The sequence below is a fragment of the Perissodus microlepis genome, chromosome 20 (genome assembly GCF_051167445.1).
Source record: "Perissodus microlepis isolate ML-2025 ecotype Zambia chromosome 20, ASM5116744v1, whole genome shotgun sequence".
NCBI lineage: Eukaryota > Metazoa > Chordata > Actinopteri > Cichliformes > Cichlidae > Perissodus > Perissodus microlepis.
Genome location: NC_140480.1, coordinates 12913858 through 13035330, shown reverse-complemented (window position 1 = coordinate 13035330; position 121473 = coordinate 12913858). Strand labels below are relative to the sequence as shown.

The 121473-nt window shown below is 39.0% G+C and overlaps 5 protein-coding genes and 3 long non-coding RNA genes across 20 annotated transcripts; 4 read left to right on the top strand and 4 right to left on the bottom strand.

Moving 5' to 3' along the window:
* Nucleotides 1-5401: 5401 nt before the first annotated feature.
* LOC146364244 (kinesin-like protein KIF1B) lies at nt 5402-12688 on the bottom strand. 2 transcript variants are annotated; one of them, XM_084918039.1, is made up of 7 exons: nt 12506-12688; nt 12274-12358; nt 9681-9795; nt 9450-9582; nt 9288-9349; nt 8725-9193; nt 5402-8545 (listed from the first exon to the last, which is right to left on the bottom strand). In XM_084918039.1, the coding sequence occupies exons 6-7, from the start codon at nt 8740-8742 to the stop codon at nt 8279-8281; spliced, it is 285 nt and encodes a 94-aa protein (XP_084774165.1). In that variant the 5' UTR covers nt 8743-9193; nt 9288-9349; nt 9450-9582; nt 9681-9795; nt 12274-12358; nt 12506-12688; the 3' UTR covers nt 5402-8278. The 2 variants fall into 2 exon arrangements, 1 of the variants encoding a protein (XP_084774165.1); XR_014798998.1 differs by having other exon boundaries at nt 5402-9193.
* A 1516-nt stretch (nt 12689-14204) lies between these two features.
* Nucleotides 14205-20915, bottom strand: LOC146364243 (glutathione synthetase-like). 4 transcript variants are annotated; one of them, XM_084917144.1, is made up of 6 exons: nt 20899-20915; nt 19235-19452; nt 16379-16460; nt 15154-15373; nt 14554-14650; nt 14205-14448 (listed from the first exon to the last, which is right to left on the bottom strand). In XM_084917144.1, the coding sequence occupies exons 2-4, from the start codon at nt 19266-19268 to the stop codon at nt 15250-15252; spliced, it is 240 nt and encodes a 79-aa protein (XP_084773270.1). In that variant the 5' UTR covers nt 19269-19452; nt 20899-20915; the 3' UTR covers nt 14205-14448; nt 14554-14650; nt 15154-15249. The 4 variants fall into 4 exon arrangements, 3 of the variants coding, with proteins under 3 accessions (XP_084773270.1, XP_084773269.1, XP_084773272.1); XM_084917143.1 differs by lacking the exon at nt 20899-20915 and having other exon boundaries at nt 19235-19481; XM_084917146.1 differs by lacking the exons at nt 14554-14650; nt 20899-20915 and having other exon boundaries at nt 14207-14448; nt 19235-19482.
* On the top strand, nt 20765-23270 carry LOC146364242 (uncharacterized). Its single transcript, XM_084916747.1, has 2 exons — nt 20765-20869; nt 22410-23270. Exons 1-2 carry the CDS (start codon nt 20765-20767, stop codon nt 23100-23102), a joined length of 798 nt encoding a protein of 265 aa, XP_084772873.1. The 3' UTR covers nt 23103-23270.
* A 13033-nt stretch (nt 23271-36303) lies between these two features.
* LOC146364241 (uncharacterized) lies at nt 36304-42568 on the top strand. Of its 5 annotated transcripts, none has more exons than XR_014799015.1 (5): nt 36304-40094; nt 40585-40741; nt 40994-41102; nt 41208-41329; nt 41472-42568. It is a non-coding gene; the product is annotated as an uncharacterized LOC146364241 (long non-coding RNA). The 5 variants fall into 5 exon arrangements; XR_014799016.1 differs by having other exon boundaries at nt 36624-39715; nt 39870-40094; nt 40994-41329; XR_014799014.1 differs by having other exon boundaries at nt 36638-37477; nt 39322-40094; nt 40994-41329; nt 41472-42283.
* Nucleotides 42569-53889: 11321 nt separating this feature from the next.
* On the top strand, nt 53890-61853 carry LOC146364240 (uncharacterized). 2 transcript variants are annotated; one of them, XR_014798982.1, is made up of 7 exons: nt 53890-55371; nt 56350-56554; nt 57587-57810; nt 58885-58996; nt 59723-59880; nt 60306-60363; nt 61312-61853. It is a non-coding gene; the product is annotated as an uncharacterized LOC146364240 (long non-coding RNA). The 2 variants fall into 2 exon arrangements; XR_014798981.1 differs by having other exon boundaries at nt 58885-59880.
* A 1497-nt stretch (nt 61854-63350) lies between these two features.
* On the bottom strand, nt 63351-69739 carry LOC146364239 (uncharacterized). 3 transcript variants are annotated; one of them, XR_014799022.1, is made up of 5 exons: nt 66166-69739; nt 65519-65675; nt 65158-65266; nt 64931-65052; nt 63351-64788 (listed from the first exon to the last, which is right to left on the bottom strand). It is a non-coding gene; the product is annotated as an uncharacterized LOC146364239 (long non-coding RNA). The 3 variants fall into 3 exon arrangements; XR_014799020.1 differs by having other exon boundaries at nt 64931-65266; nt 66166-69738; XR_014799021.1 differs by having other exon boundaries at nt 64931-65266; nt 65519-65670; nt 66166-69737.
* Nucleotides 69740-98267: 28528 nt separating this feature from the next.
* On the bottom strand, nt 98268-102271 carry LOC146364238 (uncharacterized). The gene is made up of 2 exons (XM_084916740.1): nt 102194-102271; nt 98268-99128 (listed from the first exon to the last, which is right to left on the bottom strand). Exons 1-2 carry the CDS (start codon nt 102269-102271, stop codon nt 98436-98438), a joined length of 771 nt encoding a protein of 256 aa, XP_084772866.1. The 3' UTR covers nt 98268-98435.
* LOC146364237 (kinesin-like protein KIF1B) lies at nt 100523-120835 on the top strand. Of its 2 annotated transcripts, none has more exons than XM_084917324.1 (13): nt 100523-100639; nt 102086-102303; nt 105078-105159; nt 106165-106384; nt 107090-107167; nt 108308-108353; nt 108443-108509; nt 108657-108741; nt 111211-111325; nt 111424-111556; nt 111657-111718; nt 111813-112281; nt 112461-120835. In XM_084917324.1, the coding sequence occupies exons 4-9, from the start codon at nt 106369-106371 to the stop codon at nt 111303-111305; spliced, it is 387 nt and encodes a 128-aa protein (XP_084773450.1). In that variant the 5' UTR covers nt 100523-100639; nt 102086-102303; nt 105078-105159; nt 106165-106368; the 3' UTR covers nt 111306-111325; nt 111424-111556; nt 111657-111718; nt 111813-112281; nt 112461-120835. The 2 variants fall into 2 exon arrangements, with proteins under 2 accessions (XP_084773450.1, XP_084773451.1); XM_084917325.1 differs by adding an exon at nt 106888-106984 and having other exon boundaries at nt 100524-100639; nt 111813-120835.
* The last annotated feature ends 638 nt before the right edge of the window (nt 120836-121473 follow it).

Below are 121473 nucleotides of genomic sequence, written 5' to 3'. Positions count from 1 at the left end.
CCGTTTAAATGGTCTTACCTGTACACACTGCTGTATCCACCGGATTCCAGCCAGAGTGGATTCTGGAGTCTTCCCACGCTCCTGTTAGTGATCCTCCATCTGGATGGATGAGAACAACCTTCTGAACAATCTAGCAGGAGATGGCCCATATCTATGGGACTGATTTGTGCTAATAACGCCCATTGTATGGACTGATAACATCCGAAGCAGGTGAATAAAGTCACCCAGTCGCTAGCTGTGCCATTACCCAGCATACATCACTCCCTCCATAAATGCAATAAACGATACAAAAGTATCGTTCTACCTGTTTTCCAGGTAGTTGTTTACATTATATAATTTATTGTGTTCAGTATACGTCACTACAATGTGATTTCGGAAATATATAAATATACGGACAACAGGCTCTTCAGTGAGTGTCTGTTTCAAGACTATTAACATACTTCTACATCACTATGGAACACCAGCATTTCTGCAGAGGACAGAACCACCTGCTTTAAACTACCATGATGCTCTGTGCTATGTTGTCATGGCAATATGAATTCAAATAAATACATAAGTCGAAAAATGCACATTTGAAGGAGGACAAGAAGACAGGCAACTGGAAGAGCTTTTGAAACAGGAAAACTTTTTTGGATTTCTCTTAATTTACCTGGAAATTTTGCTAATACAAGTCAAGGAGGAAACAAGGAGGCAGGTTGGATTATATTTGAGGACAGGACGCATGAAGGAGAAGCATGAGGAGAGAGAAAACAGCAGAGCGACGGTGAAAAGCTAATCATGGATCAAGTCGAAGAAGCAAGCATCAAAACTGTGAGTAAACATAACACACAAAAAGTTAAAAATGACTGTGCTGATTAAGGAAACATTACATTTGGTTAGTTTGGGGTCTCGAGCTTCAGGTTTGTGGGTTCAGTTGCTCTCAAAATTGAGGAAAGACAAAAAATGTTTCTTTTGAAAGGTTGTTGGAGGATTCTTACTGTAAGAAATATCTGGGTGTGCATCTGCTTTTATTTAAAAAAAAAAAAAAAAAGTTGAATTTTATTTAGTCACATTGAAAAGGGAAAATTGGAGGATCAGGACAATAACGTGGCCAAATTTACTGTTTCCTTAATCAGAACAATAATTTTGATCTGAACTAGAAATGTGTAAATGGGTTATTTTCTTTCTTCTCTACTGATCACTGTGTTACATGTTTAGTTACTTGTCAGTCTACATGGTTAATGGTACTTTTAAAAAATGCAGTTTATTCATAATTTTGTAGAAAAAGGCTCTGCACCTGTGAAAAACAAATCCAAACCCCCAAAATCACTGTAGATCAGAGTAGCTAAGCTCTGGTTAACTGCAATTATATTACAGGAGATTAAAAATATTAAGAGGATTGAAAGAAACAAAGATTGCTTTAAGGTCTGAAGATTTGACTTTCTTATTGAAAGAGACGAAAACTAATCCATGTGTGACACTGAGGAAATAACTGAACGCTAAAAAGATGTGGAGGTCCAAATGTTTTATAAAAATGGGCAAACTTGATTTAATGACATTAGAAAGAAAAAATGGGATGTTTAAAAAGGTAATAAATAAAAACGATTTTTATATTACTTGAAAAAATGATGTTGGTTAGTGCAGCTGTATTTGGAAAAACTGCTGGGTCACTAGTAAGATGAGATTTAATGTGATAAACTGAGGATAGGTAATATAATCTGCACACTCGCTATTGTTGTTGTAATCCACACACCACCATTATCGTTGCATCCATACACCAGCTAATGTTTTATCAAACATTAATCATAATTGGTGATCAATGCAAGTTTTAAGCAATTATATTTATTTGGATTCAAAACCAATTTACAAAATATAAAAAAGAATCTTGTTTTTTTTAAGATAAAAAGACGTTTCTAACTGACTTCAGTTAGCTGAGCTGTAGAGGAGATTGATGAGCACGCAATAAAGTGAACTTGTTAGGGAGAGTTTGCAATCAACTCAAATTTTGATGATAGACACAGATAAAAATGAGCGTTTTTTTAGACACTGATGTGTGGACCGATCACATGGTTATAAACCAGGTGAAAATTGACTTCAAACTTTTGAGCTGTGGTGTAGATTGATTACAATGATAGCGTATAGTTATCTATTACAGAAGAATATATAGAAGTATGAGGACAGAGAGACACTGTTAAAAAGTTATGAGCTGTCTTGATGCAGAGAAAGTGGAGTTTGTCATCCTGGAGCTGTTGCCAAGATTGAACGATGCTCTGGCTCTGTGGTCAAGTTCAGACATAGGCTTTAAGCAACCATGAGCCACTGATAAGCGTGATAGATTAATAAGCATGTATAAAGTGGACTTGTTAAACAGCTCTGATAGGAGAAAGTCAATGAGCACGCAATAAAGTGGACTTGTTAGGGACAGTTTACCATCAGCCTTGATAAAGTTTAACTTCATTTGTATTGAAAGACAGACTTTAAAGAAGATTCTTATTTGAAACTGGTGATAAAATCCAGGTCAGATACAGTTACATACAAGCATACAGTACACACTACTGCTCAAAGGTCAGAGGTCAGTTAGAAAAGACCCTGATTTTAATAGAAAATTGGCTTTAATGCAACATCACATGAAGTTTATCAGTAATGTTTCACAGCTTTAATCAAATCCTTCATCATCCATAAGTTGTGATGGAAAAATGTCTGCAAGCGTGCAGGAGCCCATTTTTAGAGACAATCATTCCTGTGTTATAATGCTCATTGAAGTTTATCAGGTCAGACGACCAACAGATGATAAGAAATATAATCTTACTAATTATTAGAGTTGAAAAGTACTTTGCTAAGCAAAATTCAATGAGGTTAGGCTGGAGATTGAGACGTTAACATAAAAGGGTCAGTTGGTGATGCATGAAAGAAAATAAATTTCTTCTAAAAATCTATTGGAGAATTCTGATTGTAAGAAATGAAAAATATTCAAAGAGTGAAACTGTTTCACACAGTAGAAATTTGTATTCATCGTTTATATTGGTTTTTTTTCTGATTTTAGTGTTTATTTGTGAGTGTAGTTTTTATTTGCATGATTTTATTCTGTTTGTATCACATTGTTTCAGTGTGTTATTTTACATTGTTTTAATCCACTGTGGATTGGCTGGCAATGGGACAAATTAGCTGATAGTGATCACATGTTGAGGCATGGGTGTGTCCAGAGGTGTCCTTTCAGCTGTTTAAAGGTCGTATTAAAAGGAAGCAAGCTGAGCACTGGGAGGAGAGAGGCCCTAGATTGGAAGAGGAACGCATGAAGGCCAGGTGGAAAAGAGGGAGCCGCTGTGTGATCGTGGGGGGTGCGACGCCTCGTCTGGAGACCGGTCAGCGTGATGTGGTGACCCAGTCCCGACAGCAGGAACGGCGACAGTAGGAGACAACGTGTGTGATTGACATCAGGGCAGATGTATACTGCCTGCATTTGTGAGTAGTGTCTCACTGTTGTTCACTGGGTGCAGCCGTGTTGGGAGAGGGTCGCCATGGCTATAAGCCAGGGCAGCTTCCGGGATGATGGTTCTGTCTCCTATTTGTTTTTACTTATAGGTGATGACGTGAGGGGAGCCGCGGTGGTATCGAGCGACGGACTCCAATGCAGAATGCGAACTGGGTTGGGATGTGATGGACCCAGTTGACGGACGAGACTGGGACAGGAGGCTCCTCGTCTGCCTGACACGAGGCTGGCGTGGACCCCGCTCAGCAAGAGGAATTTCTGTCCAGCTCAAGAACACACAAGGAATATTTGTCCTGGGTTGTGGGACTGGGTGGGATTTCTGTGCATGAAGAGAATTGTATTTTGACCAGTTTTAGAATAATCTTATCCAGTCTCAGTGGGAATTTTAGCATATCGAGAATATTTCATTGTATACTTTATTTCTTAGTATCTGGTTTGTTCTATTCCTGCTGTCCACCTCGTGGAATAAACATGAATGAAACAATACTTTCCTGTCAAAAACAATATTTTAGTCAGGGCTAGCGGAAAGTTTCATATATATCATGAACATCTTTCCTCTTTGTCTTCCTATAGTTTCGTTTCATTTTCTTACCCCAACCGGTGGAGGCAGATGGCCGCCCCTCCCTGATTCTGGTTCTGCCGAAAATGGAGTTTTCTTGCTCATAGGGGGTCATTTGATCGTTTGGGCTTCCTCTGTATTATTGCACAACCTTTATCTTACCATATATTTCAAGTTTATATGTTGTGAATTGGCTTGATTTAAATCAAATTGAACTCATTCAATTAGAACCAAATATAACTTGTAATCGAATCTATTCAAATGTAAAGTCATCTCACTCAATTTGTACAACTAGCACTGAAACATACACTGACATCCTCTGTTTCCCAATTAGCAGATCAGAGGTTGCTGTTTTATTCATGACTCAATACTTGAATGGTTTTAATAAACATTTAAAAAGTACATTGCTTCATTGTATGATTAATTCTTTGTCTGTGTCAGTCCTTAATACACACACGTATACAATAATTCTAGTTGCCACAGTCTCCGGAGATCCTATGCTCCCTTTTCTCATACTTTTCTTCACTGTTTACCTCATTTTGCGGAATAAAATGTATATTTTTGTAAACAATGACTTGTTTTGGGCCATTAAAAAAAACTGTCTCCATATGAGGACGTACTTGAAGAGAAAAAGTCACCACTTTGCATTTTACAAATCAAGTAAACAAACACGGGGCTGTTTATCATATAACTAACTTTTAGGTCTGTGGGATGGAAGGACAGGAGCTTTAAATGTTGTGCCTCCATAATTATTCTAGAGTCTTTACAGTGTTCAGCGCCTGCTGTGATTTAGTGCTACATACATAAACTTGAAATGAATGAATCCACCTGTTCACAGGAGATCACAGGAAGATGACACCAAACATCAGAAGATCTTATTGTGCGCCACAGGGTGGTTTCTTGGGGCTAAAAGCACATAATAAACTACAGCAGAAGCTCACATAAAGCAGGAAATAAGCAGGCAGCACTTGATCTGCTAATGCACGTTTCCCACTTTTATTGTTGCCTCATTCACTAACAGTTCAATGGTGCAAGATTACCATACACAGAATTAGGATATCTGCATGACACATCTATGCTGTACAGCTAATGGATTATAATTATTACAAATACAGTAAACATATTTACATTTTAGTTCAAGCTCCATACAACATAGATATTTACAAAGCATGAAAATGAAACCGGTCTGACAAATAATAAACAGCGTTAATGACGTTTTATTTTTATTTTCTTTTGGTGAACAAATCTGAAAGGGGGCGGGGTTAACTGATATTAATTGTCAGAGGGGGAAGGTGGAAAATATCATGGCTAGTTTTGTTTGAAAGGCATTGTGATGGCCAAACCTGTGGCCACACTCTAAAGTCGTTGCTGGACAAAAGATGGTAGCCAGGGTTTGAAACCATTAAATGCAAAGGAAGATAATTGGACCACACCACCACTTCCTGCTGAAGGGGGAATGTGTGTTTTCTTTACTTTAAAAACAAAGTATTTGTATTTAATTAAATATTTGAGTTTAGGGTTTAATGGGGTTTTTGATTTTCTTCTTTGGTGTTTAGTTTATTAACAAACTAGATTGTACTGCATTGTTTGTGATTTATGATTGTGTTTTGTTTGTTACCCCTCATGTGTCACAATGGTCTGATCAGCCATTATATATACCTTTGTATGTCATTTCATGTTTTAGGTCAGTTATGTTTGTTTGTAGCAGTCATTTGGTTTGTTAAGTTTGCAGTCTTTGCCTGAGTTCAGTTTTGTTTCTTTGACCTCTTTTATGAGCTCAACATTCATTACTCTTGTAAATATAATTTTGGGGGTTAAATAAATGGAAACTATATTTTTCTAATAATTCCTGGGACTCCTCCTGTTTTTCAACTCGGTCCATCACAGGCATCAACAGAAAAATAAACACACAGAAAAAAGTGATGAGGTGAAGAAAGACACAATAAGTCTGCTGTCGTTTTAGATGTCACCAGCTACTTTGTATAGTCCTATATCTCTGATATTAGAAAAAATTAAAATGAGTTCAAATACACCTTTATTTTGATAGAGCTCAGATGGATGCCTCGCATGACTAATGAGTAGATCTCCTCCAAAAAAATAACAGACTTCTAATTCACTCAAACCGCTTTCTAATAAAGAGGAAGCACTAATGTAACTCACCTCCTCAGTCGAGCTGCAGGGGTTACATGTTAGGTCTGCTTTTCCTTTCCCCCCTCTCTTACATTCAAAGCCTCTCTTAGTTCACACTAGAACAGGCCGCCACACCATCATTTGGTTTAATATGAGTGGAACAACTAAACCGCACAGACTTTATTTGATGAGTTAGTTGAACCTTTTATTAATATGTGCAAAGAGCTGCAAACTAATATTTAAAGATTGCAAACAATAAATACACAATCCAAAATAAAAACACCTCTGCAAATGCAGTGGAAACGTTTGCTCTGGCAGCGCTTCGCATCAACATGTATATGAGGTACATTGCACTTTTCAGACTTGATCTGTGCATAGGTGCATCTTTGATGTGCAGCTCAGAGATCCACAATCCAGCACGTTTCTGTTTCTCTGACCGTCAGGCTGGCTGACCCGAGGTCACGTCAGAGCTTTATTTTTTATCTATATGTAACAGACAGTTGGTACCTCTCCTTCCATCCATTTCATACGACACAGCAGGCAGACTGCTGGTTGGTTGACCAGAGTTTTTCAATACCTTTCTGCATTAACACATCTCGAGAGGCGTAGGTGCCAAAAAGTGAATCCGAAGCCGAATGTAGCAGCTGCAGCACGGCACACAGAGCAAATATTTTCATGGGGTAGTATCAGAAATAAGACCTTTGAATATGTAGTCCCTTTAACTTCTTTCCTTCTATTAAACCATTCATTCATTCTTTTTCCTTAAGTCCTTCTAACCTTTTCACTGTGTTTTCTTTGCGTCTTTACAAGAAGAGTGTAAAGTTAATAGCAGTAAATGTCAAGGCTTTCTGATTCTCAGTGAGATAGAGCGAGCTAGAGGAGCAGAGAGGAATGTGTTAAATGAGGGTTAACTACCACACTGATCCCAGAACAGACTGCATGTACAAATCAAGTTCTCTCCTTAGTTTGTTTTCATCCTCCTAGTCCTCGTCCTCATCTCCTTGTAACCCTGTTTTTTTTCCTTGGGATGAAAAAGCAAAAAGGGGCCCAAATCTACTCCTGCAGGAACAATCGGTCATTGTTTGTTTTTTAAACTGCTGAGATATGAAGCGATCCGCGCTTGTTTGTCTCTAGTTAGTCTGCAGTTTTTATGTTAACACAAATGCATGAGTATTTTACTGACTCACTAACTGACACTGGCACTTTCGGGGGTTTAGAGGCGGCGTATGTACACAGATTGAGGAGGATCTAAGTATGACGTGGATGACAGTGGAAATCGGGCGTGGCCCTCCTGTCAAAGTTCATTCCCACTTTGAGTTTTTGTTTCAGAGACGGTTCAGCCTGATGCAAATTCACTGCGAGAAGAAAAATACCCTATAAATCTATTAGCAGCTATAGTTTAGGTAGCAGAGCGTAAACTAACACGTCACTTGGAGATGTAAGCTGTCTGATTTGGTTCATTTTTGTTTTTTGTTTGAAACTGAGCAAACCTGGTCTTCTCCTGAGGACTGCTGCAGGTATCATGCGAGCATGTTAATTTAATAAAAAACCAACAACAAAAAAACCCAAAATAGAATGAAACTCATTTCAGGAGACAAATAAAACTGATAGAGACCTTTTTTTTGTACAGATGATTGGCAAACGGAAAGTTTCTAAAGAGTCGTGCACACACAAGTAGACTACTACAACATGCTACTTAGTTAGGGGAGTTTGGGAATGACAACCAAGCGGAACAAAATTAGACCCAAACATTGTCATCGAAACAAAAACACAAAAAGCTGAGGGGAGGGAATAGAGAGGAGGAAAGCTAAGCTGGCAGCGGGGTTGCTGGAGGGAAGCGGGGAGGCAAAAGTTCTGTGGAACTTAAACGTTTGAGTTGCATGAAAAGAGACTTAAGCCACAAGTCTACTTACAAGAGAAAACCGTCAAGAATCACAATGATTACTAAGTTTTAACACTTGGTATTTTCTGTATTTTCAAAGGCTTTTCAGAAAGGATGGAAGCGGTGGTTTTCCCGCGTACCGCTCCGCCCGATCAGTTCTTCGTCAGGCTGCCACGCCGCCTCGCCAGCTTAGATCTGCTGGGAGAGTTTTACGTCTATCCTGCCTCCGACGTTTTTCTCACCTTGGTGGCCAGCTCCTTCTCACGATCCACCAGCTCTCCATGTCAGCGGAATCGTAGCCGCTGCTCTCGCTCGGCGTGATGGCGCTTTCAAAGGTGGTGCTTGAGATCTGCAAGGAGATGGAGGTGGACGTGGACAGACTACCCGAGCTCACACTGGGGGACAGAGACTCGCTCAGGGACTTGGAGGTGGGAGCTGTTCCCACGGGAGCCGCCTCTCCCAGCTTCTCTCTCAGCGCCAGAAGGTGACGGGTCTTTTCATCCACCTGGACGAAGGATGGGGGCGAATGTGAGGTGGGGAGAAAAGGGGAGGGTTAGTCATGTAAAGTCTGTACTCTAAAAAAAACTTTTTAGAATAGCACTTTGGTCTTTGAGTTGAAAAGTCTTTTTCCCTCTACGATATTAAACAGAGATTCATTTCTTTATAAATCTTTTAAGGCCCCACCTCCTGCAGCTGCTCCATCTTCTCTAGCTCCCACTGGTGCTCTAGGACAGCGGTCGCCAACCTTTTTTGCGCCACGGACCGGTTTATGCCCGACAATATTTTCACGGACCGGCCTTTAAGGTGTCACGGATAAATACAACAAAATAAAACCAGTACCGGTACCGAAAAAAAGAAGATTTATTCAGAACACACGTGAAAAGACCCAGGAAAACCGAGTTAACGATAAAAACGATAACAAAATAACGCTGAAAACCGATAAAAACCCTGAAAACCATACATTTTTCACCCGAGCCTCAACTCTCGCGGCCCGGTACCAAACGACTCACGGACCGGTACCGGTCCGAGGCCCGGGGGTTGGGGACCGCTGCTCTAGGATGAGGCTATCTCCTCTGGGCCTCCAGCCAGCGAGGCTCTCCTCGCATGTAAGCCACTGATGTGTCCAAGACCTTCCTCCTCCTCCTCTGCATCCCTGCTCCGGACATGAGCCCTCATTAGGATGAAGCTCTCCACAGAATTATGATAAAACAACTGCTGTTCTTTAAACATGCTTCATGGCCGCCCACCTGGGCTTCCAGTGTCAGACATCTTACACAAGCTCAGCTCGTAGATCCCAGTCACTCGGTTGCTATAATGAAGCAGAAGTTATGAACAAGGAAACTTTGTAACAGGGCAGATATCTTTGATTTGGAAACAGAGATGGCCACAGTGCAGCAGCCCAGATTTACCAGTCAGGAGTTTTGGAGTATCCAGTCCCAAAGAGGTTCTTGAGAGAACAGGTGGGGACAACTTGGCGTCTCGGGAGTAAAAGACCATGCAGATGTCTTTGGTGATAATGGCAGGCTGGATGCAATGGTCCAGCTGCAGAGAGGAGATAAAGGGTGTGTGTTAGACACGATGACATCAAGACACTTAAAAACACGTACAAACAGGTACAACACGGCGGAGCAGCGGCTGACCTCCAGATACGCAGATAAGGTCATGTAGATCTTCTCTCCATAGGGAGTGACGCGGTTGAGCAGGAGGGAGTTGTGCAGGGATCTGTCCCACACTGCCTCAAAGCGATAGAAAGTGCTGAAAAAGACAGAAAGAGGAAAAGTTAGCTTGACAGCATTATTTTTTATGAAGTCCTACTTGGTGCTAACATTACAGGGTCTCTGTTTACAGCAGTGTGTCATGCTGTTAAAAAAAAGTGAGTGACGTGAGCGCAGTTCTGACATATCAGGAAGTGAACACAGTGACTGAAGCGGTGTTCACATTCATCCTTGAATCATGACAAAACGTGAGGAATCGCACTGAGGTGAGACCTTGACAACAGATAAATCAGGAGCCACAGAGTGTCAAGTGTCAGCCGACACCAGTCGGGACAATGATAAGAAATTCATTTACAGACACGTGAAAAAGCAGTTTAAGGATCTGGATCTAGATTATTACACCACATCATCATTATACCTGTGATGCAGCAGCTGATGGAACCAACTTTAGCAGCACAAACTTGAGGTAATCATTTTTTATTAGTGTTTCACAGCAGTGTGGATGGATTTCTGGCCCATTTGTCTTTACAATGGTTCTTCGGTTCATTGAAGTTTGCAGATATTTATTCATTCACAGCTTTCTTAACATTCAATCATGTTGAAGTCTCAACTTTGAGCCACTGCAGCACCACTCTGTTGTTGCTTTGCTGCTGCGCTCTGGAGTCAGACCCAACGATGATCTCATTTGACTCTAGAGTACTTCATGGCTCACTCAGTGACCTGGACACTTTGCAGGTTGTTTAGCAGCAAAAAAAGCCCAAATAATCATCACCCGAGCAAAACCGTTGGTATGAGGTGTTTGTGCTGATATGCCCTGTTTGGTTTTTACCAATGTTGAAGCTGTGCATTAGGGCTTAGGTTTTCAACTTTGCAAACCTAACCCATGCTGCCATGTTGTATTTAGAGGGAAAATGGTTTCTCCTGGAAGCCTTTCCAAACAGGCCATATTTGTTGAGTCTTTTTCTAATTGCACTGCCATGAACTCCAACATTTAGCATGCTAACTGTGGCCTGTAGAGCCTCAGATGTGTGGGGTGAATTTTCTGGGACGTCCACTCCTGGTAAGATTGGAAACAGTCTTTGATTTTTTGAACTTGCAAATAATCTTTCTTGCTGTAAAATGATGGACTTCAAAGCCTTCCCACATTCATGGGTATCAACAACTGCTTCTCTCCTCCTCAGTATGTTACCACTTACCTGAATACGCCACACCAGCAAACTGACAGTAGTGGTTACACTTACTGATGATCTATTGCATTTGATTAGCACCTGGCTGATACTGACCCTCTTAACTAATTATGGAAATAGTCTTGGATGTACTTAGTTTTTTAAACATCTGAATTTCGGCTCAGTGTTTGTTAAATAAATAATGACCTGGTATAATGTGTTATGTGTTGTTCATCTGAGGTTGCATTTACCTCATATTAAGACCTACTAAGGACCTGATTTTTTTTAATTATGTCCTGATACATAAAACCTGAGAGCTCACATAACTGCATATGCTCAGAATATACAGCACACATGGATACAAATTAGTGCCTTGCAGCAGCAATCTTAAGACCATCACTATGAGCTCTATACAAGGTTACACTGTTCCTGTTATTAACAGCAGGGGGCACTATCAGCCACAGACTGAGAGCCAGATATGCTCTGCTGGTGCCTCATTGGCCTCATTGTTACTGAGGTAAGACTCTATAGCAGGGGTAGGCAACGCCAGGCCTCGAGTGCCGGTGTCCTGCAGGTTTTAGATCTCACCTTGGGTCAACACACCTAAATCAAATGATTAGTTCATTACCAGCCCCCTGGAGAACTTCAAGACATGTTGAGGAGGTAATTTAGCCATTTGAATCAGCTGTGTTGGATCAAGGACACATCTAAAACCTGCAGGACACTGGCACTCGAGGCCTGGAGTTGCCTACCCCTGCTCTATAGTGAGAAACAGCTGAGGGGGAAAACATTGATCTGGAAACGTCTGAGTGTTACAGAGGATATACATAGCACTGTGGTTCAGTGTCACACAATCACAAACAAATACAGAAAAGTACTACAAAGGGTGTTGCCTCCAAAGATCGCTTTTACTGGTTTGGAGCTTAGGAGGCTTAATATCGACAGGCATGAATGAAGACAGATCAGAACAGCTGTTTGATCACAGCATCCAGTACCAACACAATCATCCACACTCAAGAGCCCTGTTGGCTTCAGAGTCAGCAGCTGAATGTCTAAAATATGAAATGTAATTTTTTTGGTCCATCAGCTACAGCTACAGCATGAACTGCTTAAAGTGAGAAGCAGCCTAAAGCCCGACAGATTCATCTTTCCAGACTGAAAATATCTCAGAGTGAACCGAGTGGTGCGTTTTCAGTGTGATCTCACAAAGTCAAATCCCTTTAATGATGTTCTGTCCTGTCTTCTTCTATCAAAAGCACACAAACACTATAAAACATTGTTTCTGAGCTTTGGGGTTTTTGTTTACTACAGAGAGGTATAGTACGACTAGACCCTAAAGGTAGGCTGCTCACCTACAAGCAGCTCACGAACATCTTTCCAATGGAGCTCGCTGCCCTTCTCGTGGATGAGGGTCACTGTGATCCTCCGCTGGATCCCCTGCAGCAAACATAACAGGAGCTCAGGATCACAGTGAGCACAGCTAGAGCAACATTACGCTTTAAAAAAAGAGATTCAACTGTATACAAAGGAAGCAGTTACCACTGTGTGAGTAATAAGAAAACAACATGTGCACCAATCCTGTACCTGGTGCAGCAGGTAGGTACCATGGCAGGGCAGGCCTCCACTGTGATCCACGATGGCTGGGATGTACCTGTGCATGGAGGGAGGAGGTGACACAACATCCGTTCGAGGAGACAATATAATTTTTATGTTTTCTTTAAATCTTGCTGACACACTGACCCAGGTTGGATTTGGTGATGGTGTTCATTCAACTTGGTGGGTGGAACTTGCGTGCACGCGCACACACACACACACACACACACACACACACACACACACACACACACACACACACACAGAAGCTTTGTCACAAGGGAGCAACTAAAAGTAGCTATACATCCAAAACAATATTTAAAACATTACTTAAACCTTTAAACAAACTGCCCAGATTATTAACATTTAAATATCCACAACATTATCTATACCCATCACTATTTTATTAAGCTACATCATCACTTGATTTTATGCCATTTACAGTGTATAAGTAGTTTAATACTACTTTAAATAACATAGATTCTGATTTACACACCACATGTATCAGTTACACATATATCAATGAAGGAAAAAAACAGGCACAAACAGATTGTCAGTTGTCTAAGTAGCTGCAATCTGCAGATCAGTCTTTTGATAACTTTGCTTTATTTCTATCTTTAAGCGTGATAGCAGCAAAAGTGGCTGTCACTCAAGATTTGGAAAGGAAAAATAAGCCACCATATGTTGTTAACTACACACACACACACACACACACACACACACACACACACACACACACACACACACACACACACACACACACACAAGCTCAATGTTAACAAGTGGGAATTTGTCTGAATTTAAGAGAAGATGAATAAAAGTGAGGAGTATTTACTACATGCTTTGGGTGACTAAATGGAGGATGGATAGGTGACATGAAAACACTACTGACCCTTTATACTGAGCCAATAGCTCACACACTTCTATTAAATCTGTCTAAAGAGCCAGTAATCACAGAGGATAGATACTGGAAGCAAACTGAAATGTTAGGAGGAACTAAATCACACATTACAACACCAGTGGCAGCACCCTGCTGTCTCACACATCAGGATCACGGTCCTGTTGAAACGGGCTAATCGCTAAAGCTCACAGTTGCATTCGTCTATACTCAATATGATCGAAAAAACAATTTCAAACAAACAATTAAGAAAGGAACAAGTAAAAGATCTACTATAGCCAAAAGAAGACCATTTACAGACTATAGCGCTGTGAAAAAGTATTTGCCTCCTTTCTGATTTCGTATCTTATTGCATATTTGTCACACTTACACCTTTCAGATCAATACATTTATAACATTAGACAAGAATGTCTAATATGAAACGGCAGTTTTCAAGGGCAAAAAGCTATCCAAACATACTTGGTCCTATATGAAAAAGTAATTGCAGTGAAAACCCGATACCTTGTGTGTCACCTCTGACACCAAGAACTGCAGCAAGCGTTTGGTGCTAGAGGTCACATTTTGAGTTTGTGAAGATATTTAAGGTAGACACACGTAATTAGCGGCAGCTGTGTTGTTGATCGGGGGGAAGCAAACAGTTTGTGACCACTGAGCTGCTGTTAAATCCTGGAAATAAAGAATCTGAAGGACAAGATGAGTAAGGCTGGAGTTATTGGACTCTATCGAGTTTAATAACTTCATGCATACCAGTGACATCGCGTCACCGTCGCCAACGATCACCCCAGTGGCTTCAAGCCTAGGCTTAGCCTCTACAGGAGAGGTTTCAGCCATGAAAAGTGTGTCCATCACAAGCCCACCACCATGATCTCAGGCCTTGAAGCAACAATCATGAAAACTAATCTTAACTGAGAGTGTTGGATGTCCTCATTGTTGCAGAGCACATGGACAGCATACTCACCTGGTTCTGTGGGCCAGCAGCACATGTCACACCATCCATCACCCTTGTCATCACATTCAATCTTGATCTGAGAGAAACCTGAAGACAGAAACGTTCAATGATAAAAACACACAGTAGAATAAAATTGTAAGACGTCATCAGTTGATGCAGTTTAAGGACACTTGTTCTTCTGTGCAGTCTCACCTGGAGCTCACGTTTCTAGTTCATGCCATCATGACCAAAGATTCTTCAGTTAATAGTTTAAAGATGTCCATGAATGCACTGCTAACTGCTCTTCACCCTTATAAAAATCAACATGCATTTAGAATAAGAAACACTTTTACAAAACCAAAAGTTTCACTGTACTTAGTGATTTATATGTCTAAAAAACAGGTTCAGTTTGTAACTGAGAGAGCGGCTCGGTGGTGCTGAATTATATTTCCAATAGAAACACAATTTCATATGTTGTAGTAACAAAACACTGCCACAAGATGGCAGCCTAGGCCTACTTTACCATGCTGTTCCAGTAAAAAAGAAAAAGTGACAGAGCCCTGAAAGAGTGACAGTGACACTTTTTATGAACTCATCTGTAATGTGTCACCTTTTCTGTAGAATGAAGAAGTGCTTCCCTTCTTTTAAAGTAAATACAGGCTTACAAAGATCCTCTTAACATGTTTCTGAAATAATCCTAAACACAATCATTAAACCAAAAATGCAAGAAACAATTTATTTAATCACTCTTCTTAACTTAATTCCTTAACTTAGTAAAAAAAGAAATAAACAAGAACTTTTCTGCTGTCTCACCTCTGTCAGTTTTCATGCTTTTGCAAGAACAGGTGGAGGTGCAGGTGGAACTTTGACTTCACTGTGGTTTGTATGTGCAGGCAGGAGTGTGACATCTCAGAACAGCAGAGGATTGTCGAGCACGGTGACTCCTGCTGCGACGCCCCCGTCTGACTGTCCTGAGCTCTTGGTCCTCAGCAGACGGCCCACACACTCATTCATCACCATGTCTTTACCCTGCCTGTAAGAAAAGCAAGAAAAGGCTAACATTAGAAACAGCCACCAACCAATCCCTTTTACTCCACCACCCAAAAACCAGTGAGAAACACTAGCTAGTATTAACTTGGAATCAAAGTCCACTAATCCCCAGGCTCCCAGCATAACATACAGTCCAACACAAACTCCACAAACTGTCTTGCTTCAGCTGACTTTCCTTCACCTTCTCTCCAGACAATCTGTTGTGCTCTTTTCAGCACAAAGCCACACTCCTGCTCACTGATCCTCACCTCTTTTTAACCTAGTCTCAGCAACTTTGTCCCATAGCTCGCACATCCTTTCCACCTCCATCTTTCTTCCCAGCCAACTGATACATACCTTTTCTCCTTCCTTAAAAGCCAGCCTAAGAAATACGATTTTATAAACGCCCGATAAATGAAACTGTCATTTTCAAAAATCGTATCATCCAAATTCATGCAGCGTGGCTAAATTAAGAATGAATTGCAAACCCGAGCTTCCTTGCTAACATGATTAACAGCTAAATACTATCATAGTGGAGGTGTAAAATTACTGCTAAAATAGCTCATATGAACCCTGATACTGGACTATGTATTTATCAAAACAAATGATCTGATATTACAAACTAATGATTGCTTTTTACAGTATTAGCCCAGAGTGATGTAAGGCAGGGTGGTTAGTCAGCCATAACCTGCTGACAACTTGTATCTGGTAGCTTTTTCACATCCTGATCAATGTTGTTGTCAAGTGTGTCTCACATACACTATTATCTCAGTCACAGTACAGCATGCATGAATCACAGTAGATACACAGTAATGCAAAACAGCAGGCAGTCATGTATGTGTCGTCACTGTTTTGACTGAGGCTAGCTCATACATGGAATGCAAGAAAAATGCTGCATGTGTGTGCAGATCCACACATGCACTGCTTAAACTTCCCTAGTTTAACAAAGGGTGAGCAATAAACAGAAGTTTTCAACATTTTTAAAGATGCTTCTATCCCCCCGCTGTACCTCCTCCTTCTCGCTGAGACTTCAAGACAAACCGTTCTGCTGCTGACAAGGCCATTGATACTGTTTTGTCCCTCTCTGGACCCTGTAGACGAGCGCAACCACAGAGAAATAAATCAGAGGAATAAAATGCAAATGATATTGCTTACACTGAACAGCAACACCCAGGTGAGGATTATGTACACAGACTGACACAGTGACAGGTCTGTTGTCACTTATATCATCCAATCAGGGCTAGACTTGGTGTTGCTTAGACGTGAAAAAAATAAACTCAATGATAATGTCGTTCCAGTTGCTCATGAATACGAATCATGAATCGCAAGTCTGCAGGTTTCATTTTAGTGTTTTTAACTAAACTCTTTGATGTAATCATTCTGAGTGCAAATCAAAAGTTGGACCTGTTCAGAAGTGTAGTTGTCAGTAGGGCTGGGCCATATCATACTGTTAACGGTAATACCGGTATAATTTTGGGCAACGATAGAAAAATGAAATATCGCGATAGAATCTGGGTAAAACGCGCATGCGCAGTGCCTTTGTTTTCATATGCACACGTCGGAAAAAGCATGGCGGCGAAAGCAAATCGTTGAATGAAACGGATGAACCAGAATTGGTTTGTAAAAATGCTGCAACTTCAGTGGTGTGGAACTGGTTTGGCTTTCGTCCGTCAGATACACAACAAAGCACTATTTTTGGTAGCGCATGCTAGCGGGCCGTCGTTATTACTAGGGATGGGTATCGTTTAGGTTTTATCCGATACCGGTGCCAAACCGGTACTTTTGAAACGGTGCCGGTGCTTAAACCGATGCTTAAAGAATGGAGAACACAAACTTGGTCCAAAAACCTCTCATGTTCAGCTGTTTTTTTGTAAAAAGATAACAATGTTAGCCTTTTCTGCAGCTATGGGGCATATATGGTATCACTCTTGGCTGGAAGCAGTGCTTAAACAATGGAAAAAACTTTGTCCAAAAACCTCTCATGTTTAACTGTTTTCCACTTTTTCTTTGGTCATTTTAGCCTTTTTGGCCAGGGTGAAGGGAGTATCTGCCATCAAACAAGAAGACAGCCGCATGTAGCTATGATGATGTTTGCTAGTTCACCTTACATGCATTAATGTAATAACGTGGTTAGCCTACTCAACGTAAATTATACACGAACAACATTAAGCTACTCACGCAGAGAAGAACGGCTGCTGCTGCCATCATCATCCGTCATCATTTCTGCTACACTGGCAGGGCTAGGGGCCAGGACTCTCCTCTTCGGGTTTTTGGGGGATGTTGCTAACTCCAGGACCGATAACAGGCACCACACCCGCAGTAGATGTGCACGGTGTGAGGTCTCGCAGCAAGCTATCAAATACGGCGCATTTTTCGGCTTTTTAAAAAAAACGCTATGCGTCGCCAGGTGTTTCATCGGATTTGAGGTGTTACCTCCTTTGACAGTATCACAGTATCACCTTAAAGCACTTGTTGCAGGCTGCTGAGTTTCCATCTTTTGCTGTGAAGTACAGCCAGACTTTTGACCGCTTCGCCTTGGGCATTTTTAATCTGTAGCTCTGCTCTAAAAGAACGTACGTACCTGGGCCCGCCTACTATCCTCGGAAACGTAAGATGATTGGCTAGAATCTAAAGTGTATCACAGCTCAGGAAAAAAAAGCACCGAAATGTGCGCTGCTTTTCGGTCTGGTTACTACGGTTTATGTCAGAACCGGTGCCATCATGGCACCGGATACCGGTACCCATCCCTAGTTATTACTGTGTTTTTTGGAAAATACGGCACACTTAAAATCAATCCTTAGAATTTTCTGAAAATCGACAGTTCCCCTTATAATCCAATGGGCCTTATGTATAAATTCTGGTTGTGTTTACTGACCTCGAAACGATTGTATGTACATGGCGCTCGAAAATCTGTCAAATGTTTTAGTACGACTTTGCTAAGCTACGAACCCGCACCGCTTGATGGATTGTCGGAGCATTACGGCTATCGTAGGCAGGCGCCTTGCGGAGTGATACGTACTGTGCTTCAACATAATATTACCGTATTGTGTGTGTATAACCTCTTTTTAAGTTTTGTGGATATTATACATGGTTATGCTGAGGATATGTCGGCCAATTTCCACTGGAAATGCCTTTTGGTCAAACTGTCAGCGAGGAATTTGCATTTGCACAGGAAATGGAGATCACTCACCCAGTGAAAGTGCAACTGTCATTTAAACTCAGTCTACAGTCAGACCAAGCCACCTTGCCAAATTTATTTACACAGTTGTGTGGCCAAAGGCAGGGGGCCAGCTTGGGTACAGCTCTAAACATTAACCTCTTTAACTGCAGCTGAACGCCATCCCTTATTATCTGCTACTTATAATGCAGTTATAAAATAAGATCTACGGGTTTTCCTAATATCATTCACCACTGAAAAATATTTTGGTCTGTTAGATATTTCAACAGCATACACAATTTACATCCAATACTGTAACAAGCTTACTTAGCAGCATTTTTTTAATCAGATAAACTCAAATGAAACAAGTTGGTTAATTGGTAACAATTTCAAGTTTCAAATCATGTCACTGTGTGTTTATTGTAAAGGAGATTAAAATGCATGATAGTTTGAACCCACCTGAGGGACTCATTAAGTTTGATCTATGAATTCCTCATACATTTTTGCTTTATAGTGGCAGAAATGTTGATCATGAAAGCTTTTTGTAGTGAACTATGCTGCTTTCACCTACAACATCCAGAGCACACAGTACATGTTGCTATAAGCTACACCACATAGCTGCTATAATTTAAACGCACCAACGATTTGTGTATAATCGTTATCACCAGACTATGTCTCAAGAGCATATGATCTGTTGACAAAACTCACTGTTATGAAGATAGATTGGTTCCAGTGTCTTCATGAAACGCTGGCTTTATCCATCTTCTGGGGCGTGCCTGCAGTGGAGTTCTGAAGAGTTCCTTGTGAGGGAGCTGCTGGTGAAGATCACAATGTCCTCCTTGATTCCTGCCATGAGCTTCAGTCTTTCTGATGTTTCTCAAAGATGCCTCTTTCAGTGGGTCAACAGAACATCTGGCACAGGACAGCTGTGATGAAAGAAAAGGAAGAAGTTTCTCCAAACCTCTGGGCTAACGAAACCCAGCTGGGTCCTGAAGGTCTCCCACACTACTTTCACCCCGGGTGGATGTAGCTGTTCATAATAATCTGCACTCTCTTCACTATTATGAAATGAAAAGAACAAGTTACACTACAGTACTGATACCTTCTGCTGCTCTTTTCAAACTTTCCATGTTACCGGGCTGTAGAGTGCTCTGAACATTTTAACACTTTTAAATCCATTACACACTCACAGTCTTATGTGAAAATCTCCTAAGGACAGCATTACATTTTTGCTATTAACAGTAACTCTGGACCTCTGTGGAGTGTGCAGATGATCTCATTACTGTCTAAAAATCCAAGGAGTGCTGAATCATTGAAAAATACACAGTAACAGGTGTGTAGCATCGCTAACTAGGTAGCAACAAGCCTCTAACACAGTGTGTGTATGCTAGCGGCTAATCTAGCAAACAAATGAACAGAGTGGTTTTAGGTGTTGCCCAAGGATAAGATGATAAGCTGTGTGTCTTTTTTATAATGACCTGCTTGAATTTACCTTAATCGAAGGAGTGGTCAGTGTGGGTAAAGCCATGAGCAGATAAAGTGGATGAGTGGGACTAGGTAGGTGTGCCGAAAAGAGGCAACAAAGATGAAGAGTGTGTTGAGAACATAGTGGCGCTGCCAGCAGGTTTCCGGCTAGCAGGAAGGCTTTGGGTACCACCTCCAACATTGGCAGTCCCATTTTGTGAAAGCCAATTAAAAAAATAACTAGGTTTCCATGTGTAATTTGTGTGGAACAATACTGCACAAGAAGCTAAATAGATTTAGAAAAAAGAAAAAAAAAATTGTTGAAGAACAGAAGATAAATGTCCTTTTTTTATATCGTTAACTGGCCTGCTGTGTGGTGCACAGCGTTAACAGGCCAGCATTCAGACCCCAGAGTTTAACGGCCAAGTTCGAGTCTCTGACGGTCTGTCTGCTACAGCGGGGTAGGCCGAGCGAAAGACGAAGCTCCGGGCTCCTCCTTTTTCCAGCTTTTTTTTCCATTACCATTTATTTAGATTTCAAGCTCCAAGTAAAAGCTCAGGGAAACACTTTTAAAGAGCACAACATGCACATCACGCAACCAGCCTTTCCAAATTAGCTGGAGACCACACATTTTTGCACTCAAATACTCAACAAATTTCACACACCCACACCTGCTTTTTTCCCTGCACACCTCTTTCTACACTTATTTCTCAACAACCACTCCTTCTTCATCTCTGCTACCGTGCCTTTATTACATCCTCTTAGCTAGCATCAATGACTCCCTTCTATGGATTAGCTAAACCAACTTTACATAACAAGTTTCCCCGAAGAGCCCACTTCTCATCTTACCTGCCTAGATTTCAGGACCTAGCAAGGACGGTAGTTACTGACAAACACATTTAACTTACTGGAAAAAACAAGCAGCGGACCTCCTCTCAGCGTCCTGCTCTATCTGCCATTTCAGAACAGAGATAAGCAAGTTTCTCCATGACTGCAGCTTTGTTTGGCCTGCTAAAATGGCGCCCCGGCGGCCACGCCCCCTGCCGTGACATCATGCTCCAAAGCCCCATAGACAATAGAACCAAATTTTTAAAAAAAGAAAAAAAAAAGAATGTTGTTGTTACATTATGTTATGACATCATCATGATGTCATAACATGCCTTTGATCTGTGAATCCTTAAATCCGGGTAAGAAGCCCAAACTTTCATGCAGTTTACTTGTAACACTCGAGATTGCAGCATTCAAAGGTACGCCTGAGAAAAATTTTAAAACAGTTGAATCTTTAAGACAGTCACTTCATCAACACTCTGACATGTCTCAGAGTAAACACGGCAAAGGCTTTACTACAATGGACCACCAAAATCCAGAGCCAAATTCTGATGAAACACATTTCCAGCTTCCACTCAAGAGGAAGCGAGGCCCGAATTATGTTGCACAGAATTGCAGAAGTGACGACAGCTGCTCTCCACCAAGGAAAAAAAGACGAATCTGTGAAGAAAAAACTGTGTTGAAAAGAAAATACAGTCAGATTTCCAAAGGCAGCAAAAACAACTCTGAGAGCTACTCTCCAGAGAGAAAGAGGATGAGAATAGACACTGAGAAAAAAGAAACAGCAGTGACTCGGAGCATCCAAAAAAGTTCTTCTTCAAGGACTATCCAACTCCAAGTTCAGAAAAAGAACGATATGAACTTGAGTGATACCAAAAACTCTCAAAACACACCAAAAGACAACAAGAGGCCAGAACAAGCTGCAGTGACAAAGAGCAGCCAAAAAAGTTGTTCGCCAAGGACTATCCGACTCCTAGTTGAGAAAATGAACAATATGACCTTGAGTGATACCAAAACCTTTGAAAACACACCAAAAGACAACAAGAGGCCAGAACAAGCAGCAGTGACACAGAGCATCCAGAAAAGTTCTTCGTCAAGGACTATCCAACATGTAGTTGAGAAAATGGACGTTACGACCTCGAGTGATACCAAAACCTCTGAAAACACTCCAAAATACAACAAGAGGCCAGAACAAGCAGCAGTTAGACAGAGCATCCAGAAAAGTTCTTCGTCAAGGACTATCCAACACGTAGTTGAGAAAATGGACGTTACGACCTCGAGTGATACCAAAACCTCTGAAAACACTCCAAAATACAACAAGAGGCCAGAACAAGCAGCAGTGACACAGAGCAGCCAAAAAAGTCCCTGGTCCAGGACTATCCGACTCCCAGGTCAGAAAACAAACGATACGGCCTTGAGTGATACCAAAACCTCTGAAAACACACTGAAAGACAACAAGAGGCCAGAACAAGCAGCAGTGACACAGAGCATCCAGAAAAGTCCCTGGTCCAGGACTATCCGACTCCCACGTCAGAAAACAAACGATACGGCCTTGAGTGATACCAACACCTGTGAAAACACACCGAAATAGAAAGAGAGCCCAGAAGACCAGAGAGAAACAAATGTGTGGATCATTGGGTCCAGTTACATCAGACGAGCCGAGGGTGAAGCAAAAGAGATTTTCGGAGAAAATTTCGGACTTAATACCAAAGTCCAGTGGTTTGGCAAAGGAGGAATGCGCTGGTGGGGAGTCCTTCCTCGTTTTTATAAGGAGCTATCCACACAGAGCCCACCTGACATACTGGTAATCCATGCTGGGGGCAATGATTTGGGACTCTTTTCTGCTTATAAACTTTCTTCTGTCATTGAGAAGGAATTAATGCAATTGCACACAGAGTTCCCCTCAATGACAATTGCATATTCATCCATCAACGAGCGTCAAGTGTGGATATATGGAAATCCAGGCAAAATCAATAAGGACAGGAAGACTGTGAATGCCAGCATTAGAAAGGCTGTCGACCGCTTCGATGGAGTGATTATTGAGCATCCGCATATCAGGTTTTTCGACAACTCCATTTTTTTGCGCAACGGAGTTCATTTCTCCAAGAAAGGAAATGAACAGTCCAGAAAACCATACGTTGTTCATTTTAGGCAATGTGAGCAACATATAGCTAACATGTGCTCTCTTTTTTCTTTTCCTCTGCCTCTCACCCCCCAACCAGTCACGACAGATGGCTGCCCCTTTCTTAGCCTGGTTCTGTCAAAGGTTTCTCCCTTTTTATAAGGGAGTTTTTCCTTTCCACCGTTGCCAAGCGCTTGCTATTAAAGGAGATCATTCGATTGTTGGGGTTGATAGTTTAGAATCTAAACTAAACTAATAAACATAAAACATCAGGTGAGGGGTTCACATAGTAGGGAGCACTACAAAAATTACAAATAAAAACATGTAATTGGCGGCAAATCAAAAATAAAAAAATAAAAAATTGAAAAATATCTCTTACTGCTCTGTTTATTTCCTTAAATGAACACTTGTACTTTTTGTCATAGAAGAATAAGAATATTAATATGAATATGAACACCAAAGCGTTCCCAGGCCAGCCGGGAGATATAATCTCTCAGCCTGTCTTGGGTCTGCCCCTGCCTCTATCAGTTTTATTTGTCTCCTGAAATGAGTTTCATTCTATTTTGGGTTTTTTTGTTGTTGGTTTTTTATTAAATTAACATGCTCGCATGATACCTGCAGCAGTCCTCAGGAGAAGACCAGGTTTACTCAGTTTCAAACAAAAAACAAAAATGAACCAAATCAGACAGCTTACATCTCCAAGTGACGTGTTAGTTTACGCTCTGCTACCTAAACTATAGCTGCTAATAGATTTATAGGGTATTTTTCTTCTCGCAGTGAATTTGCATCAGGCTGAACCGTCTCTGAAACAAAAACTCAAAGTGGGAATGAACTTTGACAGGAGGGCCACGCCCGATTTCCACTGTCATCCACGTCATACTTAGATCCTCCTCAATCTGTGTACATACGCCGCCTCTAAACCCCCGAAAGTGCCAGTGTCAGTTAGTGAGTCAGTAAAATACTCATGCATTTGTGTTAACATAAAAACTGCAGACTAACTAGAGACAAACAAGCGCGGATCGCTTCATATCTCAGCAGTTTAAAAAACAAACAATGACCGATTGTTCCTGCAGGAGTAGATTTGGGCCCCTTTTTGCTTTTTCATCCCAAGGAAAAAAAACAGGGTTACAAGGAGATGAGGACGAGGACTAGGAGGATGAAAACAAACTAAGGAGAGAACTTGATTTGTACATGCAGTCTGTTCTGGGATCAGTGTGGTAGTTAACCCTCATTTAACACATTCCTCTCTGCTCCTCTAGCTCGCTCTATCTCACTGAGAATCAGAAAGCCTTGACATTTACTGCTATTAACTTTACACTCTTCTTGTAAAGACGCAAAGAAAACACAGTGAAAAGGTTAGAAGGACTTAAGGAAAAAGAATGAATGATAGGTTTAATAGAAGGAAAGAAGTTAAAGGGACTACATATTCAAAGGTCTTATTTCTGATACTACCCCATGAAAATATTTGCTCTGTGTGCCGTGCTGCAGCTGCTACATTCGGCTTCGGATTCACTTTTTGGCACCTACGCCTCTCGAGATGTGTTAATGCAGAAAGGTATTGAAAAACTCTGGTCAACCAACCAGCAGTCTGCCTGCTGTGTCGTATGAAATGGATGGAAGGAGAGGTACCAACTGTCTGTTACATATAGATAAAAAATAAAGCTCTGACGTGACCTCGGGTCAGCCAGCCTGACGGTCAGAGAAACAGAAACGTACTGGATTGTGGATCTCTGAGCTGCACATCAAAGATGCACCTATGCACAGATCAAGTCTGAAAAGTGCAATGTACCTCATATACATGTTGATGCGAAGCGCTGCCAGAGCAAACGTTTTCACTGCATTTGCAGAGGTGTTTTTATTTTGGATTGTGTATTTATTGTTTGCAATCTTTAAATATTAGTTTGCAGCTCTTTGCACATATTAATAAAAGGTTCAACTAACTGATCAAATAAAGTCTGTGCGGTTTAGTTGTTCCACTCATATTAAACCAAATGATGGTGTGGCGGCCTGTTCTAGTGTGAACTAAGAGAGGCTTTGAATGTAAGAGAGGGGGGGAAGGAAAAGCAGACCTAACATGTAACCCCTGCAGCTCGACTGAGGAGGTGAGTTACATTAGTGCTTCCTCTTTATTAGAAAGCGGTTTGAGTGAATTAGAAGTCTGTTATTTTTTTGGAGGAGGTCTACTCATTAGTCATGCGAGGCATCCATCTGAGCTCTATCAAAATAAAGGTGTATTTTAACTCATTTTAATTTTTTCTAATATCAGAGATATAGGACTATACAAAGTAGCTGGTGACATCTAAAACGACAGCAGACTTATTGTGTCTTTCTTCACCTCATCACTTTTTTCTGTGTGTTTATTTTTCTGTTGATGCCTTTCAAACAAAACTAGCCATGATATTTTCCACCTTCCCCCTCTGACAATTAATATCAGTTAACCCCGACCCCTTTCAGATTTGTTCACCAAAAGAAAATAAAAATAAAACGTCATTAACGCTGTTTATTATTTGTCAGACCGGTTTCATTTTCATGCTTTGTAAATATCTATGTTGTATGGAGCTTGAACTAAAATGTAAATATGTTTACTGTATTTGTAATAATTATAATCCATTAGCTGTACAGCATAGATGTGTCATGCAGATATCCTAATTCTGTGTATGGTAATCTTGCACCATTGAACTGTTAGTGAATGAGGCAACAATAAAAGTGGGAAACGTGCATTAGCAGATCAAGTGGTGCCTGCTTATTTCCTGCTTTATGTGAGCTTCTGCTGTAGTTTATTATGTGCTTTTAGCCCCAAGAAACCACCCTGTGGCGCACAATAAGATCTTCTGATGTTTGGTGTCATCTTCCTGTGATCTCCTGTGAACAGGTGGATTCATTCATTTCAAGTTTATGTATGTAGCACTAAATCACAGCAGGCGCTGAACACTGTAAAGACTCTAGAATAATTATGGAGGCACAACATTTAAAGCTCCTGTCCTTCCATCCCACAGACCTAAAAGTTAGTTATATGATAAACAGCCCCGTGTTTGTTTACTTGATTTGTAAAATGCAAAGTGGTGACTTTTTCTCTTCAAGTACGTCCTCATATGGAGACAGTTTTTTTAATGGCCCAAAACAAGTCATTGTTTACAAAAATATACATTTTATTCCGCAAAATGAGGTAAACAGTGAAGAAAAGTATGAGAAAAGGGAGCATAGGATCTCCGGAGACTGTGGCAACTAGAATTATTGTATACGTGTGTGTATTAAGGACTGACACAGACAAAGAATTAATCATACAATGAAGCAATGTACTTTTTAAATGTTTATTAAAACCATTCAAGTATTGAGTCATGAATAAAACAGCAACCTCTGATCTGCTAATTGGGAAACAGAGGATGTCAGTGTATGTTTCAGTGCTAGTTGTACAAATTGAGTGAGATGACTTTACATTTGAATAGATTCGATTACAAGTTATATTTGGTTTTAATTGAATGAGTTCAATTTGATTTAAATCAAGCCAATTCACAACATATAAACTTGAAATATATGGTAAGATAAAGGTTGTGCAATAATACAGAGGAAGCCCAAACGATCAAATGACCCCCTATGAGCAAGAAAACTCCATTTTCGGCAGAACCAGAATCAGGGAGGGGCGGCCATCTGCCTCCACCGGTTGGGGTAAGAAAATGAAACGAAACTATAGGAAGACAAAGAGGAAAGATGTTCATGATATATATGAAACTTTCCGCTAGCCCTGACTAAAATATTGTTTTTGACAGGAAAGTATTGTTTCATTCATGTTTATTCCACGAGGTGGACAGCAGGAATAGAACAAACCAGATACTAAGAAATAAAGTATACAATGAAATATTCTCGATATGCTAAAATTCCCACTGAGACTGGATAAGATTATTCTAAAACTGGTCAAAATACAATTCTCTTCATGCACAGAAATCCCACCCAGTCCCACAACCCAGGACAAATATTCCTTGTGTGTTCTTGAGCTGGACAGAAATTCCTCTTGCTGAGCGGGGTCCACGCCAGCCTCGTGTCAGGCAGACGAGGAGCCTCCTGTCCCAGTCTCGTCCGTCAACTGGGTCCATCACATCCCAACCCAGTTCGCATTCTGCATTGGAGTCCGTCGCTCGATACCACCGCGGCTCCCCTCACGTCATCACCTGTAAGTAAAAACAAATAGGAGCCAGAACCATCATCCCGGAAGCTGCCCTGGCTTATAGCCATGGCGACCCTCTCCCAACACGGCTGCACCCAGTGAACAACAGTGAGACACTACTCACAAATGCAGGCAGTATACATCTGCCCTGATGTCAATCACACACGTTGTCTCCTACTGTCGCCGTTCCTGCTGTCGGGACTGGGTCACCACATCACGCTGACCGGTCTCCAGACGAGGCGTCGCACCCCCCACGATCACGCAGCGGCTCCCTCTTTTCCACCTGGCCTTCATGCGTTCCTCTTCCAATCTAGGGCCTCTCTCCTCCCAGTGCTCAGCTTGCTTCCTTTTAATACGACCTTTAAACAGCTGAAAGGACACCTCTGGACACACCCATGCCTCAACATGTGATCACTATCAGCTAATTTCTCCCATTACCAGCCAATCCACAGTGGATTAAAACAATGTAAAATAACACACTGAAACAATGTGATACAAACAGAATAAAATCATGCAAATAAAAACTACACTCACAAATAAACACTAAAATCAGAAAAAAAAACAATATAAACGATGAATACAAATTTCTACTGTGTGAAACAGTTTCACTCTTTGAATATTTTTCATTTCTTACAATCAGAATTCTCCAATAGATTTTTAGAAGAAATTTATTTTTTCATGCATCACCAACTGACCCTTTTATGTTAACGTCTCAATCTCCAGCCTAACCTCATTGAATTTTGCTTAGCAAAGTACTTTTCAACTAATAATTAGTAAGATTATATTTCTTATCATCTGTTGGTCGTCTGACCTGATAAACTTCAATGAGCATTATAACACAGGAATGATTGTCTCTAAAAATGGGCTCCTGCACGCTTGCAGACATTTTTCCATCACAACTTATGGATGATGAAGGATTTGATTAAAGCTGTGAAACATTACTGATAAACTTCATGTGATGTTACATTAAAGCCAATTTTCTATTAAAATCAGGGTCTTTTCTAACTGACCTCTGACCTTTGAGCAGTAGTGTGTACTGTATGCTTGTATGTAACTGTATCTGACCTGGATTTTATCACCAGTTTCAAATAAGAATCTTCTTTAAAGTCTGTCTTTCAATACAAATGAAGTTAAACTTTATCAAGGCTGATGGTAAACTGTCCCTAACAAGTCCACTTTATTGCGTGCTCATTGACTTTCTCCTATCAGAGCTGTTTAACAAGTCCACTTTATACATGCTTATTAATCTATCACGCTTATCAGTGGCTCATGGTTGCTTAAAGCCTATGTCTGAACTTGACCACAGAGCCAGAGCATCGTTCAATCTTGGCAACAGCTCCAGGATGACAAACTCCACTTTCTCTGCATCAAGACAGCTCATAACTTTTTAACAGTCTCTCCTGATAGCCTCATATCATCTGCTCTAATCAATAACCATACACTATCATTACAATGTAGACTACAGCTCAAAAGTCTGAGGTGAATTAGAAATGTCTTGTTTTCAGAATAGACTCAAATTTGGTTTCAGATTGAATCACAGCAATTTATCAAAATAATCATATAAATGCTTAATATTAACACTGATCACAAATCATGAATGATTTTTAATAGAATATCTACAGAGGTGTTCAGAGACCCATTTTCAGCAATAATCCCTCCTGTGTTCAGTGGTACATTGTCTTATCTAATGCAAGCTTAACACATTAAAGCCAAACTTATCACTCAAAACAGCTTTTTAAGAGATTTTAGCACAAACTGAAACTATTGTGGTGATTAAAGAAACAATAAATGTGTCTGGATCATCCCAGTGTTTGTTTTTAACCTCATGAAACCAAGTTTCCATTTTCCTCTAAAGGGGCTGCAACACCCAGCTGCACAAAACCTTCACTTTTTTTTAACAGTTTCACTGTTTTAATATTTTTCATTTCTTACAATCAGAATTCTCCAATAGATTTTTAGAAGAAATTCTTTTTTTTCATGCATCACCAACTGACCCTTTTATGTTAACGTCTCAATCTCCAGCCTAACCTCATTGAATTTTGCTTAGCAAAGTACTTTTCAACTCTAATAATTAGTAAGATTATATTTCTTATCATCTGTTGGTCGTCTGACCTGATAAACTTCAATGAGCATTATAACACAGGAATGATTGTCTCTAAAAATGGGCTCCTGCACGCTTGCAGACATTTTTCCATCACAACTTATGGATGATGAAGGATTTGATTAAAGCTGTGAAACATTACTGATAAACTTCATGTGATGTTGCATTAAAGCCAATTTTCTATTAAAATCAGGGTCTTTTCTAACTGACCTCTGACCTTTGAGCAGTAGTGTGTACTGTATGCTTGTATGTAACTGTATCTGACCTGGATTTTATCACCAGTTTCAAATAAGAATCTTCTTTAAAGTCTGTCTTTCAATACAAATGAAGTTAAACTTTATCAAGGCTGATGGTAAACTGTCCCTAACAAGTCCACTTTATTGCGTGCTCATTGACTTTCTCCTATCAGAGCTGTTTAACAAGTCCACTTTATACATGCTTATTAATCTATCACGCTTATCAGTGGCTCATGGTTGCTTAAAGCCTATGTCTGAACTTGACCACAGAGCCAGAGCATCGTTCAATCTTGGCAACAGCTCCAGGATGACAAACTCCACTTTCTCTGCATCAAGACAGCTCATAACTTTTTAACAGTCTCTCCTGATAGCCTCATATCATTTGCTCTAATCAATAACCATACACTATCATTACAATGTAGACTACAGCTCCAAAGTCTGAGGTGAATTAGAAATGTCTTGTTTTCAGAATAGACTCAAATTTGGTTTCAGATTGAATCACAGCAATTTATCAAAATAATCATATAAATGCTTAATATTAACACTGATCACAAATCATGAATGATTTTTAATAGAATATCTACAGAGGTGTTCAGAGATCCATTTTCAGCATTAATCCCTCCTGTGTTCAGTGGTACATTGTCTTATCTAATGCAAGCTTAACACATTAAAGCCAAACTTATCACTCAAACAGCTTTTTAAGAGATTTTAGCACAAACTGAAACTATTGTGGTGATTAAAGAAACAATAAATGTGTCTGGATCATCCCAGTGTTTGTTTTTAACCTCATGAAACCAAGTTTCCATTTTCCTCTAAAGGGGCTGCAACACCCAGCTGCACAAAACCTTCACTTTTTTTTAACAGTTTCACTCTTTTAATATTTTTCATTTCTTACAATCAGAATTCTCCAATAGATTTTTAGAAGAAATTCTTTTTTTTCATGCATCACCAACTGACCCTTTTATGTTAACGTCTCAATCTCCAGCCTAACCTCATTGAATTTTGCTTAGCAAAGTACTTTTCAACTCTAATAATTAGTAAGATTATATTTCTTATCATCTGTTGGTCGTCTGACCTGATAAACTTCAATGAGCATTATAACACAGGAATGATTGTCTCTAAAAATGGGCTCCTGCACGCTTGCAGACATTTTTCCATCACAACTTATGGATGATGAAGGATTTGATTAAAGCTGTGAAACATTACTGATAAACTTCATGTGATGTTGCATTAAAGCCAATTTTCTATTAAAATCAGGGTCTTTTCTAACTGACCTCTGACCTTTGAGCAGTAGTGTGTACTGTATGCTTGTATGTAACTGTATCTGACCTGGATTTTATCACCAGTTTCAAATAAGAATCTTCTTTAAAGTCTGTCTTTCAATACAAATGAAGTTAAACTTTATCAAGGCTGATGGTAAACTGTCCCTAACAAGTCCACTTTATTGCGTGCTCATTGACTTTCTCCTATCAGAGCTGTTTAACAAGTCCACTTTATACATGCTTATTAATCTATCACGCTTATCAGTGGCTCATGGTTGCTTAAAGCCTATGTCTGAACTTGACCACAGAGCCAGAGCATCGTTCAATCTTGGCAACAGCTCCAGGATGACAAACTCCACTTTCTCTGCATCAAGACAGCTCATAACTTTTTAACAGTCTCTCCTGATAGCCTCATATCATCTGCTCTAATCAATAACCATACGCTATCATTACAATGTAGACTACAGCTCAAAAGTCTGAGGTGAATTAGAAATGTCTTGTTTTCAGAATAGACTCAAATTTGGTTTCAGATTGAATCACAGCAATTTATCAAAATAATCATATAAATGCTTAATATTAACACTGATCACAAATCATGAATGATTTTTAATAGAATATCTACAGAGGTGTTCAGAGATCCATTTTCAGCATTAATCCCTCCTGTGTTCAGTGGTACATTGTCTTATCTAATGCAAGCTTAACACATTAAAGCCAAACTTATCACTCAAACAGCTTTTTAAGAGATTTTAGCACAAACTGAAACTATTGTGGTGATTAAAGAAACAATAAATGTGTCTGGATCATCCCAGTGTTTGTTTTTAACCTCATGAAACCAAGTTTCCATTTTCCTCTAAAGGGGCTGCAACACCCAGCTGCACAAAACCTTCACTTTTTTTTAACAGTTTCACTCTTTTAATATTTTTCATTTCTTACAATCAGAATTCTCCAATAGATTTTTAGAAGAAATTCTTTTTTTTCATGCATCACCAACTGACCCTTTTATGTTAACGTCTCAATCTCCAGCCTAACCTCATTGAATTTTGCTTAGCAAAGTACTTTTCAACTCTAATAATTAGTAAGATTATATTTCTTATCATCTGTTGGTCGTCTGACCTGATAAACTTCAATGAGCATTATAACACAGGAATGATTGTCTCTAAAAATGGGCTCCTGCACGCTTGCAGACATTTTTCCATCACAACTTATGGATGATGAAGGATTTGATTAAAGCTGTGAAACATTACTGATAAACTTCATGTGATGTTACATTAAAGCCAATTTTTTATTAAAATCAGGGTCTTTTCTAACTGACCTCTGACCTTTGAGCAGTAGTGTGTACTGTATGCTTGTATGTAACTGTATCTGACCTGGATTTTATCACCAGTTTCAAATAAGAATCTTCTTTAAAGTCTGTCTTTCAATACAAATGAAGTTAAACTTTATCAAGGCTGATGGTAAACTGTCCCTAACAAGTCCACTTTATTGCGTGCTCATTGACTTTCTCCTATCAGAGCTGTTTAACAAGTCCACTTTATACATGCTTATTAATCTATCACGCTTATCAGTGGCTCATGGTTGCTTAAAGCCTATGTCTGAACTTGACCACAGAGCCAGAGCATCGTTCAATCTTGGCAACAGCTCCAGGATGACAAACTCCACTTTCTCTGCATCAAGACAGCTCATAACTTTTTAACAGTCTCTCCTGATAGCCTCATATCATCTGCTCTAATCAATAACCATACACTATCATTACAATGTAGACTACAGCTCAAAAGTCTGAGGTGAATTAGAAATGTCTTGTTTTCAGAATAGACTCAAATTTGGTTTCAGATTGAATCACAGCAATTTATCAAAAATAATCATATAAATGCTTAATATTAACACTGATCACAAATCATGAATGATTTTTAATAGAATATCTACAGAGGTGTTCAGAGACCCATTTTCAGCAATAATCCCTCCTGTGTTCAGTGGTACATTGTCTTATCTAATGCAAGCTTAACACATTAAAGCCAAACTTATCACTCAAAACAGCTTTTTAAGAGATTTTAGCACAAACTGAAACTATTGTGGTGATTAAAGAAACAATAAATGTGTCTGGATCATCCCAGTGTTTGTTTTTAACCTCATGAAACCAAGTTTCCATTTTCCTCTAAAGGGGCTGCAACACCCAGCTGCACAAAACCTTCACTTTTTTTTAACAGTTTCACTGTTTTAATATTTTTCATTTCTTACAATCAGAATTCTCCAATAGATTTTCAGAAGAAATTTTTTTTTTTCATGCATCACCAACTGACCCTTTTATGTTAACGTCTCAATCTCCAGCCTAACCTCATTGAATTTTGCTTAGCAAAGTACTTTTCAACTAATAATTAGTAAGATTATATTTCTTATCATCTGTTGGTCGTCTGACCTGATAAACTTCAATGAGCATTATAACACAGGAATGATTGTCTCTAAAAATGGGCTCCTGCACGCTTGCAGACATTTTTCCATCACAACTTATGGATGATGAAGGATTTGATTAAAGCTGTGAAACATTACTGATAAACTTCATGTGATGTTACATTAAAGCCAATTTTCTATTAAAATCAGGGTCTTTTCTAACTGACCTCTGACCTTTGAGCAGTAGTGTGTACTGTATGCTTGTATGTAACTGTATCTGACCTGGATTTTATCACCAGTTTCAAATAAGAATCTTCTTTAAAGTCTGTCTTTCAATACAAATGAAGTTAAACTTTATCAAGGCTGATGGTAAACTGTCCCTAACAAGTCCACTTTATTGCGTGCTCATTGACTTTCTCCTATCAGAGCTGTTTAACAAGTCCACTTTATACATGCTTATTAATCTATCACGCTTATCAGTGGCTCATGGTTGCTTAAAGCCTATGTCTGAACTTGACCACAGAGCCAGAGCATCGTTCAATCTTGGCAACAGCTCCAGGATGACAAACTCCACTTTCTCTGCATCAAGACAGCTCATAACTTTTTAACAGTCTCTCCTGATAGCCTCATATCATCTGCTCTAATCAATAACCATACACTATCATTACAATGTAGACTACAGCTCAAAAGTCTGAGGTGAATTAGAAATGTCTTGTTTTCAGAATAGACTCAAATTTGGTTTCAGATTGAATCACAGCAATTTATCAAAAATAATCATATAAATGCTTAATATTAACACTGATCACAAATCATGAATGATTTTTAATAGAATATCTACAGAGGTGTTCAGAGACCCATTTTCAGCAATAATCCCTCCTGTGTTCAGTGGTACATTGTCTTATCTAATGCAAGCTTAACACATTAAAGCCAAACTTATCACTCAAAACAGCTTTTTAAGAGATTTTAGCACAAACTGAAACTATTGTGGTGATTAAAGAAACAATAAATGTGTCTGGATCATCCCAGTGTTTGTTTTTAACCTCATGAAACCAAGTTTCCATTTTCCTCTAAAGGGGCTGCAACACCCAGCTGCACAAAACCTTCACTTTTTTTTAACAGTTTAACTATTTGAATATTTTTCATTTCTTACAATCAGAATTCTCCAATAGATTTTCAGAAGAAATTTTTTTTTTTCATGCATCACCAACTGACCCTTTTATGTTAACGTCTCAATTTCCAGCCTAACCTCATTGAATTTTGCTTAGCAAAGTACTTTTCAACTAATAATTAGTAAGATTATATTTCTTATCATCTGTTGGTCGTCTGACCTGATAAACTTCAATGAGCATTATAACACAGGAATGATTGTCTCTAAAAATGGGCTCCTGCACGCTTGCAGACATTTTTCCATCACAACTTATGGATGATGAAGGATTTGATTAAAGCTGTGAAACATTACTGATAAACTTCATGTGATGTTACATTAAAGCCAATTTTCTATTAAAATCAGGGTCTTTTCTAACTGACCTCTGACCTTTGAGCAGTAGTGTGTACTGTATGCTTGTATGTAACTGTATCTGACCTGGATTTTATCACCAGTTTCAAATAAGAATCTTCTTTAAAGTCTGTCTTTCAATACAAATGAAGTTAAACTTTATCAAGGCTGATGGTAAACTGTCCCTAACAAGTCCACTTTATTGCGTGCTCATTGACTTTCTCCTATCAGAGCTGTTTAACAAGTCCACTTTATACATGCTTATTAATCTATCACGCTTATCAGTGGCTCATGGTTGCTTAAAGCCTATGTCTGAACTTGACCACAGAGCCAGAGCATCGTTCAATCTTGGCAACAGCTCCAGGATGACAAACTCCACTTTCTCTGCATCAAGACAGCTCATAACCTTTTAACAGTGTCTCTCTGTCCTCATACTTCTATATATTCTTCTGTAATAGATAACTATACGCTATCATTGTAATCAATCTACACCACAGCTCAAAAGTTTGAAGTCAATTTTCACCTGGTTTATAACCATGTGATCGGTCCACACATCAGTGTCTAAAAAAACGCTCATTTTTATCTGTGTCTATCATCAAAATTTGAGTTGATTGCAAACTCTCCCTAACAAGTTCACTTTATTGCGTGCTCATCAATCTCCTCTACAGCTCAGCTAACTGAAGTCAGTTAGAAACGTCTTTTTATCTTAAAAAAAACAAGATTCTTTTTTATATTTTGTAAATTGGTTTTGAATCCAAATAAATATAATTGCTTAAAACTTGCATTGATCACCAATTATGATTAATGTTTGATAAAACATTAGCTGGTGTATGGATGCAACAATAATGGTGGTGTGTGGATTACAACAATAATAGCGAGTGTGCAGATTATATTACCTATCCTCAGTTTATCACATTAAATCTCATCTTACTAGTGACCCAGTAGCTTTTCCAAATACAGCTGCACTAACCAACATCATTTTTTCAAGTAATATAAAAATCGTTTTTATTTATTACCTTTTTAAACATCCCATTTTTTCTTTCTAATGTCATTAAATCAAGTTTGCCCATTTTTATAAAACATTTGGACCTCCACATCTTTTTAGCGTTCAGTTATTTCCTCAGTGTCACACATGGATTAGTTTTCGTCTCTTTCAATAAGAAAGTCAAATCTTCAGACCTTAAAGCAATCTTTGTTTCTTTCAATCATCTTAATATTTTTAATCTCCTGTAATATAATTGCAGTTAACCAGAGCTTAGCTACTCTGATCTACAGTGATTTTGGGGGTTTGGATTTGTTTTTCACAGGTGCAGAGCCTTTTTCTACAAAATTATGAATAAACTGCATTTTTTAAAAGTACCATTAATCATGTAGACTGACAAGTAACTAAACATGTAACACAGTGATCAGTAGAGAAGAAAGAAAATAACCCATTTACACATTTCTAGTTCAGATCAAAATTATTGTTCTGATTAAGGAAACAGTAAATTTGGCCACGTTATTGTCCTGATCCTCCAATTTTCCCTTTTCAATGTGAAAAAATTCAACTTTTTTTTTTTTTTTTAATAAAAGCAGATGCACACCCAGATATTTCTTACAGTAAGAATCCTCCAACAACCTTTCAAAAGAAACATTTTTTGTCTTTCCTCAATTTTGAGAGCAACTGAACCCACAAACCTGAAGCTCAAGACCCCAAACTAACCAAATGTAATGTTTCCTTAATCAGCACAGTCATTTTTAACTTTTTGTGTGTTATGTTTACTCACAGTTTTGATGCTTGCTTCTTCGACTTGATCCATGATTAGCTTTTCACCGTCGCTCTGCTGTTTTCTCTCTCCTCATGCTTCTCCTTCATGCGTCCTGTCCTCAAATATAATCCAACCTGCCTCCTTGTTTCCTCCTTGACTTGTATTAGCAAAATTTCCAGGTAAATTAAGAGAAATCCAAAAAAGTTTTCCTGTTTCAAAAGCTCTTCCAGTTGCCTGTCTTCTTGTCCTCCTTCAAATGTGCATTTTTTGACTTATGTATTTATTTGAATTCATATTGCCATGACAACATAGCACAGAGCATCATGGTAGTTTAAAGCAGGTGGTTCTGTCCTCTGCAGAAATGCTGGTGTTCCATAGTGATGTAGAAGTATGTTAATAGTCTTGAAACAGACACTCACTGATCCGGTAAGAGCAGGAATTTAACTACAAACCCTCATAGTCCCCATCAGTATTCTTCATTTTGCTCTGCAGCAATGGTCACAGTGGCTGCTTTAAGTACGTTTGCCCCATAGAAATCCACTGATGTTCAGTGAGTCCCTTTGATACATATTTAGACCTTCATAATTTTCAGGGTGCATGAGTGTTATATCTCCATCTCATCCTAAACATTTTACCAACCAACACGTTCTCACTCCCAACTCGTCAAACGTGTGACGCATGGTCAGGCTCCCTCTGCTTCACTTATTGACGTGCAGGGTCCTCTCATTGAATACTATAGAGCTCCCTTAACGTTGCTTATTGACGACAAGAGATTGCCGCGGAAGAGCCTGTTGTCCGTATATTTATATATTTCCGAAATCACATTGTAGTGACGTATACTGAACACAATAAATTATATAATGTAAACAACTACCTGGAAAAACAGGTAGAACGATACTTTTGTATCGTTTATTGCATTTATGGAGGGAGTGATGTATGCTGGGTAATGGCACAGCTAGCGACTGGGTGACTTTATTCACCCGCTTCGGATGTTATCAGTCCATACAATGGGCGTTATTAGCACAAATCAGTCCCATAGATATGGGCCATCTCCTGCTAGATTGTTCAGAAGGTTGTTCTCATCCATCCAGATGGAGGATCCAGAATCCACTCTGGCTGGAATCCGGTGGATACAGCAGTGTGTACAGGTAAGACCATTTAAACAGACAGCATTTATAGAATGACTATTAAAAGTCAGCCAGTGTCAGTAATGTTAATGTGCTTATGTTAGTAATACACCGAGTGCTAATATAACAGCTTTAAGATGCATTTGTAGATATTATTACGTGTTTTACCGTCTTTATGGTGCTAGCTTAAAGTTACGGTGTAAACGTTAGCTTATATTGTAGTAAAGCTGTTACTGTTTAAACGATGTTAGCACAGAAATATTAGCTTCTGTCATGACTGATGAAGTTACTAGTTAATAAAGTTTTCAGTAAAGTGTTTAATCGCAGCCACAGATTGACAGCAAATATCTCGATTAGCTTCAGTGCATCTATAATAAATATGTGCAAGTTTCAGTGCTTCGTTTAAACTGTATGATACTCTTACTGACCCAAGGTCAGTGTAAAATACAATCCTAGCTGTGTGAACAAAGCCTGGCTCCTTTAATCCTGCATGACAAACCTCAGAATGCAGGTTATTATTACTCTTTCCTGCTGGCACACCTGTCACACCTGAGAGTCAGCTAGAAACTCACAGTGACGTGGACATCATGCAAAGACTGCCAGACTCTGTAATACTGCAAATGATCAGTGACTCATGTTAACACTAAACTTTAAACGGTATCTCTGTGTCTCTCTGTGTGTGCTGAACATTTAGGATTGAGTCAGGCTGCATCAGCTGAAGCTGTTATTTGTATATATCAGTATTTTTTTCATTCAGGTGTGGGGAAAATACGTAAGACTGCAGTGAAGCGATGTACCAGATTAATCCCTGGCCAAAGGTATCGTACTTAAATCAGACTACTGATCCAGCCACATCAGCCTTTTGTGAGGTCTGTTTAAAGTAGACTAAAAATGAACTGCAGGTTCCTGAGAGGTGGACTGTGAGCACAGAAACACATGTTCATACATACAGCTGCAGCAAACTTACATTAATTTTAAATAGATTTGTTACTCTGATGTCTGTCTCTGTGTTTGTCCTCTGACAGACTGGTGACCTGTCCAGGTGTGCTCTACCTATGACTACTGGGACAGGCTCTAGCCTCTGTAAAAGAAATTTTCTGTTATTCTCATTTAAAGTATTTAAGTGCTTATGCATATGCTTAGTTGTGACACTGTTATAGACTGTTCAGTGAAAGTTTCTAAAACTAGATGAACTTACTTCAGCGTCAGCAGTTTGAGAAAACAACTCCCTTTACAGGTGCTGATAAGGCCAAGGGCACAAAACAGCATAACCATTGATCCGTTAGGTTTCATAGCGAGACACGTGAAGTGTGGTAGGATCAGTTTGTAACTTCCTCCCTCTTCCTTGGAATGCATAAAGGAGTAGGAGCACAACTTCTGTGGCAGCGCTGACATGACTGAACTGTGATGTTTGATGTGTGTTGGCGCAGTAATAAATAGCTTGATCACAGCTCTTTCTGTGTTGCAGACTTTATTTAAAAAATTCCACGACACCCCCCACCCTCCCACTGTGAACCTGAATTGAATATTCAGAAGACATTTGTTTAAATAGTTCTACAAATCTGAGCTGTTGGTGTGTCCTTGGATTGTGTGGTAATAATATTAGAGCTAGCAATCTTTCTTACTGAATCTCTACTATGAGTCATGTTACCTGAGATTAATTCTATGTTTACCTGTCAGCCTGGACAAATGTGCTGTGTGAAGGAAATTAAATTAAATCAGATCTTAACTGCATACATTTAAGGAACCTGTTCATATTTAATTGAAATATGAACCAGTGATTTTTTGATTGCTGATTCCAAGAGAGTCTTTGTGGAAATCCTGTTTGGCTTTTTGTTATTTTAATTCTCTTCTCTGTTTTCCAGAACAGTTCTCCACAGTCGCTGTCCACATGGGTCAGTGGGACCAAGAAGCACTCTGCTAATGTGTGGACTCTGACCAGCAACATCCAGCAAGACCCAGACAGCGTTTTCTATCTCCCAGCTGGAGTTTTTTGTTTGTCTGTGACTGGAGAGTCAGATTTTTGTTGAGCTTCACACTTGCAGAGGTAAGTCAGTTTGCAGAGATCCCTCCCACCCTGGCTTTTATGTCCTAGATTTCTTATCTGAAACAGTAATATTTCAGTGACTGCTGCTTATACCACAGGTTAATACACGCTACTGATCCCTGATAGGAGAATCATCAATTTTGGCAACAAAGAAGCCTGGTGGATGTTTGTTTGCAGTCTGATGATGGGACATCATGCTCTGCATCTTCAAAGTTTGCCCCCTCATTATTATTCATACCCAGTAATGTGAAGTATGCTTATATCTACTATAACTGAACCAACCTGGTGCTCTTCATTTATGGAGGCTGTTGAGTCTGAATGTTGGATGTTGTGTATCTCGTGTTCTCTGGGCTTCGTTGTCCTCAGTCTTTTTGCAGGATCAGAAAACAAAACCAGGAGGCGTGTAAATGTTTCTTCTCCATGATGTTTCTTCAAATGTTTCTTCTGGATGATGATAAGACTGTGACACGGGATGCCACCTTTGGTCTTGTGATGAAGCAAAGCTCAGGAAGAAGTGGGATTAAATGGTACCCACATGTGTGCTGCTGAGAAGGATGTACAGGGGCACCTGCAGCCAAATCCAAGCTTCAGGTTAGTTGTAGTTGCAGAACGCTATAGGACTGAGACAGCTGAGGCATCAAATGTTTGATTAAACGGATGAAAAAGAGAAGTTTTTTCCCTATAATTATCACTTCTTAAAATCTGTAGCAACTTCAAGTCTGTCAGCGTGCTGAGCATGCTCAGAATGTGACAATATATTTTTGTTCAATATTTAATTTCTTTCAGTTGCAATTGTTAAATGAAAAAAAAATATATATATATTCTTATAATTTAGCAAACTAATTTATCAAAAAATATATATACATATATCTGTATTAGTTTTAATAAATTAATTTGACACCTGTATTGAAAATACCATATTGTATTCATACAGAATCAGTATGGTATCATTGTTTGTCTGCTCACTGATTGTTGAAACTAAGAGCTACTTTGATCTGTTTAGATCTAAAGTATCCAAAGTTGAGCTCTAATGTTTCTTCACCCCTGTGTGTGTGATATCTGATTTCCTACATGCTGGCAGAGCAGCAGTTTGTGCTCACAGATGGTGACGGTGTGGAGAGACGGTGGTGTTTCCTCAGAAGAACCAGCAGAGTCACAAAGGACACCAGTCCATCTCACCACCTTGACTTGCTGACTGATGTTCGTCTGCACTGCACAGAGGAAATCAACTGACCGAGGTTTGTCCAGTGACGTGTTATGAAATGTATATTTGTTTTATGCTTACAGATATGTTTTTCTTGACAGAGGCTCTGCAGAGGTTAGACAAAGCAGAGAAAATATGTGCTTTACATTTTACTGTGATTTATTGAGATATTTGTTGCCTGATGTTCAGCAGGAATGGAGAAATAGAATCAAAGGGAGATGTTTTTGATGTTTTTGTAATGATGTAAGTAAATCTTCAATATTATTTATTTGCTTGGTTATATTAGGAGTGTTTCTGAGTGAGGGGGAGAGGAGTCATCATCCAGTTTAAGTGACGTAGATCAGTGGATACACTTGTCTCCCCTTTAAAGGAGACAATCCAAGTCATCCTTAAATGTTAGTGCTTTCAAATACACAAACATTTTTAAAGGACAAAAATGAACATCCAACTTTGACTGTAATACAAAATAAATCTTTGCATGTGTGTTTTCAAACTCTCAGATGGGCAGGATATCAGTCTTGGACTGTCTAACCTGCCGGAGCAGCACTGAATGACCACCACACATGAGCATGTTCCTGCAACATTCAGCATCTGATCTGTCATCTGTGTGCTTCTGCTTTTGGTAAGTAGAGTTACCCAACTCCAGTAACTCTAAACACATGCCATCCATTTCTAACGGCCTGGTTACTTCCTGTCAGTTACTTTAGAAACCATGTGGTCACCTGACCTAACACTGTTTCTTCTTCTTCCCCTTAATGTTCAAGTGTCAAATGTCCAACAGCTGGAGAGGAAACTACACCAGTGTACTGGGATGTTTCAGCAACACGTGCCAGATGCTGTTCCTTCATGGTGACATCACCAGAGACAGCCCCACCCACCTAAGGACCTCGCCATTGATCATGATGATTATAATGATGACAGCGAGCGGAACTAAGACTGTAAAAATCCACGACCACAATTTTTCTTTCTAATTATTAATGAATACTGAGAGCCTCTTTCTGTGTTTTGTCTGTTTTGGGGTTGTTGTTTTTTACCTCATTTGTTACTAACAAAGTTCACCAAACTCACACAGTTTACATTCTGTATGTTTCCATCTTTACCAGCCACACTCTAACTGCATTTAAGAAAATAATCCTTAGAAATCGTCGTTTTTCTCTTTCGTAATTGATGATAATTCAGTGAATATACTGCGCTGCTTCCTTTTATTGCATCACACATTGCTTTAAGTTTTTCAGTGTCCAGTTATTTTTTACGGCTGTTTGAATTCTCTGTATGTTTGACCCTGTAGACTGTTTGATGGACTGCTTGTCTTCCTGTTTGTTACCGCCGCCTGTTTTTGACTAAAGATTTGGATTTCTGACTTCAACACAGCCTCTGCGTGTCCTCCCTTTGTGTCCTCTTCCTCTGTGAATGTGTTGCATGTGTCACAGATTCATTTTATTAACAGTTTTCACACAGTGAGTTGCATCAGCATTCATCCACAGCACATTTCAGAAGGATTCAGATTAATACAGTGATCTTATAGTCAGAATTATCCTGACAGACTGCCACTGTAAATTATCTTTCATCAGGTAAATTTTCAAATAAAGTTCAGTATTTCAAAGCAGGAGTTATGAAGAATCATACTGGCATTAGGACTAATAATATGTACTTACAAAGTCAAAGTTTTTTAATTATGCTAGAATACTGGAAGACAATCAACTTTTAGTGTTTTCCGCATATTAATTATTCTGAAATAGAGATGGTGACCCTAACCGTACAGAAGCACACTAAACAACTGACAATCTAACAGACATCATTGGCCTGAGCTGTCATGCACAGTGAGTCTGATCCTTTGCTGTGAGAGTCTGACAAGCATGTTTCTGGTCAGTTTGGAAGAAATAATATCACAATGTTGATCTTTTTTTCCAATATTCCTTCTCTTTTACAACATAAACTGTGATCAAAGCTACTTGTGTTCACAGCATGTAATAATACTGACAGTCCAGGGCATTGTGGTCTGTTGAGCTAGGGTTAGGGTTAGCAATTCAGACATATGTAATCAATATTAAACGTCTCTGACGTGGGCCACTGTCCGCAGTGTTGGGAAATCCATACCAGGCTGGAACGAGTCAAGGTAGGTGAGCATCCACGAGAAGACACAGCAGATGCATCCTACTAATACTGACAGGACCAGGAGACTCCAGAAACCGAGCATCTTCTCTTCAGTGCCATCCTCTCCTGTCACCCTCTCTGCCCGCAGCTCTTTGAGTATGGGGTAGATATAGGCGCAGAGAAAGCCTTATTACTAATTTGTATTATAATTCAATTTTCATGAAATATTCATATTCAGTATTGGTCCTTTTATATTATAACCACGTATCCACCCAGGCTCATGGTGGGGCAGGGCTCTGTCCTGGGATGCTTGAGTACAAGGTAATGTACACCCTGACCAGGTATCCAGTCTGTCAGAATTGTTTTCAATATTTGGTTCAAAAACATGAGTGACAACAAAAATCCAACTAGGATTCTTGCATATGATGAATGAAGTCTGTCTTTGACTGTATTGTCCAGCTGATCCATCAAACCCCCAGCAGGTGAACCTTATTCATGACATAACACGGCAACAATGTAAAAAATTAGACAGCAACAGTCTAAATGTAAAGTGCATTCTAAACTCCTCTTCAATAAATTATATGCAAAGAGTCATTCAGGACTGTAAAACGTGAACTACAGAACCCAGAGTATTCATCATTAAATCTCTGGTTGCTTCATTTTTCTATCTATCCTATATCAGATACTTTAAAGGTTAGGTTAGGTAAAGTTGCATTCTCATGGTGAGGCAAAGTGCTTTATGTGTGTGTGTGCGTGTCATGAACGGCTATAAAAGGCCTATTGTGAAGAGAAAATTGTTAGAAGGCAAAGATACTCAAACTCAGATATCTATTTACATGTACATATACATGGGCGATCCCCCATCACGGTCCAATCTGCTCTGCACCAACTGTGTGCAGAACAGATGTGACCCAGAGGAAAACCGCCCAGGGCTCTTAGCACATCCTTTATTTATACTTCAAGCAAGTTTCCAAGGAAGTAGGAGTGGCATGTTCAGAATACAAAAACATTTCCATAAAAGGAGAGACCTTTAGCTTGTCTGTTGAAACAGGAGATAGCTTGGTATGTATAGAAATTTAAACATTCCCATATAAGGAGAGAGAGAGAGAGAGAGAGACCATTAACTCAGGAGGTAGTATCGTATGTCACCGCATTCCTCTACACATCTGGTTCCACTTTCCTTTCCTGTGGTGGTTCCAACTCACAAGCTCTCCTATCTTAAATGAAGCTACAACTAAACAATAATCACAAAATTAAAAATCTTTCATCATTCCCTCCTGTTTGTAGCTGAAATTAAACAGATACATCAATGTGTTTCAGACACAGACCCTACATTGTGAGTGCTTTCGGTCTGGTCGTCATAAAATGTGTATCATTCAAATATAATCATTCATCACATTAGTTTCATACTCATCGTCTTCTCCTTCCTCCTCGTCTGGCACAGTGACATATGCAACAAGAGATTGGGATATCATTCTTGATACCATTCCTCTTACACAGGGGATAATGCATGTAGTAAAGATACAAAACATGATAAGTATTAGGCCAATAAACATCAAAACCTTAAACATCAATGTTCTCCATGAGCCGCTCATAAACCAATCCCACCAATTACTTTGTAAATTTGCCCAATCGGTTACCTGTGCCTGTTGAACGTTTCTAAGTAATTGTAGAGCATTTGTCATATTATCAGAATGCACATTGTCTGGAATATATGTACAACAAGTTATATTAAACAAAACACACAGTCCGCCCTTTTCTGCCAAGATCATGTCCAGGGCAACTCGGTGTTGCATAACAGTTATTCTCATGGCATCAATTTCCTGATTTTGTTCTTTGTTGATGCTGGTCAATGCATTTAAAAACAGTCCAAAACGATAGTCCAATAGTCAGGAAGTCGCTGTGGTTTAGGACAATTCCTAAATATTGATAACCTAGACTGGCAAAGCTTGCTGCGCATGTCACTTGAGTCATGTTCATAAGTCTGCCATATAATGTAGCATGCTGTGTTGTAGCAGGCATGTGTGAGCATATATAACAATCTTTGCCTTCTGTGCGATTATATATTTTCTATACCAGGCGTTGTTCATCCAGGGATGGATGTAGTCCTGTGTCACTTCAGTCAGGTGTGAGTTGTCATATATCCATGCCCTTCTATGCAAGTTGGCTTCTTGATCCTTTAAGTGCATCAGGGTCCATGCTGTAAGCAGCAGGGCCAAGGTGGTAAACAGAATAATCTTCATGATGACCAGACACACCGATTTACTCTGGTGAGTAGACTACAGGCGAGAAGTAGAAGGCGGGATATACCCAATCAGCCCTCCCTTCACCTGTAGATCACCAAAGAGTCGGGGTGGTGGTGTCTTTAGGTTGTGCTATCACTCACTTCCACTTTTTTGCAATGGCTCTGGTGGATCCAAGAGGGCCTCTCAGCGATTTTGCAAGCTGTTGGCGTCGTTAGGAGTACTTGGTATGGACCTTCACCTGGTTTTAATCTGCAAAAGACTTGAGAAGTGTCGCACGGCAGTTCAAAACAATATCCCTATTTTCTACTAGTTTTGCCATTCATTCTACTAAAGTTGTCTTTCTAACAGATTTATCTATTAGTTCACTTGCATCAATTCATGCATCTTTTCACTGAGGTCTGATTCAAACTATCTTACTTCTGATTCTTTCCAAAAATAATTTCACATGTAACAATTTATATATGTGTGTTTTCTATTTTTGTTTACCTCTTTGTTGTGATCTGGTGGACATCTCTAAACACCATCATGAGTTCAGGCTTCAATTTCAACCCAATTATACTCCTCTGGGCTTCACCTTCCCACTGGCCCCTGTACCCTTCTCAAAGTGTCCTTTGTTGTCTTAAATCTCCAGCAAACACAATCTGTTTCTTCTCTGTTTCTTCCTTTTAGATTAAGTCCCAGCCAGGCAAAATATCACATTCAGTGCCTTTAAACAGTTATGTCACACTGTTCTTACCAGCCTGCTGTTAATTCTTCAAGTCCACGATGTTCCGTTGGTCTTCATCAGGAGATTGACTGTCCTTTGAGCTTCTTCTCAGGATCGGGACAAGTGGGAGGTCAAGCTGTAAAATTTTAAGCCAAACTTTGGCTTGTTTTCTCCTAATTATGTTGATCTATGGTTTTGCTGCTGTGCTCAAAATCCTAGGTTGAGAAAAGTCCACCTTTATTTATTTGTGACCTATATTGACACACTAAACCATACCATTAATATCATTTTCATTTCTTTTCTTAAAGCCTCCATTTGCTTCATCTGGCTAGAGTCTGTCTCTTCTGTTTTTCTCTCTGGGTGCTCACTCCCTCTATGGGCATGCAAAGGTCCTGTCACACACACACTTCCTGTTACTCTCTTTTGTGTTTCTACAGGCTAATCAAACTCATTTTGTATTTACAATCTACAAACCCTCTGTAATTCTACTAACTTTTAATCTAAAATGTAACGTCATTCACACAATAATTTCATATTCCTCTCACACACACTGCCTTTTAAATAAACTAAACTCTTTGCATTTTTATCTATTTCAGGCATTTTCTGAGTCTCTGTTTTATGGTGCCGTTAGTTCTCTCTACTAACCCTGCACTCCATAGATGATAAGCACAGTGATTTCTTATGCTGAATCCTAGTGCTTCAGAGACCTTACTGATCACATCATTGACAAAATGTGTCCCATTGTCTGATCTTATCAGAGAAGGGATACCATATGTTGGAATAAAATGATTACATAAACATTTTGCAATGGAGATTGCCTCTGCTTTTTACTGGATATATCTCTGGTCAGTTTGAAAACACATCTATGATCACTAAGGTATATTTTGATCCTTGACATTCATTCAATTCAATAAAATCCATGTGGATGGTGTGGAGAACTGGCCTCTCTTAGGTCTTAAGTTTCCTTGTGAGTTGTGTTTTTGACAGAATAGGCATGTTCTTACAAATTTTTCGCTGAAGTTTCAAAATTTATAGTGTAAAAGTGTGTATTGTTTATCTATACTATATTTCCCTCCTGTTGACACATGTATTACTTCATGTGTCACTACAGCCGCTGTCCTGACACATGTATTACTTCATGTGTCACTACAGCCGCTGTCCTGTGTAACGACTCTGGTAATATTGGTTTTCCATCACAGACCATTAAGTCATCTTTCAGTTGTGCTCCACATTTCAGCCACTTGTTCTGTTCAGTGGTTGTTGCAGCTTTTTGTTCGGTTTTTAGTACGTCAAGTGGTATTTGTGGGCAGTAGTCGGATACTAGTAGCTCTGCCGATTGTTGTGCAGCCTGTTTTGCTGCTTGATCTGCAAAATTATTTCCTTTTGTGACAATAAAATTGTCTTTTTGATTTGCTGCACATTTGCAAAGTGCCAATTGTTTTGGCAAGCTGATCACTTCCAATAAGATTTTTAATAAGCTGCCGTGTTGCACGGGGTTATCCGTAGAGGTGACCATACCTCTATTATGCCAAATTTTTGCAAAGTGGTGCACTGCTGAAAAAACAAACTGGCTGTCAGTGTATATATTTATATCTTGGCCTGCGTGCAATTCATATGCACATATGACTACATACGTGCAGCTGACTCTTTTACTGCCTCTGCTGCGGCTACACAGGCTTGCACATGCAGGCAGGCCTGACGCTACAGAGTCTAATTTACACGAGTCTAAATTTCACCAGGAATGTTAACAGGTGTTATTTTTCTCCAAATGCCTGTGTTATCACAGCTTTCATATAACCTGCTCCTCTATCTACATGTAAGTAGAAAGGCTTATCATAGTCAGGCAGTGCTAAAACTGTATCTGTCTGTAATGCCTATTTTTAAATAACTGAATGCTTCTTCTTTCTTCTCTATAGATGCAACATTATATTTTCACTTAATGCATTTTTAGATAATTTCTAGTTTTTCAAAGAATTCACCCATCTCACACATCTTACATATTTCAAACTTTGAAGTTAGGGTTTTTTATATATATATATTTTTTTAAACTTTGAATTGCCCACAGTTCTAAAACTAGGCATTTATAAATCATATGCCTAATCACTATGTGTCACTGTGATCCACAAGTATGGTCACAAATTCGTTTCCAAATCAACAAAATAAAATAATCAAACAAAACAGAAAACATACATGAGTCAGGACACAAAAAGAAAAATGCTGCTACTGAAACAGAGCAGAAGTGTGAGGGAAAAACTGAGCTCACAGACAGCTGCATGTATTGGCTTTTATGCAGCTTCTGCTCTAAAAACAAACAAATAAAAATAAAAGAAAATGTGTAACATGCTCATCAACTTAGCGGTGTCCACATATTTAATTCAGCTTCTCAATCCTGTAGCTTTAGCTGTTGTCTACAGGGTTTGGCTTATTAGTTGTTATTATAGGTGTGCTCTATATCTCAGTAATGTTTTATCCAGGATAAATGACAGGTTTTCAAGCAGGTCAAGTGCCTCTATGCACTTAATTAGTTTAGATAGTTTCTTTATTTTCTTCATCTCATATGTCATTATACTGAGTTTGAGCAAACCTTAAGCTTGATGCAGATTACTTCATAACAATCATCCACCTCACATCATAACTGACTAGGTTGCTTCTTATTATTAATATTATGTCATTATTAATATTATCATCTTTTTCTTTCTATATAATAACAATAGTATATTACAATATTTTATTAGTGTATACCACTATACTACTACTGAGCCAATTTAATAGTTAGGATCATCTTACTCAGCAAACAGATAATTTAGAATTCATCCAATCTGTACAAATTTGCTTTTTCTCTGAACAGGTTTGTGCCTACTTTTTAGACTGGTCTTCTGTTTGTCTCATCTCAGATCCAACCTTCAGTCACATTCATTCTCTCTGTTGCGTGACGAACCAAGCAATTTATTATTATATATTTTATATTTTATTTTGTATCCATCAAGGGCTTCGGGTGATCTGCAGTTTCACCCTTTCCCAAGCTGGAGACATTTACCTTTTCACACACTTTCCTTGGCTGAACAATGACACAGCCCTAATGTACCTTATGCATCTCTCTATTTTATTTAAAAGGTTTTCGTGTGAATTATTTCCTTTTATTCATTTTATACATTCTGGGCATGGTCGTCATGCCAACTATGTTTCATTGTTAATATCAGTTTACAGGTTGTTATCCTTGCTATTATTAGTTTCAATACGTTAAAAATAAGTTCTAATGTAATTTTGTCTTTGTTTATTTTACTTTTGTACTTCTTATATTTATATCTATTCGGTGGGGTCTGTTTCCAACCTTTTTAAACTACTTTAAACTATTTTGATCTCTGGTTTTCACTTAATAAGGGTTTTATCAGTCACTGCACTGTAGTGTGACCTGATGCTGATTTTACTATTAAAGTATCTTCTGAGAATTGTACTTCCCGTGGTTTTCTGTTCAAAACGGTTTTACATACTCCTGTATCACATAACATCTGCACTGGTTTGCCATTAACATATACTGTCAGCGTAAGTTTGCCTTTTACTTCAGACACTAATTGATAGACATTAAATACTTCTGCGTCACTTTTGTCATTTTCATTTGGCTTTTTCTCATTTAGTCATTCTTTTGAATATTGCCGTTTGTCTGTTTTATGTCTGCAATCTCTGGCGAAATGCCCTTCCTTGCCACAATTCCAGCACGTATTATCTCTTTCTTCACTTCTTTCGCGTAAGTCTGTCTGCCCTACGTATCTCTGGCCCTTTCCTCTAAATCCTCCTCTTCCTCTGCCTCTATTTCCTCTCCTCTGTCCCTGTCTGTTACCTCTCGCTTCCACACTTGGAAATATTCTAATTCTTATGTGCGTTTTCCTTCTTTCTTTAAATCTTTTCTTTCTCCTACTTCTTTAAGTTGTAATAGTGCAGATGGATTTCTCCATCCTTGCACACTAATTTGTCCGGCGCCTGGACATTTTTTTTCTAACCACTGTTCGTCAACAGTAAACTTAGTGGGCTGATTACCCATTAAACAGAAACTGCAGAGCCTTCTCTGGTATTAGACGAATAAGAGTGGTTATTAACACGCCCTTCTACTCCAGCTATTCTGGAGCGGTGTCAATTTTATGAGATGAAACTCAACCGTTCTCTTTTGTCACCAGTACTTCAGCTACTGACAGGAAATAAAATAACAATAACAATGAGAGTGATTCAGCAGCGTATTGTGCTGTTTAAATCTATTCACTCTCAACCAGTGTTGGTCAAGTTACTTGAAAAAAGTAATCAGTAACTAATTACTGATTACTTCCCCAAAAAAGTAATCCCGTTACTTTACTGATTACTTATTTTCAAAAGTAATTAATTACTTAGTTACTTAGTTACTTAGTTACTTTTTTAAAACACGATTTACAACCTGAATAGGTGATAAAGCGATAGATCTGTCAACCCAATTCTACTTTTTCTGCATAATCCATCATACAAAATGTAATCAAATGGAAAAGTCTCTTTTTTTTAAACTTGTTTTATCAGTTTAATCTTTTAACTTTATGCATCAAGCAAAAATTAAATTATATGCACCATTCTCTGACTTGAAGAAATTAGTTTAACATTTAAACCTATTTTCTGCACATTCCAGCACATAAAATAAAATATTTTTTGTGTTTACACTCAGTCTTTCAAATAGATGCAAGTAAAACACAGCAGAAAGTAAATAAAATCAAAGACTAGCGGTCCTGTTGCTCTATTTTCACCTGTAAAGCAGGAGTAGGGTAGGCGGAGGTTTACCCTGGTGCAGGTGTGGCGCAGCGGTCAGTGGAAGAATCCGCCAGTTTCTCTGTGAATTTCCCATTACCACGTTGGACACTCGGAGCTTGTTTAGGGGTTTTTTTCGGTGTAAAAAGAAGTTTCCTTCCCACGCACAATGGACACTAATGTTTTTGTCACTTTTTATGGAATCAAATTCAAAGTAGTAAGTAAGTAAAAAGTAAGTAAAATTTATTTATATAGCGCTTTTCACAGATAAAAATCACAAAGTGCTTTACAACACAGGAAATGGGAATATAAAAACAATATAACAGTAAATAAAACAATGTAAAACAATAAAACTATAAAAACAGCATAAGAAGAAATTAATCAAATGCTTTTCTAAATAAAAATGTCTTCAGCTGTTTCTTAAAAGAATCAATGGAGTCCGTGCAGCGAAGAGACAGTGGGAGAGAATTCCACAACCGTGGTGCCACAGTATGAAAGGCCCGATCACCACGAGTTTTAAAACGAGTGCGCGGTACCACCAGCAGTCTCTGATCTAATGACCTTAAAGCCCGAGAAGATGTATGTGGTTTCAGCAGGTCAGATAAATATTGAGGAGCCTGACCATGTAGGGCCCTAAAGGTTAGAACTAAAATTTTAAAATGAAACCTAAAATTTACAGGCAACCAGTGAAGGGAGGCCAAGACTGGAGTGATATGCGATCTTCTCCTGGTGCCTGTTAAGAGACGTGCTGCAGCATTCTGCACAGTCTGAAGACGATTTAAGGCTGATTTGTTAAAACAAGTAAAAAGGCCATTACAATAGTCTAAACGAGAAGAAATAAAAGCATGAATAATCATCTCAAGTTCAAGCTTTGATACCATTAGTCTGAGTTTAGAAATATTCCGTAAATGATAAAAACAGTTTCGGACCAGCTGCTTAGAATGCTGCTGGAGCGACATCGAGCTGTCAAATATGACACCGAGATTTCTAAGGCTTGATTTTACATAAGGGTCTAAGAAGCTGATATGCTGTCTAATTTCTGGGACCATGTGGTCTGGAGCAATAATTAGAGTTTCTGTTTTATCAGAGTTTAGTTGGAGAAAATTGTCATATAACCATTTGTTGATTTCTGTCAGGCAATTACTTAAATTAGACAATTTATAAAACTCAGACATTTTGAAGGAACAGTATAGTTGGATGTCGTCAGCATAGAGATGATAGGAGATATATTTATAGCGCTTAATAATTTGGCCTAGGGGAAATACATAAAGTAAAAAGAGAATTGGACCCAGGACAGATCCCTGAGGTACCCCACACGGCAAAACTGTTGATTCTGATGTGACATGATTCATGCAAACAGTAAAAGATCTCTCAGACAGATATGATATAAACCATTTTAAAACAACACCAGTAATCCCAAACAAGTTCTCGTGTCTGTTTATCATGATACTGTGATCTACAGTGTCAAAAGCAGAGCTGAGATCCAACAGGACCAGCACTGTATATTCTCCAGAGTCTGCTGCCATCAAGATATCACTAGATACTCTAAGTAAGGCAGTTTCAGTGGAATGCAATTTACGAAAACCAGACTGGAAAGTGTCCATAAAGCATTTTTATCCAGGAAATAGTTAAGTTGTTCTAGTACTACTTTTTCTAAAATTTTCGATATAAAAGGCAATTTGGATATTGGCCTATAACTGTTAGGAAGAGATGGATCCAGCTGGGGTTTCTTTAATATTGGCTCAACAATAGCTTGTTTAAAGAAGCTGGGGACTGAGCCAGTATGAAGAGAAGTATTTATCATTTCCACAATACAGGGGCCAATTGAATCAAACACACTAGTGAAAAATGAAGATGGAAGGACATCAAGGGGGCTTGAAGTCTGTTTTATATGACAAAGCAGGCCTCTGATGTCTTGTAATGTAACAGGAGTAAAAGAGGACCGAGTATCAGAGGAGAGCAAGTTAAAAGTTTGATATTGAGAAGATGATGGAGAGATATTAGACCTGATGGCAATGACCTTATTTCTGAAATAGTTCATAAACTCATTGCATTCGGATGTTGAGTGAACTGGTGCACAAGGAGCATCAGGAGAAACAATACTCTTAATTGTTTTAAACAAGAATTTAGGATCTTTCTTTTTTGAAGCTATGAGGTGTGAAAAATACTCTGTTCTGGCATTTTTCCACATGTCATTTAGCAAGAGGATAGATTCTTTAAGGTGTAACTTATAAACCTCAAGCTTGGAAGCCTTCCACAAACGTTCTAGCTTGCGACAGTATCTCCTGAAATTACGAATGTTTTCATTTAACCAAGGATGAGATTTCAAATGTAGGACAGTACTTTTTTTCAGAGGTGCCACTATGTCTAAAATAGAATTACACTGGTTATTAAAGGATGAGACAAGAGAGTCCAAATCATTGTAAGTCATTTCAGCGTCGAACATGGCAGAGAACCTTTTGCCGGCGTTCTGGTTTATGATTCGCCTTTCAATCGTTATTTTGGGAGCCAGGGGATCCAAATAAAACGACAAGTTAAAATATATGCAGCTATGGTCACTCACATGGACATTTTCCACACGAATGTCATTTATATTTAAACCCAAGGAGAAAACAAGGTCCAATGTGTGACCCTTTACATGTGTAGGGCCAGAAACATGCTGCATAAAATTAAAAGACTCTGTGATAGTCATGAAGTCAGCAGCCATATTACAGGATGCATCATCAATATGAAGGTTAAAATCTCCCAACATTACCACCTTCTCTAATTTAATAATGGATGATAGGAGGTCGTTAAATTCAGTTAAAAAGACTCCGGCAGGGCCAGGAGGTCGGTAGATTAAAATACAATAAAAGGTGCGCAAAGAGCCGACCTTGATCATCTGAACTTCAAATGAAGTAAAAGAATCCGAGTTCATCAGTCTGCATGTGAATCTGTCCTGGTGCACAACAGCGAGACCTCCGCCACGTCCCGAAAGACGTGGAGTTCCGATGACGGAGCAGCCAGTCGAACAAATTTCCTTCAGATGTATATAATCCATGTTTTGTTGCCACGTCTCAGTTAAACACAAGAAGTTGAGAGATTCCTTTATAAAAAGATCGTTTAAAATAAACGATTTGTTTGTGACTGAGCGAGTGTTGAGCAGGGCAAACCTGATTGAAGACGTTTGGTTGGTGCAGTCAACAGCTGAGGTCAGCTAAGGTCAGTACTTCCACGCTTTAAACGCTGCACGCTCATACTCTCTCCTGCACTCGATATATGATCCATTGTTGATCTGCAGACAGCTGTTGTCACAAACGTCGCACTTGCTTACGTCACTGTCATGAGACATTCTCGCAAAAAAATCACCGTTTTAGTAACGCAGTAACGCAGCGTTCCTACGGGAAAGTAACGGTAATCTAATTACCGTTTTTGCAATAGTAATCCCTTACTTTACTCGTTACTTGAAAAAAGTAATCAGATTACAGTAACGCGTTACAAGTAACGCGTTACTGCCCATCTCTGCTCCAGATTACGAGTCATCTGCTTTAGGCTACGTGTTTGAGAATTATACCACTGAGTCAGGTACTTCTGATTAGAGACCTTGGTTTTCACTGGAGCTACAGTATCCAGAGTCCTACGTAGTGAGGAGGTAAAATTATTAACAAGATAATCGACCTCTGTTGGAGTAGCGTTCAGATAGCTGCTCTGCTCTGTGTTGGTACAGGGCATTGAAGATGATAACAGTGGGTGGATTATATTCTTAAACTTAGTTACAGCGCTTTCAGAAAGACATCTACTTTGATAAAGTCTACTCTCCACCGCTGTGTAATCAATTATTGTAAATGTAAATGTTATCAGGAAATGATCAGACAGGAGAGGGTTTTCAGGAAACACTGTTAAATGTTCAGTTTCTATGCCATATGTTAAAACAAGATCTAGAGTGTGATAAAAGTGGTGGGTGGGTTCTTTTACATTTTGAGAGAAACCAATTGAGTCTAATAACAGATTAAATGCCATGTTGAGGCTGTCATTTTTAGCATCTACATGGATGTTAAAATCACCCACAATAATTATTTTATCTGAGCTCAGAACTAAATTAGATATAAAGTCTGAGAAATCAGACAGAAACTCTGTATAAGGCCCAGGTGGACGATAGATGATAACAAGTAAGACTGGTTTCTGAGTTTCACAGCTGGGGTGGACAATGTTAAGCATCAGGCTTTCAAATGAATTAAAAGTCTGTCTTGGTCTTTCATTAATTAATAGGCTGGTGTGAAAAATTGCTGCCACACCGCCCCCTCGGCCTGTGCTTCGAGATTTCTGGTAGTTAGAATGACTCGGGGGTGTTGATTCATTTAAACTAACATAATCATCCTGCTGCAACCAGGTTTCTGTAAGGCAGAGTAAATCAATTTGTTGATCAATTATTAAGTCATGTACTAACAGAGACTTGGAGGAGAGAGACCTAATATTTAATAATCCACATTTCACTGTTTTACTCTTTGGTTCAGATGTGGATACTGTATTGTTCTTTCTTTGTAATTGTTTATGTTTAAGTTGTTTGTTGCTGGTTTTTAGTTTGTTTTTTGTCTTTTTGGAAGCTGACACAGTCTCTATGGTGATGGGTTTTTGGGGGGGTAGCAGGAGGAGAGAAGCTGCAGAGAGGCGTGTAAGACTGCAACTCTGCTTCCTGGTCCCAACTCTGGATAGTCATATTTTGGGGGGTTTAATAAATTTGTCCATATTTCTAGAAATGAGAGCTGCTCCATCCAAAGTGGGATGGATGCCGTCTCTCCTAACAAGACCAGGTTTCCTCCAGAAGGTTTGCCAATTATCTATGGAGCCCACATCGTTTCTGGGACACCACTTCCTCGTGTAAGTGTACATGTTTCTTATAAATATAGTCTATAACTTAATTATTTTCTGTAGCCCACATAATTAAACATTTCAGTTACATAAAACGTGAATTTTGATTTAATGTACTGTATAAGTCTGTATAATAAATTAATATATAGCCCAATAAGTATGAAATCCAGAAAGCTACAAAACATGGGGTGGGTCATTTGCAAACACAAGTCTAACCTAAGTTTCACTCCTTTTGTGTTAGAAAAAATCAAATTGTTACATGCTTAAATTGAAATGTGAGAAATCTGCACTGTCATGAATAAAAATTTAAACCTAATTTTTCATGATTTGTTGGGTTAACCCTCTGAGGTCCAAAATATAACTGGCCATTTTTGACTACTTTTAATTTTGCATTTGTATTTCACCTTCAGGTTTTTTCGCCTTGCTTGGTATCATTGTGTTCAGCTCAACCTCACGTCTGAATGTATAGTTTTTTTTTCTTTGACTGAGTGACAGAGTGAACATCACGAATGTCACTCCCACTGAGGTTCATCGCTGACAGAGGAAAAGAATCACAAAGGTGACAGAGCTGTCAGCAGCCTTTCCAGAGCCAGCGTTACATCTAACAGTGACAAGGACTGCAGTGTAAAGACAATTGTTTCATTTTGTAAGAAATCAGGTTGTTTGTGAAACTGTTCCTTTAAAATAGCTTACGGCACTTTCTGTGCAGCAAACTCTGTCATACAGTATAGTGTGCAGATAAACAGGCACGATACACGTTGTGTGTTTGAGATGCTCACATTGGTGAGTGTCCGTCTGATAAGTGAGAAGTTTGCAAAACAATGAGACTCATCAGAATCCAAATACTTTATTAACCCCTAAGTAAAAGACAGAGGGGGAAAGTAATAAAGTTAAAACATGGAGAAAGAAGCAGGAGCAACTGAAACGGGCTGCGTGCACACACAAGAATAAGCGTTAACCCTCATCTGTTTTGTCTGTCTGTGTTAGGAATCTCATTTGTAACCCAGGGACATTGGTGAGCACCTTGTTAACATCAAGAAGAACGGCCGTCATGTTCCCAGCAGCCCAATTGCTGTTATGATCAAGCAGTCAGGGATTGGTGATGTGAGCCGTGTGCGTGTGAGTGGACCGGGGCTGACCGAGGCCAGGACTTTTCAGGCTGCAGAGTTCATCATTGACACTCGTGATGCAGGTATATGCTCAGTGAAAGCATAGATACTGTGATATTTTTCTTTTTAAACATTCAAATAGAATATTTGTCAGTCTCATCTTGTTATATTAGGCTTCATCTGCTTGAGCCTTTCCACTGAAGGACCCAGTTAAGTGGGCATTAACACTGAGGACCAGGAGGATGGCTGGTGACACGATGTGTTGCTTTTTGAGGTCTTTTAGCCTGTTTCACTTTGTCAGACAGGTTCTATTTAACTGATTTCTTGATTCACAAGTCTGCAATTAATCAGGCCTGAGTGTGTCTAGTAACACTGAACTGAGGTTTCCAAAATTGGTTAATCACAGTTAACTCGTGATTTAACAAGGGGGGCAATTTGTTTTTACACAGGACCAGGGAGGTTTGGATAATCTTTCTCCCTAATCTATGAAATCATCATTTAAAAACTGCATTTTGTATTAACTTGGGGGGAAACACCTTTTCACATCACTGTAGACGTGATTACAGAATACCTTTTACATCCTGGATTACAATAGGATATCCATCAACGGCAGATACTGGTCTCCATGACACACAGATACTGGAGTGGTCTGACCTGACCACACTCGCACTGCTTACCCACAAAGTGTCTAGAGAAACAGAAAAAAGCCAGAAAACAAACAAAAAACACAAAGCCAAAGAATGTCATCTGCACACTAGCTTGGACAATAACCGTAGACACAGTGCACCCAGTAATTTTTGAACTTCCAACCAAGTATCAAGAGCAGTACTGTCATTGTACCGGCACTGGCTTCTGTCTCATTGTTCAGACAGCCCATCATTATGCAGAGAAAGGAATCTGTGTCTCTGGACCAAAATGACTGTACGTGTAGTGCTGTACAAACAATACTGCCCAAAAACCTTGATGTTTCTATATGTGGAAACCTTCAAGTATGCATATCCTCCTGTAAGGGTAAAGTAATGGGACATTTGCACTTTTTGCATGTAAGCCTGTCGGTCTTAACTGGAAGTTGCACTTGAGCTGTCTTGGCATCTTTCCCTTGTTTGACTCACCAGTTTTGCCCTGAGCTGAACCGCTGCCTCCTTCTCTGTTGTGGTACTCAGCGGTGACCAAGATGCTGTAACGTGCATCTGGCTGCAGTGACTCCAGCATCACCTGCTTCTCTCCACCAGGGACCAGCAACTGCAGACAACAAACAACACTATCATCCCAACACAGTCAGAACTCATTTAAATTTTTGGAACTTATGGAATACATGTGGATACAGCAGTGTGTACAGGTAAGACCATTTAAACGGACAGCATTTATAGAATGACTATTAAAAGTCAGCGAGTGTCAGTAATGTTAATGTGGTTATGTTAGTAATACACCGAGTGCTAATATAACAGCTTTAAGATGCATTTGTAGATATTATTACGTGTTTTACCGTCTTTATGGTGCTAGCTTAAAGTTACGGTGTAAACGTTAGCTTATATTGTAGTAAAGCTGTTACTGTTTAAACGATGTTAGCACAGAAATATTAGCTTCTGTCATGACTGATGAAGTTACTAGTTAATAAAGTTTTCAGTAAAGTGTTTAATCGCAGCCACAGATTGACAGCAAATATCTCGATTAGCTTCAGTGCATCTATAATAAATATGTGCAAGTTTCAGTGCTTCGTTTAAACTGTATGATACTTATACTGATCCAGGGTCAGTGTAAAATACAATCCTAGCTGTGTGAACAAAGCCTGGCTCCTTTAATCCTGCATGACAAACCTCAGAATGCAGGTTATTATTACTCTTTCCTGCTGGCACACCTGTCACACCTGAGAGTCAGCTAGAAACTTACAGTGACGTGGACATCATGCAAAGACTGCCAGACTCTGTAATACTGCAAATGATCAGTGACTCATGTTAACACTAAACTTTAAACAGTACCTCTGTGTCTCTGTGTGCTGAACATCTAGGATTGAGTCAGGCTGCATTGACTGTGGGACTTTAATGTGTTAAAAGCAGGTTGAAGACGGCTCAGAAACATTTGAAGATTAAAATTTTGCATTATGGCTGCTGGTGGTTTGTAAAGCCTCTACTCAGCTGTATTTTTGTTACTAATTTATGTTTGTTGTTGTTTAACACAGATTTCAGAAGAGCAAATATGCTTAATAGTTTAACTAGATTTCATTTGTCAGTGTGGGTCTGCTGAGTCACCTGAAGAACTCATTTCATTCATTCTCCACATGATGTTCATTTACAGAAATGTTTCACAGGAACTGATTTCTCCCAAAGGGTGAACTAGTGTGTTTCCATAGATTACCTCTGTATGAATGTACTTCTTAAATGAAGGCAAGTGTTTGTCCTCTTTTGTTCCTCAGGTACAGTACGTGATATCAAGGGCAGGCGGTCAACACTGGGGGTAGACAAGAAGCAGACGTACTTCCAAGAGGGAGCTGCAGTGAGGACACAGCCAGGTCACTGAGGTCAGAGGTCAGAATCTGAAACAGCTCAGGTTTGGATTTTAGGTGTTATAAAAAATCAAAATGTATTTATAAAGAAACCTTTAAATAATAGTCATAATTATGATTATTATAAGAAATATCAAACATTTAAGTGGATTTTCTGTTACACATATTGTGTTAGCCCTGCAATAAACTGGCAGCCTGTCTTTGTCCTGTATCAGCTGGGATAGGCTTCATCCTCCCGCAACCCTGAATTGGATACATTGTATTCCAATTATGTAATCTGATCATTTACAAACTCAAGGTATCTAATCAAAATGTAAGTAATAATTATAAAATGGGAAAGCAGAAATAAGTGTGACATGAATGTGATTGTGTGAGCTGACATAGAGGACAGCTAAATGTAGTCTGAAAAACCTTTGTTGTCAAGTTTGCAGGTATATCAGCACGAGACATTCTTACATAGAAGAGACTGTTAAAGTCTCTAACTCAGTGAAGCATTATTGGTCCCGTCTGTTTGGATAAATATAGTAAGTTGATGTATGTCCATTTATTGACACATTTTCTTAAGTGCTTATCCAGTTCAGGATCACAGTGGAGCTGCAGCTGGATATGTTCACTAAATAAACCTTACAAAAGTTAACAATAAACCTGCATCCATGTACGTTGTTGTCCACAGGATGAGAAAATCAAACTGGAAGACTGTGGAACATGTTAATAAATGTTTGTGTGTTTATGCCTGTGTCTTTCACAGGAGGCGCTGGAAGGTTTCCCTAATAGTTCCTGGTGAATCAAAGCAGAACCATAAAGGTTGCTGGATTGCATGATGGCCTTACCCCTGAGCAGTCATCCTGTTAAAGGAGGAACCACTTAGAAGCTGTTTTCAAAGTAGCTGAGCAGATTTCATCTCAAGTAAGCAATTAACTGTTTGTTCGTTTGTTCTGCCACTTAAAGAGCATTTAAGGACATCTTTTGAGTGTCCAGTTGAATTAATTCTACTGGCTCTCATGGTCATTTGTTATTATAGACATATTTTTCATGTTCATCCAGCTATTTAGTAAATTCTATCTATTTAGTAATATCCGTCAGCTATAAAATGTAATATAAATATAAAAATATGTAAATATCTCCTGTCCTTTATGTTTTAATGATGGAAGTCTGTTATCGTGTTACATTAGCATTCCTCACATATCAATGAGATGCTGTACAGTACAATCCTACTGACACAGCAGAGGGATAACGACGGCTATTCAACATCGTTACACGACACATTCGAGCTGCATGACGCAGACAAAGTGACTAAATCATCTTTTTGTGGTTTATTGTCTTCAAACCAGCAGACAAAGCCGATTGCAGAAGATGTCAGAGAAGAACTTCAGGCCGTGTACTGAAAAGGTATTTTTTCTTGCTATCAAAAGACATTTGGAGTGGCAGCTTCTACAACTGGTTGTGCTAAAGTAAAGCTTGCAGTCTAAGAAATCACAGTGTTGATATTCAGCACAAAGAGAAAAGCTCACTTGTTTGAATTTATTTACAATCATAGCTTTATAAATTCTGACTGTAAACAGCTTTTACAGCTTTGATATTGTTTGACACTCGATATCAGGTGATAGGGTTTAATTTAAAGGTTTCTGTGTCCCAATGAGCCATTTACACTGATCAGTGTCAGTTTAACTGTAACACATTCATTATTTAGATTCAACAAAGAAATAACTGAATGTAAAAAATGGCAGCCCTCAGGCCAGGTTTAGAGAGATATATGCATGCATTATGAAATTTATGTATCCCAGATAATTGTTATTCATCTAGTCATGGCAGACCTACCTCTTCCTCCCAAGTTAACTGCAACCCAAAAGAACTAGTGGGGCTATTTACACACTCACAACCAGTGTGGGGTAAAAAGAGCCACCAAAAAGCTGTCAGCAACAGATGTGCTAGAAGAGTTAGAAACTCTACTTATGGAGAAACTTTCTAAGTCTAACAGGGGACAGGTACTCCTGCCCAAATAACATGATATAACCCCACGTACAGCCCAGCCATAAAATGAACCAAGTCATTTAGTTAAAGACAGCATGGGACCAAATGCATGTAACCAGCCTGCATCAACCTGACATTTCTTCCTCCTGAATTAAATGAATGAATGGATGAAAGTTAAATGACTACAAACCTAAAGCCACTAGTTCCCACACTGGAGCTCCCTGACACTGTGTGTTAACCGTATTTAGCTTGTATCAACAGTTGTAACAGGCTAAGCCACCTGAGACACTGCATTGAATGATTGTTCCTGTCTTAATGATTTCAGCTGACTGGTTTCAGCTCAGATGTTCTGCTTTTTCCTTTCAGTAGATCAAAGCAGCTCGTGCTCCTTCTGCTTCCATTTTAGAAGAAGAAGAAGAAGGCGAAGGCTTCAGCGAAGTGGCGTTCATGGTCTCAGTGAACAGTCACGGTCACACACTGCATGTGGTTTTAAAAGCAACATGTCTGTTCACCACAACAATGGAGATGTGTAATATTAGTGCAGCTACGGTTTGTTTTTGAACATCAGTTCTGTTTTCTACTTTGATCACTTAGACCAAAAAAGTGTTGTTTTCAGATTCTTTCTTTTACATCTATAAACCACCTGTTCATTTTTTTTTATTACAATTAGTTTCACATAAATGTTAGTTTTTCCTTTATGATCTTTTAATGCTTACACTACACTGTACATGTCTACATTAGAGACATTTCTGTTACCTGTTTCTGTTGACTCAGAGTTGTGAAATGTTCTTTTATTTGATACACAATATGAAGTTCATAATTTTCTTACAAATAAAACTCTAATGACAAACATGAACAGCTGTGCTTATTTCTGAGACATAAGTTTTTGAATGTGTTGATATTTAGACAGTGTGCATCTGTATGCTGAAACTGTAATGGTGAACCTGAGGTGATGGTCAACAGAAGGCAAATATATATCAATATAAAACAATATTGAAGTAATGTCTTTACCCCCTGCAGCGTGTGGACGCTGTGCACGCAATCACCTTATTCACTGTAGTAAACATGCACCGCTAGCTCACGTGACTGACTGTCTCCATGGTTACATCGTATATTATTAGCTATGTAAACAGCTTCCAAAGATACCGCCATAGCTCTCTGCAGCTGTAACACTTAAACACTTTGCAAACCATTTCATGTTTTTGATAGTTATGAAGACAGAATATGTTTTTAAGGTCATGCTAGGCGGTTGCTATGGTGGTTGCTGTGGACTTGGGTGGACCGCGTCCGATTCCTGTTATTAGCTGTCCGCCGTAGGAAGGCTGCGTTCCATTTACAAGTAGTGACAGTCTGCCGCAACTCGAACTCAAACCCCGCTTTGTTCTTTAATTATAGGCCTTTTATAGCCGTTCATGACACGCACACACACACATAAAGCACTTTGCCTCACCATGAGAATGCAACTTTACCTAACCTAACCTTTAAAGTATCTGATATAGGATAGATAGAAAAATGAAGCAACCAGAGATTTAATGATGAATACTCTGGGTTCTGTAGTTCACGTTTTACAGTCCTGAATGACTCTTTGCATATAATTTATTGAAGAGGAGTTTAGAATGCACTTTACATTTAGACTGTTGCTGTTTAATTTTTTACATTGTTGCCGTGTTATGTCATGAATAAGGTTCACCTGCTGGGGGTTTGATGGATCAGCTGGACAATACAGTCAAAGACAGACTTCATTCATCATATGCAAGAATCCTAGTTGGATTTTTGTTGTCACTCATGTTTTTGAACCAAATATTGAAAACAATTCTGACAGACTGGATACCTGGTCAGGGTGTACATTACCTTGTACTCAAGCATCCCAGGACAGAGCCCTGCCCTACCATGAGCCTGGGTGGATACGTGGTTATAATATAAAAGGACCAATACTGAATATGAATATTTCATGAAAATTGAATTATAATACAAATTAGTAATAAGGCTTTCTCTGCGCCCTTATCTACCCCATACTCAAAGAGCTGCGGGCAGAGAGGGTGACAGGAGAGGATGGCACTGAAGAGAAGATGCTCGGTTTCTGGAGTCTCCTGGTCCTGTCAGTATTAGTAGGATGCATCTGCTGTGTCTTCTCGTGGATGCTCACCTACCTTGACTCGTTCCAGCCTGGTATGGATTTCCCAACACTGCGGACAGTGGCCCACGTCAGAGACGTTTAATATTGATTACATATGTCTGAATTGCTAACCCTAACCCTAGCTCAACAGACCACAATGCCCTGGACTGTCAGTATTATTACATGCTGTGAACATAAGTAGCTTTGATCACAGTTTATGTTGTAAAAGAGAAGGAATATTGGAAAAAAAGATCAATATTGTGATATTATTTCTTCCAAACTGACCAGAAACATGCTTGTCAGACTCTCACAGCAAAGGATCAGACTCACTGTGCATGACAGCTCAGGCCAATGATGTCTGTTAGATTGTCAGTTGTTTAGTGTGCTTCTGTACGGTTAGGGTCACCATCTCTATTTCAGAATAATTAATATGCGGAAAACACTAAAAGTTGATTGTCTTCCAGTATTCTAGCATAATTAAAAAACTTTGACTTTGTAAGTACATATTATTAGTCCTAATGCCAGTATGATTCTTCATAACTCCTGCTTTGAAATACTGAACTTTATTTGACTTTATTTGAAAATTTACCTGATGAAAGATAATTTACAGTGGCAGTCTGTCAGGATAATTCTGACTATAAGATCACTGTATTAATCTGAATCCTTCTGAAATGTGCTGTGGATGAATGCTGATGCAACTCACTGTGTGAAAACTGTTAATAAAATGAATCTGTGACACATGCAACACATTCACAGAGGAAGAGGACACAAAGGGAGGACACGCAGAGGCTGTGTTGAAGTCAGAAATCCAAATCTTTAGTCAAAAACAGGCGGCGGTAACAAACAGGAAGACAAGCAGTCCATCAAACAGTCTACAGGGTCAAACATACAGAGAATTCAAACAGCCGTAAAAAATAACTGGCCTGGCCTGCATTTGTATAGCGCTTTTCTAGTCCATAGGACCCCAAAGCGCTTTACGCTACATTCAGTCATTCACCCAGTCACACACACATTCACACACTGGCGATAGCAAGCTACATTGTAGCCACAGCTGCCCTGGGGCGCACTGACAGAGGCGAGGCTGCCGGACACAGGCGCCACCGGGCCCTCTGACCACCACCAGTAGGCAAACATGGGGTTAGTATCTTGCCCAAGGATATTTGGCATGCATCCAGGAGGCAGCCTGGGATCAAACCACCGACCTTCTGATTAGTGGCTGACCTGCTCTGCCACCTGAGCTACAGCCAACTGGACACTGAAAAACTTAAAGCAATGTGTGACGCAATAAAAGGAAGCAGCGCAGTATATTCACTGAATTATCATCAATTACGAAAGAGAAAAACGACGATTTCTAAGGATTATTTTCTTAAATGCAGTTAGAGTGTGGCTGGTAAAGATGGAAACATACAGAATGTAAACTGTGTGAGTTTGGTGAACTTTGTTAGTAACAAATGAGGTAAAAAAACAACAACCCCAAAACAGACAAAACACAGAAAGAGGCTCTCAGTATTCATTAATAATTAGAAAGAAAAATTGTGGTCGTGGATTTTTACAGTCTTAGTTCCGCTCGCTGTCATCATTATAATCATCATGATCAATGGCGAGGTCCTTAGGTGGGTGGGGCTGTCTCTGGTGATGTCACCATGAAGGAACAGCATCTGGCACGTGTTGCTGAAACATCCCAGTACACTGGTGTAGTTTCCTCTCCAGCTGTTGGACATTTGACACTTGAACATTAAGGGGAAGAAGAAGAAACAGTGTTAGGTCAGGTGACCACATGGTTTCTAAAGTAACTGACAGGAAGTAACCAGGCCGTTAGAAATGGATGGCATGTGTTTAGAGTTACTGGAGTTGGGTAACTCTACTTACCAAAAGCAGAAGCACACAGATGACAGATCAGATGCTGAATGTTGCAGGAACATGCTCATGTGTGGTGGTCATTCAGTGCTGCTCCGGCAGGTTAGACAGTCCAAGACTGATATCCTGCCCATCTGAGAGTTTGAAAACACACATGCAAAGATTTATTTTGTATTACAGTCAAAGTTGGATGTTCATTTTTGTCCTTTAAAAATGTTTGTGTATTTGAAAGCACTAACATTTAAGGATGACTTGGATTGTCTCCTTTAAAGGGGAGACAAGTGTATCCACTGATCTACGTCACTTAAACTGGATGATGACTCCTCTCCCCCTCACTCAGAAACACTCCTAATATAACCAAGCAAATAAATAATATTGAAGATTTACTTACATCATTACAAAAACATCAAAAACATCTCCCTTTGATTCTATTTCTCCATTCCTGCTGAACATCAGGCAACAAATATCTCAATAAATCACAGTAAAATGTAAAGCACATATTTTCTCTGCTTTGTCTAACCTCTGCAGAGCCTCTGTCAAGAAAAACATATCTGTAAGCATAAAACAAATATACATTTCATAACACGTCACTGGACAAACCTCGGTCAGTTGATTTCCTCTGTGCAGTGCAGACGAACATCAGTCAGCAAGTCAAGGTGGTGAGATGGACTGGTGTCCTTTGTGACTCTGCTGGTTCTTCTGAGGAAACACCACCGTCTCTCCACACCGTCACCATCTGTGAGCACAAACTGCTGCTCTGCCAGCATGTAGGAAATCAGATATCACACACACAGGGGTGAAGAAACATTAGAGCTCAACTTTGGATACTTTAGATCTAAACAGATCAAAGTAGCTCTTAGTTTCAACAATCAGTGAGCAGACAAACAATGATACCATACTGATTCTGTATGAATACAATATGGTATTTTCAATACAGGTGTCAAATTAATTTATTAAAACTAATACAGATATATGTATATATATTTTTTGATAAATTAGTTTGCTAAATTATAAGAATATATTTTTATTTTTTTTTCATTTAACAATTGCAACTGAAAGAAATTAAATATTGAACAAAAATATATTGTCACATTCTGAGCATGCTCAGCACGCTGACAGACTTGAAGTTGCTACAGATTTTAAGAAGTGATAATTATAGGGAAAAAACTTCTCTTTTTCATCCGTTTAATCAAACATTTGATGCCTCAGCTGTCTCAGTCCTATAGCGTTCTGCAACTACAACTAACCTGAAGCTTGGATTTGGCTGCAGGTGCCCCTGTACATCCTTCTCAGCAGCACACATGTGGGTACCATTTAATCCCACTTCTTCCTGAGCTTTGCTTCATCACAAGACCAAAGGTGGCATCCCGTGTCACAGTCTTATCATCATCCAGAAGAAACATTTGAAGAAACATCATGGAGAAGAAACATTTACACGCCTCCTGGTTTTGTTTTCTGATCCTGCAAAAAGACTGAGGACAACGAAGCCCAGAGAACACGAGATACACAACATCCAACATTCAGACTCAACAGCCTCCATAAATGAAGAGCACCAGGTTGGTTCAGTTATAGTAGATATAAGCATACTTCACATTACTGGGTATGAATAATAATGAGGGGGCAAACTTTGAAGATGCAGAGCATGATGTCCCATCATCAGACTGCAAACAAACATCCACCAGGCTTCTTTGTTGCCAAAATTGATGATTCTCCTATCAGGGATCAGTAGCGTGTATTAACCTGTGGTATAAGCAGCAGTCACTGAAATATTACTGTTTCAGATAAGAAATCTAGGACATAAAAGCCAGGGTGGGAGGGATCTCTGCAAACTGACTTACCTCTGCAAGTGTGAAGCTCAACAAAAATCTGACTCTCCAGTCACAGACAAACAAAAAACTCCAGCTGGGAGATAGAAAACGCTGTCTGGGTCTTGCTGGATGTTGCTGGTCAGAGTCCACACATTAGCAGAGTGCTTCTTGGTCCCACTGACCCATGTGGACAGCGACTGTGGAGAACTGTTCTGGAAAACAGAGAAGAGAATTAAAATAACAAAAAGCCAAACAGGATTTCCACAAAGACTCTCTTGGAATCAGCAATCAAAAAATCACTGGTTCATATTTCAATTAAATATGAACAGGTTCCTTAAATGTACGCAGTTCAGATCTGATTTAATTTAATTTCCTTCACACAGCACATTTGTCCAGGCTGACAGGTAAACATAGAATTAATCTCAGGTAACATGACTCATAGTAGAGATTCAGTAAGAAAGATTGCTAGCTCTAATATTATTACCACACAATCCAAGGACACACCAACAGCTCAGATTTGTAGAACTATTTAAACAAATGTCTTCTGAATATTCAATTCAGGTTCACAGTGGGAGGGTGGGGGGTGTCGTGGAATTTTTTAAATAAAGTCTGCAACACAGAAAGAGCTGTGATCAAGCTATTTATTACTGCGCCAACACACATCAAACATCACAGTTCAGTCATGTCAGCGCTGCCACAGAAGTTGTGCTCCTACTCCTTTATGCATTCCAAGGAAGAGGGAGGAAGTTACAAACTGATCCTACCACACTTCACGTGTCTCGCTATGAAACCTAACGGATCAATGGTTATGCTGTTTTGTGCCCTTGGCCTTATCAGCACCTGTAAAGGGAGTTGTTTTCTCAAACTGCTGACGCTGAAGTAAGTTCATCTAGTTTTAGAAACTTTCACTGAACAGTCTATAACAGTGTCACAACTAAGCATATGCATAAGCACTTAAATACTTTAAATGAGAATAACAGAAAATTTCTTTTACAGAGGCTAGAGCCTGTCCCAGTAGTCATAGGTAGAGCACACCTGGACAGGTCACCAGTCTGTCAGAGGACAAACACAGAGACAGACATCAGAGTAACAAATCTATTTAAAATTAATGTAAGTTTGCTGCAGCTGTATGTATGAACATGTGTTTCTGTGCTCACAGTCCACCTCTCAGGAACCTGCAGTTCATTTTTAGTCTACTTTAAACAGACCTCACAAAAGGCTGATGTGGCTGGATCAGTAGTCTGATTTAAGTACGATACCTTTGGCCAGGGATTAATCTGGTACATCGCTTCACTGCAGTCTTACGTATTTTCCCCACACCTGAATGAAAAAAATACTGATATATACAAATAACAGCTTCAGCTGATGCAGCCTGACTCAATCCTAAATGTTCAGCACACACAGAGAGACACAGAGATACCGTTTAAAGTTTAGTGTTAACATGAGTCACTGATCATTTGCAGTATTACAGAGTCTGGCAGTCTTTGCATGATGTCCACGTCACTGTGAGTTTCTAGCTGACTCTCAGGTGTGACAGGTGTGCCAGCAGGAAAGAGTAATAATAACCTGCATTCTGAGGTTTGTCATGCAGGATTAAAGGAGCCAGGCTTTGTTCACACAGCTAGGATTGTATTTTACACTGACCCTGGATCAGTATAAGTATCATACAGTTTAAACGAAGCACTGAAACTTGCACATATTTATTATAGATGCACTGAAGCTAATCGAGATATTTGCTGTCAATCTGTGGCTGCGATTAAACACTTTACTGAAAACTTTATTAACTAGTAACTTCATCAGTCATGACAGAAGCGAATATTTCTGTGCTAACATCGTTTAAACAGTAACAGCTTTACTACAATATAAGCTAACGTTTACACCGTAACTTTAAGCTAGCACCATAAAGACGGTAAAACACGTAATAATATCTACAAATGCATCTTAAAGCTGTTATATTAGCACTCGGTGTATTACTAACATAACCACATTAACATTACTGACACTCGCTGACTTTTAATAGTCATTCTATAAATACAATGTGATTTCGGAAATATATAAATATACGGACAACAGGCTCTTCCGCGGCAATCTCTTGTCGTCAATAAGCAACGTTAAGGGAGCTCTATAGTATTCAATGAGAGGACCCTGCACGTCAATAAGTGAAGCAGAGGGAGCCTGACCATGCGTCACACGTTTGACGAGTTGGGAGTGAGAACGTGTTGGTTGGTAAAATGTTTAGGATGAGATGGAGATATAACACTCATGCACCCTGAAAATGATGAAGGTCTAAATATGTATCAAAGGGACTCACTGAACATCAGTGGATTTCTATGGGGCAAACGTACTTAAAGCAGCCACTGTGACCATTGCTGCAGAGCAAAATGAAGAATACTGATGGGGACTATGAGGGTTTGTAGTTAAATTCCTGCTCTTACCGGATCAGTGAGTGTCTGTTTCAAGACTATTAACATACTTCTACATCACTATGGAACACCAGCATTTCTGCAGAGGACAGAACCACCTGCTTTAAACTACCATGATGCTCTGTGCTATGTTGTCATGGCAATATGAATTCAAATAAATACATAAGTCGAAAAATGCACATTTGAAGGAGGACAAGAAGACAGGCAACTGGAAGAGCTTTTGAAACAGGAAAACTTTTTTGGATTTCTCTTAATTTACCTGGAAATTTTGCTAATACAAGTCAAGGAGGAAACAAGGAGGCAGGTTGGATTATATTTGAGGACAGGACGCATGAAGGAGAAGCATGAGGAGAGAGAAAACAGCAGAGCGACGGTGAAAAGCTAATCATGGATCAAGTCGAAGAAGCAAGCATCAAAACTGTGAGTAAACATAACACACAAAAAGTTAAAAATGACTGTGCTGATTAAGGAAACATTACATTTGGTTAGTTTGGGGTCTCGAGCTTCAGGTTTGTGGGTTCAGTTGCTCTCAAAATTGAGGAAAGACAAAAAATGTTTCTTTTGAAAGGTTGTTGGAGGATTCTTACTGTAAGAAATATCTGGGTGTGCATCTGTTTTTATTTAAAAAAAAAAAAAAAAGTTGAATTTTATTTAGTCACATTGAAAAGGGAAAATTGGAGGATCAGGACAATAACGTGGCCAAATTTACTGTTTCCTTAATCAGAACAATAATTTTGATCTGAACTAGAAATGTGTAAATGGGTTATTTTCTTTCTTCTCTACTGATCACTGTGTTACATGTTTAGTTACTTGTCAGTCTACATGATTAATGGTACTTTTAAACAATGCAGTTTATTCATAATTTTGTAGAAAAAGGCTCTGCACCTGTGAAAAACAAATCCAAACCCCCAAAATCACTGTAGATCAGAGTAGCTAAGCTCTGGTTAACTGCAATTATATTACAGGAGATTAAAAATATTAAGATGATTGAAAGAAACAAAGATTGCTTTAAGGTCTGAAGATTTGACTTTCTTATTGAAAGAGACGAAAACTAATCCATGTGTGACACTGAGGAAATAACTGAACGCTAAAAAGATGTGGAGGTCCAAATGTTTTATAAAAATGGGCAAACTTGATTTAATGACATTAGAAAGAAAAAATGGGATGTTTAAAAAGGTAATAAATAAAAACGATTTTTATATTACTTGAAAAAATGATGTTGGTTAGTGCAGCTGTATTTGGAAAAGCTACTGGGTCACTAGTAAGATGAGATTTAATGTGATAAACTGAGGATAGGTAATATAATCTGCACACTCGCTATTATTGTTGTAATCCACACACCACCATTATTGTTGCATCCATACACCAGCTAATGTTTTATCAAACATTAATCATAATTGGTGATCAATGCAAGTTTAAAGCAATTATATTTATTTGGATTCAAAACCAATTTACAAAATATAAAAAAGAATCTTGTTTTTTTTAAGATAAAAAGACGTTTCTAACTGACTTCAGTTAGCTGAGCTGTAGAGGAGATTGATGAGCACGCAATAAAGTGAACTTGTTAGGGAGAGTTTGCAATCAACTCAAATTTTGATGATAGACACAGATAAAAATGAGCGTTTTTTTAGACACTGATGTGTGGACCGATCACATGGTTATAAACCAGGTGAAAATTGACTTCAAACTTTTGAGCTGTGGTGTAGATTGATTACAATGATAGCGTATAGTTATCTATTACAGAAGAATATATAGAAGTATGAGGACAGAGAGACACTGTTAAAAGGTTATGAGCTGTCTTGATGCAGAGAAAGTGGAGTTTGTCATCCTGGAGCTGTTGCCAAGATTGAACGATGCTCTGGCTCTGTGGTCAAGTTCAGACATAGGCTTTAAGCAACCATGAGCCACTGATAAGCGTGATAGATTAATAAGCATGTATAAAGTGGACTTGTTAAACAGCTCTGATAGGAGAAAGTCAATGAGCACGCAATAAAGTGGACTTGTTAGGGACAGTTTACCATCAGCCTTGATAAAGTTTAACTTCATTTGTATTGAAAGACAGACTTTAAAGAAGATTCTTATTTGAAACTGGTGATAAAATCCAGGTCAGATACAGTTACATACAAGCATACAGTACACACTACTGCTCAAAGGTCAGAGGTCAGTTAGAAAAGACCCTGATTTTAATAGAAAATTGGCTTTAATGTAACATCACATGAAGTTTATCAGTAATGTTTCACAGCTTTAATCAAATCCTTCATCATCCATAAGTTGTGATAGAAAAATGTCTGCAAGCGTGCAGGAGCCCATTTTTAGAGACAATCATTCCTGTGTTATAATGCTCATTGAAGTTTATCAGGTCAGACGACCAACAGATGATAAGAAATATAATCTTACTAATTATTCGAGTTGAAAAGTACTTTGCTAAGCAAAATTCAATGAGGTTAGGCTGGAGATTGAGACGTTAACATAAAAGGGTCAGTTGGTGATGCATGAAAGAAAATAAATTTCTTCTAAAAATCTATTGGAGAATTCTGATTGTAAGAAATGAAAAATATTAAAACAGTGAAACTGTTAAAAAAAAGTGAAGGTTTTGTGCAGCTGGGTGTTGCAGCCCCTTTAGAGGAAAATGGAAACTTGGTTTCATGAGGTTAAAAACAAACACTGGGATGATCCAGACACATTTATTGTTTCTTTAATCACCACAATAGTTTCAGTTTGTGCTAAAATCTCTTAAAAAGCTGTTTTGAGTGATAAGTTTGGCTTTAATGTGTTAAGCTTGCATTAGATAAGACAATGTACCACTGAACACAGGAGGGATTATTGCTGAAAATGGGTCTCTGAACACCTCTGTAGATATTCTATTAAAAATCATTCATGATTTGTGATCAGTGTTAATATTAAGCATTTATATGATTATTTTGATAAATTGCTGTGATTCAATCTGAAACCAAATTTGAATCTATTCTGAAAACAAGACATTTCTAATTCACCTCAGACTTTTGAGCTGTAGTCTACATTGTAATGATAGTGTATGGTTATTGATTAGAGCAGATGATATGAGGCTATCAGGAGAGACTGTTAAAAAGTTATGAGCTGTCTTGATGCAGAGAAAGTGGAGTTTGTCATCCTGGAGCTGTTGCCAAGATTGAACGATGCTCTGGCTCTGTGGTCAAGTTCAGACATAGGCTTTAAGCAACCATGAGCCACTGATAAGCGTGATAGATTAATAAGCATGTATAAAGTGGACTTGTTAAACAGCTCTGATAGGAGAAAGTCAATGAGCACGCAATAAAGTGGACTTGTTAGGGACAGTTTACCATCAGCCTTGATAAAGTTTAACTTCATTTGTATTGAAAGACAGACTTTAAAGAAGATTCTTATTTGAAACTGGTGATAAAATCCAGGTCAGATACAGTTACATACAAGCATACAGTACACAGTACTGCTCAAAGGTCAGAGGTCAGTTAGAAAAGACCCTGATTTTAATAGAAAATTGGCTTTAATGCAACATCACATGAAGTTTATCAGTAATGTTTCACAGCTTTAATCAAATCCTTCATCATCCATAAGTTGTGATGGAAAAATGTCTGCAAGCGTGCAGGAGCCCATTTTTAGAGACAATCATTCCTGTGTTATAATGCTCATTGAAGTTTATCAGGTCAGACGACCAACAGATGATAAGAAATATAATCTTACTAATTATTAGAGTTGAAAAGTACTTTGCTAAGCAAAATTCAATGAGGTTAGGCTGGAGATTGAGACGTTAACATAAAAGGGTCAGTTGGTGATGCATGAAAAAAAAGAATTTCTTCTAAAAATCTATTGGAGAATTCTGATTGTAAGAAATGAAAAATATTAAAACAGTGAAACTGTTAAAAAAAAGTGAAGGTTTTGTGCAGCTGGGTGTTGCAGCCCCTTTAGAGGAAAATGGAAACTTGGTTTCATGAGGTTAAAAACAAACACTGGGATGATCCAGACACATTTATTGTTTCTTTAATCACCACAATAGTTTCAGTTTGTGCTAAAATCTCTTAAAAAGCTGTTTTGAGTGATAAGTTTGGCTTTAATGTGTTAAGCTTGCATTAGATAAGACAATGTACCACTGAACACAGGAGGGATTATTGCTGAAAATGGGTCTCTGAACACCTCTGTAGATATTCTATTAAAAATCATTCATGATTTGTGATCAGTGTTAATATTAAGCATTTATATGATTATTTTTGATAAATTGCTGTGATTCAATCTGAAACCAAATTTGAGTCTATTCTGAAAACAAGACATTTCTAATTCACCTCAGACTTTTGAGCTGTAGTCTACATTGTAATGATAGTGTATGGTTATTGATTAGAGCAGATGATATGAGGCTATCAGGAGAGACTGTTAAAAAGTTATGAGCTGTCTTGATGCAGAGAAAGTGGAGTTTGTCATCCTGGAGCTGTTGCCAAGATTGAACGATGCTCTGGCTCTGTGGTCAAGTTCAGACATAGGCTTTAAGCAACCATGAGCCACTGATAAGCGTGATAGATTAATAAGCATGTATAAAGTGGACTTGTTAAACAGCTCTGATAGGAGAAAGTCAATGAGCACGCAATAAAGTGGACTTGTTAGGGACAGTTTACCATCAGCCTTGATAAAGTTTAACTTCATTTGTATTGAAAGACAGACTTTAAAGAAGATTCTTATTTGAAACTGGTGATAAAATCCAGGTCAGATACAGTTACATACAAGCATACAGTACACACTACTGCTCAAAGGTCAGAGGTCAGTTAGAAAAGACCCTGATTTTAATAGAAAATTGGCTTTAATGTAACATCACATGAAGTTTATCAGTAATGTTTCACAGCTTTAATCAAATCCTTCATCATCCATAAGTTGTGATGGAAAAATGTCTGCAAGCGTGCAGGAGCCCATTTTTAGAGACAATCATTCCTGTGTTATAATGCTCATTGAAGTTTATCAGGTCAGACGACCAACAGATGATAAGAAATATAATCTTACTAATTATTAGAGTTGAAAAGTACTTTGCTAAGCAAAATTCAATGAGGTTAGGCTGGAGATTGAGACGTTAACATAAAAGGGTCAGTTGGTGATGCATGAAAGAAAATAAATTTCTTCTAAAAATCTATTGGAGAATTCTGATTGTAAGAAATGAAAAATATTAAAACAGTGAAACTGTTAAAAAAAGTGAAGGTTTTGTGCAGCTGGGTGTTGCAGCCCCTTTAGAGGAAAATGGAAACTTGGTTTCATGAGGTTAAAAACAAACACTGGGATGATCCAGACACATTTATTGTTTCTTTAATCACCACAATAGTTTCAGTTTGTGCTAAAATCTCTTAAAAAGCTGTTTTGAGTGATAAGTTTGGCTTTAATGTGTTAAGCTTGCATTAGATAAGACAATGTACCACTGAACACAGGAGGGATTATTGCTGAAAATGGGTCTCTGAACACCTCTGTAGATATTCTATTAAAAATCATTCATGATTTGTGATCAGTGTTAATATTAAGCATTTATATGATTATTTTGATAAATTGCTGTGATTCAATCTGAAACCAAATTTGAATCTATTCTGAAAACAAGACATTTCTAATTCACCTCAGACTTTTGAGCTGTAGTCTACATTGTAATGATAGTGTATGGTTATTGATTAGAGCAGATGATATGAGGCTATCAGGAGAGACTGTTAAAAAGTTATGAGCTGTCTTGATGCAGAGAAAGTGGAGTTTGTCATCCTGGAGCTGTTGCCAAGATTGAACGATGCTCTGGCTCTGTGGTCAAGTTCAGACATAGGCTTTAAGCAACCATGAGCCACTGATAAGCGTGATAGATTAATAAGCATGTATAAAGTGGACTTGTTAAACAGCTCTGATAGGAGAAAGTCAATGAGCACGCAATAAAGTGGACTTGTTAGGGACAGTTTACCATCAGCCTTGATAAAGTTTAACTTCATTTGTATTGAAAGACAGACTTTAAAGAAGATTCTTATTTGAAACTGGTGATAAAATCCAGGTCAGATACAGTTACATACAAGCATACAGTACACACTACTGCTCAAAGGTCAGAGGTCAGTTAGAAAAGACCCTGATTTTAATAGAAAATTGGCTTTAATGCAACATCACATGAAGTTTATCAGTAATGTTTCACAGCTTTAATCAAATCCTTCATCATCCATAAGTTGTGATGGAAAAATGTCTGCAAGCGTGCAGGAGCCCATTTTTAGAGACAATCATTCCTGTGTTATAATGCTCATTGAAGTTTATCAGGTCAGATGACCAACAGATGATAAGAAATATAATCTTACTAATTATTAGAGTTGAAAAGTACTTTGCTAAGCAAAATTCAATGAGGTTAGGCTGGAGATTGAGACGTTAACATAAAAGGGTCAGTTGGTGATGCATGAAAAAAAATAAATTTCTTCTAAAAATCTATTGGAGAATTCTGATTGTAAGAAATGAAAAATATTCAAATAGTTAAACTGTTAAAAAAAGTGAAGGTTTTGTGCAGCTGGGTGTTGCAGCCCCTTTAGAGGAAAATGGAAACTTGGTTTCATGAGGTTAAAAACAAACACTGGGATGATCCAGACACATTTATTGTTTCTTTAATCACCACAATAGTTTCAGTTTGTGCTAAAATCTCTTAAAAAGCTGTTTTGAGTGATAAGTTTGGCTTTAATGTGTTAAGCTTGCATTAGATAAGACAATGTACCACTGAACACAGGAGGGATTAATGCTGAAAATGGGTCTCTGAACACCTCTGTAGATATTCTATTAAAAATCATTCATGATTTGTGATCAGTGTTAATATTAAGCAATTATATGATTATTTTGATAAATTGCTGTGATTCAATCTGAAACCAAATTTGAGTCTATTCTGAAAACAAGACATTTCTAATTCACCTCAGACTTTTGAGCTGTAGTCTACATTGTAATGATAGTGTATGGTTATTGATTAGAGCAGATGATATGAGACTATCAGGAGAGACTGTTAAAAAGTTATGAGCTGTCTTGATGCAGAGAAAGTGGAGTTTGTCATCCTGGAGCTGTTGCCAAGATTGAACGATGCTCTGGCTCTGTGGTCAAGTTCAGACATAGGCTTTAAGCAACCATGAGCCACTGATAAGCGTGATAGATTAATAAGCATGTATAAAGTGGACTTGTTAAACAGCTCTGATAGGAGAAAGTCAATGAGCACGCAATAAAGTGGACTTGTTAGGGACAGTTTACCATCAGCCTTGATAAAGTTTAACTTCATTTGTATTGAAAGACAGACTTTAAAGAAGATTCTTATTTGAAACTGGTGATAAAATCCAGGTCAGATACAGTTACATACAAGCATACAGTACACACTACTGCTCAAAGGTCAGAGGTCAGTTAGAAAAGACCCTGATTTTAATAGAAAATTGGCTTTAATGCAACATCACATGAAGTTTATCAGTAATGTTTCACAGCTTTAATCAAATCCTTCATCATCCATAAGTTGTGATGGAAAAATGTCTGCAAGCGTGCAGGAGCCCATTTTTAGAGACAATCATTCCTGTGTTATAATGCTCATTGAAGTTTATCAGGTCAGACGACCAACAGATGATAAGAAATATAATCTTACTAATTATTAGAGTTGAAAAGTACTTTGCTAAGCAAAATTCAATGAGGTTAGGCTGGAGATTGAGACGTTAACATAAAAGGGTCAGTTGGTGATGCATGAAAAAAAAGAATTTCTTCTAAAAATCTATTGGAGAATTCTGATTGTAAGAAATGAAAAATATTAAAACAGTGAAACTGTTAAAAAAAAGTGAAGGTTTTGTGCAGCTGGGTGTTGCAGCCCCTTTAGAGGAAAATGGAAACTTGGTTTCATGAGGGTAAAAACAAACACTGGGATGATCCAGACACATTTATTGTTTCTTTAATCACCACAATAGTTTCAGTTTGTGCTAAAATCTCTTAAAAAGCTGTTTGAGTGATAAGTTTGGCTTTAATGTGTTAAGCTTGCATTAGATAAGACAATGTACCACTGAACACAGGAGGGATTAATGCTGAAAATGGATCTCTGAACACCTCTGTAGATATTCTATTAAAAATCATTCATGATTTGTGATCAGTGTTAATATTAAGCATTTATATGATTATTTTGATAAATTGCTGTGATTCAATCTGAAACCAAATTTGAGTCTATTCTGAAAACAAGACATTTCTAATTCACCTCAGACTTTTGAGCTGTAGTCTACATTGTAATGATAGTGTATGGTTATTGATTAGAGCAGATGATATGAGACTATCAGGAGAGACTGTTAAAAAGTTATGAGCTGTCTTGATGCAGAGAAAGTGGAGTTTGTCATCCTGGAGCTGTTGCCAAGATTGAACGATGCTCTGGCTCTGTGGTCAAGTTCAGACATAGGCTTTAAGCAACCATGAGCCACTGATAAGCGTGATAGATTAATAAGCATGTATAAAGTGGACTTGTTAAACAGCTCTGATAGGAGAAAGTCAATGAGCACGCAATAAAGTGGACTTGTTAGGGACAGTTTACCATCAGCCTTGATAAAGTTTAACTTCATTTGTATTGAAAGGCAGACTTTAAAGAAGATTCTTATTTGAAACTGGTGATAAAATCCAGGTCAGATACAGTTACATACAAGCATACAGTACACACTACTGCTCAAAGGTCAGAGGTCAGTTAGAAAAGACCCTGATTTTAATAGAAAATTGGCTTTAATGCAACATCACATGAAGTTTATCAGTAATGTTTCACAGCTTTAATCAAATCCTTCATCATCCATAAGTTGTGATGGAAAAATGTCTGCAAGCGTGCAGGAGCCCATTTTTAGAGACAATCATTCCTGTGTTATAATGCTCATTGAAGTTTATCAGGTCAGACGACCAACAGATGATAAGAAATATAATCTTACTAATTATTAGAGTTGAAAAGTACTTTGCTAAGCAAAATTCAATGAGGTTAGGCTGGAGATTGAGACGTTAACATAAAAGGGTCAGTTGGTGATGCATGAAAGAAAATAAATTTCTTCTAAAAATCTATTGGAGAATTCTGATTGTAAGAAATGAAAAATATTCAAAGAGTGAAACTGTTAAAAAAAAGTGAAGGTTTTGTGCAGCTGGGTGTTGCAGCCCCTTTAGAGGAAAATGGAAACTTGGTTTCATGAGGTTAAAAACAAACACTGGGATGATCCAGACACATTTATTGTTTCTTTAATCACCACAATAGTTTCAGTTTGTGCTAAAATCTCTTAAAAAGCTGTTTTGAGTGATAAGTTTGGCTTTAATGTGTTAAGCTTGCATTAGATAAGACAATGTACCACTGAACACAGGAGGGATTATTGCTGAAAATGGGTCTCTGAACACCTCTGTAGATATTCTATTAAAAATCATTCATGATTTGTGATCAGTGTTAATATTAAGCATTTATATGATTCTTTTTGATAAATTGCTGTGATTCAATCTGAAACCAAATTTGAGTCTATTCTGAAAACAAGACATTTCTAATTCACCTCAGACTTTTGAGCTGTAGTCTACATTGTAATGATAGTGTATGGTTATTGATTAGAGCAGATGATATGAGGCTATCAGGAGAGACTGTTAAAAAGTTATGAGCTGTCTTGATGCAGAGAAAGTGGAGTTTGTCATCCTGGAGCTGTTGCCAAGATTGAACGATGCTCTGGCTCTGTGGTCAAGTTCAGACATAGGCTTTAAGCAACCATGAGCCACTGATAAGCGTGATAGATTAATAAGCATGTATAAAGTGGGCTTGTTAAACAGCTCTGATAGGAGAAAGTCAATGAGCACGCAATAAAGTGGACTTGTTAGGGACAGTTTACCATCAGCCTTGATAAAGTTTAACTTCATTTGTATTGAAAGACAGACTTTAAAGAAGATTCTTATTTGAAACTGGTGATAAAATCCAGGTCAGATACAGTTACATACAAGCATACAGTACACACTACTGCTCAAAGGTCAGAGGTCAGTTAGAAAAGACCCTGATTTTAATAGAAAATTGGCTTTAATGCAACATCACATGAAGTTTATCAGTAATGTTTCACAGCTTTAATCAAATCCTTCATCATCCATAAGTTGTGATGGAAAAATGTCTGCAAGCGTGCAGGAGCCCATTTTTAGAGACAATCATTCCTGTGTTATAATGCTCATTGAAGTTTATCAGGTCAGACGACCAACAGATGATAAGAAATATAATCTTACTAATTATTAGTTGAAAAGTACTTTGCTAAGCAAAATTCAATGAGGTTAGGCTGGAGATTGAGACGTTAACATAAAAGGGTCAGTTGGTGATGCATGAAAAAAAAAATTTCTTCTGAAAATCTATTGGAGAATTCTGATTGTAAGAAATGAAAAATATTCAAATAGTTAAACTGTTAAAAAAAGTGAAGGTTTTGTGCAGCTGGGTGTTGCAGCCCCTTTAGAGGAAAATGGAAACTTGGTTTCATGAGGTTAAAAACAAACACTGGGATGATCCAGACACATTTATTGTTTCTTTAATCACCACAATAGTTTCAGTTTGTGCTAAAATCTCTTAAAAAGCTGTTTTGAGTGATAAGTTTGGCTTTAATGTGTTAAGCTTGCATTAGATAAGACAATGTACCACTGAACACAGGAGGGATTATTGCTGAAAATGGGTCTCTGAACACCTCTGTAGATATTCTATTAAAAATCATTCATGATTTGTGATCAGTGTTAATATTAAGCATTTATATGATTATTTTGATAAATTGCTGTGATTCAATCTGAAACCAAATTTGAGTCTATTCTGAAAACAAGACATTTCTAATTCACCTCAGACTTTTGAGCTGTAGTCTACATTGTAATGATAGTGTATGGTTATTGATTAGAGCAGATGATATGAGACTATCAGGAGAGACTGTTAAAAAGTTATGAGCTGTCTTGATGCAGAGAAAGTGGAGTTTGTCATCCTGGAGCTGTTGCCAAGATTGAACGATGCTCTGGCTCTGTGGTCAAGTTCAGACATAGGCTTTAAGCAACCATGAGCCACTGATAAGCGTGATAGATTAATAAGCATGTATAAAGTGGACTTGTTAAACAGCTCTGATAGGAGAAAGTCAATGAGCACGCAATAAAGTGGACTTGTTAGGGACAGTTTACCATCAGCCTTGATAAAGTTTAACTTCATTTGTATTGAAAGACAGACTTTAAAGAAGATTCTTATTTGAAACTGGTGATAAAATCCAGGTCAGATACAGTTACATACAAGCATACAGTACACACTACTGCTCAAAGGTCAGAGGTCAGTTAGAAAAGACCTTGATTTTAATAGAAAATTGGCTTTAATGTAACATCACATGAAGTTTATCAGTAATGTTTCACAGCTTTAATCAAATCCTTCATCATCCATAAGTTGTGATGGAAAAATGTCTGCAAGCGTGCAGGAGCCCATTTTTAGAGACAATCATTCCTGTGTTATAATGCTCATTGAAGTTTATCAGGTCAGACGACCAACAGATGATAAGAAATATAATCTTACTAATTATTAGTTGAAAAGTACTTTGCTAAGCAAAATTCAATGAGGTTAGGCTGGAGATTGAGACGTTAACATAAAAGGGTCAGTTGGTGATGCATGAAAAAAAAAAATTTCTTCTGAAAATCTATTGGAGAATTCTGATTGTAAGAAATGAAAAATATTCAAATAGTTAAACTGTTAAAAAAAAGTGAAGGTTTTGTGCAGCTGGGTGTTGCAGCCCCTTTAGAGGAAAATGGAAACTTGGTTTCATGAGGTTAAAAACAAACACTGGGATGATCCAGACACATTTATTGTTTCTTTAATCACCACAATAGTTTCAGTTTGTGCTAAAATCTCTTAAAAAGCTGTTTTGAGTGATAAGTTTGGCTTTAATGTGTTAAGCTTGCATTAGATAAGACAATGTACCACTGAACACAGGAGGGATTATTGCTGAAAATGGGTCTCTGAACACCTCTGTAGATATTCTATTAAAAATCATTCATGATTTGTGATCAGTGTTAATATTAAGCATTTATATGATTATTTTTGATAAATTGCTGTGATTCAATCTGAAACCAAATTTGAGTCTATTCTGAAAACAAGACATTTCTAATTCACCTCAGACTTTTGAGCTGTAGTCTACATTGTAATGATAGTGTATGGTTATTGATTAGAGCAGATGATATGAGACTATCAGGAGAGACTGTTAAAACGTTATGAGCTGTCTTGATGCAGAGAAAGTGGAGTTTGTCATCCTGGAGCTGTTGCCAAGATTGAACGATGCTCTGGCTCTGTGGTCAAGTTCAGACATAGGCTTTAAGCAACCATGAGCCACTGATAAGCGTGATAGATTAATAAGCATGTATAAAGTGGACTTGTTAAACAGCTCTGATAGGAGAAAGTCAATGAGCACGCAATAAAGTGGACTTGTTAGGGACAGTTTACCATCAGCCTTGATAAAGTTTAACTTCATTTGTATTGAAAGACAGACTTTAAAGAAGATTCTTATTTGAAACTGGTGATAAAATCCAGGTCAGATACAGTTACATACAAGCATACAGTACACACTACTGCTCAAAGGTCAGAGGTCAGTTAGAAAAGACCCTGATTTTAATAGAAAATTGGCTTTAATGTAACATCACATGAAGTTTATCAGTAATGTTTCACAGCTTTAATCAAATCCTTCATCATCCATAAGTTGTGATGGAAAAATGTCTGCAAGCGTGCAGGAGCCCATTTTTAGAGACAATCATTCCTGTGTTATAATGCTCATTGAAGTTTATCAGGTCAGACGACCAACAGATGATAAGAAATATAATCTTACTAATTATTAGTTGAAAAGTACTTTGCTAAGCAAAATTCAATGAGGTTAGGCTGGAGATTGAGACGTTAACATAAAAGGGTCAGTTGGTGATGCATGAAAAAAAAAAATTTCTTCTGAAAATCTATTGGAGAATTCTGATTGTAAGAAATGAAAAATATTCAAATAGTTAAACTGTTAAAAAAAAGTGAAGGTTTTGTGCAGCTGGGTGTTGCAGCCCCTTTAGAGGAAAATGGAAACTTGGTTTCATGAGGTTAAAAACAAACACTGGGATGATCCAGACACATTTATTGTTTCTTTAATCACCACAATAGTTTCAGTTTGTGCTAAAATCTCTTAAAAAGCTGTTTGAGTGATAAGTTTGGCTTTAATGTGTTAAGCTTGCATTAGATAAGACAATGTACCACTGAACACAGGAGGGATTAATGCTGAAAATGGATCTCTGAACACCTCTGTAGATATTCTATTAAAAATCATTCATGATTTGTGATCAGTGTTAATATTAAGCATTTATATGATTATTTTGATAAATTGCTGTGATTCAATCTGAAACCAAATTTGAGTCTATTCTGAAAACAAGACATTTCTAATTCACCTCAGACTTTTGAGCTGTAGTCTACATTGTAATGATAGTGTATGGTTATTGATTAGAGCAGATGATATGAGACTATCAGGAGAGACTGTTAAAAAGTTATGAGCTGTCTTGATGCAGAGAAAGTGGAGTTTGTCATCCTGGAGCTGTTGCCAAGATTGAACGATGCTCTGGCTCTGTGGTCAAGTTCAGACATAGGCTTTAAGCAACCATGAGCCACTGATAAGCGTGATAGATTAATAAGCATGTATAAAGTGGGCTTGTTAAACAGCTCTGATAGGAGAAAGTCAATGAGCACGCAATAAAGTGGACTTGTTAGGGACAGTTTACCATCAGCCTTGATAAAGTTTAACTTCATTTGTATTGAAAGACAGACTTTAAAGAAGATTCTTATTTGAAACTGGTGATAAAATCCAGGTCAGATACAGTTACATACAAGCATACAGTACACACTACTGCTCAAAGGTCAGAGGTCAGTTAGAAAAGACCCTGATTTTAATAGAAAATTGGCTTTAATGCAACATCACATGAAGTTTATCAGTAATGTTTCACAGCTTTAATCAAATCCTTCATCATCCATAAGTTGTGATGGAAAAATGTCTGCAAGCGTGCAGGAGCCCATTTTTAGAGACAATCATTCCTGTGTTATAATGCTCATTGAAGTTTATCAGGTCAGACGACCAACAGATGATAAGAAATATAATCTTACTAATTATTAGAGTTGAAAAGTACTTTGCTAAGCAAAATTCAATGAGGTTAGGCTGGAGATTGAGACGTTAACATAAAAGGGTCAGTTGGTGATGCATGAAAAAAAAGAATTTCTTCTAAAAATCTATTGGAGAATTCTGATTGTAAGAAATGAAAAATATTAAAACAGTGAAACTGTTAAAAAAAAGTGAAGGTTTTGTGCAGCTGGGTGTTGCAGCCCCTTTAGAGGAAAATGGAAACTTGGTTTCATGAGGTTAAAAACAAACACTGGGATGATCCAGACACATTTATTGTTTCTTTAATCACCACAATAGTTTCAGTTTGTGCTAAAATCTCTTAAAAAGCTGTTTTGAGTGATAAGTTTGGCTTTAATGTGTTAAGCTTGCATTAGATAAGACAATGTACCACTGAACACAGGAGGGATTATTGCTGAAAATGGGTCTCTGAACACCTCTGTAGATATTCTATTAAAAATCATTCATGATTTGTGATCAGTGTTAATATTAAGCATTTATATGATTATTTTTGATAAATTGCTGTGATTCAATCTGAAACCAAATTTGAGTCTATTCTGAAAACAAGACATTTCTAATTCACCTCAGACTTTTGAGCTGTAGTCTACATTGTAATGATAGTGTATGGTTATTGATTAGAGCAGATGATATGAGGCTATCAGGAGAGACTGTTAAAAAGTTATGAGCTGTCTTGATGCAGAGAAAGTGGAGTTTGTCATCCTGGAGCTGTTGCCAAGATTGAACGATGCTCTGGCTCTGTGGTCAAGTTCAGACATAGGCTTTAAGCAACCATGAGCCACTGATAAGCGTGATAGATTAATAAGCATGTATAAAGTGGACTTGTTAAACAGCTCTGATAGGAGAAAGTCAATGAGCACGCAATAAAGTGGACTTGTTAGGGACAGTTTACCATCAGCCTTGATAAAGTTTAACTTCATTTGTATTGAAAGACAGACTTTAAAGAAGATTCTTATTTGAAACTGGTGATAAAATCCAGGTCAGATACAGTTACATACAAGCATACAGTACACACTACTGCTCAAAGGTCAGAGGTCAGTTAGAAAAGACCCTGATTTTAATAGAAAATTGGCTTTAATGTAACATCACATGAAGTTTATCAGTAATGTTTCACAGCTTTAATCAAATCCTTCATCATCCATAAGTTGTGATGGAAAAATGTCTGCAAGCGTGCAGGAGCCCATTTTTAGAGACAATCATTCCTGTGTTATAATGCTCATTGAAGTTTATCAGGTCAGACGACCAACAGATGATAAGAAATATAATCTTACTAATTATTAGAGTTGAAAAGTACTTTGCTAAGCAAAATTCAATGAGGTTAGGCTGGAGATTGAGACGTTAACATAAAAGGGTCAGTTGGTGATGCATGAAAGAAAATAAATTTCTTCTAAAAATCTATTGGAGAATTCTGATTGTAAGAAATGAAAAATATTAAAACAGTGAAACTGTTAAAAAAAGTGAAGGTTTTGTGCAGCTGGGTGTTGCAGCCCCTTTAGAGGAAAATGGAAACTTGGTTTCATGAGGTTAAAAACAAACACTGGGATGATCCAGACACATTTATTGTTTCTTTAATCACCACAATAGTTTCAGTTTGTGCTAAAATCTCTTAAAAAGCTGTTTTGAGTGATAAGTTTGGCTTTAATGTGTTAAGCTTGCATTAGATAAGACAATGTACCACTGAACACAGGAGGGATTATTGCTGAAAATGGGTCTCTGAACACCTCTGTAGATATTCTATTAAAAATCATTCATGATTTGTGATCAGTGTTAATATTAAGCATTTATATGATTATTTTGATAAATTGCTGTGATTCAATCTGAAACCAAATTTGAATCTATTCTGAAAACAAGACATTTCTAATTCACCTCAGACTTTTGAGCTGTAGTCTACATTGTAATGATAGTGTATGGTTATTGATTAGAGCAGATGATATGAGGCTATCAGGAGAGACTGTTAAAAAGTTATGAGCTGTCTTGATGCAGAGAAAGTGGAGTTTGTCATCCTGGAGCTGTTGCCAAGATTGAACGATGCTCTGGCTCTGTGGTCAAGTTCAGACATAGGCTTTAAGCAACCATGAGCCACTGATAAGCGTGATAGATTAATAAGCATGTATAAAGTGGACTTGTTAAACAGCTCTGATAGGAGAAAGTCAATGAGCACGCAATAAAGTGGACTTGTTAGGGACAGTTTACCATCAGCCTTGATAAAGTTTAACTTCATTTGTATTGAAAGACAGACTTTAAAGAAGATTCTTATTTGAAACTGGTGATAAAATCCAGGTCAGATACAGTTACATACAAGCATACAGTACACACTACTGCTCAAAGGTCAGAGGTCAGTTAGAAAAGACCCTGATTTTAATAGAAAATTGGCTTTAATGCAACATCACATGAAGTTTATCAGTAATGTTTCACAGCTTTAATCAAATCCTTCATCATCCATAAGTTGTGATGGAAAAATGTCTGCAAGCGTGCAGGAGCCCATTTTTAGAGACAATCATTCCTGTGTTATAATGCTCATTGAAGTTTATCAGGTCAGACGACCAACAGATGATAAGAAATATAATCTTACTAATTATTAGAGTTGAAAAGTACTTTGCTAAGCAAAATTCAATGAGGTTAGGCTGGAGATTGAGACGTTAACATAAAAGGGTCAGTTGGTGATGCATGAAAAAAAAAATTTCTTCTGAAAATCTATTGGAGAATTCTGATTGTAAGAAATGAAAAATATTCAAATAGTTAAACTGTTAAAAAAAAGTGAAGGTTTTGTGCAGCTGGGTGTTGCAGCCCCTTTAGAGGAAAATGGAAACTTGGTTTCATGAGGTTAAAAACAAACACTGGGATGATCCAGACACATTTATTGTTTCTTTAATCACCACAATAGTTTCAGTTTGTGCTAAAATCTCTTAAAAAGCTGTTTTGAGTGATAAGTTTGGCTTTAATGTGTTAAGCTTGCATTAGATAATACAATGTACCACTGAACACAGGAGGGATTATTGCTGAAAATGGGTCTCTGAACACCTCTGTAGATATTCTATTAAAAATCATTCATGATTTGTGATCAGTGTTAATATTAAGCATTTATATGATTATTTTGATAAATTGCTGTGATTCAATCTGAAACCAAATTTGAGTCTATTCTGAAAACAAGACATTTCTAATTCACCTCAGACTTTTGAGCTGTAGTCTACATTGTAATGATAGTGTATGGTTATTGATTAGAGCAGATGATATGAGACTATCAGGAGAGACTGTTAAAAAGTTATGAGCTGTCTTGATGCAGAGAAAGTGGAGTTTGTCATCCTGGAGCTGTTGCCAAGATTGAACGATGCTCTGGCTCTGTGGTCAAGTTCAGACATAGGCTTTAAGCAACCATGAGCCACTGATAAGCGTGATAGATTAATAAGCATGTATAAAGTGGACTTGTTAAACAGCTCTGATAGGAGAAAGTCAATGAGCACGCAATAAAGTGGACTTGTTAGGGACAGTTTACCATCAGCCTTGATAAAGTTTAACTTCATTTGTATTGAAAGACAGACTTTAAAGAAGATTCTTATTTGAAACTGGTGATAAAATCCAGGTCAGATACAGTTACATACAAGCATACAGTACACACTACTGCTCAAAGGTCAGAGGTCAGTTAGAAAAGACCTTGATTTTAATAGAAAATTGGCTTTAATGTAACATCACATGAAGTTTATCAGTAATGTTTCACAGCTTTAATCAAATCCTTCATCATCCATAAGTTGTGATGGAAAAATGTCTGCAAGCGTGCAGGAGCCCATTTTTAGAGACAATCATTCCTGTGTTATAATGCTCATTGAAGTTTATCAGGTCAGACGACCAACAGATGATAAGAAATATAATCTTACTAATTATTAGTTGAAAAGTACTTTGCTAAGCAAAATTCAATGAGGTTAGGCTGGAGATTGAGACGTTAACATAAAAGGGTCAGTTGGTGATGCATGAAAAAAAAAAATTTCTTCTGAAAATCTATTGGAGAATTCTGATTGTAAGAAATGAAAAATATTCAAATAGTTAAACTGTTAAAAAAAAGTGAAGGTTTTGTGCAGCTGGGTGTTGCAGCCCCTTTAGAGGAAAATGGAAACTTGGTTTCATGAGGTTAAAAACAAACACTGGGATGATCCAGACACATTTATTGTTTCTTTAATCACCACAATAGTTTCAGTTTGTGCTAAAATCTCTTAAAAAGCTGTTTTGAGTGATAAGTTTGACTTTACTGTGTTAAGCTTGCATTAGATAAGACAATGTACCACTGAACACAGGAGGGATTATTGCTGAAAATGGGTCTCTGAACACCTCTGTAGATATTCTATTAAAAATCATTCATGATTTGTGATCAGTGTTAATATTAAGCATTTATATGATTATTTTGATAAATTGCTGTGATTCAATCTGAAACCAAATTTGAATCTATTCTGAAAACAAGACATTTCTAATTCACCTCAGACTTTTGAGCTGTAGTCTACATTGTAATGATAGTGTATGGTTATTGATTAGAGCAGATGATATGAGGCTATCAGGAGAGACTGTTAAAAAGTTATGAGCTGTCTTGATGCAGAGAAAGTGGAGTTTGTCATCCTGGAGCTGTTGCCAAGATTGAACGATGCTCTGGCTCTGTGGTCAAGTTCAGACATAGGCTTTAAGCAACCATGAGCCACTGATAAGCGTGATAGATTAATAAGCATGTATAAAGTGGACTTGTTAAACAGCTCTGATAGGAGAAAGTCAATGAGCACGCAATAAAGTGGACTTGTTAGGGACAGTTTACCATCAGCCTTGATAAAGTTTAACTTCATTTGTATTGAAAGACAGACTTTAAAGAAGATTCTTATTTGAAACTGGTGATAAAATCCAGGTCAGATACAGTTACATACAAGCATACAGTACACACTACTGCTCAAAGGTCAGAGGTCAGTTAGAAAAGACCCTGATTTTAATAGAAAATTGGCTTTAATGCAACATCACATGAAGTTTATCAGTAATGTTTCACAGCTTTAATCAAATCCTTCATCATCCATAAGTTGTGATGGAAAAATGTCTGCAAGCGTGCAGGAGCCCATTTTTAGAGACAATCATTCCTGTGTTATAATGCTCATTGAAGTTTATCAGGTCAGACGACCAACAGATGATAAGAAATATAATCTTACTAATTATTAGAGTTGAAAAGTACTTTGCTAAGCAAAATTCAATGAGGTTAGGCTGGAGATTGAGACGTTAACATAAAAGGGTCAGTTGGTGATGCATGAAAAAAAATAATTTCTTCTAAAAATCTATTGGAGAATTCTGATTGTAAGAAATGAAAAATATTAAAACAGTGAAACTGTTAAAAAAAAGTGAAGGTTTTGTGCAGCTGGGTGTTGCAGCCCCTTTAGAGGAAAATGGAAACTTGGTTTCATGAGGTTAAAAACAAACACTGGGATGATCCAGACACATTTATTGTTTCTTTAATCACCACAATAGTTTCAGTTTGTGCTAAAATCTCTTAAAAAGCTGTTTTGAGTGATAAGTTTGGCTTTAATGTGTTAAGCTTGCATTAGATAAGACAATGTACCACTGAACACAGGAGGGATTATTGCTGAAAATGGGTCTCTGAACACCTCTGTAGATATTCTATTAAAAATCATTCATGATTTGTGATCAGTGTTAATATTAAGCATTTATATGATTATTTTGGATAAATTGCTGTGATTCAATCTGAAACCAAATTTGAGTCTATTCTGAAAACAAGACATTTCTAATTCACCTCAGACTTTTGAGCTGTAGTCTACATTGTAATGATAGTGTATGGTTATTGATTAGAGCAGATGATATGAGGCTATCAGGAGAGACTGTTAAAAAGTTATGAGCTGTCTTGATGCAGAGAAAGTGGAGTTTGTCATCCTGGAGCTGTTGCCAAGATTGAACGATGCTCTGGCTCTGTGGTCAAGTTCAGACATAGGCTTTAAGCAACCATGAGCCACTGATAAGCGTGATAGATTAATAAGCATGTATAAAGTGGACTTGTTAAACAGCTCTGATAGGAGAAAGTCAATGAGCACGCAATAAAGTGGACTTGTTAGGGACAGTTTACCATCAGCCTTGATAAAGTTTAACTTCATTTGTATTGAAAGACAGACTTTAAAGAAGATTCTTATTTGAAACTGGTGATAAAATCCAGGTCAGATACAGTTACATACAAGCATACAGTACACACTACTGCTCAAAGGTCAGAGGTCAGTTAGAAAAGACCCTGATTTTAATAGAAAATTGGCTTTAATGCAACATCACATGAAGTTTATCAGTAATGTTTCACAGCTTTAATCAAATCCTTCATCATCCATAAGTTGTGATGGAAAAATGTCTGCAAGCGTGCAGGAGCCCATTTTTAGAGACAATCATTCCTGTGTTATAATGCTCATTGAAGTTTATCAGGTCAGACGACCAACAGATGATAAGAAATATAATCTTACTAATTATTAGAGTTGAAAAGTACTTTGCTAAGCAAAATTCAATGAGGTTAGGCTGGAGATTGAGACGTTAACATAAAAGGGTCAGTTGGTGATGCATGAAAGAAAATAAATTTCTTCTAAAAATCTATTGGAGAATTCTGATTGTAAGAAATGAAAAATATTCAAAGAGTGAAACTGTTAAAAAAAGTGAAGGTTTTGTGCAGCTGGGTGTTGCAGCCCCTTTAGAGGAAAATGGAAACTTGGTTTCATGAGGTTAAAAACAAACACTGGGATGATCCAGACACATTTATTGTTTCTTTAATTACCACAATAGTTTCAGTTTGTGCTAAAATCTCTTAAAAAGCTGTTTTGAGTGATAACTTTGGCTTTAATGTGTTAAGCTTGCATTAGATAAGACAATGTACCACTGAACACAGGAGGGATTATTGCTGAAAATGGGTCTCTGAACACCTCTGTAGATATTCTATTAAAAATCATTCATGATTTGTGATCAGTGTTAATATTAAGCATTTATATGATTATTTTGATAAATTGCTGTGATTCAATCTGAAACCAAATTTGAGTCTATTCTGAAAACAAGACATTTCTAATTCACCTCAGACTTTTGAGCTGTAGTCTACATTGTAATGATAGTGTATGGTTATTGATTAGAGCAGATGATATGAGGCTATCAGGAGAGACTGTTAAAAAGTTATGAGCTGTCTTGATGCAGAGAAAGTGGAGTTTGTCATCCTGGAGCTGTTGCCAAGATTGAACGATGCTCTGGCTCTGTGGTCAAGTTCAGACATAGGCTTTAAGCAACCATGAGCCACTGATAAGCGTGATAGATTAATAAGCATGTATAAAGTGGACTTGTTAAACAGCTCTGATAGGAGAAAGTCAATGAGCACGCAATAAAGTGGACTTGTTAGGGACAGTTTACCATCAGCCTTGATAAAGTTTAACTTCATTTGTATTGAAAGACAGACTTTAAATAAGATTCTTATTTGAAACTGGTGATAAAATCCAGGTCAGATACAGTTACATACAAGCATACAGTACACACTACTGCTCAAAGGTCAGAGGTCAGTTAGAAAAGACCCTGATTTTAATAGAAAATTGGCTTTAATGTAACATCACATGAAGTTTATCAGTAATGTTTCACAGCTTTAATCAAATCCTTCATCATCCATAAGTTGTGATGGAAAAATGTCTGCAAGCGTGCAGGAGCCCATTTTTAGAGACAATCATTCCTGTGTTATAATGCTCATTGAAGTTTATCAGGTCAGACGACCAACAGATGATAAGAAATATAATCGTACTAATTATTAGAGTTGAAAAGTACTTTGCTAAGCAAAATTCAATGAGGTTAGGCTGGAGATTGAGACGTTAACATAAAAGGGTCAGTTGGTGATGCATGAAAGAAAATAAATTTCTTCTAAAAATCTATTGGAGAATTCTGATTGTAAGAAATGAAAAATATTCAAAGAGTGAAACTGTTAAAAAAAGTGAAGGTTTTGTGCAGCTGGGTGTTGCAGCCCCTTTAGAGGAAAATGGAAACTTGGTTTCATGAGGTTAAAAACAAACACTGGGATGATCCAGACACATTTATTGTTTCTTTAATCACCACAATAGTTTCAGTTTGTGCTAAAATCTCTTAAAAAGCTGTTTGAGTGATAAGTTTGGCTTTAATGTGTTAAGCTTGCATTAGATAAGACAATGTACCACTGAACACAGGAGGGATTATTGCTGAAAATGGGTCTCTGAACACCTCTGTAGATATTCTATTAAAAGTCATTCATGATTTGTGATCAGTGTTAATATTAAGCATTTATATGATTATTTTGATAAATTGCTGTGATTCAATCTGAAACCAAATTTGAGTCTATTCTGAAAACAAGACATTTCTAATTCACCTCAGACTTTTGAGCTTTGGTCTACATTGTAATGATAGTGTATGGTTATTGATTAGAGCAGATGATATGAGGCTATCAGGAGAGACTGTTAAAAAGTTATGAGCTGTCTTGATGCAGAGAAAGTGGAGTTTGTCATCCTGGAGCTGTTGCCAAGATTGAACGATGCTCTGGCTCTGTGGTCAAGTTCAGACATAGGCTTTAAGCAACCATGAGCCACTGATAAGCGTGATAGATTAATAAGCATGTATAAAGTGGACTTGTTAAACAGCTCTGATAGGAGAAAGTCAATGAGCACGCAATAAAGTGGACTTGTTAGGGACAGTTTACCATCAGCCTTGATAAAGTTTAACTTCATTTGTATTGAAAGACAGACTTTAAAGAAGATTCTTATTTGAAACTGGTGATAAAATCCAGGTCAGATACAGTTACATACAAGCATACAGTACACACTACTGCTCAAAGGTCAGAGGTCAGTTAGAAAAGACCCTGATTTTAATAGAAAATTGGCTTTAATGCAACATCACATGAAGTTTATCAGTAATGTTTCACAGCTTTAATCAAATCCTTCATCATCCATAAATTGTGAAGGAAAAATGTCTGCAAGCGTGCAGGAGCCCATTTTTAGAGACAATCATTCCTGTGTTATAATGCTCATTGAAGTTTATCAGGTCAGACGACCAACAGATGATAAGAAATATAATCTTACTAATTATTCGAGTTGAAAAGTACTTTGCTAAGCAAAATTCAATGAGGTTAGGCTGGAGATTGAGACGTTAACATAAAAGGGTCAGTTGGTGATGCATGAAAGAAAATAAATTTCTTCTAAAAATCTATTGGAGAATTCTGATTGTAAGAAATGAAAAATATTCAAATACTTAAACTGTTAAAAAAAGTGAAGGTTTTGTGCAGCTGGGTGTTGCAGCCCCTTTAGAGGAAAATGGAAACTTGGTTTCATGAGGTTAAAAACAAACACTGGGATGATCCAGACACATTTATTGTTTCTTTAATCACCACAATAGTTTCAGTTTGTGCTAAAATCTCTTAAAAAGCTGTTTTGAGTGATAAGTTTGGCTTTAATGTGTTAAGCTTGCATTAGATAAGACAATGTACCACTGAACACAGGAGGGATTATTGCTGAAAATGGGTCTCTGAACACCTCTGTAGATATTCTATTAAAAATCATTCATGATTTGTGATCAGTGTTAATATTAAGCATTTATATGATTATTTTTGATAAATTGCTGTGATTCAATCTGAAACCAAATTTGAGTCTATTCTGAAAACAAGACATTTCTAATTCACCTCAGACTTTTGAGCTGTAGTCTACATTGTAATGATAGTGTATGGTTATTGATTAGAGCAGATGATATGAGGCTATCAGGAGAGACTGTTAAAAAGTTATGAGCTGTCTTGATGCAGAGAAAGTGGAGTTTGTCATCCTGGAGCTGTTGCCAAGATTGAACGATGCTCTGGCTCTGTGGTCAAGTTCAGACATAGGCTTTAAGCAACCATGAGCCACTGATAAGCGTGATAGATTAATAAGCATGTATAAAGTGGACTTGTTAAACAGCTCTGATAGGAGAAAGTCAATGAACACGCAATAAAGTGGACTTGTTAGGGACAGTTTACCATCAGCCTTGATAAAGTTTAACTTCATTTGTATTGAAAGACAGACTTTAAAGAAGATTCTTATTTGAAACTGGTGATAAAATCCAGGTCAGATACAGTTACATACAAGCATACAGTACACACTACTGCTCAAAGGTCAGAGGTCAGTTAGAAAAGACCCTGATTTTAATAGAAAATTGGCTTTAATGCAACATCACATGAAGTTTATCAGTAATGTTTCACAGCTTTAATCAAATCCTTCATCATCCATAAGTTGTGATGGAAAAATGTCTGCAAGCGTGCAGGAGCCCATTTTTAGAGACAATCATTCCTGTGTTATAATGCTCATTGAAGTTTATCAGGTCAGACGACCAACAGATGATAAGAAATATAATCTTACTAATTATTCGAGTTGAAAAGTACTTTGCTAAGCAAAATTCAATGAGGTTAGGCTGGAGATTGAGACGTTAACATAAAAGGGTCAGTTGGTGATGCATGAAAGAAAATAAATTTCTTCTAAAAATCTATTGGAGAATTCTGATTGTAAGAAATGAAAAATATTCAAAGAGTGAAACTGTTTCACACAGTAGAAATTTATATTCATCGTTTATATTGTTTTTTTTTCTGATTTTAGTGTTTATTTGTGAGTGTTGTTTTTATTTGCATGATTTTATTCTGTTTGTATCACATTGTTTCAGTGTGTTATTTTACATTGTTTTAATCCACTGTGGATTGGCTGGCAATGGGACAAATTAGCTGATAGTGATCACATGTTGAGGCATGGGTGTGTCCAGAGGTGTCCTTTCAGCTGTTTAAAGGTCGTATTAAAAGGAAGCAAGCTGAGCACTGGGAGGAGAGAGGCCCTAGATTGGAAGAGGAACGCATGAAGGCCAGGTGGAAAAGAGGGAGCCGCTGCGTGATCGTGGGGGGTGCGACGCCTCGTCTGGAGACCGGTCAGCGTGATGTGGTGACCCAGTCCCGACAGCAGGAACGGCGACAGTAGGAGACAACGTGTGTGATTGACATCAGGGCAGATGTATACTGCCTGCATTTGTGAGTAGTGTCTCACTGTTGTTCACTGGGTGCAGCCGTGTTGGGAGAGGGTCGCCATGGCTATAAGCCAGGGCAGCTTCCGGGATGATGGTTCTGGCTCCTATTTGTTTTTACTTATAGGTGATGACGTGAGGGGAGCCGCGGTGGTATCGAGCGACGGACTCCAATGCAGAATGCGAACTGGGTTGGGATGTGATGGACCCAGTTGACGGACGAGACTGGGACAGGAGGCTCCTCGTCTGCCTGACACGAGGCTGGCGTGGACCCCGCTCAGCAAGAGGAATTTCTGTCCAGCTCAAGAACACACAAGGAATATTTGTCCTGGGTTGTGGGACTGGGTGGGATTTCTGTGCATGAAGAGAATTGTATTTTGACCAGTTTTAGAATAATCTTATCCAGTCTCAGTGGGAATTTTAGCATATCGAGAATATTTCATTGTATACTTTATTTCTTAGTATCTGGTTTGTTCTATTCCTGCTGTCCACCTCGTGGAATAAACATGAATGAAACAATACTTTCCTGTCAAAAACAATATTTTAGTCAGGGCTAGCGGAAAGTTTCATATATATCATGAACATCTTTCCTCTTTGTCTTCCTATAGTTTCGTTTCATTTTCTTACCCCAACCGGTGGAGGCAGATGGCCGCCCCTCCCTGATTCTGGTTCTGCCGAAAATGGAGTTTTCTTGCTCATAGGGGGTCATTTGATCGTTTGGGCTTCCTCTGTATTATTGCACAACCTTTATCTTACCATATATTTCAAGTTTATATGTTGTGAATTGGCTTGATTTAAATCAAATTGAACTCATTCAATTAAAACCAAATATAACTTGTAATCGAATCTATTCAAATGTAAAGTCATCTCACTCAATTTGTACAACTAGCACTGAAACATACACTGACATCCTCTGTTTCCCAATTAGCAGATCAGAGGTTGCTGTTTTATTCATGACTCAATACTTGAATGGTTTTAATAAACATTTAAAAAGTACATTGCTTCATTGTATGATTAATTCTTTGTCTGTGTCAGTCCTTAATACACACATGTATACAATAATTCTAGTTGCCACAGTCTCCGGAGATCCTATGCTCCCTTTTCTCATACTTTTCTTCACTGTTTACCTCATTTTGCGGAATAAAATGTATATTTTTGTAAACAATGACTTGTTTTGGGCCATTAAAAAAAACTGTCTCCATATGAGGACATACTTGAAGAGAAAAACTCATCACTTTGCATTTTACAAATCAAGTAAACAAACACGGGGCTGTTTATCATATAACTAACTTTTAGGTCTGTGGGATGGAAGGACAGGAGCTTTAAATGTTGTGCCTCCATAATTATTCTAGAGTCTTTACAGTGTTCAGCGCCTGCTGTGATTTAGTGCTACATACATAAACTTGAAATGAATGAATCCACCTGTTCACAGGAGATCACAGGAAGATGACACCAAACATCAGAAGATCTTATTGTGCGCCACAGGGTGGTTTCTTGGGGCTAAAAGCACATAATAAACTACAGCAGAAGCTCACATAAAGCAGGAAATAAGCAGGCACCACTTGATCTGCTAATGCACGTTTCCCACTTTTATTGTTGCCTCATTCACTAACAGTTCAATGGTGCAAGATTACCATACACAGAATTAGGATATCTGCATGACACATCTATGCTGTACAGCTAATGGATTATAATTATTACAAATACAGTAAACATATTTACATTTTAGTTCAAGCTCCATACAACATAGATATTTACAAAGCATGAAAATGAAACCGGTCTGACAAATAATAAACAGCGTTAATGACGTTTTATTTTTATTTTCTTTTGGTGAACAAATCTGAAAGGGGGCGGGGTTAACTGATATTAATTGTCAGAGGGGGAAGGTGGAAAATATCATGGCTAGTTTTGTTTGAAAGGCATCAACAGAAAAATAAACACACAGAAAAAAGTGATGAGGTGAAGAAAGACACAATAAGTCTGCTGTCGTTTTAGATGTCACCAGCTACTTTGTATAGTCCTATATCTCTGATATTAGAAAAAATTAAAATGAGTTCAAATACACCTTTATTTTGATAGAGCTCAGATGGATGCCTCGCATGACTAATGAGTAGACCTCCTCCAAAAAAATAACAGACTTCTAATTCACTCAAACCGCTTTCTAATAAAGAGGAAGCACTAATGTAACTCACCTCCTCAGTCGAGCTGCAGGGGTTACATGTTAGGTCTGCTTTTCCTTTCCCCCCTCTCTTACATTCAAAGCCTCTCTTAGTTCACACTAGAACAGGCCGCCACACCATCATTTGGTTTAATATGAGTGGAACAACTAAACCGCACAGACTTTATTTGATCAGTTAGTTGAACCTTTTATTAATATGTGCAAAGAGCTGCAAACTAATATTTAAAGATTGCAAACAATAAATACACAATCCAAAATAAAAACACCTCTGCAAATGCAGTGGAAACGTTTGCTCTGGCAGCGCTTCGCATCAACATGTATATGAGGTACATTGCACTTTTCAGACTTGATCTGTGCATAGGTGCATCTTTGATGTGCAGCTCAGAGATCCACAATCCAGCACGTTTCTGTTTCTCTGACCGTCAGGCTGGCTGACCCGAGGTCACGTCAGAGCTTTATTTTTTATCTATATGTAACAGACAGTTGGTACCTCTCCTTCCATCCATTTCATACGACACAGCAGGCAGACTGCTGGTTGGTTGACCAGAGTTTTTCAATACCTTTCTGCATTAACACATCTCGAGAGGCGTAGGTACCAAAAAGTGAATCCGAAGCCGAATGTAGCAGCTGCAGCACGGCACACAGAGCAAATATTTCCATGGGGTAGTATCAGAAATAAGACCTTTGAATATGTAGTCCCTTTAACTTCTTTCCTTCTATTAAACCATTCATTCATTCTTTTTCCTTAAGTCCTTCTAACCTTTTCACTGTGTTTTCTTTGCGTCTTTACAACAAGAGTGTAAAGTTAATAGCAGTAAATGTCAAGGCTTTCTGATTCTCAGTGAGATAGAGCGAGCTAGAGGAGCAGAGAGGAATGTGTTAAATGAGGGTTAACTACCACACTGATCCCAGAACAGACTGCATGTACAAATCAAGTTCTCTCCTTAGTTTGTTTTCATCCTCCTAGTCCTCGTCCTCATCTCCTTGTAACCCTGTTTTTTTTCCTTGGGATGAAAAAGCAAAAAGGGGCCCAAATCTACTCCTGCAGGAACAATCGGTCATTGTTTGTTTTTTAAACTGCTGAGATATGAAGCGATCCGCGCTTGTTTGTCTCTAGTTAGTCTGCAGTTTTTATGTTAACACAAATGCATGAGTATTTTACTGACTCACTAACTGACACTGGCACTTTCGGGGGTTTAGAGGCGGCGTATGTACACAGATTGAGGAGGATCTAAGTATGACGTGGATGACAGTGGAAATTGGGCGTGGCCCTCCTGTCAAAGTTCATTCCCACTTTGAGTTTTTGTTTCAGAGACGGTTCAGCCTGATGCAAATTCACTGCGAGAAGAAAAATACCCTATAAATCTATTAGCAGCTATAGTTTAGGTAGCAGAGCGTAAACTAACACGTCACTTGGAGATGTAAGCCGTCTGATTTGGTTCATTTTTGTTTTTTGTTTGAAACTGAGTAAACCTGGTCTTCTCCTGAGGACTGCTGCAGGTATCATGCGAGCATGTTAATTTAATAAAAAACCAACAACAAAAAAACCCAAAATAGAATGAAACTCATTTCAGGAGACAAATAAAACTGATAGAGGCAGGGGCAGACCCAAGACAGGCTGAGAGATTATATCTCCCGGCTGGCCTGGGAACGCTTTGGTGTTCATATTCATATTAATATTCTTATTCTTCTATGACAAAAAGTACAAGTGTTCATTTAAGGAAATAAACAGAGCAGTAAGAGATATTTTTCAATTTTTTATTTTTTTATTTTTGATTTGCCGCCAATTACATGTTTTTATTTGTAATTTTTGTAGTGCTCCCTACTATGTGAACCCCTCACCTGATGTTTTATGTTTATTAGTTTAGTTTAGATTCTAAACTATCAACCCCAACAATCGAATGATCTCCTTTAATAGCAAGCGCTTGGCAACGGTGGAAAGGAAAAACTCCCTTATAAAAAGGGAGAAACCTTTGACAGAACCAGGCTAAGAAAGGGGCAGCCATCTGTCGTGACTGGTTGGGGGGTGAGAGGCAGAGGAAAAGAAAAAAGAGAGCACATGTTAGCTATATGTTGCTCACATTGCCTAAAATGAACAACGTATGGTTTTCTGGACTGTTCATTTCCTTTCTTGGAGAAATGAACTCCGTTGCGCAAAAAAATGGAGTTGTCGAAAAACCTGATATGCGGATGCTCAATAATCACTCCATCGAAGCGGTCGACAGCCTTTCTAATGCTGGCATTCACAGTCTTCCTGTCCTTATTGATTTTGCCTGGATTTCCATATATCCACACTTGACGCTCGTTGATGGATGAATATGCAATTGTCATTGAGGGGAACTCTGTGTGCAATTGCATTAATTCCTTCTCAATGACAGAAGAAAGTTTATAAGCAGAAAAGAGTCCCAAATCATTGCCCCCAGCATAGATTACCAGTATGTCAGGTGGGCTCTGTGTGGATAGCTCCTTATAAAAACGAGGAAGGACTCCCCACCAGCGCATTCCTCCTTTGCCAAACCACTGGACTTTGGTATTAAGTCCGAAATTTTCTCCGAAAATCTCTTTTGCTTCACCCTCGGCTCGTCTGATGTAACTGGACCCAATGATCCACACATTTGTTTCTCTCTGGTCTTCTGGGCTCTCTTTCTATTTCGGTGTGTTTTCACAGGTGTTGGTATCACTCAAGGCCGTATCGTTTGTTTTCTGACGTGGGAGTCGGATAGTCCTGGACCAGGGACTTTTTTGGATGCTCTGTGTCACTACTGCTTGTTCTGGCCTCTTGTTGTCTTTCAGTGTGTTTTCAGAGGTTTTGGTATCACTCAAGGCCGTATCGTTTGTTTTCTGACCTGGGAGTCGGATAGTCCTGGACCAGGGACTTTTTTGGCTGCTCTGTGTCACTGCTGCTTGTTCTGGCCTCTTGTTGTATTTTGGAGTGTTTTCAGAGGTTTTGGTATCACTCGAGGTCGTAACGTCCATTTTCTCAACTACGTGTTGGATAGTCCTTGACGAAGAACTTTTCTGGATGCTCTGTCTAACTGCTGCTTGTTCTGGCCTCTTGTTGTATTTTGGAGTGTTTTCAGAGGTTTTGGTATCACTCGAGGTCGTAACGTCCATTTTCTCAACTACGTGTTGGATAGTCCTTGACGAAGAACTTTTCTGGATGCTCTGTGTCACTGCTGCTTGTTCTGGCCTCTTGTTGTCTTTTGGTGTGTTTTCAAAGGTTTTGGTATCACTCAAGGTCATATTGTTCATTTTCTCAACTAGGAGTCGGATAGTCCTTGGCGAACAACTTTTTTGGCTGCTCTTTGTCACTGCAGCTTGTTCTGGCCTCTTGTTGTCTTTTGGTGTGTTTTGAGAGTTTTTGGTATCACTCAAGTTCATATCGTTCTTTTTCTGAACTTGGAGTTGGATAGTCCTTGAAGAAGAACTTTTTTGGATGCTCCGAGTCACTGCTGTTTCTTTTTTCTCAGTGTCTATTCTCATCCTCTTTCTCTCTGGAGAGTAGCTCTCAGAGTTGTTTTTGCTGCCTTTGGAAATCTGACTGTATTTTCTTTTCAACACAGTTTTTTCTTCACAGATTCGTCTTTTTTTCCTTGGTGGAGAGCAGCTGTCGTCACTTCTGCAATTCTGTGCAACATAATTCGGGCCTCGCTTCCTCTTGAGTGGAAGCTGGAAATGTGTTTCATCAGAATTTGGCTCTGGATTTTGGTGGTCCATTGTAGTAAAGCCTTTGCCGTGTTTACTCTGAGACATGTCAGAGTGTTGATGAAGTGACTGTCTTAAAGATTCAACTGTTTTAAAATTTTTCTCAGGCGTACCTTTGAATGCTGCAATCTCGAGTGTTACAAGTAAACTGCATGAAAGTTTGGGCTTCTTACCCGGATTTAAGGATTCACAGATCAAAGGCATGTTATGACATCATGATGATGTCATAACATAATGTAACAACAACATTCTTTTTTTCTTCTTTTTTTAAAAATTTGGTTCTATTGTCTATGGGGCTTTGGAGCGTGATGTCACGGCAGGGGGCGTGGCCGCCGGGGCGCCAATTTAGCAGGCCAAACAAAGCTGCAGTCATGGAGAAACTTGCTTATCTCTGTTCGGGAATGGCAGATAGAGCAGGACGCTGAGAGGAGGTCCGCTGCTTGTTTTTTCTGGTAAGTTAAATGTGTTTGTCAGTAACTACCGTCCTTGCTAGGTCCTGAAATCTAGGCAGGTAAGATGAGAAGTGGGCTCTTCGGGGAAACTTGTTATGTAAAGTTGGTTTAGCTAATCCATAGAAGGGAGTCATTGATGCTAGCTAAGAGGATGTAATAAAGGCACGGTAGCAGAGATGAAAAAGGAGTGGTTGTTGAGAAATAAGTGTAGAAAGAGGTGTGCAGGGAAAAAAGCAGGTGTGGGTGTGTGAAATTTGTTGAGTATTTGAGTGCAAAAATGTGTGGTCTCCAGCTAATTTGGAAAGGCTGGTTGCGCGATGTGCACGTTGTGCTCTTTAAAAGTGTTTCCCTGAGCTTTTACTTGCAGCTTGAAATCTAAATAAATGGTAATGGAAAAAAAAGCTGGAAAAAGGAGGAGCCCGGAGCTTTGTCTTTCGCTCGGCCTACCCCGCTGTAGCAGACAGACCGTCAGAGACTCGAACTTGGCCGTTAAACTCTGGGGTCTGAATGCTGGCCTGTTAACGCTGTGCACCACACAGCAGGCCAGTTAACGATATAAAAAAAGGACATTTATCTTCTGTTCTTCAACAATTTTTTTTTTCGTTTTTCTAAATCTATTTAGCTTCTTGTGCAGTATTGTTCCACACAAATTACACATGGAAACCTAGTTATTTTTTTAATTGGCTTTCACAAAATGGGACTGCCAATGTTGGAGGTGGTACCCAAAGCCTTCCTGCTAGCCGGAAACCTGCTGGCAGCGCCACTATGTTCTCAACACACTCTTCAGCTTTGTTGCCTCTTTTCGGCACACCTACCTAGTCCCACTCATCCACTTTATCTGCTCATGGCTTTACCCACACTGACCACTCCTTCGATTAAGGTAAATTCAAGCAGGTCATTATAAAAAAGACACACAGCTTATCATCTTATCCTTGGGCAACACCTAAAACCACTCTGTTCATTTGTTTGCTAGATTAGCCGCTAGCATACACACACTGTGTTAGAGGCTTGTTGCTGCCTAGTTAGCGATGCTACACACCTGTTACTGTGTATTTTTCAATGATTCAGCACTCCTTGGATTTTTAGACAGTAATGAGATCATCTGCACACTCCACAGAGGTCCAGAGTTACTGTTAATAGCAAAAATGTAATGCTGTCCTTAGGAGATTTTCACATAAGACTGTGAGTGTGTAATGGATTTAAAAGTGTTAAAATGTTCAGAGCACTCTACAGCCCGGTAACATGGAAAGTTTGAAAAGAGCAGCAGAAGGTATCAGTACTGTAGTGTAACTTGTTCTTTTCATTTCATAATAGTGAAGAGAGTGCAGATTATTATGAACAGCTACATCCACCCGGGGTGAAAGTAGTCTGGGAGACCATCAGGACCCAGCTGGGTTTCGTTAGCCCAGAGGTTTGGAGAAACTTCTTCCTTTTCTTTCATCACAGCTGTCCTGTGCCAGATGTTCTGTTGACCCACTGAAAGAGGCATCTTTGAGAAACATCAGAAAGACTGAAGCTCATGGCAGGAATCAAGGAGGACATTGTGATCTTCACCAGCAGCTCCCTCACAAGGAACTCTTCAGAACTCCACTGCAGGCACGCCCCAGAAGATGGATAAAGCCAGCGTTTCATGAAGACACTGGAACCAATCTATCTTCATAACAGTGAGTTTTGTCAACAGATCATATGCTCTTGAGACATAGTCTGGTGATAACGATTATACACAAATCGTTGGTGCGTTTAAATTATAGCAGCTATGTGGTGTAGCTTATAGCAACATGTACTGTGTGCTCTGGATGTTGTAGGTGAAAGCAGCATAGTTCACTACAAAAAGCTTTCATGATCAACATTTCTGCCACTATAAAGCAAAAATGTATGAGGAATTCATAGATCAAACTTAATGAGTCCCTCAGGTGGGTTCAAACTATCATGCATTTTAATCTCCTTTACAATAAACACACAGTGACATGATTTGAAACTTGAAATTGTTACCAATTAACCAACTTGTTTCATTTGAGTTTATCTGATTAAAAAAATGCTGCTAAGTAAGCTTGTTACAGTATTGGATGTAAATTGTGTATGCTGTTGAAATATCTAACAGACCAAAATATTTTTCAGTGGTGAATGATATTAGGAAAACCCGTAGATCTTATTTTATAACTGCATTATAAGTAGCAGATAATAAGGGATGGCGTTCAGCTGCAGTTAAAGAGGTTAATGTTTAGAGCTGTACCCAAGCTGGCCCCCTGCCTTTGGCCACACAGCTGTGTAAATAAATTTGGCAAGGTGGCTTGGTCTGACTGTAGACTGAGTTTAAATGACAGTTGCACTTTCACTGGGTGAGTGATCTCCATTTCCTGTGCAAATGCAAATTCCTCGCTGACAGTTTGACCAAAAGGCATTTCCAGTGGAAATTGGCCGACATATCCTCAGCATAACCATGTATAATATCCACAAAACTTAAAAAGAGGTTATACACACACAATACGGTAATATTATGTTGAAGCACAGTACGTATCACTCCGCAAGGCGCCTGCCTACGATAGCCGTAATGCTCCGACAATCCATCAAGCGGTGCGGGTTCGTAGCTTAGCAAAGTCGTACTAAAACATTTGACAGATTTTCGAGCGCCATGTACATACAATCGTTTCGAGGTCAGTAAACACAACCAGAATTTATACATAAGGCCCATTGGATTATAAGGGGCACTGTCGATTTTCAGAAAATTCTAAGGATTGATTTTAAGTGTGCCGTATTTTCCAAAAAACACAGTAATAACTAGGGATGGGTACCGGTATCCGGTGCCATGATGGCACCGGTTCTGACATAAACCGTAGTAACCAGACCGAAAAGCAGCGCACATTTCGGTGCTTTTTTTTCCTGAGCTGTGATACACTTTAGATTCTAGCCAATCATCTTACGTTTCCGAGGATAGTAGGCGGGCCCAGGTACGTACGTTCTTTTAGAGCAGAGCTACAGATTAAAAATGCCCAAGGCGAAGCGGTCAAAAGTCTGGCTGTACTTCACAGCAAAAGATGGAAACTCAGCAGCCTGCAACAAGTGCTTTAAGGTGATACTGTGATACTGTCAAAGGAGGTAACACCTCAAATCCGATGAAACACCTGGCGACGCATAGCGTTTTTTTTAAAAAGCCGAAAAATGCGCCGTATTTGATAGCTTGCTGCGAGACCTCACACCGTGCACATCTACTGCGGGTGTGGTGCCTGTTATCGGTCCTGGAGTTAGCAACATCCCCCAAAATCCCGAAGAGGAGAGTCCTGGCCCCTAGCCCTGCCAGTGTAGCAGAAATGATGACGGATGATGATGGCAGCAGCAGCCGTTCTTCTCTGCGTGAGTAGCTTAATGTTGTTCGTGTATAATTTACGTTGAGTAGGCTAACCACGTTATTACATTAATGCATGTAAGGTGAACTAGCAAACATCATCATAGCTACATGCGGCTGTCTTCTTGTTTGATGGCAGATACTCCCTTCACCCTGGCCAAAAAGGCTAAAATGACCAAAGAAAAAGTGGAAAACAGTTAAACATGAGAGGTTTTTGGACAAAGTTTTTTCCATTGTTTAAGCACTGCTTCCAGCCAAGAGTGATACCATATATGCCCCATAGCTGCAGAAAAGGCTAACATTGTTATCTTTTTACAAAAAAACAGCTGAACATGAGAGGTTTTTGGACCAAGTTTGTGTTCTCCATTCTTTAAGCATCGGTTTAAGCACCGGCACCGTTTCAAAAGTACCGGTTTGGCACCGGTATCGGATAAAACCTAAACGATACCCATCCCTAGTAATAACGACGGCCCGCTAGCATGCGCTACCAAAAATAGTGCTTTGTTGTGTATCTGACGGACGAAAGCCAAACCAGTTCCACACCACTGAAGTTGCAGCATTTTTACAAACCAATTCTGGTTCATCCGTTTCATTCAACGATTTGCTTTCGCCGCCATGCTTTTTCCGACGTGTGCATATGAAAACAAAGGCACTGCGCATGCGCGTTTTACCCAGATTCTATCGCGATATTTCATTTTTCTATCGTTGCCCAAAATTATACCGGTATTACCGTTAACAGTATGATATGGCCCAGCCCTACTGACAACTACACTTCTGAACAGGTCCAACTTTTGATTTGCACTCAGAATGATTACATCAAAGAGTTTAGTTAAAAACACTAAAATGAAACCTGCAGACTTGCGATTCATGATTCGTATTCATGAGCAACTGGAACGACATTATCATTGAGTTTATTTTTTTCACGTCTAAGCAACACCAAGTCTAGCCCTGATTGGATGATATAAGTGACAACAGACCTGTCGCTGTGTCAGTCTGTGTACATAATCCTCACCTGGGTGTTGCTGTTCAGTGTAAGCAATATCATTTGCATTTTATTCCTCTGATTTATTTCTCTGTGGTTGCGCTCGTCTACAGGGTCCAGAGAGGGACAAAACAGTATCAATGGCCTTGTCAGCAGCAGAACGGTTTGTCTTGAAGTCTCAGCGAGAAGGAGGAGGTACAGCGGAGGGATAGAAGCATCTTTAAAAATGTTGAAAACTTCTGTTTATTGCTCACCCTTTGTTAAACTAGGGAAGTTTAAGCAGTGCATGTGTGGATCTGCACACGCATGCAGCATTTTTCTTGCATTCCATGTATGAGCTAGCCTCAGTCAAAACAGTGACGACACATACATGACTGCCTGCTGTTTTGCATTACTGTGTATCTACTGTGATTCATGCATGCTGTACTGTGACTGAGATAATAGTGTATGTGAGACACACTTGACAACAACATTGATCAGGATGTGAAAAAGCTACCAGATACAAGTTGTCAGCAGGTTATGGCTGACTAACCACCCTGCCTTACATCACTCTGGGCTAATACTGTAAAAAGCAATCATTAGTTTGTAATATCAGATCATTTGTTTTGATAAATACATAGTCCAGTATCAGGGTTCATATGAGCTATTTTAGCAGTAATTTTACACCTCCACTATGATAGTATTTAGCTGTTAATCATGTTAGCAAGGAAGCTCGGGTTTGCAATTCATTCTTAATTTAGCCACGCTGCATGAATTTGGATGATACGATTTTTGAAAATGACAGTTTCATTTATCGGGCGTTTATAAAATCGTATTTCTTAGGCTGGCTTTTAAGGAAGGAGAAAAGGTATGTATCAGTTGGCTGGGAAGAAAGATGGAGGTGGAAAGGATGTGCGAGCTATGGGACAAAGTTGCTGAGACTAGGTTAAAAAGAGGTGAGGATCAGTGAGCAGGAGTGTGGCTTTGTGCTGAAAAGAGCACAACAGATTGTCTGGAGAGAAGGTGAAGGAAAGTCAGCTGAAGCAAGACAGTTTGTGGAGTTTGTGTTGGACTGTATGTTATGCTGGGAGCCTGGGGATTAGTGGACTTTGATTCCAAGTTAATACTAGCTAGTGTTTCTCACTGGTTTTTGGGTGGTGGAGTAAAAGGGATTGGTTGGTGGCTGTTTCTAATGTTAGCCTTTTCTTGCTTTTCTTACAGGCAGGGTAAAGACATGGTGATGAATGAGTGTGTGGGCCGTCTGCTGAGGACCAAGAGCTCAGGACAGTCAGACGGGGGCGTCGCAGCAGGAGTCACCGTGCTCGACAATCCTCTGCTGTTCTGAGATGTCACACTCCTGCCTGCACATACAAACCACAGTGAAGTCAAAGTTCCACCTGCACCTCCACCTGTTCTTGCAAAAGCATGAAAACTGACAGAGGTGAGACAGCAGAAAAGTTCTTGTTTATTTCTTTTTTTACTAAGTTAAGGAATTAAGTTAAGAAGAGTGATTAAATAAATTGTTTCTTGCATTTTTGGTTTAATGATTGTGTTTAGGATTATTTCAGAAACATGTTAAGAGGATCTTTGTAAGCCTGTATTTACTTTAAAAGAAGGGAAGCACTTCTTCATTCTACAGAAAAGGTGACACATTACAGATGAGTTCATAAAAAGTGTCACTGTCACTCTTTCAGGGCTCTGTCACTTTTTCTTTTTTACTGGAACAGCATGGTAAAGTAGGCCTAGGCTGCCATCTTGTGGCAGTGTGTTGTTACTACAACATATGAAATTGTGTTTCTATTGGAAATATAATTCAGCACCACCGAGCTGCTCTCTCAGTTACAAACTGAACCTGTTTTTTAGACATATAAATCACTAAGTACAGTGAAGCTTTTGGTTTTGTAAAAGTGTTTCTTATTCTAAATGCATGTTGATTTTTATAAGGGTGAAGAGCAGTTAGCAGTGCATTCATGGACATCTTTAAACTATTAACTGAAGAATCTTTGGTCATGATGGCATGAACTAGAAACGTGAGCTCCAGGTGAGACTGCACAGAAGAACAAGTGTCCTTAAACTGCATCAACTGATGACGTCTTACAATTTTATTCTACTGTGTGTTTTTATCATTGAACGTTTCTGTCTTCAGGTTTCTCTCAGATCAAGATTGAATGTGAAGACAAGGGTGATGGATGGTGTGACATGTGCTGCTGGCCCACAGAACCAGGTGAGTATGCTGTCCATGTGCTCTGCAACAATGAGGACATCCAACACTCTCAGTTAAGATTAGTTTTCATGATTGTTGCTTCAAGGCCTGAGATCATGGTGGTGGGCTTGTGATGGACACACTTTTCATGGCTGAAACCTCTCCTGTAGAGGCTAAGCCTAGGCTTGAAGCCACTGGGGTGTTCGTTGGCGACGGTGACGCGATGTCACTGGTATGCATGAAGTTATTAAACTTGATAGAGTCCAATAACTCCAGCCTTACTCATCTTGTCCTTCAGATTCTTTATTTCCAGGATTTAACAGCAGCTCAGTGGTCACAAACTGTTTGCTTCCCCCCGATCAACAACACAGCTGCCGCTAATTACGTGTGTCTACCTTAAATATCTTCACAAACTCAAAATGTGACCTCTAGCACCAAACGCTTGCTGCAGTTCTTGGTGTCAGAGGTGACACACAAGGTATCGGGTTTTCACTGCAATTACTTTTTCATATAGGACCAAGTATGTTTGGATAGCTTTTTGCCCTTGAAAACTGCCGTTTCATATTAGACATTCTTGTCTAATGTTATAAATGTATTGATCTGAAAGGTGTAAGTGTGACAAATATGCAATAAGATACAAAATCAGAAAGGAGGCAAATACTTTTTCACAGCGCTATAGTCTGTAAATGGTCTTCTTTTGGCTATAGTAGATCTTTTACTTGTTCCTTTCTTAATTGTTTGTTTGAAATTGTTTTTTCGATCATATTGAGTATAGACGAATGCAACTGTGAGCTTTAGCGATTAGCCCGTTTCAACAGGACCGTGATCCTGATGTGTGAGACAGCAGGGTGCTGCCACTGGTGTTGTAATGTGTGATTTAGTTCCTCCTAACATTTCAGTTTGCTTCCAGTATCTATCCTCTGTGATTACTGGCTCTTTAGACAGATTTAATAGAAGTGTGTGAGCTATTGGCTCAGTATAAAGGGTCAGTAGTGTTTTCATGTCACCTATCCATCCTCCATTTAGTCACCCAAAGCATGTAGTAAATACTCCTCACTTTTATTCACCTTCTCTTAAATTCAGACAAATTCCCACTTGTTAACATTGAGCTTGTGTGTGTGTGTGTGTGTGTGTGTGTGTGTGTGTGTGCGCGCACGCAAGTTCCAGCCACCAAGTTGAATGAACACCATCACCAAATCCAACCTGGGTCAGTGTGTCAGCAAGATTTAAAGAAAACATAAAAATTATATTGTCTCCTCGAACGGATGTTGTGTCACCTCCTCCCTCCATGCACAGGTACATCCCAGCCATCGTGGATCACAGTGGAGGCCTGCCCTGCCATGGTACCTACCTGCTGCACCAGGTACAGGATTGGTGCACATGTTGTTTTCTTATTACTCACACAGTGGTAACTGCTTCCTTTGTATACAGTTGAATCTCTTCTTTTAAAGCGTAATGTTGCTCTAGCTGTGCCCACTGTGATCCTGAGCTCCTGTTATGTTTGCTGCAGGGGATCCAGCGGAGGATCACAGTGACCCTCATCCACGAGAAGGGCAGCGAGCTCCATTGGAAAGATGTTCGTGAGCTGCTTGTAGGTGAGCAGCCTACCTTTAGGGTCTAGTCGTACTATACCTCTCTGTAGTAAACAAAAACCCCAAAGCTCAGAAACAATGTTTTATAGTGTTTGTGTGCTTTTGATAGAAGAAGACAGGACAGAACATCATTAAAGGGATTTGACTTTGTGAGATCACACTGAAAACGCACCACTCGGTTCACTCTGAGATATTTTCAGTCTGGAAAGATGAATCTGTCGGGCTTTAGGCTGCTTCTCACTTTAAGCAGTTCATGCTGTAGCTGTAGCTGATGGACCAAAAAAATTACATTTCATATTTTAGACATTCAGCTGCTGACTCTGAAGCCAACAGGGCTCTTGAGTGTGGATGATTGTGTTGGTACTGGATGCTGTGATCAAACAGCTGTTCTGATCTGTCTTCATTCATGCCTGTCGATATTAAGCCTCCTAAGCTCCAAACCAGTAAAAGCGATCTTTGGAGGCAACACCCTTTGTAGTACTTTTCTGTATTTGTTTGTGATTGTGTGACACTGAACCACAGTGCTATGTATATCCTCTGTAACACTCAGACGTTTCCAGATCAATGTTTTCCCCCTCAGCTGTTTCTCACTATAGAGCAGGGGTAGGCAACTCCAGGCCTCGAGTGCCAGTGTCCTGCAGGTTTTAGATGTGTCCTTGATCCAACACAGCTGATTCAAATGGCTAAATTACCTCCTCAACATGTCTTGAAGTTCTCCAGGGGGCTGGTAATGAACTAATCATTTGATTTAGGTGTGTTGACCCAAGGTGAGATCTAAAACCTGCAGGACACCGGCACTCGAGGCCTGGCGTTGCCTACCCCTGCTATAGAGTCTTACCTCAGTAACAATGAGGCACCAGCAGAGCATATCTGGCTCTCAGTCTGTGGCTGATAGTGCCCCCTGCTGTTAATAACAGGAACAGTGTAACCTTGTATAGAGCTCATAGTGATGGTCTTAAGATTGCTGCTGCAAGGCACTAATTTGTATCCATGTGTGCTGTATATTCTGAGCATATGCAGTTATGTGAGCTCTCAGGTTTTATGTATCAGGACATAATTAAAAAAAATCAGGTCCTTAGTAGGTCTTAATATGAGGTAAATGCAACCTCAGATGAACAACACATAACACATTATACCAGGTCATTATTTATTTAACAAACACTGAGCCGAAATTCAGATGTTTAAAAAACTAAGTACATCCAAGACTATTTCCATAATTAGTTAAGAGGGTCAGTATCAGCCAGGTGCTAATCAAATGCAATAGATCATCAGTAAGTGTAACCACTACTGTCAGTTTGCTGGTGTGGCGTATTCAGGTAAGTGGTAACATACTGAGGAGGAGAGAAGCAGTTGTTGATACCCATGAATGTGGGAAGGCTTTGAAGTCCATCATTTTACAGCAAGAAAGATTATTTGCAAGTTCAAAAAATCAAAGACTGTTTCCAATCTTACCAGGAGTGGACGTCCCAGAAAATTCACCCCACACATCTGAGGCTCTACAGGCCACAGTTAGCATGCTAAATGTTGGAGTTCATGGCAGTGCAATTAGAAAAAGACTCAACATATATGGCCTGTTTGGAAAGGCTTCCAGGAGAAACCATTTTCCCTCTAAATACAACATGGCAGCATGGGTTAGGTTTGCAAAGTTGAAAACCTAAGCCCTAATGCACAGCTTCAACATTGGTAAAAACCAAACACGGCATATCAGCACAAACACCTCATACCAACGGTTTTGCTCGGGTGATGATTATTTGGGCTTTTTTTTGCTGGCAAAGAACCTGCAAAGTGTCCAGGTCACTGAGTGAGCCATGAAGTACTCTAGAGTCAAAGAGATCATCGTTGGGTCTGACTCCAGAGCGCAGCAGCAAAGCAACAACAGAGTGGTGCTGCAGTGGCTCAAAGTTGAGACTTTAACATGATTGAATGTTAAGAAAGCTGTGAATGAATAAATATCTGCAAACTTCAATGAACCGAAGAACCATTGTAAAGACAAATGGGCCAGAAATCCATCCACACTGCTGTGAAACACTAATAAAAAATGATTACCTCAAGTTTGTGCTGCTAAAGTTGGTTCCATCAGCTGCTGCATCACAGGTATAATGATGATGTGGTGTAATAATCTAGATCCAGATCCTTAAACTGCTTTTTCACGTGTCTGTAAATTAATTTCTTATCATTGTCCCGATTGGTGTCGGCTGACACTTGACACTCTGTGGCTCCTGATTTATCTGTTGTCAAGGTCTCACCTCAGTGCAATTCCTCACGTTTTGTCATGATTCAAGGATGAATGTGAACACCGCTTCAGTCACTGTGTTCACTTCCTGATATGTCAGAACTGTGCTCACGTCACTCACTTTTTTTTAACAGCATGACACACTGCTGTAAACAGAGACCCTGTAATGTTAGCACCAAGTAGGACTTCATAAAAAATAATGCTGTCAAGCTAACTTTTCCTCTTTCTGTCTTTTTCAGCACTTTCTATCGCTTTGAGGCAGTGTGGGACAGATCCCTGCACAACTCCCTCCTGCTCAACCGCGTCACTCCCTATGGAGAGAAGATCTACATGACCTTATCTGCGTATCTGGAGGTCAGCCGCTGCTCCGCCGTGTTGTACCTGTTTGTACGTGTTTTTAAGTGTCTTGATGTCATCGTGTCTAACACACACCCTTTATCTCCTCTCTGCAGCTGGACCATTGCATCCAGCCTGCCATTATCACCAAAGACATCTGCATGGTCTTTTACTCCCGAGACGCCAAGTTGTCCCCACCTGTTCTCTCAAGAACCTCTTTGGGACTGGATACTCCAAAACTCCTGACTGGTAAATCTGGGCTGCTGCACTGTGGCCATCTCTGTTTCACAATCAAAGATATCTGCCCTGTTACAAAGTTTCCTTGTTCATAACTTCTGCTTCATTATAGCAACCGAGTGACTGGGATCTACGAGCTGAGCTTGTGTAAGATGTCTGACACTGAAAGCCCAGGTGGGCGGCCATGAAACATGTTTAAAGAACAGCAGCTGTTTTATCATAATTCTGTGGAGAACTTCATCCTAATGAGGGCTCATGTCCGGAGCAGGGATGCAGAGGAGGAGGAGGAAGGTCTTGGACACATCAGTGGCTTACGTGCGAGGAGAGCCTCGCTGGCTGGAGGCCCAGAGGAGATAGCCTCATCCTAGAGCAGCGGTCCCCAACCCCCGGGCCTCGGACCGGTACCGGTCCGTGAGTCGTTTGGTACCGGGCCGCGAGAGTTGAGGCTCGGGTGAAAAATGTATGGTTTTCAGGGTTTTTATCGGTTTTCAGCGTTATTTTGTTATCGTTTTTATCGTTAACTCGGTTTTCCTGGGTCTTTTCACGTGTGTTCTGAATAAATCTTCTTTTTTTCGGTACCGGTACTGGTTTTATTTTGTTGTATTTATCCGTGACACCTTAAAGGCCGGTCCGTGAAAATATTGTCGGGCATAAACCGGTCCGTGGCGCAAAAAAGGTTGGCGACCGCTGTCCTAGAGCACCAGTGGGAGCTAGAGAAGATGGAGCAGCTGCAGGAGGTGGGGCCTTAAAAGATTTATAAAGAAATGAATCTCTGTTTAATATCGTAGAGGGAAAAAGACTTTTCAACTCAAAGACCAAAGTGCTATTCTAAAAAGTTTTTTTTAGAGTACAGACTTTACATGACTAACCCTCCCCTTTTCTCCCCACCTCACATTCGCCCCCATCCTTCGTCCAGGTGGATGAAAAGACCCGTCACCTTCTGGCGCTGAGAGAGAAGCTGGGAGAGGCGGCTCCCGTGGGAACAGCTCCCACCTCCAAGTCCCTGAGCGAGTCTCTGTCCCCCAGTGTGAGCTCGGGTACTCTGTCCACGTCCACCTCCATCTCCTTGCAGATCTCAAGCACCACCTTTGAAAGCGCCATCACGCCGAGCGAGAGCAGCGGCTACGATTCCGCTGACATGGAGAGCTGGTGGATCGTGAGAAGGAGCTGGCCACCAAGGTGAGAAAAACGTCGGAGGCAGGATAGACGTAAAACTCTCCCAGCAGATCTAAGCTGGCGAGGCGGCGTGGCAGCCTGACGAAGAACTGATCGGGCGGAGCGGTACGCGGGAAAACCACCGCTTCCATCCTTTCTGAAAAGCCTTTGAAAATACAGAAAATACCAAGTGTTAAAACTTATTAATCATTGTGATTCTTGACGGTTTTCTCTTGTAAGTAGACTTGTGGCTTAAGTCTCTTTTCATGCAACTCAAACGTTTAAGTTCCACAGAACTTTTGCCTCCCCGCTTCCCTCCAGCAACCCCGCTGCCAGCTTAGCTTTCCTCCTCTCTATTCCCTCCCCTCAGCTTTTTGTGTTTTTGTTTCGATGACAATGTTTGGGTCTAATTTTGTTCCGCTTGGTTGTCATTCCCAAACTCCCCTAACTAAGTAGCATGTTGTAGTAGTCTACTTGTGTGTGCACGACTCTTTAGAAACTTTCCGTTTGCCAATCATCTGTACAAAAAAAATGTCTCTATCAGTTTTATTTGTCTCCTGAAATGAGTTTCATTCTATTTTGGGTTTTTTTGTTGTTGGTTTTTTATTAAATTAACATGCTCGCATGATACCTGCAGCAGTCCTCAGGAGAAGACCAGGTTTGCTCAGTTTCAAACAAAAAACAAAAATGAACCAAATGAGACAGCTTACATCTCCAAGTGACGTGTTAGTTTACGCTCTGCTACCTAAACTATAGCTGCTAATAGATTTATAGGGTATTTTTCTTCTCGCAGTGAATTTGCATCAGGCTGAACCGTCTCTGAAACAAAAACTCAAAGTGGGAATGAACTTTGACAGGAGGGCCACGCCCGATTTCCACTGTCATCCACGTCATACTTAGATCCTCCTCAATCTGTGTACATACGCCGCCTCTAAACCCCCGAAAGTGCCAGTGTCAGTTAGTGAGTCAGTAAAATACTCATGCATTTGTGTTAACATAAAAACTGCAGACTAACTAGAGACAAACAAGCGCGGATCGCTTCATATCTCAGCAGTTTAAAAAACAAACAATGACCGATTGTTCCTGCAGGAGTAGATTTGGGCCCCTTTTTGCTTTTTCATCCCAAGGAAAAAAAACAGGGTTACAAGGAGATGAGGACGAGGACTAGGAGGATGAAAACAAACTAAGGAGAGAACTTGATTTGTACATGCAGTCTGTTCTGGGATCAGTGTGGTAGTTAACCCTCATTTAACACATTCCTCTCTGCTCCTCTAGCTCGCTCTATCTCACTGAGAATCAGAAAGCCTTGACATTTACTGCTATTAACTTTACACTCTTCTTGTAAAGACGCAAAGAAAACACAGTGAAAAGGTTAGAAGGACTTAAGGAAAAAGAATGAATGAATGGTTTAATAGAAGGAAAGAAGTTAAAGGGACTACATATTCAAAGGTCTTATTTCTGATACTACCCCATGAAAATATTTGCTCTGTGTGCCGTGCTGCAGCTGCTACATTCGGCTTCGGATTCACTTTTTGGCACCTACGCCTCTCGAGATGTGTTAATGCAGAAAGGTATTGAAAAACTCTGGTCAACCAACCAGCAGTCTGCCTGCTGTGTCGTATGAAATGGATGGAAGGAGAGGTACCAACTGTCTGTTACATATAGATAAAAAATAAAGCTCTGACGTGACCTCGGGTCAGCCAGCCTGACGGTCAGAGAAACAGAAACGTGCTGGATTGTGGATCTCTGAGCTGCACATCAAAGATGCACCTATGCACAGATCAAGTCTGAAAAGTGCAATGTACCTCATATACATGTTGATGCGAAGCGCTGCCAGAGCAAACGTTTCCACTGCATTTGCAGAGGTGTTTTTATTTTGGATTGTGTATTTATTGTTTGCAATCTTTAAATATTAGTTTGCAGCTCTTTGCACATATTAATAAAAGGTTCAACTAACTGATCAAATAAAGTCTGTGCGGTTTAGTTGTTCCACTCATATTAAACCAAATGATGGTGTGGCGGCCTGTTCTAGTGTGAACTAAGAGAGGCTTTGAATGTAAGAGAGGGGGGAAAGGAAAAGCAGACCTAACATGTAACCCCTGCAGCTCGACTGAGGAGGTGAGTTACATTAGTGCTTCCTCTTTATTAGAAAGCGGTTTGAGTGAATTAGAAGTCTGTTATTTTTTTGGAGGAGATCTACTCATTAGTCATGCGAGGCATCCATCTGAGCTCTATCAAAATAAAGGTGTATTTTAACTCATTTTAATTTTTTCTAATATCAGAGATATAGGACTATACAAAGTAGCTGGTGACATCTAAAACGACAGCAGACTTATTGTGTCTTTCTTCACCTCATCACTTTTTTCTGTGTGTTTATTTTTCTGTTGATGCCTGTGATGGACCGAGTTGAAAAACAGGAGGAGTCCCAGGAATTATTAGAAAAATATAGTTTCCATTTATTTAACCCCCAAAATTATATTTACAAGAGTAATGAATGTTGAGCTCATAAAAGAGGTCAAAGAAACAAAACTGAACTCAGGCAAAGACTGCAAACTTAACAAACCAAATGACTGCTACAAACAAACATAACTGACCTAAAACATGAAATGACATACAAAGGTATATATAATGGCTGATCAGACCATTGTGACACATGAGGGGTAACAAACAAAACACAATCATAAATCACAAACAATGCAGTACAATCTAGTTTGTTAATAAACTAAACACCAAAGAAGAAAATCAAAAACCCCATTAAACCCTAAACTCAAATATTTAATTAAATACAAATACTTTGTTTTTAAAGTAAAGAAAACACACATTCCCCCTTCAGCAGGAAGTGGTGGTGTGGTCCAATTATCTTCCTTTGCATTTAATGGTTTCAAACCCTGGCTACCATCTTTTGTCCAGCAACGACTTTAGAGTGTGGCCACGGGTTTGGCCATCACACACCCCCCCACTTCTGGATCTTCCATCAGGCAGCGAGAGAGGTAATCAGCAGTGGTGTTGTCTTTACCAGGGATATAGTGAACCTTAAACCGGTATGGCTGCATAGCCAGATACCACCTGGTGATTCTCCCATTAGTGTCTTTCATTCTTTCCAGCCACTGCAGGGCTTTGTGGTCAGTTTGAAGGATGAATTCTCTTCCCAGCAAATAATATTTGAAAGAGTCAAGTGCCCATTTAATGGCCAAGGCTTCCTTCTCAACCGTTGCGTAGCGGCTCTCCCTTGGTAGCAGCTTACGGCTGATGTAAGCGACAGGATGTCGATCCTCTGGTGGTCCCTGCAGAAGCACTGCTCCCAAACCCCTTTCAGAAGCATCAGTCTGCAATGTAAAGTCTTTTGTGAAATCTGGTGAGTGCAGAACAGGGTTCTTACTCAGGGACTGGCGAAGGTCTTTGAAAGCTGCAACGGCTTCAGCTGTCCACCGAATCTTATTGGGACATCTTGAGCCAATCCTGTCCGTCAGTGGGGCTGCTCTAGCTGAGAAGTTGGGAATGAATCTGTTGTAGAACGCAGCCATGCCGAGGAAGGATCGCAGCTGTTTCCTGGTTTGTGGAAGAGGACATGATGCAATTGCATTAATTTTGTCAACCTGTGGTTTAATTGTCCCACCTCCAACAGTAAACCCGAGGTACTGGACTTCAGTCCTAGCAAGAGCACACTTTGCTGGATTGATGGTAAGGCCTGCGGAACACAGCCGATCCAGCACGATCCTTAGGTGATCCACATGCTCTTCCCAAGTTCCACTGAAAACAACAACATCATCAAGGTACGCACAGGTGAATGCTGAGAGCCCACAGAGTATCTTATCCATTAGTCTTTGAAATGTTGCTGGCAAGACTGTGAACTCGAACAATCCCCACAGAGTACGGAATGCTGTCAACTCTTGAGACTGTTTAGTGAGAGGTACTTGCCAGTATCCCTTGGAGAGATCAATGGTCGTTAGATATTTTGCCTTCCCCAAACGCTCAATGAGATCGTCAATGCGTGGCATCGGGTAAGAGTCAAATTTTGATATGGAATTGAGGTACCTGAAGTCGATGCAGAAACGTATCGTGCTATCCTTTTTCGGAGCCAACACAACAGGGTTGCACCACTCACTTGTTGAAGGTTGGATGATTCCAAGAGACAGCATGAGGTCCACCTCCTCCTTTAACTCCACCAGGAAGCGTTCCGGTATCCTGTAACTCATACGCTTCACAGCTGCATCAGGTTTTAAAACAATGTCATGCTCCACCAGACTCGTGCGACCTGGGTACTTTTGAAATATGTCTGAATTAATCAGAGGTGTTACCTGAGACTGTTGCTCACTGGTGAGATGGCTCAGGTCCAGGACAGAGACTGTTACTGAAGGCAAGTAGTCATTAACTTCTTCCTCCTCATCCACGCTGTGAATAAGCAAACCCTCCGTTTTATTCTCAGTGCGTGGAATCCATTCCTTAAGAAGGTTAACATGGAGCACTCTACTCCCTCGCTGGAGACCTGGTGTGGAAACTTTGTAGGTAGTAGGTCCAAGTTTCTTCTGTACTTCAAAGGGTCCCTGCCACTTTGCCAGCAACTTGCTGTCAGAAGTTGGCAACATTACCAAAACCTTCTGGCCAGGGACAAAACTCCTGTGGCGAGCTTTTTTATCAAACAAAGTCTTTTGTTGCCTCTGAGCAGCTGCCATATGGCTCTGAGCCAGTTCACTCATCTGCTGAAGCTTTTCTCTCATATGAATGACATATGAAATAACATTGACCGATTCCTCTTTAACTTGCTCTCCCTCCCATGAGTCCTTTAGCAGGGTCAATGGGCCTCTCACCTCATTGCCATAAAGAAGCTCAAACGGGGAGAAGCAAGTGGAGGCTTGAGGAACTTCCCTGTAGGCAAAAAGGAGGTATGGCAGCCACTGGTCCCAATCAGACCCTGTATCATTGACAAACTTTCGGAGCATTTGTTTGAGAGTTTGGTTGAAGCGCTCCGTCAGTCCATCTGTCTGTGGGTGATAAGGGGTTGTCCGCACACTCCTGATGCCTAACAGCTTATAGACCTCTTTCAACAGTGTGGACATAAAATTAGTGCCCTGGTCAGTTAAAATCTCCTGTGGGAATCCAACCCTTGAGAACAGTTGAATCAATGAGGAAGCTACAGTTTTTGCTTTAACAGTTTTTAGTGGAAAGACTTCAGGATACCTCGTAGCATAGTCTGTAATGACTAGCATAAAGCGATTTCCAGATTTACTTGTTTCTACAGGACCAACTACGTCCATGCCAAGACGCTGAAATGGTATACCAATGATTGGGAGAGGTTGGAGTGGTGCTTTGGTGGGGACCCTAATTGAAGTCTTCTGACATTGAGGACAACTCCTGCAAAACATAGCAACATCTGAGCGCAAAAACCAGGCCAGAAAAAATATCGCTTGATGCGAGCGGTGGTCTTATGCTTCCCCAGGTGGCCAGCCCAGGGAATAGAGTGCCCCAAAGTAAGCACTGTTTCACGGGCTACTTTAGGGACCACTAACTGTTTAACCTGGCCGTGCTGGTGGTATAAAATGCCATCTTGCAGAATGTACAGCTCTTTATTTGTGTCAGATTCAACAGAGTCCTTTTCCTTAGCCCTCAGCAACATGGCAGACAAAGTTGGATCAGCCTGCTGCATTTGTCTAATGTTTGTAGGTACTGAAAAACCTAAAGGCATATCTGGAGCAGCCTGAACTGATGTATTTCCAACAGTGTGTTGAAATTTTTCACTTCTTCTTTGACTGCGTGGCTTCCGAGACTTCCCGGGTTCTGTCTCTAGTTCAGCCTCAAAGAAGGGTAAAGCACTGAGGGTTGCATAATGCTCATCCTGATTTTTAGTTTGAGCCCTTTTTATAGCAACATTACACTCATGTACTTCCCTCAACAGATCATAGATGACTGGCAGATCCTCCCCAAGAACTACAGGATAGGGCAGATTATCAGCTACACCAACCTTTAACAGATAGGGTGTCCCCTGCACTTCAATAAACAGATCAGCAGTAGGGTATGGTCTTTCATCACCATGTATACAGCAAACTGATATGGTTTCAGAGGAGCATGTGTAATCGTTTGACACATATTTCCTGTGTACCAGAGTCTGTGTGCTGCCAGTATCTATTAAAGCATTAATTTCTTGTCCATTAATCTTAACTGTGGTGATTTTATTTGACTGCTTTCTCTCAGATGTAATATCCACATTCTGGTGAGGCACAAAACACATCTGAGATAATTTGCTTTGATTATTAGGACACATGGGCTTAGTGTGACCTTCCTGTCCACAAAGGTAGCACACTGGTGGCCTTTTACCTGGCTTCAAGGTATTCAGAGGCTGCTTTTCCCTTGTAAAGGGCTTACCCACACCCGTCGCTGACCTCTGAGGATGCTGAGGGGGTTGCGACCGACGTGAATCTCTGGCAGCCTTCCATGCACTGTTGCTCCATGGCTGACGCTTACTTCGGGCAGCTACAAACACATCAGCCAGGGTGGCAGCCTCTGCAGCAGACTTTGGATTATGCTCCTTAATCCAGACCTGAAGCTCAGGACACAGCATTCTTAAAAACTGCTCCAAGATAATAATTTCACCAACTTCTTTTACAGTTCTGTTTTTTGGCTGAATCCATTTTTCATAAAGTTCTTTCAGTCTTGCATACAGTTCCTTGGGACTCTCATCAAAAACTTCAAGACAGCGAAATCTTTGCCTGTATGTTTCTGGGTTTATATCATATTTTTGCAAAATGGCAGCTTTTACCTTATCATATTGCAGTGAATCGTCCACATCCATATTAACATAGGCACTTCGAGCCTTACCAGTAAGAAGAGGAATGAGGTGAAAAATCCAGTCTGACTCTGGCCAGCGACAAGCAGCTGCAATTCTCTCAAAAGTGGTCAGAAAATGTTCAACATCATCTTCAACAGCTAGTTTCTCTAGTTTAGGATGATGAATATGCACAGACTGACCTGTTAATATGGAGGCTGAGCCAGAACCCTCATGCTGAGATGTTGCTTGTGTCTGATAATCAGCTGGAGTTTCAACAGGCTCTGGATCAGTTGATGTGGGCTCTGGAAGTGGGGTGGTTCTGGCCTGCACTTCCATTTGCAAAAGCCGAAACTGGTGTTGCAAACTCTTAAAACGCTGTTCTTGCAGTATAGCATCCTCTCTCTGCTTTTTATCTCGAACTTCCTGCTGTCCCATGAAAGCCTGAAGAATCCCAGCAATATCAAGCAGAGTTGGCTCCCTGGTATCCTCTCCTTCAGTGTCTCCAGCCACAACTGAAATTCCTTCTTCCATCTCCCTCTCTGGCTGCTGCAAGGCCTCTTTGGCCTCCATTTTATTTCCTCTCTTTGGGCGCACAGCATTCTGCATGGCTCAAAAAGTTTGTCAGGGGACAAAAAAGGGCAGAAAAATGCAAAAAAAAAATCCTGTCTCCTCAACTGAAGGATCCCACTTCTGACACCACATGTGATGGACCGAGTTGAAAAACAGGAGGAGTCCCAGGAATTATTAGAAAAATATAGTTTCCATTTATTTAACCCCCAAAATTATATTTACAAGAGTAATGAATGTTGAGCTCATAAAAGAGGTCAAAGAAACAAAACTGAACTCAGGCAAAGACTGCAAACTTAACAAACCAAATGACTGCTACAAACAAACATAACTGACCTAAAACATGAAATGACATACAAAGGTATATATAATGGCTGATCAGACCATTGTGACACATGAGGGGTAACAAACAAAACACAATCATAAATCACAAACAATGCAGTACAATCTAGTTTGTTAATAAACTAAACACCAAAGAAGAAAATCAAAAACCCCATTAAACCCTAAACTCAAATATTTAATTAAATACAAATACTTTGTTTTTAAAGTAAAGAAAACACACATTCCCCCTTCAGCAGGAAGTGGTGGTGTGGTCCAATTATCTTCCTTTGCATTTAATGGTTTCAAACCCTGGCTACCATCTTTTGTCCAGCAACGACTTTAGAGTGTGGCCACGGGTTTGGCCATCACAATGCCTTTCAAACAAAACTAGCCATGATATTTTCCACCTTCCCCCTCTGACAATTAATATCAGTTAACCCCGCCCCCTTTCAGATTTGTTCACCAAAAGAAAATAAAAATAAAACGTCATTAACGCTGTTTATTATTTGTCAGACCGGTTTCATTTTCATGCTTTGTAAATATCTATGTTGTATGGAGCTTGAACTAAAATGTAAATATGTTTACTGTATTTGTAATAATTATAATCCATTAGCTGTACAGCATAGATGTGTCATGCAGATATCCTAATTCTGTGTATGGTAATCTTGCACCATTGAACTGTTAGTGAATGAGGCAACAATAAAAGTGGGAAACGTGCATTAGCAGATCAAGTGCTGCCTGCTTATTTCCTGCTTTATGTGAGCTTCTGCTGTAGTTTATTATGTGCTTTTAGCCCCAAGAAACCACCCTGTGGCGCACAATAAGATCTTCTGATGTTTGGTGTCATCTTCCTGTGATCTCCTGTGAACAGGTGGATTCATTCATTTCAAGTTTATGTATGTAGCACTAAATCACAGCAGGCGCTGAACACTGTAAAGACTCTAGAATAATTATGGAGGCACAACATTTAAAGCTCCTGTCCTTCCATCCCACAGACCTAAAAGTTAGTTATATGATAAACAGCCCCGTGTTTGTTTACTTGATTTGTAAAATGCAAAGTGGTGACTTTTTCTCTTCAAGTACGTCCTCATATGGAGACAGTTTTTTTTAATGGCCCAAAACA

What these genes read in the sequence shown, in the direction of transcription:
- LOC146364243 (XM_084917144.1), bottom strand. Translation starts at nt 19,268, where the DNA reads ATGAAGACACTGGAACCAATCTATCTTCATAACA. An exon ending in ACCAATCTATCTTCATAACA is followed by an intron (nt 16,461 to 19,234) that starts GTGAGTTTTGTC and finishes GCTCGTCTACAG; the next exon opens with GGTCCAGAGAGGGACAAAAC. An exon ending in GTCTCAGCGAGAAGGAGGAG is followed by an intron (nt 15,374 to 16,378) that starts GTACAGCGGGGG and finishes CTTTTCTTACAG; the next exon opens with GCAGGGTAAAGACATGGTGA.
- LOC146364242 (XM_084916747.1), top strand. Translation starts at nt 20,765, where the DNA reads ATGACTCCCTTCTATGGATTAGCTAAACCAACTTTACATAACAAGTTT. An exon ending in TTCAGGACCTAGCAAGGACG is followed by an intron (nt 20,870 to 22,409) that starts GTAGTTACTGAC and finishes ACACCGAAATAG; the next exon opens with AAAGAGAGCCCAGAAGACCA.
- LOC146364238 (XM_084916740.1), bottom strand. Translation starts at nt 102,271, where the DNA reads ATGAAACGCTGGCTTTATCCATCTTCTGGGGCGTGCCTGCAGTGGAGT. An exon ending in TCCTTGTGAGGGAGCTGCTG is followed by an intron (nt 99,129 to 102,193) that starts GTGAAGATCACA and finishes ACACCGAAATAG; the next exon opens with AAAGAGAGCCCAGAAGACCA.
- LOC146364237 (XM_084917324.1), top strand. An exon ending in CATCACCAAATCCAACCTGG is followed by an intron (nt 108,354 to 108,442) that starts GTCAGTGTGTCA and finishes CTCCATGCACAG; the next exon opens with GTACATCCCAGCCATCGTGG. An exon ending in GTACCTACCTGCTGCACCAG is followed by an intron (nt 108,510 to 108,656) that starts GTACAGGATTGG and finishes TGTTTGCTGCAG; the next exon opens with GGGATCCAGCGGAGGATCAC.